General features: G+C 41.6%; 6 protein-coding genes and 2 long non-coding RNA genes across 30 annotated transcripts in view; 3 read left to right on the top strand and 5 right to left on the bottom strand.

The window, feature by feature from the left end:
• The window catches only part of LOC105693494 (beta-1-syntrophin), a 190,910-nt gene extending 115,206 nt beyond the window's left edge, over positions 1-75,704 (bottom strand). The window contains exons 1-3 of one of the 4 annotated variants that reach the window (XM_048659089.1): positions 75,013-75,704; positions 73,757-74,329; positions 71,325-72,009 (exon numbers count right to left, since the gene is read on the bottom strand). In XM_048659089.1, the coding sequence (XP_048515046.1) occupies positions 71,325-72,009; positions 73,757-73,780 (709 nt within the window). In that variant the 5' untranslated portion in view covers positions 73,781-74,329; positions 75,013-75,704. Of the gene's footprint in view, positions 1-71,324; positions 72,010-73,593; positions 74,330-75,012 lie in introns of all 4 variants that reach the window. The other 3 variants (XM_048659088.1, XM_048659090.1, XM_048659091.1) reach the window with 3 other exon arrangements.
• A 3,027-nt stretch (positions 75,705-78,731) lies between these two features.
• On the bottom strand, positions 78,732-86,667 carry LOC105693539 (purine nucleoside phosphorylase). Of its 2 annotated transcripts, none has more exons than XM_012413547.3 (6): positions 86,310-86,667; positions 83,826-83,920; positions 82,521-82,732; positions 82,203-82,378; positions 79,373-79,563; positions 78,732-79,247 (listed from the first exon to the last, which is right to left on the bottom strand). In XM_012413547.3, the coding sequence occupies exons 1-6, from the start codon at positions 86,393-86,395 to the stop codon at positions 79,024-79,026; spliced, it is 984 nt and encodes a 327-aa protein (XP_012268970.1). In that variant the 5' UTR covers positions 86,396-86,667; the 3' UTR covers positions 78,732-79,023. The 2 variants fall into 2 exon arrangements, with proteins under 2 accessions (XP_012268970.1, XP_012268978.1); XM_012413555.3 differs by having other exon boundaries at positions 82,521-82,699; positions 86,310-86,666.
• Positions 86,668-89,617: 2,950 nt separating this feature from the next.
• LOC125501920 lies at positions 89,618-93,147 on the bottom strand. Of its 7 annotated transcripts, none has more exons than XR_007279658.1 (5): positions 93,124-93,147; positions 90,653-90,772; positions 90,123-90,574; positions 89,919-90,046; positions 89,618-89,819 (listed from the first exon to the last, which is right to left on the bottom strand). It is a non-coding gene; the product is annotated as an uncharacterized LOC125501920 (long non-coding RNA). The 7 variants fall into 7 exon arrangements; XR_007279657.1 differs by lacking the exon at positions 93,124-93,147 and adding an exon at positions 91,631-91,861; XR_007279656.1 differs by having other exon boundaries at positions 90,123-90,772.
• LOC105693805 (sialin) lies at positions 92,026-97,644 on the top strand. Of its 4 annotated transcripts, none has more exons than XM_012413994.3 (10): positions 92,026-92,106; positions 94,505-94,563; positions 94,678-94,861; positions 95,511-95,744; positions 95,818-96,120; positions 96,201-96,324; positions 96,401-96,534; positions 96,628-96,770; positions 96,895-97,015; positions 97,097-97,644. In XM_012413994.3, exons 2-10 carry the CDS (start codon positions 94,514-94,516, stop codon positions 97,271-97,273), a joined length of 1,470 nt encoding a protein of 489 aa, XP_012269417.2. In that variant the 5' UTR covers positions 92,026-92,106; positions 94,505-94,513; the 3' UTR covers positions 97,274-97,644. The 4 variants fall into 4 exon arrangements, with proteins under 4 accessions (XP_012269417.2, XP_020712099.2, XP_048515026.1 ...); XM_020856440.2 differs by lacking the exon at positions 92,026-92,106 and adding an exon at positions 93,277-93,448; XM_048659069.1 differs by lacking the exon at positions 92,026-92,106 and adding an exon at positions 93,890-93,922.
• Positions 97,635-104,513, bottom strand: LOC105683592 (NPC intracellular cholesterol transporter 1 homolog 1b-like). The gene is made up of 24 exons (XM_048659068.1): positions 104,278-104,513; positions 103,929-104,152; positions 103,513-103,730; positions 103,248-103,378; positions 102,444-102,582; positions 102,159-102,351; positions 102,000-102,092; positions 101,710-101,927; positions 101,526-101,624; positions 101,241-101,443; positions 100,966-101,166; positions 100,673-100,874; positions 100,473-100,589; positions 100,228-100,408; positions 100,006-100,133; positions 99,673-99,927; positions 99,362-99,525; positions 99,179-99,294; positions 98,960-99,108; positions 98,644-98,840; positions 98,323-98,554; positions 98,122-98,235; positions 97,879-98,041; positions 97,635-97,789 (listed from the first exon to the last, which is right to left on the bottom strand). Exons 2-24 carry the CDS (start codon positions 104,149-104,151, stop codon positions 97,770-97,772), a joined length of 3,756 nt encoding a protein of 1,251 aa, XP_048515025.1. The 5' UTR covers position 104,152; positions 104,278-104,513; the 3' UTR covers positions 97,635-97,769.
• A 473-nt stretch (positions 104,514-104,986) lies between these two features.
• On the top strand, positions 104,987-117,677 carry LOC125501926. The gene is made up of 3 exons (XR_007279666.1): positions 104,987-105,345; positions 114,666-114,764; positions 117,489-117,677. It is a non-coding gene; the product is annotated as an uncharacterized LOC125501926 (long non-coding RNA).
• Positions 106,733-137,922, bottom strand: LOC105692554. 9 transcript variants are annotated; one of them, XM_020851170.3, is made up of 31 exons: positions 136,243-136,348; positions 135,252-136,159; positions 131,971-132,718; positions 130,619-130,803; positions 130,405-130,523; positions 130,104-130,311; positions 129,773-130,029; positions 129,128-129,698; positions 128,343-128,708; positions 127,726-127,782; positions 127,475-127,646; positions 127,093-127,317; positions 125,828-125,957; positions 120,224-120,369; positions 119,855-120,122; positions 119,501-119,644; positions 119,099-119,281; positions 118,609-118,878; positions 118,319-118,489; positions 118,056-118,242; positions 117,684-117,950; positions 116,307-116,587; positions 116,004-116,198; positions 115,814-115,922; positions 115,527-115,706; positions 115,205-115,323; positions 114,929-115,105; positions 114,638-114,825; positions 114,096-114,535; positions 113,513-113,761; positions 106,733-113,167 (listed from the first exon to the last, which is right to left on the bottom strand). In XM_020851170.3, the coding sequence occupies exons 3-31, from the start codon at positions 132,138-132,140 to the stop codon at positions 112,989-112,991; spliced, it is 6,213 nt and encodes a 2,070-aa protein (XP_020706829.2). In that variant the 5' UTR covers positions 132,141-132,718; positions 135,252-136,159; positions 136,243-136,348; the 3' UTR covers positions 106,733-112,988. The 9 variants fall into 9 exon arrangements, with proteins under 9 accessions (XP_020706829.2, XP_020706856.2, XP_020706900.2 ...); XM_020851197.2 differs by lacking the exons at positions 135,252-136,159; positions 136,243-136,348 and adding an exon at positions 136,667-137,922; XM_020851241.3 differs by lacking the exon at positions 136,243-136,348 and having other exon boundaries at positions 113,513-113,734; positions 135,252-136,207.
• A 1,116-nt stretch (positions 137,923-139,038) lies between these two features.
• LOC105692638 (pyridoxal kinase) lies at positions 139,039-142,729 on the top strand. Of its 2 annotated transcripts, none has more exons than XM_012412088.3 (7): positions 139,039-139,369; positions 139,516-139,615; positions 140,863-141,006; positions 141,095-141,215; positions 141,310-141,452; positions 141,539-141,718; positions 141,821-142,729. In XM_012412088.3, exons 1-7 carry the CDS (start codon positions 139,280-139,282, stop codon positions 141,928-141,930), a joined length of 888 nt encoding a protein of 295 aa, XP_012267511.2. In that variant the 5' UTR covers positions 139,039-139,279; the 3' UTR covers positions 141,931-142,729. The 2 variants fall into 2 exon arrangements, with proteins under 2 accessions (XP_012267511.2, XP_012267421.2); XM_012411998.3 differs by having other exon boundaries at positions 140,848-141,006.
• Positions 142,730-143,441: the final 712 nt, after the last annotated feature.

The following is a 143,441-nucleotide window of genomic DNA, read 5'->3' as shown; positions in this document are numbered from 1 at the left end:
GCGATTATCCACGGATCAGCCATGATTACGAAACACGCGCCACGGGGGGGAGGGGTAGGGAATTTTTTTTTTTTCTACTTTTTCAATCCCGCTAACAACCCCGCGGTCGAATTACGTATCGCATCCGCGCGGGGGTTACCCCGTTCCCCCCTGAAATGTGCAGCACGTGAAAATTTGCACCGTGTAAATATCGCCGGTGACCGTAAGCTGTAAGTAGCCGACCGCCGCACGCGATACACTCCGCAATTTTATTTATTCAATAGTTGTTTTATTTTCTTCTTTTTTTTTGTTTTTCTTCTTTTTCGTCGTACCGGCGCACGAGATATTCCGGTTTTCCTCGGCACGCGTGACGTTACGTAAAACCGGAGTACGTTCGAGACGAGGAGTCATTTCACGTGGTACGACGGAACAAACCCCTGGAAAACCGTCCGGAGGTATTACAAAGGGGATACGGAGATGGTGATGGTTAGCGCGAGATGAATGTCTCCTTCTTTTTTGGGGGTGGGGGTGGTGGGAGGTGGGAGGTGGGAGGGTCCGACGGTAATCGCTGCAGCACATACGTTAAGACAAAGGGCAGAAGGGTAAAGGGGCCGCTAATGACCCATCTGAAATGCATAAGCATAGGAGGTAGGAAATTCGCAATTTCGACGTAGCCGCAAAGATCCAACGGAGCGAAACAGGGGCGGGGGCGGGGGCGCGCGGAGCTAGCGGGACCCTCGGTAACCGCTTATCTCAATTCCCTCCCTGCGCGAACCGCGATACTCGACTTATCGCGATACACATCCCAGAGTAGAGGGAACAATATTACTATCTCCCTGTACCGCCTACGATTCCGATTGGCAGCAGACCACCTCGAGTCGCGTATAATACCGCGTACCTATAGTCGGCTTCCGAGACAATAAGTAGCGGCGCGGATTCGCTTTACTTCGCGAAATCGGGGAATAAAGCGGATTCGTTAACGGATCGGTGCACTCGACGGGAGCTTCTTCCCCTCCCCCCCTCCCCCCCGCCCGATTATGCAACGAGGTCGACCTTCAGACGCGGCGAAATTAGTCGGGAAATAATAATCGCGCGAGCGACTTCCCGCGTCTCCGTGCAGGGAATCCGAATTTCGACGCGGTGATTGCGGGCGAGATAGTTTTTTTTTTCATTTTTTTCAACCACCCCGCGCAGACGGTGTGGATATCCCACTTTTTGCAAAAAAGTGGTACCGTCCTCGCGAAGATAAACTCGGTAAGACGATATATCCTCTTTTTCGCGCGGTTTGACTTGAAAAGTTTTACCTCGACTACCGGCGGAATCCGGTTCCGCGAGTCGCTCTCTCATCCCAGAGCGAAACGCGAAAAGCGACCACCGGCAAACGGTATAAAACCCCGCCCGCCCTCCCTCCCTCCCTCCCTCTTTCGCCCGTAACATTCAAATGACCGTCAAAGACAAGCAAACTCCCCCCCCCTCCCCTCCCCTCGGCTCCGGCTGACCCGGTCTGTTTACACGGGCCGTTAATTCGCTTCGAGGAACTCTCACCCGAACCTCGAACTCCAACGTTCGTTGTTACGTAGGAGCGAACGTAGGGGGTGTGACCCCGAGCGCGACCGTCGGCGACGCGGCGAATCCGGAATTTTATTTCCTCTCTTCTCTTTTTCTTTCCCATTCCGAAAATCAAGAGGGACCGTCCGAAGCGAATTCTTCGAGTTGTCTCAAAAAGTTTATGCCCCCGATTCTTACCCGGATATATTCGTACGCCTCTTACGCTATACCGTACACTCGACGTACGACCGTGGAAAGGATAAAAAAAAATTTTTTTTTCCCGCCTTCCGAATCCCCCGTGGTCCTCCTGCTCTCCAGGTTGATTAAAACGTCGACGCGTTAGGATTGACGAATTTTCATTATCCGTACATTGATAGTATTTAATTACCGCGGGGAATTCGAGAGGCGGCAGCGGTATGTATAAGGTGTACGTATATAGGATATGGTCGGCCTGCCATTCGCTACCGACCGACTAATTCCGGCTAATTTTCACAGCCGGGGGATCCTTCCTCTAATTAAAGCCTTCTCTATCCGCCGCTTTCCAGATTGTCCGTGCCAAGAACCGCTCGACTGGCGGCGTAACGCGAGGACGTTCGTCGTCCCCGACTACGCCTGGAAATCGGCATCGCCCGCTTCCCGGGATATCTCGGGGAGGAGGGAAGGGAGGAAGGGAGGAAGAGCGGTCGCTCTAGCAGTTTTCCTTATTCGATTCTAGCCGTAAAGCGACACCCTCCGGGTAGTCGTCCTCCTCCTTTTTCCGCGGCACGACGTTTGTTCGTTCATTCATTCGTTCGTCGGGTTTGCCAAGAAGGCTGCGGAAAGCGTTTTAAAGCGCTTTAAACTGTAATTACGTGCCTGTTTTCCTCTAACTCCGCGTCCCACCCCGTTTCCCACCCACCCCCACCTCCCCTTCCCTTCCTCGCCGACTTTATACCGCTCTTTATTTTATCTCATCCCCCTGCCGCGCGCCCCCCCCCAGCTCCTCGATCTGCATACACAGCTCCGAGCCCCGCGGTAAAACTATCGCTTGACGCGGCGGATTGGAACCCTGAATTCTTGGGGGTTGTGACAATTATAAGTGGCGGTATTAAATGAAATGGATCCGAAGAGTGAAAGCAAGAAAACAAAAAAAACGTCGAGAATCGAGTACGGATATAACCCGGTTGGTATCTTCGGGACTTTGGAGAACGGTTTTTTTTTTTTTTTCATCGGGATTCCGCGATCGAGAGGGAAAAGCGTAATAAAAAATCGCAGGTCGTACAAGGGTTGGAAAAAGTATTAAAAAGTCCTGCGGATGGTTGAATTTTCTTCCTATTTTTTTGGGGGTTTTTTTTTTTTCTTTTTTTTTTTTAATCAATTTTAACGTCAAGAAGGTTAGTTCAATTATCGGCTAGTGGAGAGGTTACGTATACGTATATATATATATATATATCGAGAGTACGTTAGTTCGTTTCGTACGTACGTTGGGATAACTATCCGTGACCCGCGGAGAAGATACCACCCGGCTATTTCCAGGCTATCCTTATTAGATTTATTTATCTCGTTCATGGTCCAATTCTCTCTCTTCGAATTTCTCCGCCCGCTTTTCTTTTTGTTTTTTTTTTCTTTTTTATTTTTTACTCCACTACCAACGGTTACAGGTATACATACATACAGAAATAGGTTGCTGACCTCGCGGTGATACACCCGTGCCAAGAAAAAGGTAAAACTAACAACTGACCACCCCTGCAGTCCCGCTTCGGTTCGCTACCGCGAATGACTTTTATTTTTTTTTATTTATTTTATTTCATTTGATTTTTTTTTTTTTCTTTGTTTTCAATAAAAAGTTCGATGCGACCGTTAGTTATTTACCGATGTACTTTCCACTTTTCCTCTACTTTTTATAAACCTTTTTTTTCGGTTTTTTTTTTCCCAGCCGCATAAAATTCCAGCAACGATATGGGAAGGGGTGAACAACAAAAAGGAAAAAAAAAATGAGGAAATTATGCGTTTTCGATTGGTTTTTTGGTGATACTCGGGAACGTCGGAGATTCGGGCGGATAAAATACCGGAGAGAAAGTACGTACGAGAGTCGTGTGTAATTATGTTTTCGCCCTCGCCTTATCTAAGGTTACCTGCACGGTACGTTGAAAAGAAGAAGAAGAAAAAAATAATAAAATAAAAATAAAAATAAAAAGGAAGAGAGATAAAAAATTACTGCAGTGTACAGTTCAACGTTGGGGGACCCTGTAATGGGAATCTGTTTTTCCATCAGAACTTTAATAGTAAATGCAGATGGCGCGAGAGCGTTACTTATTTAAACACTCTCTTCTACCTTGTTCCTTTTTTTTTCTCCTTTTTTTCCTCTCTCTTCTTTACCCAGCCGATGTATAAAGTCTCTAGTTTCTTCTCTTTTTTTTTTTTTGTTTTTTTTTTTAACTCATACCTGGAGGGTATTACCCTCTGTATCCCCATCGTTTCCAACCCCTTGTGAAAACTTTTTTATCTCAACATTGAATACACATCCAATGTACGCGCGTGTATATACGTATGGAGCGGTAGTGCGGTACATAATGATTATAAAACAACTATGGTAACGCGTATATATATATATACAATATATATATATGTATAACGTTGAGTATGTAAAGTAATGAAAAAAAGTGTAATGACGAAAATTGGCAAAGAAAGGGGGATATTTTAATTCGAAAATTTTATCAAAGAAAACTCTCCATCTTCTCTCACTTGGAAATTTCAGAGGCGCGTAGTAATCCAATTCGCCTTAATTCCGTTACACGTCTCACTACCGCGAGAGAGAGACGCGTGTGCATTTTAATCCCTTATACACACACATAGTTGACAACGAAATAAGGGAACTTTTACGAAGCATCGAACGAGAGAGAGAAAGACAGAGAGAGAGATACGAGCGCGTAAAGAGTCGCCTCCCAATTAGATTTCTATCAACTTTTGCTCGCGTGAAAATTAAGTCGCGATACTATCGGATCGGATCGGATCGGATCAGAGGGGGGGGGGGGGGGGATGCGATTTCGTTCTCGCGATGGCATGCGACTAAAAGCCCGGGTAAAACTTGGAACGGAATAACGCGACGCCTATGTCTAGTGTACGGCGCGATAGGATGACGATAACAGTGAACGCACGAAGATTCGTAATTAATGTTATTAAAGTCTGCGACCCTGGTAACGGTTATAACGACATTAGCAACAACCCCGCACCGCCGCTTCTCCATTTTGCACATTGGAAGCGACACGTTACACGGGTAGCCACCCTCCCCTCCCCACCCCCCACCCCCCACCCCTCCCCGCCCCCCTCCGCGGCCCTTTTCCATTTTCCACTTTACGTTTTACCATTTTACCTTCTTCATCCCGCGGGCGAACGTCCGCGAGCATTAGCCCGTCCGGTACACCCTTTACCTGTACTTACCTAACAAACAAACAAACGCAAATTCGATTCGCCCGACGTACCGAACGGAACGAAAAATAAAAACCCCCCTCATGTAATTTAATACACACCCCTTATTTTCACCCATTACACTTTCACGGCTGACGTGCCACCGGATGGTTTTTTTAAATTGTGTGAGGCCATCCGGAACCGTCTTATGCACTCTGTGCCCGCAAACTTTTCATTCCTTGTTTTTTTTTTTTTTGTTTCTTTATCTTTTTCTTTTTTGATTTTTTGATTTTTCAGGTGGAATCTGCAGCAACGCACAGTCTCGACTGAAGCGAATTACGTCAATGGGAAGGGGGTCTTTGGAGAAGAGACTCGAAAGGAAAAACATGTGAGAAAAAGGAAACGTATAAGGTGAATAAAGAAGGGAAAAAAAAAATAAAAAGCTCGCGCAAATTTCGCACCCCTGATATTTTTCAAGGCGAGGAGAAAATTTTTTGGCACTACATGTAAATTCCTTTTTCCCGTATAGGTGTATGTGTATGTACTCTGCAGTACACAATTTGTCGGAGAGCGTATTTTTTTCAACGGCATTACTTTTTTTTTTCTTTTCTTTTTTCTTTTCAAGGGAAGTGTCGAGTCGAGAGCTTTCCGATTTAGTATTTGTTCACAGGGGTATGTGGGGGGGGGAGGTAGGTGGGGTAGGGGGGTAGGGGGTGGGTGTATATAGGTCGTTAAACGTGACAAGTACGTATAGGAATGTTTACTATTTCAAGCATTCCGAACGACACGAGTTCCTATAAGAGATAGCTCGGTATTTGTTCAACTATATATATATATATATATATGTGTGTGTAATATACATAGAATTCGAGATTCCGGTCTGTCAAGAGATTACGAGAAAAAAAAAGTCCCGTCGTAGAAGCGGAAAAGTAAGAATGAAAAGAAGAAAAAAAAAATAAGAAAAAACAAAAAAACAAAACCGAGAAGAAAAATCGTAATAACGGTACGGCGACGTCAAATTCCCGTTTTCCTACAGGATTCCCTCCTCTATCCCCCCCCCCCCTCTCTCCTCGGATTTCTCTCATTTTTTTCCCACTCTCGTCCCGGGATACGTCTTAAAAATTCTAGGAGATTATCTCGGCGGTGCATTCGAGTGGAGAAGTTTCTTTTTCCTTCTTCTCTATTTCTTTTATTTTATTTTATTTTATTTTATTTTATTTTTTTTCTCTTCCTCCAACTTTTCCGTCATACGTGGAACGATGATAAATTTGTACACGTGTAGGCGAAATGGGAAACACGCGAGTGCGCACGGTGGTGGTGGTGGTGGTGGTGAATGCGACGCCGTTGAAAAGAAGGTATAAAAATGAGTCGTTTATACTTTCGTAGGTTTCGTTCGTTCGCTTAAGACTGAGAACGGCAGTCGTCCGGGAGAGCCCGGTCCATTATAAAACAATGAACGTGAGTGTAGCGATTTTTTAAAAAGCACCCCACCCTCCCCCCCCCAAGCTTTTCCCCTTCCCTATCCTTTTCTCTCGCACCTTCTCCTCCTCCTTACTCCCTTTTTCTCTACGGTATAATACGCAAGCTCGACTCTGCTCAGCATATTCTCCAATTTACCGGGCATAATATAACTCGGCTATATACGTAATGTGTGGTATGCGCGCATGGCGACTACGGGAAAATAATAATTCCGCCACGTAAGGGGTGACTCGAAAATCGGTGCGAGGAAGCGACGAATCGGGCGAACGACGAGGGAAAAAGAACTTGGAAAATATCGAGAAAAAAATCTGGCACTCGATTTTCGAAAGAAAAACGGAAGAATGTCAACGACAATTTCAACTGGAGAAGGGGATGATGATGATTAGGGGTCGAAATATTCATCACCCGTTATACACGGGGTGTTGGAAATAATAAATTTAAACATTAATATCAGTTAAATAGTTCGTGGGTAGTACGTCTTACGTTTCGCGCCCCATATATCCCTCGAAAAGTACATATGTATATACATATATATTTGTACATAGAGTTCCCTGGGTATATACGTACGTATGTACGTTATGTACGTGTACGTGTATAAAGGACCTTCATAAGCTTATATTCTACTCTCGCATTTCGCAGGATCGCGAGAGCGCGTAGGAATGTCCGAGATGATTCTGGTAAGATTAATCACCGCCTCTCTACTACACCGCCGACTACTGGGGTACCGGCGCGGCGGATCCCCAACAGTGAAATTATACGACGGAACCGGGGTTCCCTGCGCGGCCTACGGTATTACGTGTATATACACACAGATATATATATATATATATATATAAATTCACAAGGATAACGAAAACGAGAAAGAGCGAAAGCGAGTGAAAAAGGGAAGGCTGGAGCGAGAGGGGGAAAAATGTATGGGGGGTAGGTATGGCGGAGAATGCGTTGAAATAAAGCCAACCGCAAAGTGGGCGAAACGGTCGTAGTCGCTAAGCAGTAGGCTGATGAAAACGGGAGCCGATAATGTCCGCCTCCCGTCCCCGAAAACGAACCGTTGAACCCTTCGCCCTTGGACGAAGAAAAAAAAAACAGAAAAAAAAAAAAGGAGAACGCGGGTCGAGGGGGGGTCGGTAAGGCGGTATAACGCGCGACAATCCTTATCGCGGGTGGTGGAAAAAGATGAGAAGGTAAGAGCTGGAGAAGGGCAAGGAGACGTGGGGGTAGCTAATTACCTATAATAACAAATTGGCAAAGTCTCTCGCTAATTACCGAAAAGTAGGCGGAACCACCGTTTCGCTCGCTATCTCAACCGAACCGTGAGCTATTCTCCCATCGCGACTCTCCGCGTCCCAACGTTACCGCGAGTCCTCCGCGAATCTTTCGATAGGTTTGAAAAACTACCCCTTGAAAAAAAAAAAATCTACCGAAAGGACGAGAAAATAGAGGAGAGAAAAATCGCCACGTCGCGTCGACGGCGCGGCGACGGAGGAGTCGAAGAAGGCAATCTGCGGGACGGCGCTCCCCCTTCTCCCCTGGGGGGTGCAAAGGGGGGGGGGGGGGTGGTTAGGTTTGAAGGTCGGACGGGACGAGGGGCGGGTCGTCTGACCCTTGGGTCTCCGCGTAACGTCGGGGCCTGTCGTCGTTACGCCACTTAACCCCTCGCGACCCGTTCGTCCCGGGACAAACGCGCGCGCTAACATCCGCGACAATTTCCCTGGGACATTTATTATACAATATGGAAGGACAGGGAATTGATTTTCCAAACGGTATACGAACAACACGCCGACGACAGAGGCCAATTAAGCGGATAAATCCGTTCGTCAATCCGTTGGGGCTATTTCATTTTTTAGGGCTCTCTTTCGCATCTAGGTACTTTCTGACGACGAGAGCTCTTTTTGTCTTTCGTTCGTTCTCGAATCGAGACGGGATAAAATTCGAAATTCAAAATCCTAGTTTTGCGAACGAACGATGCGATGACGAACGAAAAGAAAAAAAAAGAAGGGAAACAGAGAGGAGAGAGCGAACGGGGATTTCGGCCCGACTCGAATTTCGGGTCGTCGGAATAGCCGGTGGTCGGGGTGAGTGGTTCGGTGGGGTGAATCGGATAAATATATTTAAAAACTGAGTGCTCCGTAGTGGGTGAAAAACACTGCAAGAGACAAATTGGAAAACCAGCGTTTTTCTGTTCCATTCTGTTTGCCTGTTTCTTTGTTTTTTCACCCCACCCCCACCGCACCACCGCACCGCACCACCCCCTTTTCCGACGCACTTTTTCCATCGCACTATATTTTTCACACGTAAACCACCTCTGACCGGGCTTACGATGACACGTTTTTGTTGCATGGGATTTTTATTCCATTTCATCCATTTCTCCGTTATGCGTTCTATCAATTTTATCGAAACAACCGGCGCCAAACCCGATTTTTACCGTAGTTCGGGTTAATTAGCTTTGTCAAGGATTTCGTACGATTTTTTGTTGCATTTTCAATATTTGTTTATTTCGAAAAAATACATTTCAAATCCGAGCAACGCTCCCGTCCGCACGTCCCGAAACATTTCACGTCACTTTTACTACCAGTCGCTTATTCAGCGCGGGTACAACGGGCCGAAACGATAGTTCAGAATCTCTGGAGGCCCGCTAGGCTCCTCGACACTACGCTACAACGATTATGTTACGGGGAAATTTTGGTTATCTAAAATTTTCACCGTGACACGTGACGTCCCGGAAACCACAGCCTGAAACACGCGCCAAGTATAAGACGTATTACGGAGATGAAACCGAGTAAACTGAAAAATAAAACAACGAAAATTAGGGTGCGGCCAATTATTTGCCGGAGCAAAAGAAAAGAAAAAAAACCAAAAAAAAGTCAAAAATCTGACAAGGAGATAATTTCGTTGAAATAATTATTTTGACGAAACTGGAGGAAGCGAACCGCTCACGTACGGGTTTTCCCCGAGATTGTGTACGAAAATTAGAATGAAAATTGAGGCACGAAGTGGACGGAGAAGAGTTCCGTCGTATCAGTGATATTACGTAATCAGTAGGTTATGATTCAAGACCGTAATTAGCGGGGTTCAAAGGAAGTTGACACGGTAGGCCGTTTTAGGTGGTACAAGGTCGTGCCTACGTATAGGGCGTCGCGGAGCTTCTCGAATATCGCCGAAATTCCACGAATTCGGGGGTCGACTAGAGGTCGAAGGGAGGTAGAGGGTCGCGGACACCGGCGGTGCGCTGCAGCAGCAGCAGCGACAGCAGCAGCAGCAGCATCCGCGAGATATCCATCTTGGGTAGCGCAAAACGAGTCATCCTCTCCCGTTCTCTCCTCCTAATTTCCTCTCTCTCTCTCCCTCTCTCTCTCTCGCCCCGTTCAACCTTAACCCATTGTTCGTTTGTTCCCATTGTCTTATTGTTCGTTGTACGTCTGAACCGAAACCTCGCGCGGAGAGAAGTGAAGGCTTTTACTTCTAATTCGAACAACTGAAATTAACAGCTGGGAGTCTAAGAAACTTGACGTTCCCGGCCGACAAATTTTGCGCCCCCCGCCCCCCCTCGTTATACAATCGTATCTGTTTTCCGAGTCAATTTTTTGACCGCAACGAACCGGCGAGAAAAAAAAATAAAAATACCTCGACCTCTTGACCCGGAGCCCGCGTAACGCGGGGGTACAACACGTACGCTGCACGTACCCCGCCTGGCTGGTAAGAAGGAGGAGGAACTTTGAACTCTTTTTTTTTTTTTTATATATAACGTTTCTTTGTTTTCTCGATTTTTTTTCTCCATCATCCCCTCCGATTCTCACCCTTCGAAAAAGCGGCCGACTTTATTTCATCGTTCTCTCGTCGCAGCTGCCACCGTTTCTCCTTGAGCAGTGTTCGCGTTCGCCTTGATTCCCGTGGAGTATAAACGAGCGAACGAACGAACGAACGAACGAACGAACGGAACCGAGTGTAGAAATGAAATCGGTGAGGAGTGTATAACCGGCTGTACATAGAATTGAGAAATACATAGATCTGCGCCTACGTATACACAGGTATATAAATACCGAGGGAAAAGAGCACTAGAGCGGGAAACGATGCGGGCAACTTTATCGCTCCGTTGGTTCTTTCAAGTGAATAATAATTAATGCGGCTAGAAACTACCCTCTATATCTTTTCCACCCTTTCCATTTTGTTTTCCCTATATATATATATATATAACGTGGCGGGACCTTCTCTCCTCCTGTTCCTCTCCAGCCCCCCCGCCCGCCCGATGAACCCTTTTCCTTATTCTATGTTTTAGTTTTTTTTTTTTAGTTTTTTTAGTTTTTTTAGTTTTTTTTTCCACCTTGCGGAGACGGGTATTTACCGCTAGTAATCGGATTCGGAGGTGGTTACGTCTAGGAACCTTTCCCAGGAGGACGATGAGGAGGAATCCCGCGGAAAGGTGAAGAGAGAGAGAGATAGAGAAGAAAAAATATTGAAATTTTTATTCCCTCTTTACTCCGCTCTTTACTTTCCCGTTGATCGATAATTTCATGAATTTTATTCTCGCGATAATGTACGATTGCGAAACACGCGTGAGATTAAATTCTTCAAAAAATTCCCGACGCTTTATCGATCGAATTATTTTAGACCTAATTTTGTTAAAATTAATAGAAATATTTCGAGGATTGATTTCCCACAATTTTACAGCAGAGTGTGTGACGTGAAATATTTATATTCATAATTGCGTGGCGATGATGATATTGGCAATAAAAATTTCATCAATTAGCTTGACGTATATATATATTAAATATGTACAGAAAAAATTTGTGCTCGTTTCTACCGGAATTATTCATTGAAAAAAGGATTCTAATCTTCCTTTCACATTTTTTCTCTTCATTCTTCATTCATTCATTCGTTTTTTTTTTTTTTCCTTTTTCAATAAAATTATGGTTTCTTTATGAATGTTACGGATAATTAAAATTTAATTATACACTCGAGTTCGAAAGCAAATTAAATATCCTATCTGCGGAATGTGCACATAAAATAAAGAGAACATCAATCAAAAGGTTTGCTTCATATCAACGTTTTGATTACAGGTATTTCGATATTAAATTTGAGAAAAAAAATTTCCACCTTCATTTTTCACTCGTTCCTCTTTTGAATTGAATTTCAATATTCATCGAACGGAGAGGGACTTCGGATGATATTTTTTTCGAGGTGCGGACGTTTTCGAGAATCGAATGAGAGAGAAAGAAAAAGAAAAGAAAAAAAATTAAATTTTGAAAACTTGAAACAATCAAACGTACAACGGTACGGGATACGGTCCATAGAATTCTACGTTAAAATTTGGGGCCGCTCTCGCCCCGCGGATGCTGAAAGTGGGTGTGAGCAGAGGTAGGATTTGTTTAATTAATCGAAACTTTATTACCTCAGCGTCGCGAAGATCTAAGGTGTGCGTATACGTATATACGTACGTATAATACATTTGATATCGGAGAAACAAGGAGTTCGAAAGGGCGAGAAGAAGTTTTAATCGTCGGATGAAAAGCGAATAAGAAATAGAATCCAACTTCGCGTAGTCGTCGTGTATAATAAATTAAGACTTGAGGTTAACCCCCCGGTTCGAGGGGAAACGACGACGACGAGGAGGAGGGAGGGAGGGAGGAACCGCTCCGCCGCATTCTTGCACCGATCGTTTCGAGAGCGCTCTATCCCCGTTTCGCTCTAGCTCCGCTCTCATCTAACCGCATCTATAGCCAAACAATCAGCAAACCAACAACCTCACGTACCGAACTCAACTCCGTATACCGACTTACTCCGAACTTTCACACGCCCGGCAAAACTTCCATCTAATTCATACCCCCCGATGGTGCATTTTTTTTTTATTCAACTCTTATTTCATCAGAAACTGATTCCAAAATCATATGAAAAAAAAAAAATAAAAATAAAACTCAAATTTACACCTCCCTTCGAACGAATTCAATACCAAATTTTATCGCGACCCCGTATGCGAAAACACAGGTATCAAACCGTCGTTCGATGATTATTTCACAGCCAACGATCGGATTACTATAATTTCGGTATAAATAGCGACGTGAAAGTGATGTTCGATTTGTCACGGTCAAAAACGTTTCGAAAATTAATGACCGGTACTCGGGGCTACGCGTAAAACCGTGCGTAACTGTGAACAAAATGTATAAGTAGACAAAAGAGGATGAAAAGGGGGGAGAGGGGGGTGGGGAGGAGGAAGGAAAGGGTGAAAATTTAAACCAGTAACGATTATAATTACAGGGCGAAAAGTTGGTCGACAGTCACGGGTCATTAATTGGTAATTTCAGTCGCGCCGCTCTCGAGTACTCGAGTGGGTGTATGTATACGTGCCCGGTATACACACACGTACACAGAGAGGTGAAATATATACCGTACATATGTACACGCGAAGTCACGGCAAAATCGGGTCGAGTTTATTATTCGTATAATGCGCCACGAAAGTCATAATGAAACGTTTTGCTCAGACTTCGACTTCTTTCTCGCATTTTTTCTCTCCCTCTTTTCTTTCTCGCATTTTTTTTTTGCTTTTCTTTTTTTTCTTTTGGTTTTGGTTTTGGTTTTCTCTCGGACCGATCACCCCCTCCCTCGACTTCCACTTTTTTCCAACGTCGTTTTACACGGTTAATTAATTTTTCCCACACTTTGCCGGACCCGCGCCTACGTGTGTCACCCGCGTTATTTTTTACGACAAACGACGACGACGACCACGAAGAAGAATAAGTAAAAATCGATCGTCTGCAGATACTTATTAGCGCACTTGTTCGCAAAATATGGAAAAACCAAAGAAATTGGTTCGATCTGAAAATATCCCCGCGTACTCATTTCCCTTTTTCCACGCTAATCCGAGGCGCGCGAGGGCGAAAAAGAGAATCGGTACATGGTACATAAATATTTATGTATACATACGCGGAGTAAATGGCTAATATATAATACATATATGTATATAGTACATTAGGTGGCAACTGCGGGGGTCGTGATATACATTTGCCCTACGCAACAGCGGGAGCAGCGAGCGGAGAAGAAGGGGAGAAGAAAAAAAAATTAAAAAAGTGAATAAATAAATAGAAAAAGAAGGAAAGTGAGGGAAATTTCGGAAGGAGGGGGGGGCGGCAGGAGTTAAGCAGATCGAGAAAGAAAGCGGTATACGTATCCGGGGGCCCATTTGTTTTCGATACGAGTTCCAGTCCCTGAAAAGTTCAAGTAACAAATAACGACGCCGTAAATACAAATGGAACGGAAATGGAACTCGCGAGGGGCAACAAAAAATTCCTTCCTTTTTTTTCCCCCCACAATTTTTTTTCTCTCTTCTACCTCATTTTTTTTTTTTTTTTTTACTTCTTTCATTTCGCTACCCCCTTCATTTTCGTTTTATTTTTTCTTACTCTCGTTCCGTCTTCCTGCGGAACGCACACCCCCCCCTCGTGCCCAGTTCCGCATCGTCGGGACCGGAGGGAAACACTTCGATGTATCACGTTTAAAGTTATCGACGACCTAGTTACCTGTCCCTTGACCCGAGTGATCGTTTGCTGATATAGTTTCCCTCCCGCTCCTTCGTTTTTCGCTTTTTCTTTCTCTCTCTCTCTTCCTTTCATACTCATCCCTTTCTTTTTCCCTCGAGAGTCAACAACCCCCCCGCCCCCATCCCCCCCCCAAATTAACGACGAGCCCTTTACTCTATTTTCTAATTTTTTTTCCTTTTTTTCTTCCCTTTTTTTTTCCACCCTGATATCCGCCTCTCAGGATGGCTGTTTGTTTGCTCCTTATAAGCTTTCGAAGCTCGTTTTTTTTTTTTTCTTCTCTTGCCTCTCTAGTCTCAGGAATTTTTTTCCTTACCTGCCGATCGATATGCCTGCGTATGCGAAAAATTATCCTCGCGAAGTATGATCGGAAATTAAGGAGTCGCTCTGTACGCGCGTTGACGAAATGGCGATTTTTTAACTTTTTTTTAATTTCTCGGTAGATCGCCTCGCGATTAATTCACCGTTTCCTTTTTCGAGATTCGGCCCGTACGGAGGGTCGGCCAAAGTATCCCGTGAGAAATGCTAAATTCGCCTATTTTCAACGCACACCTTTCCCTTCGTACACGAACCGAAGTAGGGAGCAGGAAATTGTTAAATTTCATTAGGAATATCGATTACAAACGTTGGAAGTTTGCCACACGCGCGGTTGCGGATAATTTCATACCTACCGTACACATCCGCACTACTTACTGCAGGTTGAGGAAATAAAAGAATGAAAAAAAAACAAAAAATCACCGAAGATTGATACGAAATGAAACGAATCGGATGCTTTATCCGAAGAATCTAATGAAAGCGGTGAATCATCTGTATCAATTTAGTCCTGTTCTATGATTCGAAAATCGCCAAGCCAAAAAAACGCCAAGCTGATGGCCTTAGATTTCTTCCGAAGTTTCCTACGGTATTCTTGAATATTTTAATATCAATCCGCAAGTTGAATTGGTCCATGTACGAAATTCATCGAGTTATCGCCAATTTTTCGCTTTTTGGAGCAGAAAAATCGGGATATCTCGATGGGAAAAATTCTTAGCTCAATTTGGACGACGGATTCGTGTTCCTGGGGTCAAAATACTTTGAAAAAGTGTCATTCGATCAATTTCGAGGTATAAAAAAAATTTCTCAAAATTTGGAAATTTTCTAAGGGGTTTGAACCCACGAAGTTTCTTTTAATTTTGGGGTCAAAAATCAACATTTTTTTCAATTGGATTTTCTACGCTATTCTTATGTATTTTGATCACAGGAATCCGAATCTACGAGTTAAATTGATCTATCTGTAAAATTGATCGAGTTATCGCAAATTTTTAACCATCAACCGCTTCGATAGATCCGGACAATAATTCTGGTAGGCAAAATATCGAAAGAATCGTCTTTCTTCTCATTTCTATTCCAATTTCGAAGGAGAAAAAATGAAGTACCGATACACCAACCTCAATGTGATCGAATATTCTCGTTCTTTCCTTCTCTTTTCTCTTTTCATCTCATCGAAAGTATTTTCCTTTTTCGGAATTCCGGTTGCCTCGTACACCGCCCACAATTCAACAAACACTTCATGCACGCGTTCACCTGGCAGCGAACTCAACGCGAATCCGATAAAAAGTGGAAAAAAAAAACGAGTCGAGAAAAAAAACTAACCGATTAGACGACCAATGTCACTTAAGCTCCGTCAGTCGAGCGCGGGTTACGTCGCAAGCTCCGTGTGCCCGTCTACGTACGTGTACACTATATCGCGATATATTACGTCGTCTAGCGAAGCTTTCTCCAAGAATTTCAAACGGCTCTAGTAGGATATATTATCTCATCCAGTCATCCGAAGGGAAAAATTTGTTGGCGAACGGAAACCAGACGTTTCCAAAATGCTTCTCACGCGTACATCTCCGCAACGGACTTACTGCCCCCCTCTCTCTCCTTCACCTCGCTTTTTCTTTCGGACGATCTGTAACGAGGCGCCGAACGAAAATAGGGAGGAAAAAAGCCGCTCCGCTGCCGCGCGAGGAGGGCGAAAACCTTATATACGTGTACACGTACAACACGTAAGCCGAGAACATCCCCCAACAAATAATATATCTATACCTGGCTTACGAATCCAGCTTGGACACTGATACGCCGGATATATACGGCTTCTTATCCCATTTATATATAAATCTATAATAGTTATATGTTTGTTATTATTATCGTTATTATTATTATTATTATTATAGCCGCAGGCATGAATCACGAGAATCGTATACACATAATAACAGAGGACGGAATTTGTGCGAAAGATTCGTGAGGTATAAATCACGTGTATTATATCATACATTTCTCGGCGTTTGCGACAAAATGGAAAAATAATCACGAGGTCATTCATATTTTATAATTATTAATAATAATGTGATAATTTATTTCAGAATTTGAATTAATTTTTGTTAATGACAAAGTTTCGCGTCTCCCGGAAGACGGATATTGTTATTACCGTCGTTGTTGCAGTTGGTTATTTCGGTGGATAAATTTTCATCGACGAACAAAAGAGAGAAAAGGAGAAAAGCTTTGGGCGCGACGGGGAAATTGTTTTCCAACAATCACCCACCTCATTTTACCGAAGAAAATTTGAGTACGACGAAGGGAAAACTTTTTTTATAATAATCGAAGGGATCACAATGGCGAAAGATTGCAAATTTCGCGCCGTTGTAATGATATATAAAAAATATTATTTCACGTGCGGTAGGCACGTAACATGCGGGTAACGAATATTATTCGAGACTTTGACAGCGGGTAGAATGACGACAATGATGATGACGTGGCTATTGTTTCTGACAGCTCAAAATTTCCAAATTGAAATTTCAGCGTGAATACCTCTACGCGAATACGTGTGTATACATGCAATACGGTGCACGGGGGGCATCGTGTACGGTTTTCGTTCGTTTAGTTTGAGACTTTTTATTCCTTCATCCCCTTTCGTTTTATACGACGTATGTGCGAAACGCGTTCGACAATTCTCGACACACACATTCGAAATTCAATCCTCAAAATTCGAATCCACCAGCAGCTTCTCCGATTTCTTTTACCTTTATTTTGATTTTTTTTTTCATCGAGTATTCGCGTTTTTAAAAACTTTGGAATAAAAAAAGGAACCGTTGAAATTATAGCGATCGGAAAAAAAAAATTAAAGTAAAATCAAAAGAGAAGGGGATGACTTTTTTTTTTCTGTTGCGTTCTCTCAAAGAGGTAATAATCGCGGATCGGTAAAGGATTCGCACATCGCGAGTCGTCGTCCTCGCTATCCGACGTGTGCGCGGGGTAGTACGTAATACCGGGGTATAATATCAACTGATTGAAAATATAGGTTCCCGATAAATAGATATAATACACACACCGCGTGTGTGTGTGCATCGCGTACGTTGAAGTTGAAGCTGCAATTTTGATCATCGATTTAGTTTCTCTATATCACCGTGATATTTTGACGCTTCTATTTGCCCGTGCAGTTTATGTTTAAATAAACCATCAAACGGGATGATGAAATGACGGTGACGAACAGCTGGGGGGGAGGGGGGCGGGGGGTCGACCAGAAACCCGATGGATTACGCGCGGCGTTCCAACTGATTACGAAACACGCGTACTTTCCGTACGTGAAAATTGTTAATCGTAGAATCTGGATAATTATTTTTTTTTTTTCTCTCTTCGCCTTTCTCGCTTCCTACCCCCCCCCCCCCCCTTCGGCCTCTTAATTTACTACACCCCTGACGTGTCGAACACGCGCGGAACTGTTTACGATAAAAAGCCACCCTATGGAGCGGCATATTTTAATTGGGAGCGGTGTAATATCCTCTTATTATCGGGGACGAGGTGTTCGTCGGTGGCAATTGTACGACGTCGAAGGTAGGTGGGTAGGTAGGTGGGTAGGTTGGTAGGTAGGTACCGGTACCGGTTGATACGTATATGCGCAATTTGACGAGAGAATGAAATGACGACAATGGAAGCGTACGATCGTGCGAAATTCCGCAATGGTTAAATTCGCGGTTCATTCGACGCTGGGAAAATATAAATTTTCTCCATACTCGGGTTGCGCGTGTGCAACGGCAGCGACCACCCCCACCCCCACCCCCACCCACACACGCGGCACGTACATATACGTACGATAGAATTTCATGAATATAAATAGCTGCGGAAAGCATTTAATCTATAAGTATATGAGGGTATAAAATGTAGGAATTTAAATACCTAGATGATGCATGAATAATTCAAAGTTTTTCAAACGCTCAACAAATATATGTAGATACATGGTAGGTAACCTTCCTCTCTACGCGTACGTGGCGAAGAAACGAAAAAAATCATCCCCTCGAAAAATCAAGGGTTAAAAATTACGAGCGAAAATTTTTCTATCCTTCCACGATTTTCACACCCCACCCCCCACCCCACCCCAACCTGCCTGATACACGGAACTCCGCGGCGTGTGTGTACACACGTGCGAACGGAGGGCTTAAAAGTCTCGAGCTCTTAACTCCAGCTGGTATTATTTGCTTTCGCAATTTTTCCCCAGCTCGTTTATTTATTTATATTTTCTTCGGACTTTTCTTTTTTCATTTTTGAAGCAATTTTTATTTTCACGTACCACGTAGCACGGGCGTCTTGTTTTCGGAAGGACCCGTGTGCGCGCTAAAGTCAGCGGCAGCTTCGGTCGAACGAATATACGTACGATATGGACCCTTGAAAAAAAGCGAGAAGGAAAGAGTGGCAAAAAAAAAAAAGATGAAAAAATATGGGATGCCGAGGCAAACTCATTTTGCCTACATAGAGCGCCTACCTAGATACACGGGTACCGTGTACATAGGTACGGTGGAGTTGACAATGAGTTTGTTTGGTATACGTCAAAGTTTTTCCAAAACAGTTGTACGTCATCTGTTAGTAGCCTATTTACGAAATAAGGGATTTGAAAAGTTTATGCGAAAAGTTGCCGTAGGTCTATTTTACCCGTATCAGGTTACATTAATATACTTTTTATATATATATATATCTGCACCGTACATAATCTCAAAATTTAAATGACAAAATTTAGACGAGTTAAAATCTCGAAAAACTGTAACTGAACTATGTTTTGAAATAAGTTGGACGTGATGAGAGACGAGATTTTTACCGACAAAAAAAAAAAATAAAATTTCATTTTCGCCGTTATTTTCGATAAAAAGAAACACGAGTATTGCAGAAAAAAAAATAAAATAAAATTGATCGATGAATCTGTTGGAATAATTTGTTTTTTTTTCACAAGAGACGTACGGATTTTGATCGTGAAAAATCTGGAACATCTGCAATTTATATGAAGATATGTTCGTTGAAAAAATAAACTCAAAAAAAAAAAAAACGCAATTTCGCATAATGGATAATTGGCACGAGCTGCGACTGATCCTTATATACACTCCGAGCGATCTTCTCCCTGCAGCTAAAATCCGAAGATCTTTGTCCCTCGAGTCGACCTCGGTGATTTTTTTTTTATTTTTATTTATTTGATTTTATTTTTTTTCCTCCCGCTGAAAAAGAGAGAGAATCGTGGAACGAAAAAGGGAAGAAAAGGAAGCGATACGCGAACGGACAGAGAAAAAACTAAAAAACGAGGAAATGGAAAGAGACGGAGAATATAAAAAACGAAAAAGTGAAAGAAATAGAGATTCTCTCTTCTTCTCTCGTGACGCTGCGCTGTATCATCAGCGTAATTGAAACCGGACTCGGACAGGCATGACAATTTAATTTTGCCGGAATATCCTTGATTTTTATTTGCCATTTATATTTATATATGTATATACGTACATAATTTTATTTGACTTTTTTTTTGCTTCTTCCCCTCTCTTTCCTTCTTCATACTTTTGTTACTTTCATCTCGCAGTTCTCTCCACTCGCATACAATTTCACCCTATATCTGTGTTCCATGTAACTGACACACCGTATCATTCTCTCTCTCTCTCTTCCTGCATTTTTCATTTCTCTTTTTTGTTTCTGTTTCTTCTTCTGCTTTGATTCCTTTTCTCTGGTTCCTTTTTTTTTTTTTATTTTTCATTGCGATATTTTATTTTTCATCTCCCTCCTCCGCACGAACGCCAACGGCGGAAGGGGCGGTTACGTTCCCTCCGGAAATACGTCGGAGCGCAAATTGATCCGACATAAAAATGTATAAATAATACGTGTCTCGTATTATACACACACGTATGGATACATGGGAATTTTTCTTTACCGCCTTCCACGTCTAAGCCCCCGCATTCCCCTTTCAATTAACTCATATTTATCGATCGTTCATTCATCGATTTCGTGCGAAACATTTTCTCCTTTTTTTTCTTCTAATCCAATCCAAAAAATCCAAAAAATCGATCGTTCCAAATCGAGACGATTTTTCATTTAATTTTTTTTTTTTTTCTTTCAATAAGTCGAATTTTGAAGTGACTCCGTAACGTGGGCGAATTTTCGAGTGAGAGAGACGCAAAAAAAAAAAACGGAAAACTGTAAAAAAAAAAAAAAAAAGAAATGGAAAAGTTTTGCGGTACGTATCATACGTCCATATAAAAGGTAATGTGCAGTACATGGAAACTACATACGTATGTATACGTATAGGCGACGTCGGGACGCCGCTGAGTCGGAGGAACTGAGTTTCCTAGATTTTAATAACGGCATCCAGTCACGTCCGTTTCTTCTCTACTACGAAGGAACGAACGGCGGTTCTAAAAACGCGCGGGGTACGCCCGTATCCCGGCTACTCCTATACACACGCACACACACACACACGTATAAGTCCCTTACACTCGATGAAAGCGAAAATGGACGCTTTCGAGCATTTTAAGCGAGCTCGGCGTGAATTCCAGTTAATTCGTGATTTGTATTCGTACGACGGGTGCGCTACCCCCGGGTGGTGGTACGGGCGACACGGATGGAGAAGCGGGGAAATGAAGAAGAATAAAGAGAAGAAGAAAAGAAAAAAAAAACGCGCCAGAAGACTCCGACGGAAAAGCTCCGACGTATCCGAGAGTCGAAAAGATCGCGCGTTTGGAAAAACTCGTCGAGAACAAAAAATCCACATCGAATAAACGAACGGAATATCGCGAGTCGATCATCGATGAAATTTTCGAAACTCGGACAGCCAAAAAATTTAATTCGCAAATTGAATTATGCAATTACTCGATGATACCGATAAATGAAATGAAAAAAATATAAATAAAATAGAATTTTGTTTTTCTATAGATTGGAATATCTACGTGTAAATACGTGTACAGATGTATAATACAGAAAATAAACCGATGTATAAATTACATGGAGGGAGGGAATGTAGTGCGGCCAAATGAGAGATGAATAAAAATCGAGCTGCGAATATTACCGAATATGTGTGCATTTCGATCGATTAAAATCTGGTATATATGTATAAATTTTCGTATATCGTACATGTATTCGCAATCTACACTCTAGTTCGACATCAACAGGAGCAGCAACAGCGGCAGCCAGCTCTGGTGATCAAAGCCATGTTTGAATGAAATTGGCAAATTATTATTAGGGGTATACGTACGTACGGATACATGTACGCATTTCGCGTTAAAATTTAGTGGGTATACCTATACGTTCCGTGTGTAAAGGTATAAAGGTATGAATTTCGCGCATGCCTGACTATGTTTTATAGCGCCTGTCAAGCCCTCCTCTCTCTCTCTCTCTCCTTCTGCGTCCCCCCCCCCCCCCCCCCCAATGTATTTTGTTGTGTAATAATTTTCTCCGCACATCAAATCCACCCACTCCGAACGACGACGACGACGACGACGATGAGGAAGAAGAAGATGACGATGAAACCCTTTGAGCAAATATATACGTAACGCGATGGCACGAAACACCCAATATCGTTAGACGTACGTTATACACCACGATGACGACGACGATGACTCGTTATTAATATTAATATTGTTCCGGCAGAATTTCGTTTCGAATCAAGAGCTCAAATATTCGAAGGTGGAGATTCGGTTTTCACAACTACAAAATAGCGGACCAGATCAAGTGACTTAAAAGTAAAATACAAGAAATGGGAACTAAAAAAAATTATTATGGTTTTAACGATTTTGGTTTGGGCCGCCGACTCACCCCTTGATCAGCTGTAATATTTTCTAATTTCCATTCTTACAAAACTTTCCCGATAAATTTTGCCGGCGTGAAAAAAAGAAAGGAAAAGATCATTTTCAACTTTTTTTATTATCACGTCGTTCGTGCGAATCCCTTTTTTTTGCCACACACAGCTAATTATTCGCAAAGGTGACGTTGACGAAATCTTATGCAAAAATATTTGAATTTTCAAATAACTATGCTCAAAGGGGTTTGGGCAGATGTGAATAATTTTTCAATGGTTTCTTTTTTTTTTAGTTTCATCTCGTTTCCATACTTCATGATATCTCGTCTATTTTTTTTTTTCATCGCAAGTGCGTAAAATTCATGAACTTAATTTGCGCATACGAAAGACTACAGTACAGATAGTATACGAGGAGACCGACTAACGGTGGTAGCTTTAAAATAGCTACAGGGTCGAAACAAGACCCCCGCCGACACGACAAATTCTTCAACCCAACTTCAAACCAGAGTCGGAATCACCTGCGGGGTGGTTAATGACTCTAATTTCGCACGAGCATGTATAAATTCATGTCTAGTAAGATATGCGAAAGGAAGTTTGTGCACAGCCTACATCTCCACGTTTATACTTCGGGTATTTTTTGTTTGTAGCTTTTTTTATCCGATTTTAAAAAAGAAAAAAAAAACGTAAAATTGCCGCACTCAGAATTCAAAAAATCAACGCGTTCGAGTTGAAAATTTTTCTTGCTAAAACTAAAACCACAAAAATTCAAGAGTACAAATCTCATTATTCACATAGTGAGAGAAGACGAAGGACACGATTCGAAGAAAAAAGAAGAAAAAAAAAATCCGCATCGAAGCAGACGTATCCGTACATAGGAATAGAAGCGAAGGTAGTTACCGCGCGTATATATCGGACTATCTTCAGGGGTCGAGAGTCGGTGGTACGTGTCGAGGTGGAGGGGGATGAAGTGGTGGCGAGGGGGGCGAGGGGGGCGAGGGGGGGGTTGTTAGGAGGAGGTAGAGGTGTTATCTGTTAACACATGGTCAGTCGTTCGAAAAGACACGGCGACGCTCTGTCAAATGGGGAGTGAAGAAGCTGATAGCGACAACGTTAATGTTCTTGCTACCGCCACACGCCGCGTGCGGTGCCACGCCATCCCCCTCCCATCCCCCGAAACGATCGGCGACTACCTCCGCACCGTACGTAGGGTTACACCCGTAGCCACGTTAACCCTTTTCCTTGAACTTAGTCCCTGGGAACGACGAAATTCCGATACTCGTTTCGCGGGGATTTTTAGGTAACTGAAGAAAAAAAAGAAACCACTCGAGATCTTTTTTTTGGATTTGTGAGATCCGAATCGCGGAGGCGAAATCTTTCGGCGTCCGATCATTAGGCGGAGAATATCGAGCGTTGAAGAATATTACGTATAAATATGTACGGATATGTGCATAGGATATACGACATCCTATACATCAGCCATGTATGGACCATTGAATATCCGCCTGTATATCCCAACCCCATATATTTTACGTATGATAAATTCGCGCGCGATTGGTTATAAAAGAAATATATACATACCCGAATTTCTTTATCTCTCTTTGCGGCGTTTCTTTTTATTTTTCAAGTTTTTAGATCGTTTGTTCTCCCATATATACTTTTTTAGTGTATCGATTCCGCGTACATCCGCGTACCACTTCCGCATAAATAAATAACGAGCGATGTTAAAGAAAAAAAAAAAAAAAAACTGAGATAGAAAAGACTCGCTAGCTTCTCGATCGCTGGAATGCGAAACACGACCGTGAAGTTTTCCTCTTTTTTTTTTCTCTCTCTCTCTTTCTGATACATTTTCATTTTATACGTTCGATTTATTGTTCATCGTTCGCCCGAAAGTGCCAATCACCGTTCCGCAGTTAATACACTCGCATTCCGCACCGATTTTATCGAGTCGAAAAAAAAAATCAGAGGCGCGAAAATTTTTCTTCATTTTCCGAAACCGAAAATTTCGCCAACGGATGTGTGCGGTCTGGAGGAACAGAGGAGTGGGGAAAAAATGAGAGAACGAGAGAAAGCTGACGCTGTGGCGGGTAAAATGAAAAAAAGAAGAAATTTGCGGCACGGAGCGAACTTCATTAGGCTCTCTCTCCGGCTAAGGAAGCACAAGCAGCGCTTTAACAAATGACGAGCGACACGCGTCGTCCCGAGGGACATTTCGCCAACTGGGAAAAGAGGAAGCCCATCGATCAACCCAACCGCGGCTGCAGGGCTGCTCTCCTCCTGTTCCTGTTCCTCTCGCTGCCTACCCCGCGGGACCTTTCTTGACTATAATATACCGTTACGGCGTATACGTATACGTGTGTAATATACGTCGGGTATGTATATTATAAACATGTATACATATATACGTGTGTACATATGTACCGGGGCAAAAAGAGAGGAGAGGCGCGAGACGCGGAGAGGAGAGGACGGTCGATGATGTCTATATATACGTAGAGACGGATCATTATTATCGTTATTATTACGCCAGGAGCGGGCGTATAAAAGAGAGAAGAAAATGCGACCAGCTAGAGGGTTGCCATGGGGTTGCGGATATATAAATTCCGCGCATCGTTGGTTAATGATAACTTATTTTGAAAAAAAAAAAAAAAATAAAAAAAAAAAAAAACAAGTTACACCCGACGTACACCGAGCCCCTGTTCCGCACGGTTGCGGAGCGTAGGGTATGCGTCCATCTAATTCTTTTACGCGGCGCTGTGAGCGAGCTTGCGTTACACATCGTGCTACGTGATATATGACTAATTATCCTTTCATATCGAAACACGAGAAGTAAAGGAAAATTATTAATTGCCATAGTCCGCGAACGTCCGACGTCGAAAAGTCGGTTATCCGATCCTCTTGGAACAAAACTTACAAATATTGTCATGTTTTTTTTTTTTTTCAAAGACCCGAAAAGCTTATTCAAAACAAAAGAGTTTTTTTTATGATTATTCGAAAAAAAAAAAGTTTGAAAAAAAACGAATAAGCTATTTCTCATCTTTCCTACGAGCGTAAAACGTCGTAAGAGACCTAAAATCGAGTAGCTCCTCTCTCCGCAGGTTTTGAAAAAATTCCAACCTATCTTGCGGTTCCCCTTGTCCCCCCGACCTTCTACTTCTTTCTACTCTGTACAGCGATATCCGCGGAGTGGTAGAAGCGACCGTACAGCAGCTACCACCCAGTATTTATTTCCAGCAAAATCCTGACGGACGACGACATTTCTCGTCACATTTTATGATGCATATTCTCGACCCATTTTTATATTCTTACTAGCTTCCGTATTACCGCAGCAACCGTGGTAACGGTAGTAGTAGTAGTAGTATTAGTGGTGGTGTAGTGGTTGGTACCCATCGGTACAAGATATACGCGGATCAGAAGACTTCGGATTTTTGTTCTCTTACTGCACCGTTACTTTTTTTCATTCGAAAAGTAAAAAAAAAGAAGAGGAAAACTTTTCTCATTCATATACTCCGATATCGCCCACATCAATTTGATTTTTTGTTTCTCGTTTTTTTTTTTCTTTTTGTGCCCTCGACATTATTTGCGCTGCCGCAGGATTGAAGAAAAAAAATCCTGATTAATTTTTTTTGTTTTTTTTTTTTTTTTTGCGAGCGAGTAAAAGGAGAAAAAGGAAAATTTTCATTATTATTTCCGAGACATTATTTATGTCGGCTACGTACACATAATACCCGCTGGTTCTAAAGAGCTTGTTTCTCGTGAGGTTAAATAAATTAGAAAAGCTCAAGTTTCTTTCCTCTACCGTCCCTCCCCAACTCCCTTCGTACGCCCATGATCGTTCTTGATTAATGGATCGGTGTGTCGAACCTGCTGTTGTTATTCTTATTTTTTAACGTGTAACGTGACCTCTGACCCGAGCCATCTAACAATTTTTATTTCATTTCATTTTTTACAAACCACCTTCTCCTCCTTGCCCACCTATTTCATTTTATTTTATTTTATTTATTTATTTTTTTTTCGTACCAGGGGTGGATTTCACATAATTTCCGGATATTGTTTTTTTCGCATAAATCTACGGGATTTTTTTTCAGAACCCTTTGAGAAGAAAAGATACGTTAACGTATAGTGTAAGTAGCGCCCGCGAGGTATGAGGTGGGACGGGTGAGGGGGAGGGCCAAAAGCTCCAGGTGCGAGACTTTAAATGGGACGTCGATAATATTGTTTACCAGCTTTTCCCAGAGACTTACTTAAGTAGTAGACTCGACGAGGAGGGTATACGGAGAAAAGGAGATCCATTAATCATAATCGCATTCCGATTCAACTTGCTTCGTTTTAAAAGAAGAAAAGTGTAAAATGGAATGCAAAAAAAAAAAAGGTGCGACCGAGTGAGATCCGCCGCATGTATGCCACGTGCGGGGTGGAAATACGAGAAAAAAAATAAATAAATAAATAATAAATAAATAAATAACCTCGCAGGATCCGTACAAAGTAAAAGATGGATGAGAATAATTAGTGTAAAATAAAATGAGGGGATGATGTATCGGTGGATGGAAAAGAAGAATTATGTAAAACCGAAAGATGAGAACAAAAAACGAAAAAAAAAAAATGTGGGACGAGAGGAAGTAATGGAAAACTAGGAAAAAACGAGATCCCCATCTCCTTCCCTCGGCCGCTTCATTACGGTGACGTAGCGAAAATCTTTCGAGAGCCGTAGAAAAAAAAGTATTTCGCCGGAGCGAAATTCGTCGGAGAGCAAAAGCGTCGTTAGGCGATTTTTGTCCGTGCGATTTTGAAACACGTGAAAAATTCCGACTTTCCGCACTGCTATATACGTATACATATACGTGTACGGATCGTTTTCTCGTGTCCTTTGGTACGCTAATGCGCCTCGGGATAGCAGGGGATAAAAACACGTTTTTCGTTGGCAATAACGAGGGATGGAAAAGAGATCGGGAAAGGGATCGGAGCCTCCCTTTACTTTATTTTCCCATCCACCGCGTGTATGGGACATGAGGTATATATCCTGCAGGAGAGCAGACGAACGAAAGCCGGATCTGTTGTAAGGAGAGTTTGCGAAAGCGCGCGAGCACCGCGAGGGTAGTCTGCATGAGAAAAACGAAAAAGGAGGAGAGAAAAAAAGATTCGGCAAAGAAAAACTATTAGAACAGAAAAAAAAAAAAAAGAAAAAGAAATGAAGAGAATATGTGCGGAGAAGAAGGGGTGAAGAAAATGAGAAAAAGTCGCTGGTGGATTTGGAAAATCCTAAATCGCAAGGAGTTTCGGGGTAGCGATTTTACCGCTTTGCGAAATGAAATAGAAAGGAAGAAAAAGGAATAAAGGAGAAAAAAAAAATTAAAAAAAAAACGAAAGATGGTACTGGAACCTGCAGTCGGATGAAGAAAATCGGAACCTCGAAGGATGAGTTTTTCGGTCGGGCGTCGCGCAGTTGTTCAAACGGAAAGAAACCATTCATTCGAAAGTGAGGGAGCAGCGGGAGTGGTGAAAGACGAGTATACGTATAGGTATACATAAAAAGGAAGAAGGAAGGACTCAGATTTCGCAGGACCGTCGAATAATCGCTGGGGATCCGACGTCGGTGGCGTCCGGGTCCCCCCATGTCATAAGCGCGGATACAATTTTTTTTTTTTCCCCTCATTCCTCGAAACCAAAATCTGCCGAATCTACGGAGACGCGAACACCGCGGACTTTGAGAACGGTGTGAATGGAAAAAGAGATGAGAAAAAATAAAATGAACGGGTAGAGAAGAATGAGAGGAAGCGGCAAAGGTAACAGCGGTTCGAAAATCCCAAGGGCTGATTTTACCCAAGAAACGAGGAGAAAAAAAAAAAAAAAAAACTAAATAGAAAGAAAGAAAAAGAGGTAAAGTAGAAAGATATAAAGCGAAGTGAAAATACGAGACCGCTGCCGGTGGGAATTGAATCACGAATTTCAAATATTACCAAACCCATTCGACAGATATTAAACCATATTGAGAAGCAATAACCAAGCGATTACGGATACTCCCGACTTTTTATACATTTCTTACTCTCTTCTTTTCTCTTTTCTCTCGTTTTTTTTTTTTTTTCTTTTTCGTTCTTTGAACATCACAATTGAAAGAAACGGAGTAAAAAAGAGCAGAAGTTTAAAAGACGTCTGAAAGATTTAACGTTACCCGGAAAAACGGTGAGGAATAAAATAAAAGTAGAAAGAAAAACCCGAGAAGGGAAAACACAAACTCGATTAACTCGCCGGTCCACAATTGATTAAGTAAAGTTGGTTTACGTATACACACACCCATATATACACACATATACGTTCGTGGAACGAGGTTCAATTTGGGGTGGTTCTCGTTTCGCCGGCGAAGGGTAGAAATATATACGGACATTGTAGAGAGCGATATCGTTGTCGAGCGCGTAACCGCGATGACCTTCTTTTCCTTCGCGTCGAGCTCCGTGGAAATGGGGGGGAAGGAAGGGGGCAGACTTAAGCTCTCTGCCAATATCGCACCCCCCGAGCGATTTGTAGCATGCGACCGAAAGGCCGGCGCGCGGGCACTTTCCGTTCGCCGCGAATCCGTAACCCTTCCCTCGGCTAATTCTCCGTCCTTTTCGCCGATCTCCTCCTACTAGGAGCCACGTAAGGATATAGAGCGAAGGGGCAACGGCGATGCCAATTCTAACGGATTCGTCTGCGGGATCTCGTCTGGAGACGCGACGGGATCAACGTGGGATATTGTTGTACAAGCCTCGAGACCCCGTAGACGGTGTTAAAGTGAAAGCGAACGAGTAGGAAGGTGAAGACGGAGGTCAACCGCCAATACCGTCGAACGCGACCGCGAGACAACCGACAACAATAACAAAGGGATGTTGGGATACGGAAGTAACTACCTATCCCAACGATTCGTCGGGCGAAATTTTCCCACCCCCCCCTCGAATATCAAAGCTCGTAAAAACAAACCAAAAAAAAAAATAAACGAAACGGTTCAAGGTCGTGGGAAGAATACGGGCGTAGCTGTACTCCAGTTCTCCCCCGCCGAGGAGAAGCGCGGCTCGTTAAGTACGTTTCAAGGTCGATTTTCTCCCATTCCAGTTTCTCTCATCTCAGCTATTACGGACACATCGCACACACACACACACGCTACGGGGGTGATCTAGTGTATAATGACAGTTTAATTATTAAATTCAATGACAAAGCGTACGCGTCGTTTCAGCAGGGTAGATATAATGCATACGAGTTGGTTCGAAGTTGGGTTAGTGGGGTACACGTGTGTATGTATGTACTATATAGAGGAACTGTGAGAGGAAACCGACGAGGCAACTAAAACCACCTACCCCCTTATAATAATTAGCCCAGTCTTACCTCTCTAAAACCTGTAATCTTAGTCACGCCGTCGTCAAAGAAAACCGAGTGTGTAATATCACCGCCGTCGCCCCCGACTACCAACTTCCGTGTCTCCGCGGCGTCTGAACCGCATTTCGCGGCGGAATTTCAACCCCCGAGACGAAAGTAAGGAAAATGCCGATGAACCACAAGAAAAAAAAACAAAAAAAAAACGAAAAATCATTCACCGACTCGAAATTATTTTCGTACCAAACCGCGAGGCGCTCCGCCGTCGTCTGGCTAATTGTCTCCGACGTTAAAGCGCGCAGGCGGCACACCTCACCACCAATTACCCTAGGCAGTCGTCACCCCTGCGGCTGAAAATTCGCTCCCTCTAATTTCGACTCCTAGTCGATATTGTATACTTTGTGGCCCCCTTTCAACGGTAAAGCGATTTTCTCTTGCACGCGCGCGCGCGATATACGCGAGAATTAATAACGATAAAATTTCCGCAACGACGCGAACGGATACGGATCTGTCGCGGTATATCGCGTGAGAAATATATGATATAAATAAAATCGTTTGCATTATACGCTTAATATTGCGAAAGTTCGATCAGGAGGTGCACAACTTCTCGTGCCATTGGTAACAACGGGTTGCATAGAAAACGGCGCTACCCCCCCCCCCCCCCCCGTTTTCTCCCCGCGGCACGGCGGCGGGTACCGGGGCCCTTTTACTCTCCTTTCTATGGCGTTGGGATTCTCTATGTGGAGAATTTCCTCGCTTACCCCCCCCCCCCCCCGGTCGCGCTGCAACACCGTATCCCCCCCCCCCCCCCCCCGTATACCCTTCTTTGCTTTATAATATAGAAGGACATCCTATAGAGAAACTCTAGGAAGCTGCACGGCACGACGACGACGACGACGACGTTCGCCGTAATTTTCGACGCAATCTAGCCGGCGCTCCGTTGTCGCTAGGGTGATATAGAACTGCTATTCTATGCATGGAACTGCCTTCTCACTTTAACACCACTACCAACAACGCCGAGGATTCTGTAAGCTCTTGTCCCTCTAAAGCTTCTTCATACATAGTTACTTTTAACGCTCGACCTTATATACTCATAATCCCGGGACCTTCCCTGCATGGATCGTCGAAGAACCAAAAAAAAAGTCATGCACGGAATTGAGAAAATAGTTTTTTCTTCAACAATCAACAAAATTTTGCAAAATCCGTTCGGAAAATTAAGCGCAGAATCTTCTACGAATTATAGAAAAAGAAGTAAGGGACTTGGAAGAAAAAAAAAGAAAGGAATTCAATTCGCTCGTTCTGCCGGTGAGTTTTGAGTTTTCTTCCGTATATACGGTGAGGGTATACGGTGTGAAAGTTAATGAGTTTCGCGCGGTAGGAGAAGAGAGAAAAGAAGAACAACGGAAATACAAAAAAAAAAAAGAAAAGAGAGAGGGGGGCGCGCGAGGGTAGCCGAGTTATCTCGCGAAAAGAAAGTCATTGTATCACGTTCCTCGAAGGACGAAAAATATCATGAAGTATCCGGAGCTGGACCAGGTAAGGTTCTCTTTTTCCAAGGACTTTTCAGAGTCGGTACAAGAAGAAAGCATTATACACGTATACGTCATACGGGTATATACCTATATGAGAAACGCGGACTAGAAATGGCGAGGGGCAAAAAGGTTCGAGAGAAAGAGAAAGAGAAGGAGCTTTTCAACAAACTCGTTCACCGAGGTTATACGTAGGGAACTTTTTAAAGACTGTCGTCTCGGGACGCATCCGGTAAAGTGTATGCAGGCCATAGTAGTCGTAGCTGCTGCGCTACGTTCGAGACGATTTACTCTTTTATTAAAGGAGGAGAGGGCAGCGCGGGGCCGGGGGAGGGGGAGGGGGGAAGGAGGGAAAATTTTCTACGAAAAGAATAAAGGTTTTCAACCAAAACTTTCGACATTCTTCGCGAGAAGCGTCTCGACGCCACTTTTCCAAGGTCTTTTCCACTCTTGGCTGGTTACCAAATATTTCCTTTTACGGTCCCGAAGCGCCTACTCACTTCTTATGAGTATAATTTCTGTATTGTCCCAAAGGATGTAACTCTCGGCGACGCGATTTCATCCGTCCCGACGAAAAAAAAAAAAAAGGAAGAGGGAGGAGAGGGAGAAAGAAAGAAAAATTTCAAAGAAAAACGAATGAGATCAATTGAATGATTGACTCTTCGCGACCGAAAATCCGGAGAGAAAAATACCATCGAAATGCACTCGCACGTTTAACCGGGAAAGGTGGTAATCGAGTCCCCATGGGATTTTCGAATGGGAGTATAAAATCTTTTCTCGATTGGTAGTTACTCTTTTGTTCTTTCGGTTACTTTCATCAACCGATATGTACTCTTCTTTGCTTTTCCCGTATTTTTTTTTTTTTTTTTCTTTCTTCTCTGCCTTTCTTCCTATTTACGTGATTTTCATTCAATAAGTTCAAACAACGAGGTTTCTCTTTGAAGCGGAGAGAAAATATCAAACGTTCGCGTTACATCGGTGACACACAAAGAAGACGCTTGCTTCGGTTCTCGAGGTCTCTCTCTCATCTCCAATCCAATAATGAAGGAAAAACTGCGAAATAACGCCCCGGATATTCGGAAATATTGATTTTCTTATACGTTTTCGGTAACTCCGATATTACGGTAAATAATTTATACAATCTTCAAAAGAGAATCTTCGTTACCGCGCATTAGAACCACCCCCGACAAAAAAATCCGATCTTTACTTTTCTCCCAACTGTTCGACCCAAAGTAGAATAAAAAAATAAAGAGGCTATGCAATTGTGCTCCTCTTCAAGTTGTGGATTAGAAAAGTCAGAATTTCCGTACCGGATATCGTCGTCCTTTTTCCTCCGTATTTATCTCGAGTGGGTCCTCGGTAAAGAGTTTATCGTGTATGAATGTGAAATTCAGAGATAAGCGGGATCCGAATGAGCGTTGTTGAGAGTTCGGATCCTCGGGGAGAATAGCGAGGAGATTTCGGCCGTACGTTTTATTCCCGCACCACGTTTGAGGCACGAGCCGATTTCCCCGGGTCAAAGTCCAGAGCAAACCGAGTGTCCTGATTGATGATAAAATTATCATTGTAGTTACAGGGAGACGCGACGGTCAACCGAAGCGAGCGTAAAAGGAATCCCCTTCGACCGGACCCTGAGCCATCCCTTTGTCGTTTCAACATCATCCCCCCCCCCTCCCCCCTTCTCCTTTTCCCCACGATTTTCTCTATCTCCTTTTCAAATGTCGTCCTTTGGCATATCCGTGCGAGTGTGTATAGACCTCATTAAAAAAAAAAAAAAAAAAAAACTAGTGAAGAAAGAAATGAAAGAAAATCAAAGGGAAACTTGGAAATGCCTTGCCGAATGTTCGTGCGGCAAGAGATCGCCTTAAAAATTCTAGACGACATCAATCCGACTCTAGTGGATGAGATAAGAATGATGGGGGGGAGAGAAGCGAGAAATAAGAAAAAGAATCAAACGAAGAAGAAGAAATTTAAAGTATAGTTTCATTCTGAAAGATGGCAGAAACTGAAGGAACGTCCCAAAGTTTTCCCCTTTTATTTTATTTTTTATTTATTTTATTTTTTTCTTTTTCGAAAGCGTAGAAAACTTTCGGTCCAGATTTTCAAGTAGTTCTTGAAAATTCAAAAATTCCGAATTCGAGAACGTGTGAAAACCTCGAACTATCCGTATTTTTGGATACCAGGACATTTTTGAAAAAAAAAAAAAAAGGAACAATTGATTCACAACTGGCCATTGATTTAATTCTTCTTCAACACCGTGCAGCGTGATTAATAAAATGGTAAAAATAAATAATAAGATTGAGAAAAAAGAAAATCCAGTTTCTTTCAACAGAAATCAGAATTCGAGGCGGTCTTGTTAATCACGAAACTGAAGTAACCGCGCGAACGATCAACCCAAAAAGCAACAGTTCCACCGTGTAACATTTGCTCTCCTGTTCAGCTCGCCCAGTTTTCTAATTATCGCGTCGCTAGTTACGGCGAACATTTCGCGTGGCACATCAGAGACGACGAGTAATAAGAAAGAGGGAGAGAGAGAATACGGCGGTATACGGGGCAATCGGTTGATCGCTAACAATAAGTTCCATACATATATATATATCTATATAATTTCGACCCTCGCTTTTCAGAGCTAGAGGGAAGAAAAGGTGAAAGGTCGGAGCCAGAAGGTACACGAAAGGGTCGAAATCGAGACGCGTAATGCACGATACGAAGGAAAGAGGAAAAAAAAAAAAGGAAAAAAACCAAACGAATAAATAAAAATCAGATGAAGAGGGAAGAAACTACACGGAGCGACTAAACCCCGAAGAGATAGACCGTACCGTGCGTACCGAGAGAGATTGGTGGAGAACGAAGGCGGAAGAAAATTCGCGCGCTCAAGAGAGACGAAGAGAAACTGAGAACGGTTATACGTATACCACGGCAAACGGTATAAACATAAACAACCCCTAAAATAGTGAAAGAAAATTTCCTATCGCAAGATCTACGTTCGAACGAGGCGAAACAAGGGTTCGTAAAAGTATACCCGTATACGGTAAACCTCTTGCAGTTCGAAAGAGGAGAAAAACCCCCTGCAGCAAAATTCGTCTCCGGAGAGTTTATCCGGGCGGTATAGTAACCACCGGATTATCTCGCCCGAACCACCACCACCCCCCCCCCCCCCCCGCCCCTCGCTCGGAGTCTTACTGCCCTCTTTTCGTTCCTTTTTTTTTTTTTTTTTTTTTTTCATTTCATTTTTATTTCGTTATTTTATTTTTTCCCTTCTTTCTCTCTATCTCTCTTTTCCTCGTTCCTCCGCCGTTATTTTCTCTCTTCTTTTTTCCCTCATCGGTTTGACGTGTCGGTCGGTATGGAGAGAAGCCCGCCTTCCGTTCGTGAATTATCGGATCGACGCTTGTCCCAGGAGTATATATCTTGCAAGAAAAGTTGCCGCGCGTAAGGGCGGTGGTGGCGGGCGAGGTGTTGGATACGCAATAAGAAAGGAACGGTTCAGGGGTCTGGTTGGCCGCGGATCGAGCTACACTCCGAGTTACTTCGAGGGTACGACGAGGGATCATCGGGGGGTGTATAAAATACGGCCGCAAGAAAAATGCCCAACCATTCTCTTCTTCTTCTTCTTCTCTCCATAGCATCGCATCGAGAGAGTATCAATTTAATCGACGATAATTAGCTGGAATAGTACGCGAAAAATCTGCCCGATCGCTCCCCACCCCTCCCACCGAAAATTCCCTTCGGAATTCCCTCTACCCCTCCTCACCCTCTCCTCCCCAATCCTGTACGTATACAGACACACACACGTTCTCGCGTCAAAAAAGTGCTACTGCCGCAGCGCGAGAAAGAGTTAGATGAAAAAAAAAGGAGACGGCGAAAAAAAAAAAAAAAGAGAAGGAAAAAAGAAGGATCGGTGTGAGTTTTCTGGGTATGAGTATATCGCTGACTCGCTGGAAAGAGAAGAGAAGAGAATAAGAAAAAAAAAAACAAAAAAAAAAACGAAGGAATATACGGATGTGAAATGGGATGTATTCGCATAGATGCAGCAGCAGCAGCATCAGGGGTGGGAGTAGCGGCGGCAGTAGGTGGTGGTGGTAAAGGGTTTGTCATTTTTCTTCCAAAGGTTGTAGAAGCCTCGCGGGAAATTTCTTATCTTTAGGTGAATTTCGGAAGGGTTGGTTTCAACGTTATTAACGAACGTAAGGTATGCGCAGCGGACTGTCGGATCAGCGAATTCAATTTAATTAAACTAATACAGTTGTACGTGTCCGTATCCCCGGATACGTATTATAATATGTACAAACGTACCGGAGCAAAAATTTTCGCCCGCAATTCCGAACGGTAAACGGTGGTAAGAGAAAATAAAGTTCGAAGGGAAAAGAAAAGAAAAGAGAAGAGAAAAAAAACTAAGAAAAGAGTGCTTCAATTTTACCACTTGCACAATATAAACTTTTCTATATCATTTTCCTCTTGTTTCCCCCCCCCCCCCCATTTCGTGCTATTTATTTTTCCTTTTTTATCTTCTATATTCCCATACACAGTTTTGTATTATATAATAGAATTTATTTTCCCAAGGCACTATTGAACGACCGTGTTGTATACCCCATACGTACACTACACGCGTGTATACCCGTATCGTGTCGTGGGGGAAATCTCTAGAAAAGTGAAAAAAGAAAAAACAGAGAAAGGGAGAAGAAAATAACCGAAAATAAAAAAGGTATATCGATACAAATACGACGATCAATCGGAAATCGGTTTCTATACCCTCGTTTTTTTTTTTTTTTTGGTTTCCTTTTTCTTTTTTTTTTTTTGTGCAAGTTTCGTAACCCATCACCCTGATTTTTTTCCCCCTCGAAATTTTTTTTTTTTTTCCCCACTTTTTCCTTTATCCTCCCTCTCCTCTCTATCCACCTTTACCGTTTCCCCTCCGCGGACCTCCTGCCTCTAAATTTTTGCGAGCGTCCGCTTGTAGTACGAAGAAGAACGAACGATTTAATAAAATAAAAACTCGGTAGGTCGTAGGGAACACGCCCTCTATAAAAAGCTTGCTTTACAAGCTCGCAAATTTCAGGGATGTATGAATACCGGGGGGGGGCTCTACCCCCTCGCCAGCACCCCCCTTTATTCTATTTCACGTCTTTTCCGACTCACCCCTTCCCCCCCCCCTCCCCCCACTTTATTTTTTCCACCCCCCCACCCCGAAACGGCTATCACGGTCGGTGGGCTTATAAATGTCGGGGACTCGTGCGAGTACTCCGGCTGCCCTTATTATACCGCGTGGAAAATGAAAATACAGCTGACTCGAACCGAAAGACAAGGATGAAGAAAAAAAGTTTTATACGTACAAAATATATATGTAATCGTAAGTGTACACGTGTACAGTGCGTTGTGTTATACCTATGTATTAAAAATACACAACGCACAGACACACACGCGCGCGATATTCGATGCAGATGTGCTGGTCGAATATGCAGTCGCGCGAAGGGTTGTTGAAAAATGTTTGGGACGAAAGTAGCTTTTTTTTCGCCCTCGTTTTTTTTCTTTCTTTCTTTCCTTCTCTTGGGAAAGAAAAATTTCAAACGATATCCTTTGAATTCGTACCGACACGTAATGACCGGCGTGTAAACGTAGAGAAAAGTATGAAATTTATTTTTTTTCCTTTTTTCTAATTTCAAAGTATCGAAATTGAGGAAAAAAAGAAGAGGGAAAAAACTGCATCCCTTTCCGAGATATCATCAAGTTTCGGGAAAGTCGGTTCGACGAACTTGCCCCCGTGGATATATATGTTCGATATCTACTGGAAGAAGACAGTGGCAAGTTGTATATTACGATCTAATATGTATTACGTACAGAGTATACAATATAGACGGTATATTATAAGCGTCGGGGGTCGCAGCGAGGGGGGTGTTTATATCACGGCCATTAAATTTGACGGAGTCCGGATATTGGGGTCGGTTCCGATCGGGGCGTTCGGGATTAAGTATAGAGGAAACAGGCAACAGGAAATTGAGTTCAGACTTCGGGCTCCCGAATGATTAAATTCCAACCACTCTATCTAGCCCAGCAGAAGTAGTTATGTTATCTATACCATAATTTTATGACCATGTCTCGCGTAATTACACGAAATTAAGCGCAACGATTACACTTCGACTTCGATGCACCTGAGACGTTGAAAAAAAATGAAAAAAATAAAAAAAAAAGAAGAAAAACTTTTATATCAAAATGACGACGTACGATGAAACGATAAGATATAGTATATTAGGTACGCGGTCGGTAGAAAAAAACCAAAAAAAAAAAATAAAAAAAAAATTCTATATAAAAGTATAGAGTCGCGGCCATGACGAAGGGGGGGAAGCGTGAAGAGAGAATGAGGCGCCCTAATCTTTCCTCCTTAATGATTTAATTATTTCAGCAATCCGCGGCATGGCCCACCCTGCCCCCCCCCCCACTTTTCCCAAGCTCGAGTTCCTCTTAGTCTACTTGGCGTCGTTCCCCCTTTTTCCCTTGTACACCGCACACCACCTTATATTCCTACCGACCTCATCCCACTTCTTACAGGTTTCCGCTAAGGTTTCTTAATTAAAGGTGAAGAAAATCCTCCGTGAATCATCCAAGTGAGCAGTATTTTTGCGGTTCTTGAGCTAAGGGCTCCACCGCTCTCATAATGAGGGTTGATAGCCGGCGCACACCCCCCCCCCCCCCCCCCCCCCCCCCCCTCCATCCCTCAGCTCCTCTTCGCCCCCCGGGACGAGGAGTTTCGGGGGAGAAGGGAAGAGAGAAAAAAAAAATAAAAATAAAACCAAAAAAGAAAAAAAAAAGAAGGATAAGGAGGGAAGGCATATCTGGAGGATGTCTGTAGAGGTGGTGGTGTAGCCGCTGTATCCAACTTGATGGAGTACCACCACCCGGTATATTATATCCGCACTTGGCTAAGCGCTGAGGGAAAAATAGAGTTGGGTGTATAGATGTGGCGAGAAGAAAAGAACGAAAAAATGAATGAAAAAGGAGAAAAAAAAAACGACAAATAAAAATAAAAAATAAGGGTTGAAAGGGGCGAATAAGCGAAAAAAGAGGAGTCGGAGGAGAGAAAGAATGAAAAATAAAAATAGAAAGGATAACGGATAACGCCAAAGAACCGCGGAATATATATATATATATATTTTTTTTTTTCAATAATATCCTCACTTTTTTTCTCACTCGTATATCCAACAATTTGTTTCGAATGTGGTTGGAGCAATTTTAACCGACACCGTTTTTCAGTTTATTAATTCATCGATGTTTTATTTTCGTAACTCTTTTTCACTATCAATTTTGCCTCTCTTTTATCCTTGAATTTTAATTCGCCTATCCCGTGTGTTTCGAGGATTACATCGACGGACTCGAGCGAATTAAAATCTCGCGACTTATAACAGCCGATAATAAGAGCTTTTCGACGATAAATGAAATTTTCAATTTCAACACCCTTACGTATCATTATTCGTTGCGTATAAAGAAATCACGATACGAAATATGTACAATCGGGATGAAGGAGAACGAAAAAACGAACGAACGAACACGAATTGATAAACGAACGAATGAAAATGAAAAATAGGTACATATTTTTTACCTCCGTTAAAATTTGGTAAACGGACAAAGAAACGGAGTCTTGTAATCGAAGGATATTCAACAATCAACGAGAAAGAAGGAAAAAAAAATTAGAAATGAAACGCAATAAAATGAAATGACAAGGGAAAATTTGAGATGCCGATGAAAATGGCTCGTTCAAATTCAACGTTACATCTTATATCGACGCATTGACTATTCGTAGGAAGGAGCGAGAATTAGATCAGAAATTAAATATACATATATATCCCTCGACAACAACGTACGAGTGTAGGTGTACAATGGTAATCGTCATTTAAATGCATTAGGACGAGCAAAAAAAACGTACAAGGAAAAGGTTAACCACGTGTAACCCTTCAATCAAGGCTAATTAGTAAACGACGACAAACTTTCGCGCACACCACGTTGCGTAATATTCGAGTAGAATGAAGATTCGAGCGGTTAGCAGAGTCGCGGGAGTAGAAAAAGCAGATCAAAGAAGGAGAGGAAAAAAAATATGAGAGAAAAAAAAATTGGGAGCAGGTAACGCGCTAAAACGAATGTAGGTTTTGAAGCATTTCCGCGCCTTTTTCATTTTTTTTTTTTTGGCCACAGTTTTTACACGAGTAAAGTAAAAAAACGACGAGGTGAAAGAATTACGGTAATATTAATGATAATAATAATAATAAAGTGGTAAGTGTCAAAGGGATGAAAGAAGGAGGAAAAAAAGAAGAAGAGAGCGTTCAAAAAAGATGCAAAGACTAATTGCAAGTGTTAGAGTTAGCCGGGGGGGTTGACGACGCTTGATCTTATTATATTTAATAATTAATAATTCCGCGGTTAATTTTTTTTTTCTAAATGTGTGAAGGAGAAAAAAAAAAATTGTTTTTTTTTTTTCAACGCGTCGTGAAAGAAAACGAGAAACGGGAAGGAAAAAAATAAACTGAACAAACGAAGGAAAAAAACTTTGCAAAATGAGAAAAGCTTCGGATATTCAAAGCGACCTATTTATTGTACGTACGTATTGTTTCTCGTGATTTCCTTCTTTGAAAACGAGAAGAATAAAATTGCCATAGAAAAAGCTTTCGAAGTAATTTCAAAAATTTCAAAAATAAACTGTACGCGGGTCTAAAAGAGGATCGTTGAGACACCCTTTTTTTTTGTCTCACGACACAAAATATCTACGTACAATATGATAACGAAGAGTTGTTGTTTTTTTTTTTTTTTTTTTGACGAAGAATAAAAGTTTGAAAAAGTTTTCGAGATTAACAAATATTTTTCAATTTTTTTTCGCTCTCTACCTTCCGTCCCTAAATCGAATGACTACGTATGCATAAAAAATTCAAATTATAATGAAATCTACAAGTATGTACATAACATTTACATAAAAAAGCGGCTCATAGAGATTCTGGAATAAGAATTAAGAAAAAAAAAAGGAAAAAATTTCCCTCTCCCAGCAACGTTATAATGAAAAGTTCCCCGACCTAATTACGAATACATACATCCCATACCTTCCTATAGACGCTCGTCGCGTTTAAAATAACTACGAAAACAATACGAAAATAGAGAAATAAAAAAATTAACTGAATGCCGCAAAAAAGAAGTCAGAAAAAAATGAAGTGTTGAATTATTATGAAAATCTAAACTAAAAATGTTATATATTTATTTTTCAAACTTTCATAAAAACCATTCACTTTATTACCCGTACGTTTCTTTTTCCTCCACATTGGGCATTGTATTTTTACTCATACTTTTTGAATTTTGCCTAATTTTTTTATACGTCATTTCACACGAGTTATCCTATGAAAGGCGTTTCGCGTCTGACCACATACCTATATCGCTTTTCACGCGATTCCCGGTGTATCGAAATTTCGCGACTTTTGAGTCTCAACCCTTTCCCTTTTTTCTCCGTCGACTCACCCTTTCCCATTTTTTTTTATCACCTCGTCCTCCCTTTCAACGCTCCCCCTCACCTCGCCAAGACCGCCGTCTTGATAGCGTTAGTGTCTTTAAGCGAGACGACAGTGAGAAAGTCATTTCAGTTTTATATATGTATCCAAAGTATACATTATATATACGCGTACATATTATTTTATATATACATATACTGTCAGATCGATAAGCCATCGTTCTCCTCACCCTTCACTCTCGTCGGAAACCCTTTCAACCCCCTTCCAATTTTTTTCATTCTTTTTTTTTTCATTTTTCCTCCAACTGGTCCAACGCCACGAGCGCGTGCACCCCTTGCATTACGGGTGAAAGAAAATAGAAGAAAAGCAAAAAAAACGGAAATAGACTATCTACGTACCGCGTTACGTGTACATATATATTAAGTAGATACGGTGGAGAAACTCGGTTGTTATTTTTTCAACGTTTCCCTCACACAGTTGTACGGTGAAAGGTTTGAAAACGCATAGGCGCGACGCGATTGCGAAGGGTTGCGTTCTCGAAACGAGGACGTCAACGGCTCCCCGCGGTGGCATTTTTATCCAGTTTTTCCCTACGATGTCGAACAGGGGAATGTAATTCCCGTCATTCGAAATATTCTTGACAGAAATATCTGTTAACAACCGTTCGCTACCCCTCCTCCCCCTCCCCCTCCCCTTTCCCTGTGCGGGTAGCCGCTCCCTTCATCCCTTTCGCGACGTATAACGAAATGCTATTGCGATATTTCTGCACAACAGAAATTTGACGTACGTGTACGTGAAAATTTTATACGTACGTATACAACCGCGTAGCTACGCGATACAACTTTCGAACAAATGTGATTTGAAAAAAATCATTCCTGTAACCATTTTTTTTTGTTCCATTTTCGAATTTATTTTATTGTTGGTGTTTTTTTTTTTTTTTCATCATCCCTTTTCGTTTTCCGCTGTGTTTCGCGTTTTACGGTCCGATGCCTCTCGCTCCCCAGGTATATAGATCACGTGGATTTATTCAAATAAAATATACGTGTCGTGATTTATTTTTTTTTTCGAAAAAAAAAAAAAAATTATAAAAGGACCTCATTCGATCGAAGGATTGAATCGATCGTATGTTTCGGTAAAATTTTGATCGAGGAAGAGAAAAGGTAAAATTAAAAAACGAAAAAAAAAATGGAGATGTTTTTTGTATCATTAAATTATTCAAAATTCCTTCGGGGCAAAATTTTCAATTCTCGTATATATTATGCAATGCCTTTGTAATTCACCTGATTTTCATCGTGTTAAACGTTCATCTTAAATTCTTTGACCCTCCATTAGGAACGATCGTGCTCGGGCATGTATATATATATATACCCGGGGTATGTATCGCGCGATACATACAAGATACCTACCAAAAAGGTAAATGAAAAATTAAACGAAACGTTCGTCATTTTTTAAATAATCTACGTTTGTATTATTCAAATTCTTCGAGTAACACCGTGTACGGTTTCGAAGCGCGAAAATAAAAAGGATAAAGATTTTGGTAAAAAAAAAAAAAAAAAAAACCCCGCGAAAGGAATTGAGATAAAATAAAATGAAGGATATCGTACGCGGGCGTATACCTATAGGTATATCCCCGCGCGGAGCGAAGAGTAGAATTGAAGTAGACGTTGAAAATGAAGGCGAAAAGGGGGACAAACCAGAGAAGAACGACCTTATATACAATGTCCGCTCGCTTTACCTCCCTTATAATTACGTTCAAAGAATTTCGCGGATATACCTGGAGAACGCTAGCTAGTATTAGAGAGGAAGACCCCCTTTAATTCTACTTGCGCAAGCGACTTAATTGTCAAGAGACGTGCGGGAGTATAACGACTGCCCCTTAAAGCAACCTTCACATCACCCAAAAATTTTGCCGCCAGATATCACTGAAATAAATGTAGAAAGAAAATAAAAATATTCAAAGAAATTCATCGCGTCGAACGTAGAAGTTTTTTAGTTTTTTTTTTTTCCTTTCTACAAATACTCAAATTCTACTTTTTCCGCTCGCAAAATTTTGGGGGTACTTGAGGGTCGGGTGACGCGAAAAAATAATCCAAAATAATAATAAAGCGGAGAAAAAAAAAAAGTTTGAGAATTTTTTTCAGACAACTCTACGATTTTCTCTCTCTTCTTCAATGACCCCCGCGCGTAGCGAGCTCCGGTGATTTTTTCCGATTTTATTATATTTTATGAATTCGCGAGTCCCTTTTCGCAGCGTTGTGAACGGGACTTTATTGTCGGCGACGTCCGACCCATCTCCGCGCGGGCTTTTACCCTCCCGCATTCTTCAACCTCCGCGCCTAAGCGACTTAATCGGGGAGAAGAGCCCGCTCTGTCTACTTTACCGGCGATGGATGGATATCTTCGGAAAAGCCACAAGGGCGCCGGTTATCAGGGAAAGGGCGAAGACGAGCAGATGGGGGGGGGGGGGGGAGGAAGGGAAAGAGAAAAAAGAGACGACGAATGAAAATTTATAAGAAAAAAGTACCTGTATATAACGAGGAGAACGAGGGGAGGTGAAAGTGGAAGAAAAAAAAAGGGAAGAAAAATCCGCGACATGAGCGCGAATCTTCGACCCTGACCTTCCGCCCACATCTCTCCGTTTCTGGAATGGAGGGAAAAAAAAAAACTGAACTCCGCGAAAAACTTGGAGATGCGAAAAAAAAAAAAAAGAAAGGGGTGAAAAAATAATTCGCAGCAATTTTCCGCTATTTCTGACCACGTGGATTTGATTGATCAATTTATTGTCAGAGATTTAGAGGGAGAGTTGGTGGAGGATTTAGTTGCTTAAAAGTTTCAGCTCTATACGTGTATATACATACACGTAAACCGTGGAATGACATGGTCGATTGTTGTATGTATAGAGGGTGTATGAAGGGTACGTACATAGCCGTTACGAAACTACATTGGGGCAAGTTTTCGCTTGGGAATCCAATTTAAATTTCAATTGCAAAGCTCCGGGTATGCCGGCGTATGCAAACGATTAGTGCTTACCTAGTTGGAGGTTGACAGCTGTAGTTGCATGTAGCCCCGCGATACGTATATGTGTATGTATGTATGTATGTATGTGTATACCCCGTACACGCGGGGGCACACGTACGCCCGTTGTATGCAGGGTTGAGTTCAACAACCACCACCGTAGCCGATCACTCGCTAATGTCGGTGTGTATACGAAAGAGAGAAGGACTTGTTTAAAACGCAGTTTACGGTACATACCCCGTACATCCCGACTGCGCCGCTGCAATCCCCGCGAAAAATACCCTCGCCGTGTTGTCTTTTCTTTCCGCTTCTTTTTTTCGCAAACGTTTTCTCGTTTTTTCGTCTCCCTTTTTTTTTCTTTCCCCTCCCCCCTCCCACAGACCCGAGTCAACGTTATTCAGAGTAACGAAATTACTCAAGAAACTAACGATGAGGAAATACACTATTGCGCTAAATTTATATACTTTCGTGACAACGGATGCAACAGCTTACCTGAAACAAAAAAACGAGAAAGAAACGTTAATTAATTATTCATCGATTAATTCTCATCTACAAGGATACAGATCGGGCGAGAGAAAATTTGAAATTAAAAGTAAACCCAAAAACTTGGCCATTGAAGAGAAAAAAAAAGGATCTATATTTAAGGATGAAATAAGGGTACATACTGATAATAATTGTAATAATGATAAATTTGAAATCTGAATTGCAGTTGTACAAACTATTGGGTAGGTAGGTACAGTTGCTTGATTATATACCTGTATAATATAGGTATAATATGATAAGTAGATATTACAATCAAATTGAAATTAGTTATAGAAAGTTTTTAATTGCAGATTCGATATCCGCCGGTCGTTTCGGTGAGGATAAAGAGACGGAGTGAGAGAGAGAGGAGGAGAACGAGAGAGAGAGAGAGAGAGATGTAAAGAGCGAGTGAGATGGAATCACAAGTTGGGAATAATTTTGCCGATGGTTTGAGAACGTTGGGAATGTATATGGGGCGGTTATACGTGGGAGGAGTAAGAAGGGTAGCTGTTTTCGGGCATTTGTGCGACGACGGTTACATTATATCGCTTGGCAATAAGAGAGAGAGAGAGAGAGAGAGAGAGGACAAAAAGAGCGAGAACGAAACGAACGATTTCGATTAAGTATTCAACGTCGTGGTAGCAGATATTATTATACTCAAATGATAATATAATCAGTCTCCGTTCTATAGTTGGGACTTCTCGTTCCCCCGAAAACTTTTCGATTGGATAAAACACCGCCCCGGCAGAAGCAGCACTTTGTAACTTCCGTACACCGTACTCTCGGCGGATAATACGGCCGTCCGCGTAAACCGGGTTATTAAAAATTTTCCCATCATTTCGGGAGAGAGGAGAGAGAAAAAAAAAAAAACAGTACCTACTCTTCGAATAATCGAAGAACGATTACGTGAAAAATTATGTATCTCTAGGAATGTACACGGAAAAGAGTAACGCACGCGAATCCATCCCACTGTGAAAAGAGTTCCTTCCGCCGTGGAGGGAATGAAAAAAAAAAAAAAAACGAAGAAAACCAACTCGACATTCGGTATAAATGTCAATAGATGGCCACTTCCGAAAAGAGATCCTTCGATTTCCTCAAACTTTTCGATCAGACACTTTCAAACGCTACCCTTCTACGATACATCCCCACGTACCTATATATATATATTTACCACATATACGTAGCGCGTACATATGTACCCAACTCTCTACCCTCCGCGTACTTTCCGATAGAATCAATCCACTCACCTATTTCCCTTCCGCGTTGCTTCCCTTTGGCCCTTCGCTTCCCTTCGCGACCCTTTCCCCTCTTTCTTTTTTCTCCCACATCTTCCCCGGCATTTCTAACATTTTCCATCCTCCGCCACGCACACGGAGTAAAAAAAAAGAGAGGAACAAAAAAGAAAAAAAAAAAAAAAACGAGGTATGCGAACGGGCGAAATATTTCTTCATACTTGTATGAAAGGAAAGAAAAAAGAAAAAGAAAAAAAAAGGAAAGGAAACCCGTGCAACGTACGTTGGAATTTCGTGTGTGGTTTATGCAGGTAAAATATCATCGTGATATCGTAATATCTTGGGACAGGAATAACCTTATCGCAAAACCGGGAGCATTATCCACATTTGATCGAAGAATTTTCGAGGCGCTTCATCTTGACTCGGACGATGGGAATAAAAATCGAAAAAAAAATTCTACAAACTCTGTATGAGATCATTCATTTTTTCGACGACCGTATGGATCGCTGTTTTCTTCGTTTCCTTTTTTTTATTCCAAAATCATGTTTGAAAATTTTGACAAATTTCGGATCCAACGGATGCGTTTTCGATCAGAGGCAGCGGTAACCAGATGGCGAGGGAAAATTTAAGGACTTTGAACAACGACGACGGGGTAGAAAGCTTTCGATGTTATATACGTATATACGTATATATATATATATATATATATATATCGGTATAAAAGCACAGCATGTACGTACTTATTCTACATTTAGGTTCTTTATTTTTAGCCACCCGTTGGTCACAAAAGGGCGGGTATATCGACGCTCAGAAAAAGCAACGAGGGGTTAAAATGGGCGCCGCCTAAAAGCCGGTTGATCTGAATATATGGTGGGACATAATATAAGGTGGCCAGGGGACCAACAACATTTTAAAAGAAGCTCCCTACCTATACATACCTATACACATACATACGTTCACATAGGTATATGTGTACACGTATACCTGTAAAGTATACATAAGGGTGATATTAGCCGATAAATTTTGCGCACGTCCAATACTACGCGTTTTATACGTATATATCTATCTACAAATAAATAAATATATATATATATATATATGTAGAGATAGATAGAACGTCTGTGTACCTTACACACAAACGCGTTATTTAAACGAATATAGAAACAACTACGATGCGGAACGAAACGAGAAAGGAAAACGGAAATGGAGTAAATAAAAAAGAAAAATGGAAAAAAACGTAAACTGCAATTGCGCGGCACCCTCAGCTGCAGTGCGGAGCAGAGGGCGGTCGGCCGGCTCTCTCGTGAGTTGTGAAATTATTACGGAAACGGGTAAAACTATAAATAGAAACTTTATCATTATTCTAAACGTTCGGTTGCTGGGGAAGATCTATTATTATTACAACCACCCGACGCGTGTACTTGGCCCCATAAATTTTCCGATTAAAGAATCAAAAAAGAGGCGAAAGAAATATGCGCTAAACGAACCGCGTCGTCTTCGATTCGAAGTGAATTTCGGGGATGAAGAAGTCACGTGGAGAAGATGAAGAGAGAGGAAAAACGGAACTTGGGAAATTAAGAAAATTTGGATTCTGCAGAAAAAGCGATGCAGAAATGTCTTGCGGAAGTTTCGAAAGTCTGTTTCGCCGTTCATAAACCGTAAATCTGTTACGAATCCTTGGGTAAGCTACGGGGCGGCCAGTTAATTCAAATTTAAGCGAAGGAGATCCTTGGGATAGCAATTTAATAAACGCCTCCAATTTCGCGGGAGACTCCTGTAACTCCCGGGGTTATACAGCGGGATAGAAGTAAAGCCGAAACTCGATGCGGCTCGGCGTACGTATACCTATATCTATCTATCTATACATATACATATCGTACGTATAGAGAGCATCAAGATCCGCGGCGATTTCATCCCCCCAAAATATTCAAACCCCTACCCACCTATTTCTCCAGATATTCGCGATCGCAAACGGTTTGCATTTCAGATCCTAAATTCTAATTCGCGAAACCCCTTTTCGCGGTCTTCATAACCCTAAACCTATCCTCAACCCTTTCGCCCCGATTTCTCCGATACATCCCCATTATCCAACCCTTATCCTCGTCCCGTATACCCACATTCATTTTTCTCCCTTCCTTATTCGCTCCTCTTTCATTCCATCCCCTTCGAATCCAATAATTACGTTCGGAGGTACGATTTAAATACATCTACGGCCGAAGAAAGCTCGACAATTTTTTTCATTCCTCAATTAAAAATCTATCGAAATTCGTTCGACGGGATAAAAAAAATCGTCGAGGAAGAATCGAGGAATCGACGAAAAGAGAGAGAGAGAGAGAGAGAAAAAAGTGAAACGAATGAATAAATAAATTAACGTAACGAAATGACGCGTCGGAAGTGGAGATCGTCGGAGTTCGTCGGACTCAAGTTGGCCACGACAAACGAAGGGTAGAAAAATTAATCGCGTCTCTGCGTACAACGGTAGGTATAGCCAAAAATTTATCACGCGTTGCGTAGCGTTTTTTATACGGTTATGAGAAGGGGCGCGCACTCGCCTAATCTACACCTCGCGGTACGTAGGGAAGCCCGGCTAACTTGTCAGTTTTAACGCTGTCAAAAATTTTTTTCCCCTCCACCGAATGAAAACCCGCCACATTTGGTTAAGCGTAATTGGTAGGCAGGTCTCGTTAAATTGCAAATGACGCGAGCGAAAGTAACTAGAAAGGGAAAAAAAAAAAAAAAAAACCTCTCAAAATCCCTTTCCCAAAAATAATAAAATACCAACACAAAATTCAGCGTGTACATATATGTTCGCTAATTTTTTTAACACAAACGTTTCGAGAACAATGCGCTGCACATACAAACATATACATATACGTCTGCTGAATATCTTACAGGACGGATCTCTTCGATTTTACTCGCTTGTATGGCTGGTATGTATTATACATTTACGTGTACATGGTCGACAGTAAACGAAGGAAGGTTTAATAACACGCTTTATACCGGGGGAGAAGGGGGAGGAGGGGGGTGGGGGGTGGGGGCCAGCGAGTAGCTGGATGAACGATCAACCGGATCGTCTACAGTAAAGTCTAAAGGGATATAAAACGTTGGGGGAGTACGAAAAGAAATTCTCTTAGAAAAATGAGGTGTACGTACCTATGTATACGTATCACAAAATAAGAAAAGCAGGGCTCTATATACTCGAGCGTAGATTGCAGCTTCAATAAAATATCCAACGAAACGACAATTTCACTCACACCTCGATCGACGAGCTTAATTTATGCTCGTACGGTCTAACGAAGTGCCGCCAGGCTCGAATAATCTTTTTTATTTCTTTTTCTTTTTCTCATTACCTCACAAAAAAGTGTCGTAATTGAGCACGACTAAAAATCGATCTCACACACGTATACATGTATATAAAATGTGATTGTCGGAGGGCGGGTAGAAAAAAAAATTTCAACCAAAGAATGTAAAATAAGATTGAAAATTGTAAATTGAAAAGATGTAACCCACGCAAGGTGAGGTGAGGTGAGGTGAGGTGAGGTGAGGTAAGGTAAAACGTTTCACCTCACAATGTTGTATACCTATATACACGTTATAACCGAGGTAATATTTAACCCGCCTCGAAAAAAGATCCCCGCGATCATCCCTCCCCCCCCCCCCCTCCCCCCTCCGGCGAAACCCCTTTCCCTGGGTGGGTATTTTAAATTTTTCTTTTTTTTTTTTGCTTTTTTTTCTCTTTTCTTTTTCCAGCACTTCTTTCTCGCCACCAGCGTTTCGTGAGAGATTGCAAAGTCCGCGCGAGCGCATGGTACTGCACCAGGGGTAGCGCACACATCCCGATATGGAATCTATGTGTACATATTGTATCGCATGTGTATATAATATATATAATACACGGGGTTGTGTAGGGGTGGTTTTTCACGCGGTGTGCAGTTTCTGTAGCGGGTTACACATACGGAATAGGGGTGAAAGAGGGGCGAGAGGGGGGTGGGGGGTGGGGGGTGTGTGTACGTCCAGGAAAAGTTTACACTTGGCAATTTCCTAAAGTAACCCACGTCGATCTCGCCACTTTTCCATCTATTTTTCGTTTTTTTTTGTTTTTTTTTTTTCCCCGGTTTCGCTCGAGAACGCTCTCTCATTCCGTTCGATCGTTCGCCGGTCGGTCGCGGTTTCAGCAGCCGTGGTAGCTTTTCCCTAGCCGTTCCACATGCGCTTTATAGGTGGGACGAGAGGCGACGTCGCGACCGACGACCGTCGGGCAAGCAAAGTCAGCTATACACATTTCCCGACGCTGTATTGCTGCTACCCAGGTCGAAGAAACGACCGGTAGTACAAGGGCCGAGAGCAGCTGTCGCCATACGCGAACCCCCCCCCCCCCCCCGACAGTCGATCCCCCCGAAGAAGCCGGAATCGAGTCAGAAATCGCAAGTCGGTTGCAGGGGGGTGAAAAAAAAAAGAAAAAAAAGGAAAAAAAAAAAACCAGACTCGGTGTTTCGAAAAACTTGAGGTACAAAACGGAGATTATGAGGAGGTTTTACGTTGCCTCGCGATCTCTGCTTCGCGGGCCGGAAATAAAACTTCGAAATACATCCCACGAGATGCGATACGTGTAAAATACGTCCGCGTACCGAGCAAATGACGCTGGGTACGCGTAAAAGTCAAACGACGCAACCCGCCGCTACACCTCGGATTTTAACATGGAAACGAAAGCGGAATCTATAAAACGAATAATCGCACGAGCGAAGAAACGTACGTTCGCCGGGAGATTTAAAACAACCCTCGACGGTGTCGCTGATTTTTTTTATTTTATTTTATTTTTTTTTCAAAAAAACAAGAAACTTGTTCCTCTCTTCCCCGAGGTGGACGAACACCTGGCGAGGGATTAAATAGTTTCCTGGCGCCAAATTCCGCGAAATTTAGTTCGGTTCAAGAGCAGCGGTGATTATACGTTCCCGTGAAAAGGTAAAATCAGAAGTTAATCTGTATAGCGGTACAGAGGTGGGTGTAGAATTCCATCAGACGTTGGCGGCAGTTTCCCGTTCACCGATTTACTTACCTACCTACCCACCTCTCTCTCTCTACTCTACTCTACTCTACTCCTCCGCCCCGGCAATTGCGAATTAGGTGGATAGGTAGGTAGGTAGGTAGTTTTCCGGACGGTGTGTTTCCACGGCGGAAAAGTCAGCTTAAAAGTTTTTTAGTGCAAACAAGACTCTCGGATCGGTGTAAGTAAGGGTAGGGTACAACCCCCCCCTCCCCTCCCCCCCGTGCCGATTCCATAGTTTCCAGTCTCCCAATTTTCCCCCCGCCGTCTATTTCGTTCGCCCGCTACCCCCGGAGTTTCGAGGGTAAGGGCAACCGGAGCAGAAGCAGAAGCAGAAGCAGAAGCAGAAAGCGGCGGGGGCACTTTTAACAGTTTCAACACTTTGACCGCAACGCGGTGAGAATAAATGGATAATGTCGGCGGTAAACTCTCGGGTAGATCGTAAAGTCGACGATGAAAACGAGTAGCGTTTCGCACCGAGTCCCGAAGAAAAAAGAACAAGACGGGGAAGAAGACGAGGAAGAGGAAGAAGAGGAGGCGAGCCATACCACTACGCGCGAAACTTGCACTCTCTCTTACCTACCCTCTACGCGCCGCTGCTACCCCACCGAGTAAAACAACCGCCGACCGTCCTCCTCGTCGTCGGGGTAAAATTTTCGTACGCCGCTAAAGAATGTACGTGGGGACGGGTATCCGTTATATTGCGAAAACTTTTCCTCTTGTCACTCAACGTTGAAAGGCGAAGTAAAAAAAAAACAGAGAAAAAAAAAAGCGAATGAGAAGATGAAGTAGAATATAACCATCTCAACCCCGACGGAAGTGGAGAAAGAATTACTAAAAAAGAAAAAAAAACAAAAAAAAAAAAAACTCCGAGGTGGTTTTAATGGTCAATTACACCGTCAGTCATCACGGAGTGGGCCGTAATACGGAGAGTAGCGCGTCTTTGCTCGGGCCGACATTTCATTGTCGAAACTCGGATCGTAATTGAACAGCCGGCGCGGTGCGGTGCGGTGCGGTGCGGGAGAGAGAGTAAGAAAGTAAAGTTAGAGAGAACGAAGTAAAGTAGCTCGAGTAACACAAAGCAGATGGAAGGCTGCAGGTACGAGAAAAAAAAAAAAAAAAAAAAAAAAAAGAAAAAGAAAAAAGAGGAGGGTGTACAAAACGAGGCTGTGCAACACGAGTGAGGTAGGAAGCGATAAGTAATTGACGTTATTTCCAGGGCGGAGGTTGCCCCGATAGGAGGGGCGAGGCCGAGGAGGGGGAATCGGGCCGATGCAAATCCGGGAAAAAAGGTCTGTGTGTCTGTCTCGTGATACGGGACGATAATTCAACAACGCGTCGTAGAAAACACAACGAGTCACGTGTTCGCGCCGCTCCGCGCGATCACTCAGCTCTGACCCGGGCGTCGCTCAGTGTCCCAGGTTTTAACGTTACCACCACCACACCCCCTCCCCGACCTTTGCATCGGTTACCCAAAGCCGCGGAAACGAAAACCCGAACCCTTTCGCATTGAGCTTCGAACGGAATTCTTTGGGCGGGTTACAGGCGAATAACGAACGCGAGGTAACACAGGTAAAACACCTCCGAGTACACGAATGGCGAGAATGGAGAAGAGAGTGGAAACGGAAACGGAAGTTACTTGGTTTCCGGTTGAAGCTTAGAAACAAGAGTACCTCGTTAGAAAGTTGGGGCAAAAATCGTTACGGATAAAATTCCCACCTTCGACCTTCCTTCCTACCCACCCACCCCGGATTCGACCTGCTCCGATATTTTGGTAAGCGAAAACCACCCCGCTCCCGGGGAACTCTGTGTGTGTTTTCGAGGAGGAGGATGATAATCGGAGACCGTAGTTACCTACTCGTCCCGAGTCCTTCAGAATTTAAACTTGCAGACCGGGAGGAAGTGCCTTAGAACGTTGATGGACGAGGTAAGTAGTAAGATAGAGTTGGCCAAAGGCTGCTCCGCAACACACCGCAGAGACTAGCGGGGGGGGGTGACGGTGGTCGTAGAGACGGATACCAAGTTGGGTTTCCACAGGGGTAGGGGGTAAGGGGGTGGGGGTGGGTTGGGTCGCCGAAGGGGAGGGGAGGGGAGGAGGTTTGCTCGGGGGTTACGGATCGCAATTAGTCGATGCGCGCCTTACGCTTTGGAGTTGATCGTGAGTTTGGAAATCCCTGGTAACCAACCGACCGACCGACCGACCGACCGACCGACCGACCCTCCCGTCCGCCCACCTTTTACTCACCCCCGGTTGACGAGCGTCGGCGAAACTGGACAAAGTTTCGCCGACGGACCACAGCCGGAAGATCGAAGTCACGATCTTAACGGTATAGGTGGAACGAAATTACCTAGTATATCGTCTTTCCGCTCGCTCGAAATCAAGGCAACTTCTTTTTTCTTCATCATCTTCTCCCTCGACCCCGTGAAATGAAATCGAAAATCGACTCTTCGCGAGGGGGGCGGGGGGAGGGGGGTGCGGGGGAGGTGTGCGGTGTAGCGTAATTAACAGGGTGTACGTTACATTCGCTAAGGGGTAATTATTGTTTATTCTAATCACGCTGCAGGGAGGAGGGGGAGGGGAAGAGGGGATGAGAGGGGGGGGTGAATTTTGCACAATGAAGCGAACTTTAGTTACCTAGGAATTTTCTATAGCCTGTGCGCGAAGCACATAATGGACCAAAGCGGCTTAACGAGCGGAGCTGTATTCAATTTTAACGCGGAGTCATTACTTTCGGTCGCCTGTATACCTCGAAAACGAGACGAACGAACGAGACGAACGAACTACCACCGAGGCGACGCGCGTCTCATTCAACGCGGGAACGTGTGTAGGCAGCAGCAGCAGCAGCCGCGGCACTCCGATGCCACCGTGGAACACACCCTCCTGGCTTCCCGATTGAAAGAGGCTCACGCGACAACTAGGACGTCGCCTCCGTCGACGACGTCGACGACGTCGACGACAGGAGGAGTGTCTCAAGTTGTGTACACAAAGAACGCGCGTACCTACCCCCCCCCCCCCCGAACAAACGCCGCGTCCTCGCCACCCCTCCGGCAGCGAGTCCTCCCCTTCCTCCTCCTCCCCCTATTTTCTACCTCGACGTTCCCTACGTCGTATCCCTCCGCACGTGCACGCTCACCAGACTACGCGAACGAGATTGCAGCGATCTCTGCTTCTTTTTACTTATTTTTTTATTTTCTTTTTTTTTTTTTCTTCCTTTTTTTGATTTTTTTGCGAGCGTTAGCGTCGCGAATCCTCCCTCGTAGGGTTCAAAACCCAAGGGGGTAGCGGTGGGGGTACCTACGTAAAAGATACTCGAAGTGGTGTGTACACACAACTTTTCGAGTGTGTGTGTGTAAAGAAACACCGTCTTACGCTGTCTGTAAAGGTATCTAATTTCACCTAACGTGATCCGCGCTTTATTTCTCTCTCGCCGCGACGACCGAAAAAAAAATCCGATACGTCATCTTTGAGTTTAACCGAATCGACGAAAGAGAAAATCACGAGATCAATTCATACCGAGGAAAACCCGAGCTTTTTGATTTTTACTTTTTTTAACGCGGTTGACGTTTTACGGGGATTAAAAAAAAAAGACAAAAAAAAATCCACATTTTTGGAGAGGGTTGAACAAAAATTCGCCCGTCGTACCGGAGAGAAGAGAGAGAGAAGAAAAAAAAAGAAAAAAAAGGGAGAAAATACGCTAATTACCAGTCGAAAAAAATCTCGCAAGCACTTACGGTGTTCGCGGAGAGGAACCCCTCAAAAATAATTCATTTCCGTGCTGAATTTTTCTCTTATTTTATCTCGTTTCATTTTCATTCCTTTTTCTTTCTGACGTCGACTCTCTGCACTTGTACCTCTCCGGGAGTGAAGTGGGCATCATCTAGGTACGCGAGTGGGTTGCGTATAAATGAAAAATGAAGATGAAAAATTTTCGAAATATGAAAATGAGAGGAGAAGTGAAAAAAAAAAAACGAAAAAAACAAATAACAAAACAGAATAAAAACAACCCCGAAGTTTAAGCTATTTTCTCAAGCGTTGAAAACAACCGGTGTGCGCTCTTAAATTTGTTTCCGTTGGGGGGGCTGTGCGCCGCCATTCATTTCACCTTAAACTTGGCACCTTCATTACTTTCCTGGTCCCCCCCCCCCGCCCCGCGAAAAACGGTCGCCGGTCAATATTTATACCTGTACAGCCGCTTTTGCGTAAGTTTCGCGTCTACGTGTAGGTCCAACTTTTGCCTCCGTTCGGTGGAGGAGTCGGTTGTTTCGAAATTTATTTATCCGCTCTTCTTTACCCGTTCCCAACAATGTCCCGCGTAAGGCGACGTACTCGCGATAAAAGTTCCCGACGCTCGTGCAACGAAACGTCAATGAAGAGGGAGCTCCGAGGGCGGGAGGGCGGGAGGGAAAGGGAGAAGAAAAATAGGTGAAACAAGAAGAAGACCGGGAGGAAGGACTTAAAGACGGGGAGCGGACCCCCGTTCGAGCACCGACTGACCGTAGGTTAAAACTCCCCGGGGATCGGGAGTAGCGTCAGGACAAAAGTTACGCCATTACCGGTATAGGGTGATAAAGGTATACGCGACTACCCACCTTCCCGATAACTTCTATTCCGACTCCTCGGAGTACTATTTTTACGCCTCAAATTAATCCCAACAGAAACCTCCCCCGTTGAGTCGATCACCTTTTTTTCTTTCTGTGTTTTTTCTTTCCCTCTTACACCGGACAGCTGCTCGATCCTGCTTACATTTTTCTCTACCAAACTTGATAACGAGGTGCCAATTTTATTCGCGACCGAAAAAGTTTCACGCAAAATTCACCCAGCTGTATATATTCCTTCTAATCTGACAATCGATTGATGTGATAAATTTTTTTCATTTTTTCGCAAGTAATTTCGTGATCATTTCGTTCATTTCTTTTGATTTCTTAACATTTTTACAGAAAGATCGCGAGTGACGTTGATGTCCTGCGATATTTATGGCCATTTGGAATACAAAAGGGGGTTCCGGAATGTTGAGATGATGAATTATTGGGTGTTGTAGTTCGAAGTTTGTCACGTTGAGAAACGTCTGTTCGCGGGGGTGAGGGAGTGGGGAAGAGGTCGGACGTTCGGTTTAATAATCTATTTTGCTACAACCCCCTTCAGCGCTGTACGTCCGATAGCGAATCCGACCCACGTTGTATCCACACGTTTACGTAATATACTATAATTTAAGAAAAGTAAATTGAACAATTTCAGTATTCGCATGACGACGGAATTTGTTGTACCCTGAATGGAATCGATAAACCGTAAAAAAAAAAAAAAAAAACCCACCAAGACCTTTTCGTCGAAGGGCCCATTCGATTTCGAAAACAGAATACGTGCGAACCCCAAGAAAAAAAAAAATAGATCTCGTGGTCACCGTCGCCATCTGTACATGATTTTTCTATTTTATTCGTTCTGTTCCTCCATAGAAAAACGTTAGATTTTCAACTATGGGATACAGAAAGATGAGAAAAAAGCGCAGAAAACCTGACCCAAGAATCGTAGGAGATTCGGAAAATTGAGTAGAATATTTTGTCCCAGAGTAAAAGAGAAAATGAAGAAAAAAATTTCCTCTTAGAGTTTTTTGTTCAACGGTCGACGATAATTTTTCCGTGTAACAAGGTTCGAGAAAATTAAACATCACCTCGTTCCCTCAAGAAAGGTGTGAGAGAAGAACTTTCCCAAAAAAAAAAAAAAATAAGAAAAAGAAGAGAAAAAGGAAAATGAAAAACAAGTTAATCGTTGAGTTGATTATAATTAGCTGTTCGAAGGGGGGTGGATTTGGCTTGAAAAAAGAATACGTTTTTCCTACCACGTTCTATGGTGGTAAATTTCGGGTCTCCTTTTTTCATTCCCTCGGATTCCCTTGGTTTCGGGGTAAAAATTCTCAAAGCCGGCGAAAGATTGTCCGTGCGACGATTACGTAAGAGCGAAAGAAACGAGGAGAAGAGATAGCGCGCGACGGTCCGATCGATCGCGAGCGAAACGCGAGCGGTGTTTCGTTAAAGGTAAAATGACAAACCGAAGGAAAATAAAAAAGGGAGAGAAGAGCGAGAGGCAAAAGAGCGGTTTTTGTTTCCCATTCGTACTACTCCTCCTCGAGGTTTCGCCCGATTTTTTCTCTCCCTCTCTCTCTCTTTGTCTCTTTTGATTGCGGGTGGCGCAGAGGTGGGAAGCAGAAAAGGTAACGTATATCGGATATTCAAAAATCCGTTTCGATAAAGAGGAGTTTCGGCAGCAGCACCGTCGTAGGTATAAATAAAGCTTCGTCGATACATAATTGCGAGAGCGAGCCGGGAGGGGCTCCTTTCTCTCCGAAGCTCTCAAAGCTACGGAAAAGCCGAAGAAGACCTCCGTTCCCTAAACAATGTGATTTCGAGGCAACAAAGAGACCCCGGGTCCGTTTCTTACAAGGAATCCCATTTTTACACGCGACCACCGAGAGAGGGGAAAAAAAGAAGGACGGTAGGAAAGGAAAGAAAAGAAAAAAAGCAAACAAAGCGCACGAAATATTTATGCACCGCAAATCTTCGTCTCGGCTGTTAGTGGCTACCGATCGGTGGGATTGCTCACACCGGGCGTTCGAAAAGCGAAATTTCGGGGGAGCGACGAAAACAGTCTATACTTTCTCTCCACGCGAAAAGAATAATTGAAAAATTTTCTAACGAGGCATACCGAAAACTAACTATCATCTTCGGGATTCCTCAGGTATGACCCTTTTCCTCGTTCCACGGTAGACGAGACGGTATAATAATCGAAGCTCGGATGAACCGGCAACGATTGTTATCGCTGACCCGAACCGTCCGATATTCCGTGTGGTGGTAATCCTTCGCGCGTACAGAATGTAAGCCGTATTCTGCCCGAGCAGTTCACGTGATATTCCCGTTCAAAACTTTCCATCAAGTTCTCCCATTAATAGTTGTTCGAGAGAAACCGGAGCAAGACCAAACGGCGAAGTAAGGAGTCAAAACAGTCGGAGTCGCTTGTACAGCACAGTTCGCCGCAATTTTCGGTCGAACGACGCGCGCGCGCACAGAAAGAGAGGTATTCGCGCTAGCGGTAAAATCGCTCGAAATTTTTCCAAAATTGGTTAAAAGTGGCTGGGAAACGCGTCGCCGGATTCGAAGGGGTTCCTTCGGTGCGCGAGAGGCGACGATGGAATTCCCGGTGACGTACACGCACACCACATCCGAGCTACGCGATTCGCTGAAATGGCGTTTGGCGGAGAAACTGTTTTATCGGGATACGCGGTGCGCCCACAGCTGAGTCCTCGGTAATAATGACGTAGACGACGACGACGACGACGACGTAGACGACGATGATGATGATAATAACGGTAATCTACTTTGGACTATCTGGCGCAGGTAGAGGTATCTCCGTACCGCGATCCGGTAACCGGGGTGCGCGTTAAGGTTTTCGACTGGTTGAGCGCTACGGAACCCCACACGTTTCTAAAACACAATGGTATTGTGTCCGGAGCAATGCCGTAACCCGGTGGTTCTGAATTATTACGGGCTACCCTGTCCTCCACCTTCTCTGTGTCCCGCCCGTTCCCCGGCACCCGTCATTTTCCACCCCCACCCCCACCCCCACCTCCCCGTTCCGCCACCGCCACCGCCACTTCCTAGTTCCGCTGTTCCGACGTTAGTAGCTACCCCAACGTGATTCCTCTCTCTCTCTCTCTCTCTCCTACGACACCACATATACATAGTTCGTCTATTTCTCCTCACCCTCTTTCTTCGCCGAACCGTGTATATACCGGCTGACTCGGAATTCCCAAGGACAAACGTGACCCGACTGCGTACCCGACGCATCCGGGTTCGATGAAATTTTTATCAGTTTTTTGATCCGTCGGGGACGCGCGCGGGGTGATGGTGGTTACGCGGTGACTCTGACGCGGCGGCTCTGTCGCGGATCTCCTTCGGCGGGGTTTTGTATTTTCGATTTTTTTCCAATTTTTACAAACACGGAGAGACGGTGCTCCGAGAACGCGCGTCTGAAACGGAAACGCGGACGGGTACGGTGGCTTGTGTATATACCTACCACTTTACCTACTTCGTGCAAATCCACCTATCTATAACGCTACCGTATCCAACCGCCGGGCCGACGCCCCCCGTATCCGCGGATAGGGAAGATGGAGGCGCACCCCAGCCGAACCAGCAATTCCATTAACAGGCCACCTGGTGCGCGTTAGAGTGCATTGCCGTAGGTTTTGTCGGTGTAAAGTGGGAATGCGATTGCCCGGCGCGAAGCCGCTGTACGCGGTTCCTTTCCTGAAAAGAGGCGAGCGAGACGCCCGCGGTGGTAGCAGCAACGGTGGCGGACGTGGGTATCCACTGCGCGCGCTTCTTCTTCCGATGCTTATCCGCGGCAACGGTGAATATTTATCGGCCGAAAAAAAAGTCTGAGTTGCGGCTAGAGCGATGCGAAACGGCAACGGCAACGGCGACGGCAACCGAAAGGAGGAAACGCCGGAGTTCTTCTTCATCTTCCGCACTAAAACCGCGGACGGGTGCGGAGGGTTTCGCGTATCTCTCTATTTTCCTTTTTTTTTTTTTTTTGGTTTTCTGTTCTTTTTTTGGTTTTTTTTTTGGTTTCTTTCGCTTTACATAGACGCCCGCGCGCGCGATGTTGATGGGTGTGTACGTCGGATGTGCAGCACCCGTTCGTTTCCAAGCATTCGCGCGCCGGTGAGCGAACGAGCTTTTTCTTTTTAAATAAAAAGGAAACGTCGGCGTCGCGACGTCGCTCCGCGTTTGCCGTGGTACCCGCTACGGACCCGCGCACAGACGCTCGCGCACACGTACGTTGAAAATCGCGAGGAGCAGCCAGAAGCTGCGGGAGAAACGAAAAAGAAAAGGGTAAGCGAAAGAAGAGAAAATAGGGGAAAAAAATAAAAAAAAAAAAAAAAAGGAGATACTCGTATAACAGCGACGACGGCGACGGCGACGGCGACGGCATCATCGGCGTCGCGACGCTCCGCGTATACCCCGCTTACACCGCGAATACGAAAGAAGAAGAAGGGGACACACATCACATCAAAGAGTTGCGTGTAGCCGTGATGGTTTTCGCGAAAGGGGGTAAGAAGATGGAGAGAACACCGAAGCGCCTCGTCCTCTACTCTCAACGTCGTCGTTCAGCGTCGTTGAGCTTCGAACGACAGCAATTTTCACCCCTATAGCCCCCCCCCCCCCCCCCACCGCGTCTAGCGGCCCCGTACAAACTCTTATCCTCCTCCCTCCAGCCTCTCGCGCGTCTTTATTCAAAATTATCGTAATTTTGTAAAAAAAAAAACAAACAAAAAAAAAAAAACACAAAACGAAAATAACTTCGCTCAATTCGATCGCTCGATCGGTTTTTCCGACTGCGAAAAATCACGGGGCAACGTAACGTTGATTACACCCGGCACCGGTGGTACGGAGTAGGCGAGAGGGATATCGAGGACGTGCGAGAGGGTCGTCGAGTCACTATCGAAGGTAGCTCGCTGGTTAAAGGATGCGAGTAAAGGGTAGGAGGGGATAGGACGGGGGGGGGGGCGTCGGTCCTCCCGGATTCCAATCAACCCACCGAGTTCATTGCCATGCGGTACAGTGGAGGTACCAAAGTCCAAAGAGGTGGATTTCTCTACTACGCGCTGTTCTGCTCTACTCTACTCCGCCGTTCGGCTATACGGCGAGATCCGCCGCCGTTCTACGTATAGAGCGTAAAAGGGGCGCTCTTCGCGGTTCTGATTTGCTTTGAATAATAACTCAAAGGGGTGACCCGCGCGTTACCCGAATGTCACGCGGCGAAGAGGCGAGACGGGCAACGGACGCGCCCTCCTCCTCCTCCTCCTCCTCCTCCTCCTCATCTACCTGCCTATTCTACACACCGTTTCACCTCCTATATACCAACCAACGGTACCCGAGATCCGTATACGTGTGTATGTAGCGTACCGCGTGCCTCCGGCTCCACTATATGCTTATATGATTTCATACATATTTCAAAGGCGACGCGTTCCTCGAATCATACTTGGTAATAGAGTCCGGTTGTTTTGTAAAGGCATCAGCCAAGGATCGCGTATACACCCCCCCTTAAAACTAAACTGCGTTTCATACCGCGCACACGCTACACACGGACAATGTACAGTATGTCGTGTTTGTACCGAATTTAAAATGCATCACGAGAAATCCGTAGATCAAATCTCACGTCTCTCGAATCTTCGATGACAAGGAATTGATTTTTTTTTTTTTATAATTAAGAAATCGAAAAACTTGCTTCAAAATTCGAGTGTGTATATTATTAATACAGCAGTCGGCTACCGCTGACATTTTCATTGAGGGGGAAGTAGGGGGGAAGTAGGTAGGAAGTAGGGGGTGGGGTGAGGAGGGTATTTGTGTCATTCCTGAGAAGCTTCGGGCTACGGATAGCCCGGGGGTTAGTTTTGCGAGGAGGGGGGGGTGGGATCGTGTTTCCGCGGTACCGAGCGAGACTGGAAGTACGTCCTTTGAGGTGGAGTGTATAACGCGCGTTGCTCATAGATCAAAGTAACTTGTTAGGTGGCGCGTGTGATGGCCGGAAGTCATAGGGCAACGGAACAGGAAATTAGCTCCGACGCAGAAACAATGGCGGGACAGGTGAACCCAGCCGGTATAATCATGGATATGGTTCCTCGTACGACGTACGCCCTGATTATTGCCCCCCCCCCGTACCCTGCGCGATACTCGTAATCCAGCCCGAAAGCACTACGCCGTCGCATCCGCGAACCCTCGAAGAATCTCGGAGAAATTTATTTTCGACGTGGCCGAAGGGCGATTTTCGCAGTAGATTTTACAAAAATCTACAGGTTCGCCAGATTCGACCGGATCGTTCCGGCTACCATCAATCTTCTTTCTTTTTTCTTTTTCATTCTCCTTTCGCGAATCGCGCCGAAAAAAATCTTTTTTTCGAGTCCCCTTGTAAGAAAGTCGTTTAGAATCGCACGTGACAATTGGATTCCAGATTCACGTAGCTACAGGACCTTATAAGAGGTTTGAAGAATCGAGAGTATTTTATTTTATTTTTTTTTCTTTTGCCCCCTCTCTACCGATCTTGATCGAATTTTAACAAGAGAAAGATTAGCGTTCGCGATAGACCGGCATCACACACGCCGCATACCAAATTCAAATCGATCGAATTTCAAAACACTCCCCCAAACAATAATACAAACGGGGGGGGGGGCCTACGACGGGGGTGTAGGAAAAAAAAACCAGATGAATATACCGCCTCCCAAACGATCATCGCGGCCGTAAGCGAGAGTAAAAAAAAAAAAAAATAAAAATAAAAACGAGTAGGAAAAAAAATGTGCCGGATACGAAACGATTTTTTGTAACCAAAGCACGAAACGTGACGACGACGACGACGATATCGCGCATAACGAGGATACGTTGGTGACAGTCCCAATTTCACAAGCAGCCCGATCCGAGAAATAATCTCAAAAAAAGGGGTGGGAGGTGGTGAGAAAGAGACAAAATTCCCCACGGGATGTTCACCGTCGGCAGATGGAAAAATCGCGAGATCGTTATACGCGAATGAATAAGGGACGAACGGACGGAAGACGCGTTCGATCACCTATCACCGCTAACCGTACCGTCGAAACCCGAACACGGACATCTCCGACCTAACGCGAAACGATTCTGGCGGTTTGATTAGCGAAAATGAGAAGAGCGAAAGTGGAAGCGGTTGCGTTACCACGCCCGGGGTTCGTGCTGAGAATTTTTCGACCCGCCGCAATCTGGACTCCGTTACCATCCCCGAGTAGAAACAAAAGATCGGAACGGGGGCGGGTGTCGGGGGATGAGAAGGTAGAGACGCACTTATGCGAATATCGAAGAAAGTCACGGGGGGGAAGGCGGGGGGAAGGGGGAAGAGCCAATAGGTTCGAAGGAGAAACGGGGGATAGACAGAGACGTACGGGCCATCGGCATCAAGCGGCATAGGTAAGACCCGTTCGTCATCATCAGACACAAAGCAGAACTCATCTCGAGCGGGATTATTATTCTTCGTGCGATTGCTACCAGCTATACGCGAACCTCGGAGGGTGAGGGGCGAGGGGTGAGGGGTGAGGGGTTCGGCGGTTGTTCGGGGGTAGGGGGGTGGTCGGGGAAAGTCCACATTCTGCCGTTATAACCCGTCGGCGAATACCGTTGAGAATATGGGATGCAAGTGATACGAGGAGTTTGGATCATCTATACCTAGATGGTTCAGAGATTCCAAGTTTAATAACCAGGTCGGTCGGTCGGTCGGTCGTTCGTTCGTTCGTTCGTTCATTCCGCGGTGGATCTACACTCTCGGTGTGCGGTACGAAGTGGAGGCGAGACACACACGCGCACACACACCACCACCACCACCGCCGCAAAAGCTGACTTCTAACAAGTCTCTTCCGAAAACCCAGGAGATCTCCCACACCCCCTACCCCCCACCCTCTGTACCACCTGCAGCGACTTCATAAATGAAAACTATAAATCCCGGGGGTAGATAAAAGGAAATATGTGTACGTGCGCGAACGACGGATACTCGAGACTTGAATATTAACGGACAAACTAACGTGGCGGTAATTAAATTTCTTCATTTAATACGTACGATGTGAACGCAACTTCCAATCCCCGACGTTTGGACGTGGGCGAAAATTTCGCCCATCGATCGACCTTCGCCGGTCCTCGTTTTTGATGATCTTTTATTTTTACAATTTTTTTTTATTCATTTTTTTATTTTACTTTCTTCCAACGTTTAAACAGGACCTCAAAAGCTTCGCGGAAAAAAAAAAAATATTCTCCCAAAGTTTAATCGCCCATCATCAGGGGCCAGCTGTGTACACATCGAATTCGTTCACGGTTCAAAGAAAGAATTCATTCACCGTAACAGATTTTCATTCGCATCACATACGAAGCTTTGGAAAGAGACTCGAAAAAGAGAAAAAAAAATTTATATACATATATCATTCAACGGGTGTACAATTATTGCGAATAATCCTCTTCGAAAATTATTAATCTTCGAAAATGGGGGAAAAAAATCATTTCGCAGCGTACGGCGGTGTATATTTCTTTGGGGCTTTTCAATCGTGAGATTTTCTAATTACGTCGGTACACCTGGTGCACAATGAGGCGTTGGCCTCGTCGACGAGTTTGGATGCTGAGTAATAAAATCGTGAAAAGCTTAACCCGCGGCAACACGAATTACTTTGCCAACTGTAAAAATAATCCGTCGTCGTGAGTATTGTATTGTATATATGTATGTACGTGTGTATATCAAACACATCGCATTTATACCCGCGATTAGCCCATTTTTAGTAAAACTCCGAAAGCAGTCGGGTTCATTTTATCTGACTGAGCCAGAACGTCGTCGTCGTCGCGGGGAAAAACGAACGTTGAGGACGTAGCGCGCGAGCGCGAGGTGAAATCTTCAAAAGAAAATCTTATACCTCCCTCTAGAAAAATAAATTCGAAAAGCTGACTACCGAAGCTTTCACTAATTAACACTTTTACGATTGCCGACCTCAAAAGGATCTCGTATCTCGAATGACTGGTATAGCATTTGCAAAAACGGAAACCAGAAAAAAAATAAATAAATAAATAAATGAATAATTAAAAAACACCGTTCTTAAAATAATTATCCAACGCTGCAGCTAAAAAATAAGAAACTCCTCTGAGGTCACCCGTGCAACGTTTGACACAAATAGAAAAAAAAAAAAAAAAAAACCGTCCTTCAATTTTCCTCGTTTAATTATTTAAAACAAAATTTCTCATCAAAGGGAAACACCGGCGAATCATTCTTTTCTACCAGACAGCTGTGATATCGGCTGGGCCCGATTGTCTGACGGTTGAATTAATTTCGTTCGCAGGGTTTTATACAGGGTAGGCGGGTAGTTCGCCGGGGCGGGATATTACGGCGGTTCGGAATCGATCGATCATCTTGACCTCCGTGACCGTGATATCGGGAAGAAAATGTATATACGCGTGAAAAGTAAGGTGCGAGCGCGTTGCCTAGGTGTGTACGTATTTTTTATTTCGTGTTTTTTTTTACCTTTTTTTTTTTTTTTTGCTTCTTTCTGCTTTTTTTTTACGGTACGGGAAAGCGTTTTATGCCAATACGAAAGGAGCGTCCCTCGCCCTATTATTCTTCGCGCCTTAACGGCGGGTAGGCCGCTACACACCGTATCGCATTATGCCCTATATCTACGTCGTACGTCGGACCTATAACCCCAAAAAAAACCGGGTCCCGAGGTCAACGCCTCTTCCGAGTTGCAGCTTTCAGTTTTTAGTTTTTTTCTTTTTTTTTTTTAATATTCCTTTTTATTTTTCGAACTTATTTTTCCAGACGGGGTCGCGTCGTTGGCGAAAAAATTGAGGCGATCCTCACCTCATCCGGTGCTTGACGATTTTTAGAAGAAGAAAAAAAAAAAAAGCGACAGTGAAACGATCTAATAATCCATACGAAGAAATACCGAAGAGCGCGAAACGATATTCGCCACGCGACGTTGCGTATTTCCTTACGGATTCGAGCGCGGATGGACGGGGTTTTGCGCGTTGTACCGGTGTGGAGTTGAAAGTAAAAAAAAAAAAAAAATGTAAGTAAAAGAGGAGAGGAGAGGAGAGGGGAAAGAAAAAAAAAAAGTTGACGCGAAAGGAATAACAAAAATAAGTTCTCCGGTACAGTGGCCGACTGCGGGTAGAAGACAGTTTCAATTTATTCGCAAGGGTTCTGGTTTTGGCTACCGACTGGCCTCTTTTAGCCCCGCGCACACGTCCCGTTACCGGTGTTAAAACTGGCGGATTAGGGGTAAAATATCGGAAATACATCTGTACAACCGGATGATATATTGAAATGCCTTTGAGGGGCCGCACGAGAAACGGGGGACGAGCGAGCAGTCATGCCCCGGATATAAATTCACCGGGACGGTTTTTTGTCTACCCAATTTTATATATTCTTTTCATCTTTTTTTTTTTTTTTCTCTTTTCTTTTCTCTTCTTCTTCCCCAAAACCCGTACTCCCTTCTTTCCATTTTCTATCCAGAATTCTTTTTTTCTGTTTCTTTTCTTTTTTCTTTTTTTTTTTACAGTCCTCATCCCGTGTTTTCCCGTCCATATTTTTTACGTTTCACATTTTTCATTTCATCATTCGCAGAAAATACTTGAGGACCAAGTAGGTGGCACGCGTAATTTTCAAATCCTCAACAATAATTATGTTTTTTTCTCTTCCCTTCTACGACCTCGAAATCATTCCGGGAATACTTCGTACCGATTCTAATTACAACACGATACACGGAAGTCGACTTTACGAACACCGGATATACACACACCACAGGTGTGCATACGCACGGGCGACGTATGGGGGTTGAATTCTGGGAAGGCCGAAGAGAAATGAGAATGCGGGGGTGGTGGTGGTGGTGGTGAGGGGAGGGGTGGGGTTGGAAGCACGTTTAAGTAATCCGGTACCATGGAAAAGGTAAAAGGTATTCCATTGGAACGGTGGTGGTGGAGGAGGAGGAGGGTTATGCATGTCGCGATACACGTAACTAAACGTTCGAGGAATTCGGTTGGCTCCGGTTGAGATCCTTTAACTGCACATTTTATCGCGAACAAATATGCACGTGTAAAACCACCGCCGACCTGTATCGCGCGGGGGTAATACCTACTCAACGTTCGCAACGAGCTTCGGTTCGTTTCACCTGATGAAATTGCGGGCGGTGAAGATATGCGACCCCCGTCCGGATACAACGAAGATACGACGAAAACTGCACGAGATCCTTCCGATATTTCGCGAAATTATTATCGGACCACCGGTACCGGATATATCCCTCCGGCATCGTCTTGTAACGAAAAATTGCGCGCACATACCAGAGGCCAAATTTTAGTTTCATCGTTTCGAATGATCGCGTGCCACCGCGATTCAACTTAGCGTCGATTTCGCGGGTGATACAAGGGCAACGTTTCGGTCCTCGAAATAAACGAGATACTCCGGGACTTTGGAAAATTGCGACGATTCGAAAAGTCGAGATTTTCGTTATACCCCGCGGTATCGCGTAAACGTTAATATATTCGCGACGGTTTCGAATTTTCGGTTCGTGCGTACAAGGGAATATAGCGTAGCGTGTATACCTCGGAAGCTTCCGAAGGACCTGGAGGAGGCGGCCATCGTTCATTTACCGATGATTTCCGATGGCGCGGAATTTAGCGGAGAATCGCGCTCATGACCCGAGGGTTCATACCTATGTATTTCCGTATGTACCCACCTACATTACGACGACTGTATTAGCTGTATACATAGAGTCGGTAGGTCGGTACGTCGGTCGGTTTGTCGAAGGATCTTCAAGCCGCGCTACCGATATCGTTGCACTATAATAAACCCTCGACGGCTACAATTCTACCTGCACCCGTACGTAGTAAGGTTCTTAAGAACCTTCTCATCGTTCTCCGTAGCCGCCTCCTCCTACTCCCCCCCGATTTTAGCCCTTGGAAATTCTAACGCGTATATTACACGTTTCGGATCCGACGCCTCACGCGTTGGTTATAGATGGAAAGGTAAGTAAGTAGGTGGGTGGGTAGGTAGGTAGACGAGATGCGCCTTGCGGCGTAGACTCCGAGTAGGTAGATAGGTAGGTAGGTAGGTAGATGGGTAGATGGGTGGGTAGGTGGAAGGGAAACTGCGGATGGGAACGTTGGTCCTGTAAGATGGCAGCCGGAAGACGAAGGGAGAACGAAACGATCGGTAGCTACGTAGCGTCACCGTTGACGTAGACGACACGGAATGTTCATTAAGAGGTGAAGTAATGTCTGCGGCCTCTGCGTCTGACTAATTGGAAAGCGTAATTTTACCCGAGCGTATCCGTTATTGTCTGCGCCCCGAAGGGTAAACCCGTGCGGTGCGGTGCGGTACGGAGGGCAACTTAAGAGCGAGAGAAATGGAACACGCTACGGAGGACGAGTTTCCGCTTACAACCTTACTACGCCAACCCACCCCACCTACGATTCGTTTCGCGCGTCGAAAAAAATTTACCTAAGCGATCGCGATTTTGTTTCACATCCGTAAGAATTTTTCCGGGGCCCCGGTGGCGACCGTCGCTCTTAGCCCCGCGTGGGCGCGAGACAAAGGTCTCCTAGGTATTCGCGTAGGTTGCGGGGGGTGGTAGGTTGCGGGGGGGACACTTTGGGGGATGGAGTGGCGGTGTAATAACGGAGCGAGTGAGCGAAAGGGTTTTCTCTAACCCGGAGCCCCGAGCCCCGAGATTGGTATCGGACTTCGGAACGGCTCTCCGCTATCAAAACCAGATAACATGGGCCCCCCCCCTCCCCCCCCCCGTGTACCCCTTTACACACCGCGCGAATTTCCTAACCAAAGCCGATCTTCCCAAACCGGGGTACTTCTACGATCTATAGAACACGTGGGTATATATAATTCGCCGCCTCTCCTCTAACGGAGGTCGGCCGGGTATGCAGGATGTATGAAATAGTTTCCGGGGAATACTCGAGTCGTCCCGTCTAAGGAAAACCCTTGCGAAGCTTCCGACCTCGCAGAAGAGGGGAAGATGTGCTCGTGAACTTTTTTTTTTCTCTTCAATTTCGGTATTTTTTAATTCCCTTCTTTGTTTTTGTTTTTTTTTCTTCTGGTTTCTTCTTTCCTCGTCTCATTTTTATTCCCGGCGAGCATTCGTTTCTGTACGGGGTTGCTTTGGGCCACTTTAGTTTCATCGGCATCCGGCGTCGAGTCGGATATCGAGGGGTACGAGGTGACGAACAAAAGGCGGGCTTCGTTGGTCGGTCGGTCGGTCTGAGGTCGCGTCCCGCGTGATCCGCGGTGCGAGGTGAAAACTTGTATATATATACACACAGAGAGTCGCTTCTGTTATTTTATTTCATCTTTATATTTCTTCCACCTCTCATTTTCCCTTCTTTTCATTCCCATCTACACTTTTCTCTCTCTCTCTCTCTCTCTCCTCGCTAATATTTTCTTACTTAAGCGGGACCGTTCTTCTTCTTCTTCTTCTTCTTTTCTTCGCCATTATTTCCTCGCCGCACTACCACGACTACGTACAACACCGCGAGCGTACATTCATTCCTTTTTCTATTTTATTATTTTTTTTCCTTCGTTCTACGTTTCTTTATTATTATCATCGTCGTCGTCGTCGTCATCGTCATTTTTGTTTATTGTTTTTTTTTTTTTTTATCGTCATTATCGTCATTCGCTTCGTTCTTTTCTTCTTATCGTCCGTATTTTTTCTAATAACCCAAGGATTCTACGGTAGATATGCGTGTAACGATCTTTCCTCCTCCACCACCGCCAACGCCGATATCATCCCCCTCGTACCCCTCTCGCCACCTTCGTCCTCCCGCTACCCCAACTTCCACCCCCACCGCCCCCCACCCCCCATCGTCATACCATCGCTGCCGCAAACCCGCAACAACCACCCCCTTGCGTCATATTATATTAAAACACAAACGTGAAATTTATGACGCTATACCGACTTAAACTGGTCCCCGGGTGACGTTGCAGGGATTCCTTTTATTTCATTACATTTATAACATCAACCTAACCACGTATGTAAAATTTTTGCGTTTTTTTTTCTTTTTTTTTTTCAGTTTTTCACTTTTTCGTTTCGATTTTTGAGCATAGCGTCGTCTAAATTTTTTCGCAAGTGTGATTTTCCATATGCGCACTTTTATATTTCAACGATTTTCTCTTCTTTTTTTTTTCATCTTTCTCAATTTTGGTTTTTACGGATACAAAAAAAAATTCTCTTCGCAGGACGCGTCCGACCCAACAACGACGTGGAGTGCGACGAATTTTCCCGTATTAATATCCTTTCTACTTTCAATCATAATTACCGACGCGTTATTCGCACCGCACGTACGTAATGCCGATGCCTAATAGCCCGGCGCACGATCGCCCGGGGGAAACTTAATACACCGAGTCTCGTGTTCGATAAACATTTATCCGATGACTCGAGGACTAATTGATTCTCCTTTATATTTAATCTATCCGATAGAGTGGTAGGGCCCAACCCAGCCCCAGCCCATCCCATCCCTGTACGCGAACGCTCTCGAAAAGACCGGACGAGACGCGATGCGATTTTCTCTTCTTCTCCATGCGATCCCCGATGGCAATCTGAGCTTTGCTCAATATATTTGCTCCGATTCACGCACCGCGAATCCACAGATTGAACACGTAGCCTCGAAAAATAGTAGAGAAATAAAGAAAGAAAGAAAGGAGAAATAAATACGTGTCGGAAAAACATCAGTCCATTATTACGCGTTGAACGGGGGGGTGATGTGGAAACTTGTAACGGGCCTTTCGCGTCTAATGCACGTCTAATAATGATCCGATTATTTCATTTTTTGTTTTTTCTATTTACTTCTTTGCTAGAAAAAAAAAAATAAATAATAATGATAATCGCACTCGATCCTAGACACGATTATTCGAAAATTGTATTTTGATTGCGAAATCTTTATCATCGCAGTCGTCGTCGACCAATAAGAATCGCGGAGTCATCGTGAGTCGCGTAACGATTTACGAGCCTCAATTCATATCTCATTAACTGTGGTTGGGTTTACAGGTGTGTAAGTATATATACATATGTGTGAATGTCTTGCGGAGTTAGACGGTTATTCACACGAGTAGCTAGAATTAAACAAAAACAGCAGCAGCATAAAAAAAAAAGATCCCGTTTTTTTGACAGCGTTGGGAGATTTTTGACAGTTGTCACGTGACGTAGGTGTACGCGGGGGGGTGTATTTACGAGGGATACGCGGTGCGAAGCACGCGCCAGGTCGCGTCGCTCGTTTGGTCGGGTTGTCGTCGTCTCGTACAGTATAATATGTAAGAGGAGGACTCGGAGTTTGTTACTCGAATGAAGTAATTAGGGATAACACGGTGTCGTAAAGGTTTCGGTATGGTGGGCAGTTAAACACTACCGATACTTAATTGTTAATTGCTCGTCATCACGCTAGCTGCGATCGTACAGGCGTTCCTGCCTCGTCGTCCGCGAGGCGCGACACGTAGAAGCGAACACCGTCGCCGCGTCGCTACGACGGAATCCCGACCGTTGGTTCGAATTGTAGTCCGAGATCAAGACGCCCTGGTGATATCGTGACCTCGACCTTCGAATTTTTTACGCCGATGGAATATTTTTCGCTTCTCTCTTTCGGAGAATAACTTTCTCGATTTTGTAGCGAGACCAATTTGACTTCCAGATTTGGATTCGTGAGCTCAAAATACATAGGAATAGCATATGAGATCCAATTAAAAAAAATGTTGATATTTTACCTAAAAATTAAAAGAAACTTCGTGGGTTCAAACCCCTTGGAAGATTTTCAAATTTTAGGCAAAATTTTTTATTCTTTAAAATTGATCGAATGACACTTTTCTAATGTATTTTGACCTCAGGAACACGAATCCGTTGATCAAATTGAGCTACGAATTTTTCCCATCGAGATACCTCAATTTTTTGCGGTCCCTATAAATGAGATTTTGCATTATCGAATAAATGCATAGGTGACTTATATTATTTATAGAAAAAATCGAGCCAAACGTGCATCGAGTGCCGCTATCTCGTGGCTCTTGTAATTCATATCGGTTTGCATTTCGCTGGTCCGATGCACCTCGCTGTACATACATTTCCCCCACAATCCCCACTATTCCTCCCGCATCCTATACCAATACCTCTGAATATATATATATCCTTCATTGTAAAATAACACGATAAAACAATTCGTCGCTCATTATTTCACTTCCGCACACGTTTTACGTGGACGTGCATTAAAAAAGTATAATTGCCGGACGAACCGGTTGAGAGCTTGTAGCTTCGACATAATTAATGTCGAAGTTACGATGTGGAATCGATTGGAGAAGCAAAAAAAAAAGAGAGCGAACAACGTAAAAGAAGAAAATTATAGAAATGCGATACAACGGGGGAAGAAAAACGAGTCTCCGCATACCTGCGAGACCTTCCATCGTTGAAAATTCGAGCGTGCGAATGATGAAAAAATTTTCATTACGCACTTACGGTAACGATAATTAAGTAATTGCGGTATCTCTTTCGTAATGTACACATATTAAGAAAAAAAAAAAAACAAAAAGGAGAAACGTTTGACGAATTACCTTCAGAGTCGGGGGGATACCGCAGGCGAGACGAAAAGAGAACGAACTTACCTTCCAGCTCGACGACCTTGCCGGCCCGTTTCAAAGCCTTGACCGCCTCGTCGTGCGTGGCTTCCCTGAGGTCCTCTCCGTTAACGGCAAGGATAGCGTCCCCTACGTAAAGTTGTTCGGTGGCATCGGCTGCCATACCTTTGAATATCTTCGATATCAAAATGGGCATTTTGTTCTCCTTGCCGCCCTTTATGGATATGCCCAGTCCGTTGTTGTCGCTCTTAACGACGCGCACTATACGCTTCTGATTTGCCACGCTGTCCGGTACGTCCGGATCGTTCAGACTGTCTATGTTGTTGTTGTTTATATTGCCGTTCAACGAACTGGCGTTCTCACAACTCTCGTCCAACGTTATGCTCAGATAATCGTCCTCGAGGGACACGAATACTCTGTACCACTGACCGCGCACTTGCGTTTCCAAAACTCCCGCACGACCTATACCCAATACACCGGAAGGAGGAACGGCGCCGGTTGATCCCGACAACGAAACCTGCACTACACCGGACGTACCCGACGTAGTCGACGTTGAATTTAAACCACCTTGCTGATGTTGCTGTTGTTGTTGTTGTTGTTGGTGTTGTTGTTGTTGTTGTTGTTGCTGCAAAGCGGGGGCTTGCTGCTGACCCCCGCTCCCACTATTCAGCTCCACCATTTCGATTTCCTCAACCTTCGTCTGCTGCACCCGCTGAAATTATTATTTGTTTTTTTTTTTTTTTTTTTTTTTCTTTTGATTTCATTCTCTCTATCCCAACCAACGACTTGTGTATATATAAAAAAAAAAAAAAGTAATCGAAGAAAACAAGAAATTTTTAATTACTTGAACCTTTTTTTTTGTTTTTTTTATTTTTATTATATACACAAACGTACCTGCGATTCATCGTTATCGTGTATCGATAAAAATGAAAAAAAAAATTGTATCAAAAACTAATATTTGTATCTACGTCTATATATGTATATATGCTTTCGAATATATATGATGGATATCGTGTACGTGATTGTGGACGTGTGGAAAGAAATTAAATTTTTTACAAAATGAAACTGACGAATTTTCGAAAAATCAGAAACTACGAAGAACGCGAAAGAAAATGATGAGGTGATAACGAATGAAAGAATCATCCGGTTGTTAATTTACGGAGTAGAAAACGTCGGATCAGAAAATCCGTCCTTGATCCTAAGAACCTGACCAAAAGCTAAACTAGCTAACGAACGAACGAACGAACGAACGGCCTCGCGTTTTCGGTCTCTGAATAAATAATAACGATAAGTTAGCTAAACGCGTCTAGAATGTCGCTAATTAATAGGAGCGTTTGGCTAAGCTTGGCCGGTCGTAGTGAAAACCGGCGGTAATGCTCGAGTAGAAGCGGCGTACATCAGCTGTGGAGAACAAACTGACACGGTAAATAGTCGCGAGTCAGAAGATCAGAGAGGTAGGTAGCTGGTAGATTGCTAACCGTCAATCTTCCCTCCCTCTCCCTTGCACGGGAGTGATTCTTTCCGCGCACTTATTAAAAAGCCAAAGTCGAGTGAGTGTGTCTCGAATTTATTCACGACGACAAGTAGAAGGAGACGAAGTGAAACGCGCTCGACTATTTAGTTTTTGATTACCTCCGAATAACGTTGAGGTCGAATTTCCGAAAGCGATAAGTTTTTCGAGATAGTTTCGTTACTTTACGTACGTGTACGTAGGAGAAAATAATTGTTTCGCGGTCCGAGCTACCGAACGCACTGGCAAAAATTTATTTCCTTAAAACGGAGATACTTTACCGAACCACCTCCAATCAGTTAATTGTTTTCCAGACACTCTTTCAGCTTCTACGTTTCTACTTGACCACGTAATAGGTAACCCCCTTCCGTTTTACCATATAGATTTCCTCCACATCGTTAAGAGATAAGAGAATAATGAGGAAAAGAGAATTTGATAAAAACAAAAAAAATATACAAGAAATTTTTTTTTTTCAAACTTTCCACGCTGTACAGCCGGATCTCGCAATAAAACCTACCTGGTGAGTTTTCTACACGCTGTGTACGGATTTAGGTGTAAATAAAGATCGAGTAAAATTTTGAAATAAGAATCGAACGAACGTCAAAATGTAAAAAACTTGTAAAACTCGCGAGTATAGCAAGGCCGAACGATTGTAGAAGCGAAGAAAAAAACCCGACCCGAAAATTTCGTCATTATAATACATTACTGCGGGTGATTGATACGAAAGAATTACTGTGACTTGAACATAAATGAACAACAATAAATGAATGATGATGATATAATTACCTATGCGGTGTGTGTTGGTAAGGTAAAAGAAGAAAAAATACCAAACGAAAAGATTTCGTGTTGTTGTTGTATTTATTTTTTATCTTTGGTTTTGTTGTTGTTGTTGTATCGTTGTGACGTATTTTTTTCTTAAAACGTTTGCCTTTTTTGAAGAGATCATTACCGATTTATGGGCGTGTATTGGCATATATGAATATATGATTCGTTGCAAATCTGCTGCGTGATGAGCAGCCGCAGATATTTCGATTAGTTTTTTTGATATAACTTGGAAAAGATTTTTTTTCTTCAATCAGCCGAGATTATTTTGATTTTCTTTAGTTTTTTTTTTTATATTCTCTCTCCGCACAAGTTCTGCAGTGGCGAACTCGATCTCATGTTTTTTGGTTTTTTCTTTTTTTTCTCATTCACACGAAGTGAATCTTTAACCACGATTTCAGACTCTGGAGTCATCGAAGATTCGATTTTTTTTTACAGTCATTGTTTTGTTATTTTTTCAAAGGATAATCGGAAAGCAAAAACTCAGTAGAGACCAATCAGTTTTTATTAGAAAATTTATTTATTTGTTAATTCTTCCAAAATTTCCAGTTGTACGAAACACCGTTTGGATTACCAGTTCTTTTTTTTATTTCCTGCAATATCAGCATCTCGTCGTTAAAGAATAGCTCCGAAATCATCGTCCGATAATTTGATCATTTTTTTTTTATAATCAGTTTACACAAAACTATCAATTTTCACCCTGTGAACATAAAAGTAAAACCAAACACATGAAAACATAAATAAAAATCCGATGTTGTAATTCGACTAATAAAAGAAAATTTTCCAACACGAAAAACAGGGGGACAAAAATCGACACTCGAATTAAAAATTTATCGCAACACACACACGCACTATAAATCGTTATTACATAATTAATTATAGCGATTACAATGAATTATTTATATTCGTTGAAATTCCACAAGCGCACTGAAATATTTCGTAGACGACTTTTTTTTCTCTCTTCGTTTAAAATTCTCAGGTACGTCTTACGTTTTGCTTACTTTGCATTGAATTATTTTTTTTTTTTTCTCTCAATTTTTTCAATCTTTCATTCTCTCGCCGGACACACACAGCAAATATCAATTAAACGCCCACGATCGTTGGACGTACAAAGTTTCGTAGAATTTTAAGACTCGTTAAATAAAAATAAAACGACGATGACGATGATAATGATGATAATGACGATGACGATGGAGATGGACACATGGAATTCATCGTTACACGCTACAACGAGCGAAATATCTCCTCGACCTTTCTAAACTCGGGTGTTAGTAAGTCTCCGGGCGTAAAATTGTAAACAACTACGCCAGGGCACGGTCAAAAATCACAATAAACTTGTCCTCTGTTTTACACACTATCGTTAGTATTTATCGTACAACGTACCTTCGGTCTCTTTTCTTTTTTCCGTTCTTTCGTACACTCGTGTAGTTTTTTTTATTTTTATTTTTCAATACGAACGCAACGAGGAATAAATTATTCAAAACGATCCCGACGATCGCGCCGTGTAACTCCGAAAGAAAATGTCCCTTTTTTTTAAATCGTGCGTCACATCGGTACTACACCCGCAACATCCCGGCACTCACCGATCATCGTTACTTTTTACGAATAACAACGAAAAAAAAAAATTAACCAACGAAAAAATCTATACGGCAAAAAGAAACGGATGAGAAAAGATACACCTTCCAGTTTCCCACGGTGTTTTTTTTTCCGGCTATTTTTCCCTTTAATTTCCGAGTGTGGGACGCCGTAGTCTGGACGTTTTTTTCGTCACTGCCCTCGGGACGGTGCAGTTTTTTTTCAAAGGTTTTTAAAATCTTTCCGCTATTTTATCAACACCGGAATTCGCGACGTAGCGAATAACTATTGAAAAAAAGGAAACTGTACACACGCCCGGTAAACACCACAATATCACGTATCACTGAACACGTACCTACTTCGGACGCGACTTGCGCCAGACTGACGGCGACTACTAAAAGGCAACGGGTCTGTCCCTGCCGCTTGGCTCCCTGCACTGGTTGAAGCGCCGGTATTGGCAGCCGGCGAAACGAGCCAGGCGACGCGACCTACGAAGTAGGACGTATACGTACGTACTCTCGCTCTCTCACTGACGCTGTCTTACGCGATTGCTACGCCTCCATCGGCAAACTTTCAAAACTTGTTGCGCCCGCGTACGCGCTTTTGTATTGACTATTTTTTTTTTTTTCATTTATTAATTTTTGCCCTTTCGATTTATTCAAATTTCCCTGTTTTTTTTTCCTTATTAGCTATTTCATTTTTTATTCCCACCGATCGAACGCTCCCCGTTCGTTTTCTCGCGCTCTCTTCTTGCGCCCCTCGTTCCGTCGTTCGGCAATTTCGGTTTCGCGAATTAAAAAAGGGAGGGATAAATAAATAAAAAAGAAACTTGGAAGTGTATCTCGCTGGGCTACGGGCGAAAGACATCTGAAAATGATCGATCGTACATTATTCGTCTACTGGGAATCCCTCTTTCGTGTCTTATGCTCGCGGGTTGAGCGATGCAGATGTAATATAATTTTTTCCTTCCCTTCGGGCGAAGGGGGGTGGTGAAAAACAAAGGAGCGAAAAATAACCCAATAAAGTAAAAGATAAATATGCGAACAATTTTTCACTGTTTAATATTTGAATAAAAAGAATGACTAATTAATTATCAACCGCTGGGACGATAGGAATGCGAATAACATTGCGGTATATTATTTCCGGTGAAATTCGATAGCGAAAAAAAGAGAATCCTGATGATTCAGCTTAATTTCGATTATGATTGTGTTGTTAGGTTTTTTTTTTCTCTCTTTTCCCGATCATTAATCGCTCGTCATCGGCAACATTTAATTAATCGTTCGTTCGTTAATTTTTCCTCTTCTTTCTCTTTTTTTTTTTTTTTTTTTTTTTTTAAATCAACAGCAGAAAGCTGATCGACCGTCTAATAAATGCAAACATATAATTACAAGGTGGATATATTATTAGCCGATGTTGACGCAGAACAAATTAATTATTCGATCGTTCGAATTCGGTTTCGTTCGTTTCACTTTCATTTTCTTTCGAGAAAAAAAGTTTATATTTTCTTGCGAAATTTGCTGATGCAATGAATATATATTTTCGTCATCTTAACCGTATTTGAACAGGTAACGTAACGCACATATATACTCTTCCATAAATTTACTATACCTGTAAAGTAAATACATCAGGTATAATTAACCAATGAGTAATTGTCGAGGGAGTAATTCGCTTCTACTCCATCACCGCGTTATGTGTTACATAGATTCCCATTCACTATTGTACATAATATATGTTGAGGTATATAAATTAAATATGTACCCCGAACATCATATAAACAGCAGATTCGCGTATATGATAAAGGGGAAAAAAAAAACATTACCTTTATCTACACAAGCAGGATTTACTGCACACGTGTATATTTTTAATGATAACAATAATCATAAAGTATATATATAGGTTTACGCGTATATACGAAAAAGGCAAAAAAGGAGAAAAAAAAAAAAAAAAGAGCTAGCGTTGCCAATTTCAACTGTGCTTCACGAATCGGAATTCAAATGAAAAATATATTTTCCGCACCGTCGAAAGCCTGCGTATAGACGTTGTGTATATGAACACACGTATGGTACACACGATATCGTGTATACGTAAAGGGCTTAATTGCAAATTGGTTTTGTCAGATGCCGAGAGAAAAAATTAAATGAAATAATAAAACAAATTAATAAAACAAACAACAACGATAATGACGACGATCGCGATGACGATTATAACGATTTGACTTTTGGATTAATTCGACGTTTGACCTCATCAGGGACCTCTGCGCGGTGGCTCGGTTCGAGTGTCCCCTAACAATAAGTGGAATAACGATTTCGATCGTACATTTCCATTTTTTTTTTCTCTTTTTTCCACCAATTTTTCTCTCCTATTTCATTTTTTCCCCTCAACAATTCGCGATTCGATCCAACGACGAAATTTACATCGAGTGTCTTGTGAATCGCTCGCGTCGCCTCGTGAGAAATTTTATTGACATCCGAAGAATTATTTAAAAAAGACAAAAAGAACAAAATTCGCACCTTCGAACATACCCAGTTGTTTCCTTCGTGCGTTGCCGTTCAACGTACGGTACGTAAAAATCGGCGCGGATGAACTTGTACGAACATACTACATAAAATTGAGCAAAGTTGGCGAATTGCAGTAACGAGCGAATTCTTTCTACTTCTTTTCTGTTTTTTTTTTTTTTCTTTTTTTCTTCATTTTATTCTCAACTTACTTATTTTTAATGTTCGTACAGAAAGTTTGATGAACCTTCGAATTTAAAAACATCGAAGGAACGCTCGGTGCTTTATTCTCGTTGTTTGGGAATTGGAATAAGGAAAAGAAAAGAAAAGAAAAGTGAAGTGAAAGGAGGAAGAGGGAAGGAAAAATGAATTAAATGAAAATAAGGAGAAAACTGAGGTATATAAGGTAAAAGTGAAATAAAATAAAGAAGAATTGCAAAAAAAAAAAAAAAAGGAGAGTAGAATAAAATAAAGGTACCTATGGACGAGGGCGTTGTTCGGCTGTGAGCTTGAAAATTCTCACTCACTCCATTTCATTAGGAGTTAGTCAAGGAGGACCTGTGCAAGGCTTGCTTTTCTTTTCCTTGCTAATTCGCTCGATTCAAACTTTATCCCACGCTTGGAATCCTGTCTACAAGCTTCGACCAATACCAACGTTCCTCTTTCACTTCCATCACCCAGCCCCTTGATTCATTTTTTATTTTTTTTTTGGTTTTTCCATCTTTTTTTTTTCTTCCCCATCTCTCCCAATCAATTTATCTTTTAAACGATCATTACCCGCACACGTATATACAGTACACGAAGGGAAAAAAGAAAACGCATTATCACTTGATTGGCGAAAGAATTATTTCTCTTCTTTTTTTTTCTTTTCTTTTATTTTTCTATAAAATTATACACGGTGAACGACAGCGGGTAGAAAATTAAAAAAAAAAAAAAAAAAAAAAAAAAACCAATTGACCGTTGAACAAATTTTCTATTAATTTTATCCAAGTCAATTTTTCATATTCCTATAAATAAATATCTAATTTAGAGAAATTTATAGCTACGTGGGGTATCAAAAAAAAAAAAAAAAAAAAACTGGTCAATTTTACAATATAAAAAATTTTTTGTCGCTAAATTTCATTCGGAGTTACTCATGAAATTTCGAAGAAGATAAAGTTGAAGGAATTTTTTTTTCGGTTGTCCAGCGTAATTTCCTTTTTTTTCCACGGGACATCGTCCGCACGTTTTTCCACGACCGGATCGAGTGCGGTTGAAAACGAAACGTTGAGACGACGAGAAAGAAAATGTTATCAACAAAATTGAATCGAATGAGAAAAAATGTTCATTTCGATGCAAGTCCGTGTTCCTTGGCGAGGTTGGTGACTATCCGCGATACGAATTCCTCGAGAAGAGGTTGTCGCGATTTTCCCACGTCTATGACCTCCTCGTGATTAGCGTCGGGCAGGTCGTTGTAATCGATCGGCGATTTATTCGTGATCAAACTGAACGCGAAAACTGTCATGTGACAGTGTCTCGCCATTATCACCTCGTGGACGGTCGACATACCTGCGGGAAAAAATCAACGAGACTCGTTAGAGGGACGATTTTTTTTTCTATTTTTTTTCTATTTTTTTTCTTTGGTCAAGTTTTCGCTTTTCTCGGGTCAGAGAGGGCGCGGTGTAAATACTTGCCCACTGCGTCAACACCGACCATCCTCAGCATCTTAAGCTCGGCAACTGTTTCGAAGTTCGGTCCACCTAGGCACGTGTACACTCCCTCGTGGACGATGTCGGATATACCCATCTGTTCGGCGACCTTTCTACCCATTCCCAATAGCTCCAAGTTGTAGGCCTTCGCCATCGGTGGAAATCGGGGTCCGAACCTTAAAGCCATCCACGATTTAGATGGGTCAAAGATTTACAACCCACTTAGCGACCCACTTTTCCTATAAATTCTGTTTACTTATGGTACAACCGTCGACTAATCCGCGTCACCCTCGCCCCCCTACCCCCCGCCACCCCCGAGGCTGAGAGGGCATTCTCCTCGACCCCCCCCCCCCCCCCCCCCCCCCGCGACAAAATCGAACTGCCGCCGAATTTATCCGATCCGATCGAAAATCCGAATTTTTTTTTCTTTCGTCGTTGATTTCTCGATTTCAAAATGGCGACGTGGAATTCGGTGCGGAGGAGTTTTTTTTTCATTCTCCTCTTTCGTCGAAGAGGGTTTGTTAAATGGAGGTCGGTCGAACGAATGACATTTTTCTCTCTCTTTCTGGGGTGAAAAAAAAAAAAAGAAGAGAAGAGGATAAAAACGGGGTCGTTCGTTTCTTTCGTAAGATAGAATGAGTCGATTAGAGAAAACGGTATAAGTATTGTGCCCATCTGAATGGTAAAGAAAATCCTCGGATATGATTTTTTCAGAGAATATACGGTGTTATATAAATATAATAACGAACAACGCTACCGACGTATATAACAAATATTCTACCTTTTTTCCTACCAGATTACATCGATGAATCCCAAAACAAACGGGAACCCCAATCAGAACCAAGAAAAACTCTAGGGATGATACAAAACAATATATACACAAAAAAAAAAAAACAAACAACAACTAAATAATAAAGTAAAGTAAAAAATCCGAGGAGAAAATAAATGAGAGAAAGATCTCGGTACGTTCTCTAATTTTTTTTATTTCTCCGACTACGTTTCGGGATCGCGAAAAAATTAATAAACGAAATCGGTACCGGTGCCTTTTTTCTACTCTCTACTCTCAACTTTGTCGTGGGAAAGTTCCGACGTTAGAAAATCCTCACGCATTCCTCTGAGGTGAAGAGCAACAGTTTAGTAAATCTGCCAGAGAAACCATGGTTATAAATAATTCGCGTCCGAAGGGGGGGTGAAACCCCTACGCGGGCGCGGAGTGTAGCTAACGGGTGAAAAGAAAATGAGAGAAAGCGCGGGGTACGGAGCAAAGAACCGGGATGGGTCCATTAATATCCGAGGTAGCGATAAAAGAAAGAGGACGAAATTGCTAAGGACGTCGGGTGAGAGAGGGAGATAAGAAAGGGGGACTTTAAAGACGGAAAGGGTGTGTCCGACACTCGTGCGGGGAAAAATAGGAAAGGAAGGGAGAGCGAGAGGGCGAACAAAAAGAAAAAAAAACGAAAAATAAAGAAATTCAGAAGAAAGAGAAAGAGAAAGGCGCCGGCAGAAGTACCGGCACCGCCATGACGACGACGCTTGAATCGGCGCTGGTATTAAGGCTCCAGAAGAGCGACGGAGTTTTCCTGAGTAAATACGCCAATCAGGATCTTTATAGCACCGAGCAAATAGTTCATCAATTCGATTCACGGGATATTCCAATAAAATAAATTAATTCTCATTCCCGTTTTTCCCCTAGGACAAGCCTGCGGCCCTCGGCTCCGCGAAAAACTCTCTCTCTCCACTTCACTGACCCTATTATAATACCCGTTACCTTGTCTTATCCCGAATTACGATATTCGAAGCGTCGCGAAACTCGCGGATCTACCATACATTCGTTACACTCCGGGTGAAATGTGCGGAAGAAAAAAGGAGAGAAAATAATTTTCACATCGAATTAAGGAGCGCGAAGAAAATTTACCTGCAGGTATTTCTGATCCAGACAGATTTTACATCGCCAGAAAATACGCTTACGATAAACCGTCGCGCCACTGATTGACGAAAAAGTTTCGAATCTCAAATCCATCGACGTTAAATTTAACAAGCGTCAATCTCGAACCTTCGTCTACTCGGTTTTTTTTCTCCTTCTTCTTCTTCTTCTATTTTTTTTCGACGTGACAGGAAAACTTCCAGTCTCGTTATATTTTTCTCGGAATAGTGTCGCGTTATGTACGCGCTTTTGAAGCACACCTTCCATTACTCCGTTTTTCAGGAAAATGAGGTGCGAACGTTTTTTTTTATTTCCAACGACTCGGATGTTCGAAATTGATGAAAAAAAAAAAAATTCCTCAAATTCAGATTCGAAAAAACGCCGTAGCGATCCGCTCGATTCGTACCCACCCCTGTACACCGACGCGATGATCGAAAGTTGATTTTTCCGAGTGTACGCTAGTTTGTTATCGGAACACGTTTACAATTTACACACGTTACCGGCGATCGCGCCCGCGCGGGCGTCAAAAAGCAGCCCTTTTCCTCCCCCCCTGCCCCCCGGAACACACCTACGCAACCCCCGGTATCAACTCCCGACTCGTGCAGACGTCGAAACTCCGAGGCGCAACGTTACACGTTTCACGCACCCCGCACGTAGAGAAGACGCGGACTTTCGAAAAGTGGCGAATTTTCCAGCCGCCCTATACCCTCGGGAACCCAGGAGGGAAAGGTCCTCGCACCCCCCCCCGCCCCTCGCACATCTCGGGCGATACGTTACGTTTCGACTTTTGAAAGCGAGTCACTCGATTTCTGTATTTCTTTCCTTTTTTCTCTTCTTTCTTTCTTTCTTCCCCCCCTCTCTCTCCTATTTATTTCTCTCCTTTTTTCTCACCTGTCGTCGTTCGGTCCCTGCAACGGGTTATTCCCGGCAAATCCCATCATGTTCACGTGATCACGAACCATCATGATGTCGCCAATCTTGTAGTCTGGGTTTAAACCACCCGCGGCGTTCGTGGCTATCAGATAATCCACCCCTATCAGCTTCATCACACGTACGGGCATCGAACACTGTTGGTAAAATAATATTTTTCTTGTTTTTCTTGTTTTTCATACCAATTCGGAGAGCAAAACGGCAAATTTTTCCCCGCGATCTGATTTTCTCTTTGAAGGATCTAATTGTAAGTAAAAATTCATTTCGCCGATTATTCACCTTCCAGAGCGGATATCCCTCGTAGTAATGGAACCTCCCCTGCATGCACATGACCGGAACGTCCTTGAGGTATCCGAAGACGAGTTTCCCCACGTGCCCGTGAACGGTTGATACGGGAAAATGTGGTATCGACTCGTAGGCGAAGGACACCGTGTCGGTCAGCGCGTCGGCCAGGGAACCTGGACACAATTCACTGTTCTCAGATTCGCCGGCTGTGAAAAATAAATTCAACGTTCGGACACGAGATTGTTCCAACGATTTCAAGAGACGACCGGATCACGACCACTGCAGACGACCAGTACGTACGTTTCGACGACACGTTATAGCGAAGCACACGATACGGTTAGCGCGACACGATGACGCATACGAACACCAAACACCTCGTGGAACTGTTTACGTTTCGTGACCTCCGCGGAGATCAACTTCGTCGTACGATGATCCATAGGAAGAAGTTCGATTAGCTTAAGTGGTTGGGAGAAATGTGAAAATTCCAATTTTCCGCGCTGTGAAGTTTTTGTCGAAGGAAATTCGAGATTCGGAGAAATTAAATCGGGGGATTTTGTGGGGGTGAGTTTTACGTCTATCCTTGAGGAACGAGAGGAGATCAGCGATCATAAAACGTTTGTGAAAATTCATTGGATGTCTGAAGATAAAGTTTAATTATTTCGAGGTTTCGAAACAGGTCGATTAAGAAAAGGCGCTACGTCTGCGGAGGCGACGTGGCTATAATTAATTAGTCTTAAAGTAATACGGGCGATATCGTTTGGTATATTTAATGTTTATGCGATCCGCGGTGATGAGACACTGAAATTAGTAATTACATAGATTAGGGACACGCGATCCGAACGACGTAGCACTTTGGCGGCGACACTTGGAAAAAGGCAATGAGAGCAATTGACCCTGGAAAATGAATATGGCGAAGCCGTAAGAAAAAAATTATAATTCATCAAAGAACGGGAGACATTCGACCGCAAGCTACGCATATTTCTGCAAACCCGACCATCAACCGATTTCAAATTTTCGATGAAATTTTTCAACGACCCGTTACTCCACAACCCCCCCAAAAAAAAAGAGAGATGGGATGACAAGGTGAGCCCAATTGAATGAAACGACAAAAATTTCCCACACTTATTTCTTGAACATAATTAACAACAATATCGGTGACGAAAACACACGAACACAAACAGATAAAATATCACACCTACGTGTACAACCCATTTACATACCCACGTAACTAGGCGTGCACTGAGAAATTGGATTTGCAACAGAACAAAAAAAAAAAAAATCTCACGGAGATTTTCTTACCCATCCCCGAACCGCAGATCACCGCGATTCGTGGCTTGATTGAAATTCGCTCCAAGAGATAATTCGCCGACTCTTCGAGGGCCTCGAAAGTGTATCTGAAAAATGAAAAGAAAAAAAAAAAACAGGGTAAAAAATCGCACTAATTACCGTAAAATTTCACTTATCTATTTATATACATTTATTATTTCTCGTTGCCCGACCACTTTTTCGGCAAAATTCTTCCTAATAAGCGAAATTAAATTCCGCCGGATGGGTCGTGCGTGAAATTCGAATTACATAAGACGAGGTACGTCAAGGGCCGAAGGACCGGGGGGTCCTACGCCACGAAACTTACGAAATGAAAGGACAACATTTTTTCGATTTCGTCGCCTCCTTTTTCGTCTATCAACGTTTCATTTTTCATTTTCATTTTCATTTTCATTTTTTTTTCACGCATACACGTGCGGAGATGAGTTTTAACGCGGCTAACTTCGACATAATTTTCTGATAAACCATTAACTTTGCTAATTACGTAGATACTAAAACGAGGTGTGCACGCTGTGTTTGATATTATTACATTTTCCTATACACGTATACGTATACGTCGTGTTGCGCGCTACCTTTGCCTACGGTACGAAGTTATACACAATATATAGAGTATCGCAAATTAGGTGGGTAGTTACATCGGGTAGGACGTAGAGAATTTCATATATTTCAGGGGACGCTGACTGGGTTGGCGGTCGGCTTGCGCTACCGCCCGCTCGCTACCTCTCAACATCAACTTACGGGATGCTGAGCGAAATATAGATTCATTTCACATACGTGTGCTATTTCAGGTCCGTCTAGTTACACGGCAAACTACCAACCAGTACTAGAAATTTCCCGGTCGACTGGTAGGTAGGTACCTACCTACCTACCTACCTACCCTCTACGGTTCGTGTTTAAGTACGGCAGAAACTGCAACGCTGAACCTCCGAGCTTTTGTTTATTGACCGAAAGTTACGAACTTGTTGTTACGAACGAAAATCATATTCTAACGTTACGTAATACCATTATTAACGCCGGGTATGTACCGTACACATTTTTTCACCCCCCGTAACGCAAGGAGAGAAAAAAAAAAAAAAAAGGGAACGAAAATAACGTCAAATTGCGTATGTGATATACATGAATGATTTGCATATCAATTTATTTATGAAACGCAGATATCCGTTCACGCGCGACTGATCATTGTACATAATGTAGCGCGATATACTACTTGCGTTACGTACGCACGTTCACTTGCAACAATTTTGCGAATGTCAATATTAATTTTAACGTATCGCGAGTACACGAGAAATGGCAAATATGTACATGTATTCCATATCTGTCTCAAGGAATCGTTGACTGGTGTCGGTTGAGAATCGTCAGAGGTGATGAATTAAATGTCCAATTGCACGATACGAGGAGAGAGAGAAAAGAGAAAAAAAAAAAAATTTCATTACCTAAAAACGAAGAGATAAATTTAAAAAATTTTATATCGCTACCTTCGACTGGGAGTAAACGTAGATAAACACAGCTGCGGATTAAGTTGCATAATTGTTTTTTTTTTTTTTTTTTTTTTTTATTTCTAATTTCTTATCAGACCACCGCAAAGTTCGGCTGTATAAATAAATGACGCATCATCGAAAATCATAAAGATAATTGACTTATTGCTGCCAATCATGTATTGAACAAAAATGATGTAATATCCGATACACGTAAATTGCGATGTGAAAAATTGCGAATTTTTGAATTTTTTAATCGTTATGTATCTGAGGTCATTATTTATAGTCGATTGCGGGGTTTTCTTTCTATTAATTGTAAGTTACGCCGTGTATTCTTCGATGAAAGCACCACTTGCACTTGGATGGAATGAATGTGTAATAATTAATAATCAATCAATTCACAGCGGCGGAAAATATGAGATCGCGTTATATCTCCAGTATAAACAAATTAGTTTTTATCTGCAGCTGGGAATAATATATACGTCCACTATAATACGTACGCAAACTCGCGACATTCGTATTGCATCAGAGTTTATTGAATTATAATGAGAATAATCAAATGTGACAAGGACTTTCTAACAACCGGACCGAGTGGTCATCCTTTATTTTATTAAATTTTAATTAATTTCTTTTTTTCTACATTCTCGTTTTTTATTACTATTCACTCGTTTCGTTCGGTTTCCGGTATACACTCCCGTCCAATTTTATTCTCCAATCAAATTATTGCCCCGAACAAATTGCGCTTTGCACATTTTCGCTTTCATCATGAAGTGGAGAGACAAAATATGAAAAACAAAAATTCGGTTTTTCTGTTTTATTCCATCAAATTATACGTAAGATAAAAGAAAAAAAAAAAAATCTAACAAAATTGCAGCATCTCTTCCGACTATCGTAAATGATTTTTTTATTCCTCGGAGTTTTTGATTTTTTTTTTTCACAATCATGTTACGAATAAATTATTCGTCGTTAAAAAAAAACTCACGTGCTGTTTGAGGCGACGTCCACCACTCGATTTTCCTTTCCTTTTAACGGCGTCGCCGCGTGTCCGTTAGCCGTTTTCGCCGACATTATTATTTATTTATTTATATGTACTTTGTTGAATTATTACTGTTATCGTTATTTTAATGTATAAATAAGTTATTTGTCATCCGAATGCGAATGAATGTGGAAAAGTTGCTGAGCCGCGTGTTCGAAATAACGAAACTGTCGGATAAACAAAATTATCGTTCGAATTGATTGAGATAAAATGAAATTGTAGGAGTCGCGTTTATTTGATCGTTGAATCGAATGGGTTTCGATAGATCTTTCGCTTTGAAACTTAACGAGTCGAATGCCGACGTCCCTCGGATCCCCTGGATTTATACGCGGAGTTGAACCGTGTATGGTTTTTTACTTCGCCTTTTTTTTTTTTTTTATTTTTTTTTTTTTCTTCCACTTTAACGCTTTGTATTTTCTAATAACACACTCGAGCCTCCACCAATGGATGGGGTTTGTTCGCGAACCAATAGGATTTGAGATTAAGCGGGGAACAGAGGCCACGTAATGATAACCCGTTCGTTCAGAAGTAAATGCTCCAATTGCCTCGTACGAACTTCTCTCGTATAAAACAGTCACATGTACGTTACGTACACGAGAGCGTACGTAACGTACGTACGTACGCAGAAATGTACTTGTTCCCTAACGCACCTACATCATTTTATCTTCGACGAGATACAAGTATTTATTAACTCGCGTACTTCATTTGTACAGCGGAGTCAAGAGGCGATCAACTTCACGATTTATATATGTCGAACACAGCTACGCTGTACTACGTCAAATTTTTATTTCTTTTTTCCAGTTTTTTTTTCATTGCACTAAAATATCTTCTTTTTCTTTTTTCTTTCGAATGCGGAGCGAAATTTCTGGTGAAACGTAAATTTCAATTTTTCTCAAAATAATTGAGATAGTTTGTCGATTTTTAATTGAAAATTCGGATCCCACCCGCGATCCCGGACCGCGGAATTTTCCGGAAATTTCGGCAGATCTGACAAATGATAGAAAGAAATCGAGCGTAGTTTCGAAGAACAAGTTCAGTGTGAATCGACGTCGTTGTTACGAAGGAAAGAATCTCGTTTTTTGGAACGTCTGAGAACCGCTTACGAGTAAATTTGCAACCTTACGAACAAGAAAATCGTTGCATACCACTCGGAATTACATTCTCGTCAATGTTACTTTTCGCACCGCAGGCTCGTGCAGATAATCGGCCTCGGGCTGTAATATGGAGATTTCTTTTTCTTTTTTATCTAGCGGGAATAAATTGGACCGAGAGTTATGCGGAAAACCGCTGAAACACTTATACCTGCAGTCAAAGTCCGGTCAGCGTTGCTTTTTTTCGAAATACGAAAACGATGCTTTGATTCCGAGACTTATTTCAAGTCAGGATGTGATTTGTGATTCCACTCTACTTTCGAGTCGCTATTCAATCTCGACACATCGATAACAAATACGTTCTCGATGACGATTTGCACTATTTTTTCATTTACAGATACCTATAACGTAGAGACCATCGAACTCATTGATCAAAAACTATTGGAAATCTTGGAAAAAATAGAAAAAAAAACGTTTCGAAAAAAAATTCATCCGATCAAACATTCAAAAAAGGAAAGATTTAAGGTCATCGCAATGTCGTAATTTTTTTTTCTGTATCTTATCGAGGATATGTGATTTATCCTGTGTTTATTATCAGAATTACAATCGATTTCTGATAAGGGGGAAAAAAATAAATTAAAACCATCGCTCGAATCATGCACCGTGTTACCTTCTATAATTCGGGTACCAGAATTTTTATTCTCATTATAAATAAAAATGAATAGTCGCGTGATGAAAAAAAAATGTGATTGAAATTTTCTAATTATTGCGTAAATGATTTCGACATGTATGTTGCACATCCTGATTAAGGTATCATACGCAAGTTATGTGTTCACAGATGATAAGATTTGTTTTCGTTCGATCTATACGCAGGGTTGAATAAACAAAAAAAATCGTTGCCGTTTGTGACTCTTATTTGATTTGATGTTTGTTCGCTTTTCTCTATTATTCGTCTTCGTTCAACGTAAGTGTGATCGAAACCTTAGTGTTTGAGAGAATAAATCAATGTGTGCACGAAAACTCTGGAATATCGGGTGGACGCTGGTGACAACGGCGTCTAAACTCTGAAACAATGATAACGAATCAGTACGGATAATAATCGTTACGACATACGTCATTGTATTTTATCTTGTAAATATAGTTGTGTGTATATGTCTACGAATGGATAATTACCACAACGCGAACGAACTGTCTAGGGGGGCCCTGGCTCTGTGGGGTGCCCATTAGTTATCAAAAGACCTTTCGACTTCTGCGACAGATAAATACAATAAACTCATCACGTTCGTGTATAAGTGTAAATCTATAAAAGAATTCCAAACGCTCGACACGTTTGTATTCAGTTCGTTTTTGATTGGATTGTTTGGTGGAAAACTAGATTCATACGATTTACGAATTTCAATGTACATAATTGATAGCCCCGCACGTCTACCGACGTGGTTTTATTTTAATTCGTCTGAAAATAATAGAAACACGAATTTCGATCGCCAAATGACCAGAATTTATAACTGAACTGGGAAAGGCTGTGATCCGAATAAAATCCGAAATTGTGAAACTTCAATGCTAGTAGAGTCGGAAACGAGAAAATCGTCAATTATTTTAATTTACTAACTCAATTGCGACAGGGAAATGCCCGCGATAGGTCGTAGATAGAGTTGCGATTTTAAAGAGCTCGTTGAAAAGCGGCTGATTATTTTTTTAAAAACTCTCACGCGTATTTTTATAAACAGCAGTTCGTCGGTTCACGTTATCTGCGTGTGTAAGAAACATGACATAAACATGAATTGATTCTGATCATTTATCGGGTTACGTGAATGACAGGGGATGACGTTTATAGTTATTACCCAATATCACAGTTTCTGATATCAAACAAGCTGTACGTCGATCTAATTGCGACATGCAATTGCTATTCAAAATCAAATTGGAAAACCGTATCTAATTATGTGTATCAATCATATGCTTGAAGCGGAACAACAAATGGAAAGCGTAATAAAATATTGGGGCGATAATTTTTTTCCTCATTTTATTTATAGCGTTCTGTCAGTTTTACAAAAATCATCGATATTCATATTGCCAATACAGAGATGTGTCAAACTGGTTCGAAAAATGAGTACCATAGTCACTTTGCACATACATGATGAGAAATCCATAGCACACACTTTGAAATCGTTTGAATAATATTTAATCAGTATACAAGATTTTCTACAACACCAAAGGAGCTTGATACTAGGACGCAAGCCTCACACTTCTTCGGGGCACAGAAAATTCCGTGTCTCTTGAGAGCAGAGCCACACGATTCCACTCCTCGGTGGGACAACAGAATGATTGGAGTATGCCGGTTGATCGCCAGTCCTCTCTGGTTTGTTTCCTGCAATAATCCATGGACACAGCAAAATGAATAAGTTTGTATTGCTCCGAGAGGCAGAAGCAGTATTGATAGGAAAATTGCATTGTGTGCGAAACTTACTTTGTCATTTAGTGGCCTTCGATACGCTATCAATCTCTTGAACCATGAACATCGGTCCCTTGAACTGCGTCTTGCTCCGAGCTTGTTACACTCCCCGAGGCCCAATCATCTCCAGTACTTCCGGTGGGCTGTTAAATCATTTTTGATTGCAGTACCGCCAGTAATGACAATGAATATTCAGAATGCAAGGTCAGATCAACTCACACAAAGTATGATAAACATGAGTTAGAATCATAACTCATCTTCAGCGGCTTGATTGTTGCCAATCTACAACCCTTTCACAATTGTGAAGGTTATAGATGGTAACTGTCATAGCAGTATTTTGATGGGGATAATGCCCGGTGACTTGAATCATGGACTTTAGAACCGAAACCAGGTTGAACTTTAAGTTGAAGAGTAAGAAAGTAACAAAGATCACCAAGAGGAGAGTAAAAATAAAAACTAACCCTCAGGTATAATATGAAAGTATGAATTTTTAGAGCTATTAGTTATGTCATACCTTGAAATACCAGTTCCATTTAATACAAGGCAATAATATTTTCAGTTTTCAACCGTATTTTAAACGTTTCATTTCAATTCTCCGCAAGTCTCCGTGATTTAAGAATTTAAAGGTCCACACAGTGGTCTGCTGTTTGACAGCTCTATAAGTAAACAACCTACCCCAGTCGTAAAATATCAATCAAATTCCTTTCTAGTCACGTGACAGTTGTACGCATGTTTACTATCAGACTTACGATTGGCTGGAGTATCTGTCGTAGTACAGGAATGCGGGTGCCATTGGCTGAATCGATGTCATTCATTTTTATCAATTCCCACGGCCCTTTAATGACTGAAGAACTGCAAGCTCAGCACCCCTAACAGATGGAGCCACATGATTTTTTACATCGTCAGCTTAATCTCTCCCGAACTGTGCTGCCATCACACATGAGCTTTAGCTCATAAGCTGACTTCGAGAGGAAAATTTAAGGCAGACAGAGTCGCGAAGAAGAGAATTAAGATTTTGAACTGCTTCGTTAAACTATTCTAATTCATTTCCAAATGTTCGAAGGATCCGAATTGCATATTATAAATAACTTGAAATTCTGCAGTCTTAGAATTCTTCATTTCATGATATTCGAAAAGAGATATCTTCTTCGGCATTTAATTGTCCCCTCAATTCCTAATTTTCTATAGCTTTCTAAATGCAGCTCAGTCTAATTTGTATAAATGTCTAGCATGAGGAAATTGCACTTGCAGATTTGCTCTCTCAATTGATCAATTATACTGAAACTGCATGAGCGTATTTCAATCATGCTGAATAATTCATCTCGTTAATCATTAATCAACCTTCCTCCTATACTACCGTACAGACTCCCATATAGTTTCAAATTAAACGATACCTATCAGGTAAAGTTTACCGAATAATTCCTACACATATTCTGAACATGTGTCGTTTGGTAGATAAACAGAAAAAACGAAGAAGATAATTTTATCAAAATTTTCCAATGGAATAGTACCGAAACTACAGCGAGTCAGGCATCTTTTTATTTATTGTACCAATTTGTTTGTTCTCTACGTTATACCACCTCGTTAATTGATTTATATCAGGAGTTGTATTTTCGTAATCAGATTCCGCTAATTCTTAAGATTTAGATACCTACTCGAGCAATTCTTTCTTATCTTTCGCCAATTATTCGACACGATCCCGAAGCTGGTATGGGTAGGTTTTTTACCTCAATGAAAATTCGAAGAAGACCCAAAAAATGATCTGATAACATTCGTCGAGTTAAATGAAGAGGTGCATCTTTTTCTATTTCAATTTCCTTTTATCGTCGCTATCGTCGAGTTTGGCCTTCCAGTTCGCATCGGAATTCCCCATTCGACAAACATACGTGGTTATACACGTGACATAACGAAACAATGAATTGGCCTTCCGTCGGTCTCGTATTCGTCTGATTCCAGCTCAACCGAATTCCGGTGACTTGTAAAATCGTATCAGAAAAAACGAACGTGAACGTATAAACCTTCGCACACGGCTCTCCGCTCTAACAACAATTTATATACACAAAAGATTGGGGGAATTCTGACTCTGGATCATTGAATCTAATAAATCAGGTACTGGCCAACAGTCGAGTTCCATCCGTCCAACGAGTAGTTTCGTGAAAATAGAATTCTCATCCGCTATTCTCATCGAGCCAATTGATTTCCGGTAAGTTCGTACATCACTCGTACGAATCAAATTCTGAGAGAGTGATTATCTCATTTTTAAATCTTCTAGAACGTGCTCTCTTTTACCAAGATTCTGAAACTACCGTTTCCATTCGCACCGAGTGTAGTCTACATATTTACACCTTGTTAGAAACTAACTCAAGAGTGCAGTACATTTAAGTATTTATGTGGTACACGAGCATAAATTACATCTCCTACGTGACACCGTTATAGTCCAACGTCCTGTTATGAAATTTTATTTCATTTTTTGCTGTCAGTAATCCGTAATCATTATTAGTTTTTTTTTTTTTTTTTTTCCAGATAAATTCGTTGGAATTTGAAAAATTTTTTCGTTAAGTTTATGATTCTCGTATTTTTTTTTTTTTTTTTTTCTTGCATAGAACGTGCACCGCGTTGCCTTCTCGAACGTAACACATAAGTGCAACTGCGCTTCGGCATACGGTGGAGCGTAAAACGGTTAATTTTGCGATTGCGACGCAACACAATCGTCAAATGAATCATACGTTGTCATGCACAATGTTCAGTCAAATTGCATTGTTCGCTTTTACGTAATTTTTTATCCCCATTCCCGATCTAGTTTCCAAGTAATTTTCGACTGTGCGAATTTATTATTAATATTTCTGAACGACTGTTCAACATGTTGGACAAAATGAATACGTAGGAACGGTATTTAGTTCTCGTATCTCTCATTCTGATTGAATGTTGTTTCTTATTTTTTTATTTATTTATTTTTTTTTATTCTCAATTGAATCCGTTTCAGGAACCGGTTATCGACCGCAATAATTTCGATCAGTTTCACACGAGTGACGGCAAAAAATTTGTAGATCGGCGGGCCCCGAAACGGAAGGGCGTAAGACGCGAAAAAAATCATGATCACGAAATCGAATGAGAAACTAATGGAAATGAGAAACGATTTGAAATTGGATCTAAAAATTTCAAGGGCGAATTACAATGTGTACGGTTGACCTTTGAGCGTTGATTATTAATTAACACACACCCTGTAGTACCGATGACAATCAATCAGAGCGAATTCCACAATAGTAATGTGGTTAATCGCGCGTTGCTTTATAACATAAAATCCCCCCTCTTTTTCCGTCGCAAAAAGGTGAAAGTATGAATTTCTCAATCCTGAACGTCGACGATTGGTTGGTGAACCGCGTCGCTGCCACCTGTCTGTTGTCCTCGTGCGCAAGTTGCTCGCATGTCGATATTCTCTCTCCGTACAGTCGGAGAGTCGAAAGATAGAACTGTTAGTTACTCATCTGTTGCTGCTCGTATAAAACGGTTTGATAAAAAAAAACCATAATTTTTTTTTTTCGCTCGTGAGTTTCAACGTTATAATACAAATAATAATACGTAACTATTCGAACTTCGGCTTATCAGTTATCGTACACATATACTTTCCTTCTTTTTCATTTTTTTGCTCTTTCCTCGGCGCATATGTTTGACAATTTTAACACTGCATACAATAAACCTGCAATTTTCTCACGGAGAATGTCACACACGGATGTAGTAGTGGTATACGAGCGATTCCCCTGCTTCTTTTACTTCCCCCTCCATATTCGCACCTTCTCATTTATTTTCTTTATTTAATATCCTTCGTTCTTTCTTCCCTCTCTCTCTCTCCCTCTCTCTCTTTCGTATCAATTTTCTCGGCGACCATGTGCAACAGGTAACTCGCAAGTGTAGCTCGGCTTAATCCGAAGCTCGCTCTCGGCGAGCAGCTGGATCAATATTATTATTCGAAATGGTGTCAAATTAATTTGGATTGTAAAATTATGTTCTCCATATTCAAGGTGTCGGTGAAATATTTTGTCTAGTTTTTCGTTTTTTTTTTTCATATAATTCTTACCGAAAATATTACAACGGTATCGCGAGATGGTGGAATTTTTTTCTCGTTATCAATTTTCCTTGTTTTTTCTCCCGTCGATTCTGTGCGGTGAAATATTTGCTAATTTCAACGGTTCTGCGACGAGTACAATGAAAAAAAATGAAAAAAAAAAAAAAACGGTACACACTACCGAGCGAACAATCTTAATTGTAGTAACAATTTACAACTCAGTTCACGTTTTATTCAGATAATATAATGACAGCTGTTTGTTTTTTCGCGTTGTTTATTTTTGCGGTTTCAAGATTGCGTGAACATCGTTAAGTGTAGTGCGGTATTATTCACGAGATGGTTTTTTTTTTTCCTCTCTTCCCGTTTACTAATCATCGCATGTCGATCTAATTAACCGAACACTGGATTAAGATCAATGTAATCATCGTGTTGTAACTATTAATTGTAATCATGGGATGAGATCGTTACGGATGGTTCGTCTTCTTTTTTTAATTGGTTATTCGTATAGTTTTTCATTCCGACTCTTTTCATTCGACAGAAAGTCATTATGACTAGGAAACGAAGTCAAGCGGAGACGAGGGACACAGAGTATGGAACGTGAGTAATTTTCGTGCGTTTTTTTCTTTTATTTTCTTGAATTATTGAAAATTAGAATACACGAAACGTTCGAATACGACGTGATGAAATTTTATTCATTTTTGTATCGAGCAGCGTAAAATATGAGGAATCCGATCCGTCCGGTTGGAAATTTTGGAAAAAACGACGTTACATCGTAGGAATATTGGCGTTTTTTGGATTTTTCACCAGCTATATTCTTCGAGTAAATTTGAGCGTCGCTATCGTCGCCATGACAACGAATTATACGAAGACAGATTCCGAGGGAAACCTTTACTACGTAAGTATCACGTTTGCGAAACATTCGAAATCCTCCTTCTTTTTTTGTTCTTAGCTTCACTCGAAATTTTTTCAGTCTGCCAACTGGTTTTTGTATCACAGCAACGTATGTTCTGTTTTTTTTTTTTTTCAATTTATTTTCACGCTATCGATTGAGGCTTTTTTCGAATACCGTTCCACCTGTTGATTTGGCTGAATTTTGAATTCGTTTTCAAGGACGATGTACCACATCCATTATACCATATAGTTCTATCGCTGCGCTCATAAGGTTGGAAAAATTTCTAACAGAGTCAAATCTGCTTATCTAGCTATCTATATAACATATTTTATTATGGTATACATCGCTTATCATCTGGCAGTATAAAAGAAATAATTATATCGCTCTTGTGAGTTAATTTCAACGATACGTTACGAAATATAATTATGTGCAATAAAAATAGCGGCAAGTAGCGACGAACAAAACATCCTAATCAACCTGGTTTTTTTCAAACTTTTATTTTTTCATTTTCTCTTGCCGCAGAACTACATAATTTTTTTCCGTTTGCGTTTGAAAAAAAAGAATTTCCTATCCGCACATTTATTTTCCCTCCATTCGAGTAGACGAGAAATCGAAGTTTATTGATTTTGATTTTTTCGTCCCAAAAATTCAGGAGCGAGAATTCGACTGGGATTCGAAATTGCAAGGTTGGATTCTGAGCTCATTTTTTTACGGCTACATAACGACGCAATTATTCGGCGGATGGTTGGCAGCTAAAATAGGAGGTAAAAGAGTCTTTGGATTGGGTATAGCGACCACCGCTCTTTTCACCCTCATCACTCCACCCCTGGTGCGAATAAATGTCTACATCTTGATAGCGCTTCGAGTAATCGAAGGAATTTTCGAGGTGAGTGAATCTAAGACTTTCGAAACAAAGAACGAGAAAATCTAAAGCTCGTCCGATGACCCTCGGTTTCAAGGGCGTCACGTATCCTTGCGTGCATGCGATTTGGGCAAACTGGGCGCCGCCTCTGGAGCGTTCGAAATTGGCCACGTTGGCGTTTTCGGGGAGCTTTTTCGGGACCGTCGTTGCCATGCCGATTTGCGGAATAATGGCCGATCGGCTGGGTTGGGCGTCGATCTTCTACACATTCGGAGCGATCGGTCTATTGTGGTACGCGATTTGGTCGTACGTCGTTACCGATAAGCCCGAAGACGATCCTCACATTTCAGAGGCCGAACTCAGGTACATAAAAAGCTCTCTAGAGGAAACGAACGACGAGGTCAGTACACGTGGTCCTTCATGATCTGAATGAATTCAACGATCGAACCTGGTTTAATTTTTCAATTTTCTTCCTTACAGGAAATCGTTCATCCCTGGAAAGAAATCGTTACCTCGATGCCCGTATGGGCAATCGTTGCCGCCCATTTTAGCGAAAATTGGGGATTCTACACGATGCTCACTCAGCTACCGACCTTCTTGTCGGGTGAGTTGTTTTTTTCAGATCAAAGTGCGAAGAATTTTCTTACTCACGATTTTTTCTTTTTCTTTTCCGCTTTCAGACACCCAGAATTTTAAATTAGAAAAGGCCGGATTCATGTCCGCTCTTCCCTACCTGGCGATGGCAATCATGATTTCCGGTGGCGGTTATTTTGCCGATTATTTAAGGGAGAGAAAAATATTGACCACCACGCAGGTGAGAGAAATAGTCGATCGAAATAACGACGTGAACGAATTTCGATTTTTTTATACGCCGGTCAAGTCGTTTTTCCTTCCAAATTTCATATAGGTACGAAAGGTGTTCAACTGCGGGGGATTCATCAGTCAGACGATTTTCATGATGTGCGCAGCGTTCATCATGACCCCATTCGCCGTGATCGCTTGCATAACAGTCGCGATTGGACTCGGAGGTTTCTCTTGGGTCGGCTTCAGGTAATCGAGAATCCATTTTTTTTTCCCCAACCTCGATTCGCAGTCGCGTCGAAAACGAACGCCTCAATTTTTTTTTTTTTTTGCTCATCGTTAACTGATTTTTTTTCCGCCATTTTTCGCACAGCGTCAATCACTTGGACATAGCGCCGAGACACGCGAGTATCCTCATGGGCTTTGGAAACACGATCGCCACCGTGCCGGGAATCGTTAGTCCGATACTGACCGGATACATTGTACAAAATAAGGTGATCAGAATCAAGCTCAGACTGACGATAAGAAAAATCTTTGAACGTGTCCACAGTTGATTCAACGTTCGAAATTTTCAGACCGCCGCCGAGTGGAGAGTCGTCTTCATAATAGCCGCATCGATTTATCTGGGGGGTGCGATTATCTACGGGGTGTTCGCTTCGGGTGAATTGCAGCCTTGGGCTGTTAATCCGAAAACGAAGAAAGGAAACTCGTACGATAACGCTGGGTTGGAAGTCGATACCTTCACGAAGTGACGGGGGACGTCGGAAAATCGAAACGAATTATGCGAAATTCGAACAAATTATCATATCGTTACCAGTGTTGGACGTGAAGTACCGTTCTAATTTTTTTATTCTCTTTTTTTTATAATTTTCACTCGTCTGAAACGAACCAATGTTCCTCCCGTTGTTCCTCGGACTCGCACGAGTCGCGATAATCGTTGAAGACTTTCAGCACGTCCGTTGAGGGGTTAAAGATGTGTAACGAAAAAGTGAGATTATTCGTCGCTCAAATTTTTTGTGTTTGTTTGTTTTTTTTTTTTCTTTTTTTTTTACCACTAAAATATTCGCCGCCCGGTCGAATTTCGAAGGGAATGTTTTGAAATAAAGTATTTAATTTTGTTATACACCTTTCTTTTTCCGTTTATTTTCTCTTTCCTTTTTATTTACAATTCGTTTTTTTTAAATAAGGTAAACTAATCGAATATAAATTTCTATGTTTCGAGCTCCCTCGATTACAGGGACACTCCGCTCAGCTCACGCTTTCTGGACCTGAAAGTAGGAAAAAAAGGCAATTTTGTTTTTGAAAAAATCCGGAGACTCCTGCGATCGATACCACGGTATGGAAAAATATGATTTACCAATGAAACTGAGGAGGACGGGTAAAAATATGAGACCGTGAGCGGCGCCGATCAGTACGATGCCCAGATACATTCGGAAGAAGAATATCTGGAATATCTGAGATTTCGCAAAAGCTAGCACCACCACACCAACGAATTTGGTGAGAGTAATGCCTGAGAATACCTGACAAAAAAAAAACAAAAAATCATCATTGACAAAATTTCGTATTTTTAGTTTTCGAATTTAAAAATTTTCAAGCTCACCGAGCTTCCCATCTCGGTGAGAGTAAGGGACGCCCTTTCGACCCTCGTTTCGGCCTTGGATTTCAGGTAATACTGTACCATGTGGCTACAAAATTCGACAGATATTCCCACCGTCTGAAACAAAAAAACGAAAAAATTGATCAGTTCCTTCCATTTTTTTTTTTTTTTAACTTTCTTTCGTTTCACGAAAACGATTCTCACCACGACCAGGTTCACCAGAGACACGGCGTTCAGCGACACGTTCCACCAGTACATAAGTCCTCCCATGTTGATCACAATCATTACGACATTCACGCCGACTATGCAGGCGGAAAAAATCGACAGGCCGGTAAGGAAAAAGGTCACGGCGAACACCACGGCTATCGACAAACCCAAGGACTTTCCGGTCTCCGACCATATTTCCAAGTACTGTTCGTAGAACACGTAGGAGATGCTGGAAATCGATGAATTTTGCTGTCGGTCGTCCGAGAAAGAGATAGCGAAATCAGCCGATTCGTAGAGAGAAAAGAAATGTTACCGAACCTGTAGGGAAAGACTTCGATTTCCTTGTCGGAAACGTTGGCAGCGTTTATCATGTCAGCGATATTTTTGGCGATCGTTCTCGCAGCTCTCAGGGACTCGAACCAATCGGAAGATTTCTTCAAAGGAGTGTGATAGGTCGTGAAGTAACTGTCGCCGACGTCCATCTTACCGAATTCGTCGTAGTAGTAGTTGACAGCCTGTTGATGCAAAAAAAAAAAAAAAAGAAAGAAAATTGCGAATTTTAGAGATCGGATTCTTTTTGCGTTCAATCGACGAATCTTTCGTCTCGATGGGAAAAAAAAAAAAATATTCTCACATCCGAGTAACTGGCCAAACCTCCTTTGGCACAGGAATCGTCCGCGCTGTCGGTTAAAAAGTAATTCAAATAAGTCCTCATAGATTCGGCGTCGGGTCTGTTTCCCGGTTCGTTCGTCGTAACGTTGCAAAAATCGCATAGATCAGAACCTGAAAATATTTTACCAGTTTTAATCAGTCTTAGATTAATTAGAATATTAAAATTTAAAATAAGACTCACCTAGAGTATGAGGACAGAACGAATCGTTGCTGTAGAAGTACTTGCAGCATCCTCGGATGGTTGTCCAGTCGAAGTAATCGTCCAACCAAGAGTTTGCCGAGCTCTGGATATACGATCTGCAAGAAATCAACGATCAGACGACCGCCGATGAATTTTCGATCTGCGATAATTTTCGTCACTCACGTCGAGGGTTGCTTTGCCGCCGAATAGAGCTGAGTGCTCAACGAGTTGTTGTTGCAGCCGGGACCACCGCATATAAGATTCTGAACCTCCTCCCGTGTGTAATTCAAGCCTTCTTTTACCACGAAGTACACGGGGGGACCCGTGGAAAGTAAGTCATCCATGTACTGAGCGGGGAAAAAATGGAACATCAAAATTGAATGAAAAATGGAACGTCAAAATTGAACGAAAAGTGACTTCCTCGTCAGACCGGAACCCTTCTCTTTCGTCTATTTTTATTTGTTTATTTATGTATTTTTTTCTTCTCTCCATACCTGGAAGTATTTCGTGACGTAAGAATCCTCGGGCATGGCGAGTTTCTGCTCGAGTCCGATTTCAACGTTGGGCGCAACGACGACGCTGACGACTAGGAGCGCCGTGAAAAGCGCGATCACCGAATACCTGACCCAATTGAGCATCAGGAACGGTGAGTAGAACTTCTCGATCACCGTGTAGATCAATCCTTTGCCCAGTTCGTCTTCCTTGTCGGAATTCAGCGACAAGCAGCAGCAGACGTCAAGTCGGTGGCTCTGGAAATGTCGGGAGGATTTTTTGAATTTTTTTCGGTTCCCGACGACGCGTTTGCGGTAAAGTCAACGACGAATTACCTTGACCCTTCCAGCGTCCAAAGCCAGGAGACTCACGAACGCCGAAATCTGGAGCAAAAAGTTCAACGCTATCGCAGCCGACGCTTGCATGGCGAACGTTCTGACGGCCGGCATGGTCGACAGCATACCTTTGGAAAAATGTGAAAATAGAAATATCTCGAGTCGATTGGAGTTTTGAAGAAAAAATTGAAAAACACGTCAGTCTCGCTGGTCGCGACCTACCGATCACGAAACACAGGCATTCAGACGCGCTCGTCAACAGCATCGAGGGCCCGACGGACCCCACGACACGACCTATGTGATCTACGATCGATTCGTGAGTGCGACGTGGATTTCTTTGATGCGTTTGAACCATTATGAAAATGTTGTCGACTCCCACGGCTAGTACCAAAAACGGTATTACCTGAAACGAATATAGTGTCGGTGAGGACAATTGGAGGATAATAAGATTCGAAAACGAGACTCACCTCGATGGTCAGCAAGGTCGTCGGTAGTCCGATGTAGCCGAATATCCCTATAGAGTTAACGACGGACGCCAGAACGATTATTATTCCGCCTATGCTCAGCATGATTTTGCTGTGAACCTGAAAAAGAAGGAGATGAATTTTTTCGTCTCCCCAAGAAGCGGATGTCCGGGGAATAAAAAATTGCCCGGCTCACGGCTCACCAAGCACTTCGCGCTAAGCGTGAATTTTCCCAACGAGAGAGCTATGTAGATGAACATGACGCAGTAGCTGATGACCACCGTGGGGACTTCCGCCGCCGACACACGGGCTAGTTCGTCCTCGATGGATCTCTCGGTGAAATAAGCTATCTCCATGTAATCGGGGCGTTCGTTCTCGTCCCAGTTTTTCAGAAACTCCATGAATCTGCGAACGCGAAATTCGAACAATTATTGAAGCTCGGCGTTGCAGCGTTTTTGGAAGCCCGAACTTTCGGAGGGGGAGAAGAAAAACTCACTTCGCCTCCCAGGCCAAAGCTGGGCCCAACTCCTTTTCGTTCTGGTGATTATTGACCATGAAGGTGAGCGCCAAACCCGTAGCTTTTATGTAGTCGTCCGAATCGTAACGCTCCTGACCGTCAACCAGAAATCCACCGAGCGCGACAGCCGGCAAAATGGGACCGTTGTACGGCGCCAAACATTCGGGGTTGTAGGCGTTTCTGAAAAATTTTTCAAAAAATTCGCCAATGAAAAAACACCGAATCGCACGATTTTTTTTTTTTTCTTAACTTACTGGAAACATTGGGCAAACTTGTCGAGGTAGTTGGTTTCGAAACCTCCGGATGTTCCGGTAGCGTTGAATTTCTCCACATCGTAATGAAAGTAACCCCAGATATTCTGGATCGTGCAAAGCGAAAGGGTCGCCGGACCGGTAAATTCGTTTTGAACGGGAGCGTAGCAAATCTTCTCCAATCCTTCGCCGGTGTCCTGACCGATCTGTGGTTTCGAAAAATCGTCATCGACCGAGCATTTTTTTCTGTTTTTTTTTTTTTCTGGGTTTTCGAAAACCTCTACCAACCTGTGTGATTTTTTCGTGAAGTTCCAAAACCGACATCAAAAATTCACGGTTGAAAACTGGACCGAACTCGAGGACCCCGCCGGAAGTGTTGTGAATTACCTGAGAAAAAAAGAATGGAATAAAAATCGTTAGGGCCGGATGTGCGGTGATAACCGGATTCGCGGATAGAATTTTTCAGCCTTACGTTATCCAGTCCAACCGCTTTTACGAATATCTGTTCCGTTCTGTAGAACGGCTGGAATCTCTCCACCAAATAGTCCATTTCGATTCTGCTTCGGCTGTCGGGCGATGCCCAAATATCGATAGGATTGGTCGTTACCTCCAATTTGGTTACGCCGTAGCTCAGAAAAATTATTATGTAGGACCAGAGGCAGAGACAGAGGACGGGCTGCCTGGCGAACGCTGGGAAAATTTGAAAATCTCGAAATATTGTCGGGCGCGATTTTTTTCCGAATCCGTATTAAAAATACCCACCGATTCCTACCGTCCTGAAGATCGCTTCGAAACTTTTATCCATGCCGTTGCCGAAGCTCAGCCAGCAGGAACGACCCGAACTCGTTCGTTGTACTGTAAATTGAGAGGGGAATTTTTTGAGGGTAATTTGTTGGGCGACGCGGATTATTTTTAACTCACGTTTCGCCGATCTTCTTCGCCGGCAGAAAAATATCGACGCGGAGGTACCAGCGCTGACGAGGACGACGACGATTCCAACCAGAATACTCCATCGGTTGATGGAAAAATCTTCGGAAGTTGCACCGTCCACGTGTAATTCCGTTATGGTACAACTGGCTTCGCAGTCCACGCAACTGCACGCCAAGGAATTGTTCTAAAATCGAAAAAAAGAAATTTGACCAATCGAACAAAGTGGCAAAATTCGTGGACATCTTTGAGTCGGACGCTGATACGTTGTTCACTCACGTCGTATGCTTGATCGCAAGATTTGAATCCAGGACTCAGCGAACTGTTCGTCGAAATGGATTCCTCAGCTTCGAAAACGTACTGAACGTCGTACGGCACGAACGGGTTACCTTCGGAGGTCCCCATGTACTCGAACCACCTGAAAAATCGAAAAGAAGTTTTCGTACAATAAATTTCCTAATCAATCACATTTGGCTAAAAAAATCCAAATCTACATTTCAGACTAATCTCAAACAATAATTCATCGTTTGATGGTCGGAATGAACCGGTCTTTGTAAAAAGGGGGGTGGAGGAGGGGCGAGCTGATTAGCCAGGTGTTTCCGTTGGAACACGTGCGTTATTCGTAATCTGATGCGTTACGAGGCATTGTTTTAATCTGTGGACAGTCTGCTCGAACGTCTGAGGCGCCTCGAGTTCGGAAAAATACGATACTTGAGAAAATTCTTGGCCTCGGTGATCCGACTTTGATCTCTGATCGCATGGGATCCCGTGTTTCGTCCTTTTCTCTCTTTTTTTTTTTCATCGTCAGGCTCTGGTCGAAAACTGTTAGAATTCTAGCGATAACAGAGTCAGACATTCTTAGTAATAATGACACGTGAGTCATATTTTCGGCAGGTGTTTCTTTCGATCAATAGAGATATCTTGAGCCGTATAATTGATTACATCCAATAATTGATTTTCAAAGGTGTCTGACCGGACGCGTGATGTGCGTAAGATTTTCATTGAATAGAAAAGAAAAAAAAAAACGATGTTTGAAAAAATCGAGAGTAAGAAGGAAAGGAGGAACAAGAATTTTTCACTCACAATTTGTAGGTGCATCTGCTGGCCCCGTTCGCTCCGCAGGCGAGATCCATAGCCAAATTTCCAGTCGCGGGATGCAGAATGTGTCTGCAAGATTCGAACGTACCGTTCGCGTATTCTTTATCCAAATAGACCTGGAATACGATTTTTTCGTTTTCAAGTTTTTACTTTGATCAGAAGTGAAAAAAATCGTAATTAAAATTCCCTCAATCGAGCGAGCTTTGAGACTTTTTTGTTCCCCTGATTAAGCGATCATTATTTTAAACACCTGTACTCCGGTGATGTAAGTAATGTTGACCACTTCGACGGTTTCCGTTTTCGTGATCGCCATGAATCTCGACTGATCGGGAGCGCAGCTGTAATCGCAGATTGACCTGAAAATGTTTTTAGTGCAAGTTTTACACCTCCCAAGAATCCCCTCGGCCATCGTCATGCTCGCGTCCATGTCCACGATCTGATTAGCCGTGCAGCAAACGGCAGGATCATCTGAATGCAGATATCACTCACTATACATGCGGAATTGAAAAAGAAAAATTCTTCCATCTGGTCCACAAAAAACATAAAAAAAAAAGGGTAACTAAATCAAGCAAACCAGTGGAAACGTCCCTTTGGAAATGAAAATCTGATTAAACTGGGCGACGAGAATACACCCAATGACATTGGATAATGGGAAAAATTACTGACCATTTTCGTGCTTAAAAAACTGTGGACATCTGTTGTAAAGTATGTCTCTGGCTGCGGTTTCGTTTACAGTTTGCGGTCCGTTCGTAGCTGGACAATTGTAGACGGTCTCTCCCTCGGTCCAACATTGGTCGTACCACACGCATGTGTAAGGGTCGTTATCCTTGGCGAGTGTAAAAGAAGCTAATAAAGTTATCAGAGAAAATAACGACGTGGAAATTTTCATTCTGAAAAAAAAAACCAAAAATCAATCAATCAAATCAAATCGAAACAACTTCGGTATATGCACGTGATATTCCAATTTTTTGTAAGAAAAAGGAAATAGAAAAAGTTTTCGAAATTTTGGTCCCACCTGCAGATATTATCGAGGAGCTTCCTTCGTCCTCGATTTTTTTTTAGCGAAAAAAGAAGGGAATCTAATCAACGCGAATGAGGGATGAGCCAGCGAGCACTTTCGATCAGTTATTTAATATTCATATCTTAATTGTTTTGTCGAGTAATTAATTGGGTTCGGTCTGGGTAAAATCAGGAGCGAAAAGTGTCGGAGCAGGAGGTTGATAGCCCGAGTCTGGGTCTAGACTGAAAATACGAGGATCTTTCAGTAGTGGATATTATTCGGGTCGTCGTAGATTTTTGATTAGAAAATAAAAATAAAAAAAAAAAAAAAGGAATCTTGATTACTCGATAAGCAACAGATCCCGTACACTATGTATGACTCGAATCTTTATCGCACAGATGTTCGACTCAAATGTTGCTTATCGCGCAGGTGAGCGAGAAAATTTTTTTTTCTCTACAGATACACATTTGTATCGTGCCGATATCATCGCTAGATCGGCTCTACGATAGAGAAAATCATCATCATCCACATGTTATTGTTGCAGGTGGTTGAAATTTTTTCAACTTGCGACAAAAAAACTAAAGTCGTACATTTTCCAAATTTTCTAACGATTTTATCGCGATCGTTATTTTATTCCCAATGAAAAAAAAAAATCATCGTCCAAGATACAACGTGGGAATCACATAGTCCCAAAAATGAAAGAAAAATTAACGATATTCACGATAATAATAATAATGCGCGATGATCTATATAATCGATGGATTCGTACGTGGTCTACACGATATTCAAGCGTAGTCAACACGGTCGATTTTCGTCGACCTTGTTTTCATTGTTCGACCGTTTACTCTGTTTACCTCCGAAACGTAAACAGAATCGGGTGAGTCGAGTGACCGAGAATCTTCAGTTTCCAGTGAGCGTTAGGCCTAGGTGGAAGTTGCGTTGTAAGTTATAATAGCGAAAATCGAGTGACGCCGTTGAGCGATTTTTGTGCCCGGAAAGGACGCTGCGGTCCAGCTGGTGCAGCGGTGCAACGATTCGGCTTCGGACTCAGGGGGAAACGGTCTTCGACACTTTTTTTCTCAGGTATGCTTTTAATTCGAGACAAATTACGACGATTGCGACGATTGATTGAACGAAAAATCCTCGGACGCGTAGCCCGCTCGACGTCGCCATAATTTTTTCGCTTTTGCGTTCCCGTTGCTCTCCGGACTAATACCCCTTTTATCTCGCGTAAAACATTTCTCAACATGACGCCTCTCTCTCTCTTTCTCTCACTCTCTCTCTCTCTGTATGTTAATTAACTTAAGGAAAGTTGATCTCGTTTTTTTTTTCTCAGAATTTTTAATCATATTTTAATGACGCAATGATCGTTATACAAATGCGGTATTATACCTACTTTTACAATCAATCAATGAATGAAATAATAAAATTCCCATTCGAAAACGAAAAGTAAGGGAACGAAAAATAATTTTGAAAATTAAATAATGAGAATACAATATAGTAACATTAATGATGACGGTAACGCAACGTTAATTATAACAATAATGATTATATATATGTATAATATAATTACAATGCTTACATAGAATCACATACTTTTCATTTTTTATGTATAATATACTAGTGTATAATAATAATGATAATAATATTTACTAATGATGATAATGATAACGATACATAATTAATAATTATATGGTATATTTATATCTAGACATAGTTATACGTATATCCATATACATATATATATATTTCTTCACATATATATGTATACATATATTTATGATAATTATGTTATTAATAATTGCAACGCGTGACTGCTAGCGCGTGTTTTCATTCTAAAAAGACAAACTTAAATTTATCTCATAATTATCATATTCAATTATGTAGGTATATATTATTATAGGTAATAATGTTTTTCCACCTCATTTTATTTATTTATTATTATCTTTATAATTTTTACTTTACTTTGTCTCTTTTTTTCTTTTCATTTATTAATTCTTTTTCTCGCCATCTTCGATCTAGTCAATTTTTTTATAAATGGAAGAAAATTGTCGATGAAGATATTGGAAAGACATCATATGTTTTTCGTGTTATCTCATACCTATTCTCGCGATTCATAGTAGTCATCTTATTCCATTCATTCAGTTTTCATTCCATCTCGTTACTCATTCATTATTATATAATTAATTAAATTATTCTTTCTTTCTTTTGTTTCCGTTTCGTCGATAATTAGATAACCATTTTTTTTTTTCTCATCTAATCAAAGACGTAAGATAAATTATATATAACTACCAACACGTATAGTTATATGTATATAGGTAATATTCTTTCAATTCAATATACTTTATTTTTCTCTCTTCCTTTTTATATTTTTTTTCATCCATCTCTATGTGATAATTTTTTTTATTTTTTCTGCATTCACTTTTTCTATCTATTCCATTTTGGTGGTTATTGTTCATTTTGGTTTTGGTTTTATCTTACTTTTTTTCTCATTCTCCCGCACGCGGATCTCAAAATAATAATTTTCTCACTGCAGTATATAAGTAATAATATAACTGTATACATCGTTTCCAAAATATTACAGTAGAAGAAAAGAAAATTGAAAATGTTGAAGGGGGGGAAAAAAAAAATTTTCGACATCAAAAAATATTTACATCATTAATGCGAAAATTCATTTAATATTATTATTATTATTGTTGTTATTGTTATTGTTATTATTATTGTTGTTATTATTATGTATAGGCCAACTGTATAAAATGACATTGAGTATGAGTTCGGTATTTTTGGTATCGATGATCGAGAGATTTTTCTAAAAATTTTTGTAAAAAGAAAACGGAGACGAATGAAAGTAGAAAGAATGATTTTTTTTCATACAGCTATGTTATCTGAAAAGTCTTTATATCTGTGATCAGAAAAATTTTCGCGACGGTTTTCGGAAATGAGTATAAAAAAAAAATGCGAAATTCATCAAACCGATGAGCACAAAAACCGTAGAAGATAAGAGAGAATAAAAATGATTAACAGTGCTAGAAATGACATCAGATAGTAATCACAGAAATAGTTAATACCCGTACTCTCTCGATCAACAATCATTATCTATGAATTGGAACGAAAAAAGAAGAAAAGGAAAGTTTGAAAGTTCATGATTCCAAGTATTGAAAAGATATCGAATGGATTCGTTATGCGTCGATAATATTATAACGACGATAGTAATAAGTTGATCATTTGACGGAAAAAAAGTTCCGAGCAACTAAAATTAATGTTTATATAATTTTTTTGAATCTTATTTCAATTTTCTTTTCTGTGATATAAGATGCTTGCGAAATACCCAATGATATAATATATACGTCATTCGTGTATGTACGTGTATTAGGGTGATTTTTGGTTTCGACGATTTCTTTTTTCGATTACCACCTGAACTTTTGTTAAATATGTCGGAAAAGGAAATTCTCTGAAAGTTTCAGACCTTATGAATGATTTCAAATATTTTCCCCGAAAGTGGAGAGATTTACCAGTTGAAAAGCACGTGAATCAAGTTTTTTTCTTCAAAGTTCTATAACATTTGGGCAGTTCTCGTTTTTTCGCTGTTATCTCCGAATGGGTCAAATTGACCGAGAGAATGTATGAGGAAATTTTGTTGGAAATTTAGTTACCTACAAAAAAGGTCCTCCAGACCTAATTTCTCTGATCAAGATTTCTTGAGATATTGAGCTTTAACTTACTTGTGATATAAAATTTCTATGAATCGATATTAAGGGCTGAAACTTTCAGGGAACTTCTATTTCGACATATTGAACGAAATTTCAGGTGGGGATTAAAGAAAAAAGAAAAAAAAAATCACCCTAACGTGTACGTATATTATATCTCGTCATTTATTATTATTGTTAAGTAACATGTCATCCATCAATATTACATTTAAACGACCTTACAGACCTATGTATACCTATAATATTCATCATTATACTTATACGTGTTATACATATAATCGTGTCGTTTGATCATCGGAACTTTTATTTATTCATTTTATATTCAATCATTTATTCATTAACTAATTTCATTTACTTTTCTCTTCCGATTTATGATTATCTATTCAATTATTCACTATGGAAGGCTATGCATATCATGTAATATAATATATATATATTATATATAAGAAATCTTCTCCCTCAATTTTTAACCACGCACGAAACTCACTCTATTCGATTTTTTTTTTCATTACCATCTCTTTGATTTTTGATTTTTTTTTTTCTTCTCGATCAATTTTTCGTTAATTCACGAGCTCTTCCTTTTACATATTATATGTATACCTTGATCCCCATGTTTTTTTTTTGGTTTTTATTTGATTGTTTCCATTTTTTATCTACTCTGCTAAAAAAGAAAATGACTACGAAAAGAGATAATTAATTTGCGATAAAGAAAAAGCTCTTAATTGGTCTATTTTTCAATTTTATTGCAGTGAGTCAAAAATTTGATAAGATCAAGGAATATATGTATACGTACGTGCGTAAGAAAATCATATGAAAAACCAAACTTTCGTCTCAGTTACATCTCTTTATTGTAATAGTCATTATAATCATCTTTTTATTTCTTATATATATGTATTAATTGAAAACGACACGCGCTGATGAAATTATTAATTTGTTCAAAATTTACACGTTCAATTATTCAAGCTGCTGAGAGGAGAAGAAAAATGTCTAAAAAAAAATGACAACAAGAAATACTTGAGATACATGTATCTGATCGATGTCATTATGTGATCAAAAAAATAGTCTATGCAATTAATGGAAAAACTAATATCCAATTAATTGATCAATTAACAGAAAAAATTAATGATCGAAGAGTTTTGTCGAAGCAGAAATGAATGCGTGTCGTTTATCATATTTCATATCACCCTATCGTAATATATGAGGAATAAAATGAAAATTAAATATTCAAATTAATTTTGAAATGTCATTCAATTAATATTCTCATTGATAAAGTATAGTAATGCATGTTTGATACAATACCTAGTACAAAATCATCGTTATTTCGGATTATTAATTAATATGTTTATCTGTGTAGATTGTAAATAACCGATCGATTCGAAAATGATCGCAGTTATACATAATATATATATAATATATCTATATGTATATACGTATATATCCTTTGAGCGTTTATGCGTTAAATTAATTATTACATTAATTATCATATATCCATTTATATATGTATCTATATAACATAATAATTAATTAATTATTCAATTATGATCGTGCGTGGTTGAATATGTATCGATATATAATATATACATTATATATATAACATACATATAATATCATAAAACCCAACCGCGATATATATCATACATCATACATATGTATATATATATATATATATAATTAATATTATATATATATAATTTTCTTTATTTTATTGTATATTATTTTATCATTAATGTAGTTTTATTCCTTTCAATTTTTTTGGGTTTTTTTTCACCTTTTTTCTTCTTCTTTCTATATACGGATACTTTCTGTTGTCTAATTTACATGAATTAGGTATTTATCCCCCGATATACCGTGAGGTATATACATATATTATATATACATATATATTGGTATATATTATTTACTGTCAATCAATATTACAGTCAAGGGTAAATCATCCACCGCATCAGCATCGTGCTAATGATATTAGAAAAACTCAACAAGAATTTAAACATTATTAAATAATCGGAATAACAATAATTACAGATCGTATGAATACATATATATATATATGTATATGTGTATATGTATTTACGATTTCGAAATTCTTTTCATTCGATTTTTCGTCCCGTCAAAATCGCTCGTATTCTCCAATTGTGCACCGGTATCTGGTGTACACGTTTACCTAGATTTATGTACGCCCGGTTACTACGCGATAAAAAAAAATCTATGCAAGTATTTGTATATATATATATGTATTTATAATAGACATTAAATAATATAATACATATCATATAATATTCATATTACTACATTCACGAATCATATGTTTTTCCCAAGTGAGCGAATACACCGCGCGTACATTATTTTATACATTTGCATAGTATACCTATACGATAATAATTTATCAGTTTTGGCCCAATTTTAACAACAGTAATAACAGAAACAATGATATTAATAATGACAATAATAATAATGGTGGTAATTAATGATAACAACAACGGTAATGACAATGATAATACGTAATATATTGCGCCTTGGCTAAGTTTAAACCCTTTCGTTTTTCTTGGTTCTTTTTTTTGCTCTTTTTCTTTTGCATTTTTTTTTTTTTTCAATTTTTTTTTCTCTCCCTTAAATTCATCTCGTACCTTAAGTAATGTTAAAAATAAAAATTAGCTATACGTTGAAATTGTTCAATCTTAACGCAAGGCACGGCGTGTAGATAGTTCACGTTTTATAAATTCAGGTTTTTTCATCGTTTTCTTTTTTTGTTTATTAGTTTTTAATTTTTCATTCCTTCTTCTCCCATATTTTTTCTCACGTTTACTTAATTTCGAATTTAAACAACCCATATAATAATGATAAATCATTTTCAACACAAATTATGACGATAATTTCTCTTACTGAAATTGTATGCAATGTGTTGTAATTTAATTATTTCATAACTTTTTTTTTGGTTTTTTCTCTCTCTCTTTTCTCTTTGTCTCCTTTCGTCTATATAATTATGTACCATTTTATATACTTTATGTGTAATTGATTTTTCAGTTTTTTTTTTCTCGCGATTATTTGCTTCAAATTATTTCATCTTATATATACTGTATATATATATGTATATATGTATATGTATTTTTTTTTTAATATCGTTATTTAATATTCTTTCACGTTGATTTCAATTACATAGTTGTTTTTTTTTTTTTGGTTTTTTGTCATTTTTTTCATCTTTAATTCGTCTAAGTCGCTGCTTTTTTATATTATCCTACTCGCGTTCTCTTATTGATTTTGTAATAATATCCTAATTATTTATTACATTAAGTAGTCTATAGATATAGTATATAATATATTTATATATACAGAGGTTGATTAAATTGTTTTGTAAATTTAACTTGTCGTTCTTTTTCTTTTTTTTAATATTTTTTTTCTTTTTCTTGCATCTTCAATTTCGTTAAAGTTCTTTTTTTTTTTTTCTTTGCACTTGCTGACCGAGAAAAGAAGAATTTTGTATAAATATTATATTATACATTGCACAGGTATTGCATATGTAATATATCATATTTTTTAAATACAGGTAACAACATATACGCGATACGTTCACGCCTATACATATATATATTATATAATATGTATATATGTATTGTATTTCAATGAATCGTTGAAAATAAAATTGGAAAATAATCGGTATACTGATACAGGTATACCTTATTTGATTTTTACAATTTCACGCTGACGATTTTGAAAATTTGGTTCTCTTTTGTTTTACAATTCTTGTCTGCTGCAGAGAAGTCTGGATTTCTCGATGTACGGTTTTTCATACCTTCAAATCATTAATAATAAACGAGATCACGTATTTTTTTTCAAACAACATATGTTATAATTTCAATTAATTAACGATTAATAATTAATAATATATGAAATATCTGTCATATATCTATATATCAATATCAATGTATACGCGGAAGAGAGTGGATTTGGTTCTACAAACCGTTCATCATAATTTTAATCCTTTTCATTATAATTATTATTATTTTTTAATCATTTATAATTATTATGAAACAAAAAGAGTGCTACAGTTTTTTTCTTCCTTTATTTCCTTCAAATTGTTCTCTTTTAACACATATCAATTGCGATGCCTATTTCTCTATTAATTTAATCTTTTTTTTATCTTTTTAGATTTTTTTTTCTCTCTCTTTCAACTAACAAGTATTAGGACCCTGTATTATTATTATTTCTCATAAATATCCTATGTATGTATGTAATATGTATATTATAAGAAAACCCGTAAACTCGTTGCGCGCAACTGCATCGTATTATAATATTTGATAATAATTTAATCAAAGGTTATCGTCGTCGTTATTACAAGTTTTCTCTTGTCTTTTTTTTTTCTCATCCGATTTCATTATTCATGAGACACCGTCATTTATTAATCAATTAAATTAAATTGAGTTATGTATGTATATATCATATATTTTTGGATAATATGTGTAGCTAAGATATTAAACAAAATTCGAATCGATAAAGAAAAGAAGAGGTAAAATATTTTCAAAATAATTATCAAGCGTGAACGTAGTCACAGACGTAGTGAGATATTAAGTAGGTATGATACTATATAAATATTTTCTCGGACAGCAAACATAATAATAAATATTCGTTAATAAATTTTTTTTTTTTTTTCTGCTTTGTTTTCATAATTTATACCTAATTTGAATAATTAATCGTCGTAAAATTTATTCCGGTTTAATTATGCGCTATTTATATATAATATATGTATATATGTATATATGTATATATATATCTATATATATTATATAATATATAGTATATGATAAACGTTAATATTCGACGTTACATATGTTACGTGTCTGCTGCGTGTGTGGTATGTATAATATGTGTGTCGTGTGTCAAGTAATGGATAATCGTTGATAAAAAATAATATCAATAATAATTAACAGTAACAATAATGACGTTAATGATGAATATAATGTAAAAGTTTTTTTTTTTTTTTCTCTTATTTTTCTCCCTCGGTTTTTGTTTAATTTAATTTTTAACTTATACGTGATTATTAAAGTTAGATTGTTGAGCACAATTATTAATTTCTATGAGAGATTTACGGGATGCGCTGTGAGCAGATGACATGTCCGCGAACTCCCCAGCCGACTTACCCTTCCGCGGCAAAGTTGTCGCTTCACCCATCGACGGCAGCTCTCTCGGCTTCCAAATCGGCGAACCTACATATATATATAATATCATACGTTTAACTTCAATCGATCGAAAAACCCCCGATATTCATGGGTGAAATGAAAAGAAAAAACGAGACGAATATTCGAACAAGAATCTATCGAACAACAATCACAATCTACGTCCCGAAAGAAACGAACGATTATTATCGGGCGCCAAATTTTGCATCGCAATTGAAAAAGAGAGGTGAAATTTTTCAAGAGGGAAAAATTCATTGGCAAGAAAGTCTGCTGTTATATCCCGTTGATATTGCAGCACTGACAATTGTGGGGTCGTCTTTTTTTGAATTTGGTTTTTTCTTTTTTTTTTTTTTGGTTTTCAATTTTTGTTCTTACCGAGTTCTTTGACGGTAATCGGCTGGTAGTTCTCGGGCTGATGAGAGGACTGTATGAGACGCGCTTGACTACCGGTGCTTCCGGCGGATATTGTGGATGTCGTACTCAATGTCAAATGATTCGGCGTTCGCCCTAGAGTCGTTTTTTTCTCGCCTAAAAAAGCCTGCGAGTCCTCTTCGCCTTCTGACTTTGTACCCGACTCCATGTCTACCTTTATCTCACCTGTAATTAAAACAGTACCCGCTACTCCTGGACCGCACACGATCGACGGAGGCGCGAGTCAGTTGGTTCTTTTTTTTTTTTTTTTCTTTTTTTTGTTTTTTTCCTCAGCAGAAAAAAAACATTACTTTCAATCACCGGTATCGAATCACCTACTTTTTATCACCGAAAATGGGGAGAGACAAAAAAAAAAATTTTTTTTGAAAATAATAACCAGTGGAAGATTCTACGTTCGATAATTTTTCTTTTCAACGTGCTTCAATCTATCATTTCACGGAAATCCGAAGGTCAAAGGTGAAAAGAAGACTCGCCCCGGTCGGTGATTAAAACGCGAGCTGATCTAACGATGTAAAAATGAGCTCACCGGAGCTGTCGCTGATGGTTTTGCTCCTCGATCGAAAGGTTGTGGGATTCGTGGAGGTTGTCGATGCGGACGACGTTGTTATCGTTGTTGTCGATGCGGCGGACGACGTTGTCGTTTGAGCCTCTTCGAAGTCTTTGTCCTCCGAACTTTCGTGGTCGACGCTGTGCTTCGATTGGCTGTACTTCCGTTTCACGTTGTGCTGATTAGCGAGCAATTGCTGTTTAACGCTTTTCTTCGACACCGTACCGTTGCCGTTTTGCGATTGACCTTGACTCGTCGGTTTCTCGTACTTTTCCACGTGGCCGGTGGACATCCGGGGCGATATCGACATCGACGGTTGAGACATGTTCTGCTTAGTAGACGGTATGCTCATGTTCCTAACGGATTCGCGAATTATCTGACGAATCGTTTTCAGGAACGCGTTACGGAAGTCCGTCGTGCTGGGGAGAGTAGAATGAGCAAAAAATATTTATCGATTCGATCTCCCCCCCATCCCGATCTTTTTCTTTTTTATTCTTTTCATTTCATTCTTGTTTATTTACCTGTTTGACAAGACGTAAACTTTTTCAGATCGTCGCTGCAACTGGCTCCTCAGGTGGATCAATTCCCACAGGAAATGGGACTCCATGTCCTTGGCGGAGCTCGCGCGGACCTGGACTTCGGTTACAGGTATCAAAACTTGATATCTTATTATCTCTACCTCGCTAGAATTGGCCTTCGTTGAAACACCCTGTCAAACGGTGGTGGGGGAGGAAAAATTCGCGTACAAGATTATTCTTTTTTTTTTTTTTTTTCTTTGACTTTTACTTTTACTCTCAACGGTGGTCACTTACCATCAATTTTTTCTTCTGTCTGAGTCTCTCCTTGCAGAGGAATACGACAGCGGATTTGAACACGAAGCACATAGCGTGCAGCTCCAATCCTTTTTTTATTTTTCCCAAAAAATCTGAAATGTTCAACCATTCGACGCCGCCGTAGTAAAGAAGATCGCCGGGGCTCAAATCGATCGGCTGTGTTAAAACGGGGGGCGAATTATCGTTCGGTGAAATCCACAGTGTCGGAATATTTTTGTTTAGCAAATTTTTTCTTATTTTTTTTTTCTTTCTTACCTGTTTGCACGATTTTTGATGCTGTCTGAAAAGGTGATCAAAAATTGCTCCGTACTCTTCGTGAATTCGTTGCATTTCGTTTATGTGCTCAGCTACCTTTTCCATCCCCTTCAGAGCCTCTGAAATTCCGAAAAGATTGATCGATTATATTCGTCTTTCGTTGATTCATTTTAATTTTTTTCCTTCTAAATCACGATCCACGGATTCGCGTGACGTGAGAAAATAGTAGAGTTCGAGATATCCTCGTCGTGTGGACGAGGTCGTCAAATGTATCGAGACGCGGATATGCAAATAATGAGAATATTTCATCATTTTTACGAACCGATCAAGTGCTCGTGCTCCTCGCTGTGCTCGTCGGTGAGATTTCTGAGCTGCTGTAGCAGAAGAGGATATTTTAAGATTCGCTGAATCGGTTTTATCAGGTAAGATTCGAGGGTCGACGAATGTTGCTGGCGAGGATTTCTCGCCGATAAAAATTCCTGCAGCGCTTGATTGCCTTCGTCTGAAAATATTCGAATGGAGAATAGAAACGGTGATGGCGCGATCCGGAGAGTTTCGTGAATATTTTCACCCGTTTTATATGTATACGTATATCTTTGTTTTACTTACTGGGATGTAAAACTTTCTGAGCCTTCGAGTGACTAGCGCAAAATGAACTGTATAATTTGAAGTGGTTTACATAATACAAAAAGGCACTTCCGATGGAAAACAGGACCCCCTGTAACGAATGGTGAAGGAATGTGAAAAAAAGATCGAGTCGTAGTTGGAGATTTTTGAGAAACGAGGGCTAAGTTCTTACCTTGAATTGACTCGGGTGATCGAAATTATTGAAATCCGATTCCATTTCGATTGCGTGATCCAAATTTTGCAAAAATTGCCTTTGGAAGGTAACAATTTCTTGTATGTTTCCGAACAAGGCGTTTATTTCTGCGTTCGATAAAAATGTTTCTCGCTTCAGGGGCTCTAGATAGTTTTCCAGCAAATTATTTAAATTCTGAAACGGCAAAAGAACGTCGGTACGATAACGATGGAACGGTATTCGTCGACGACACCGAGTAAAAATTTCCAACAAAAAAAAAAAAAAATCAAAACGATATCCCACCTTTACATAAGTCCGTTCGGTATCTATCAATTCCAAAATGACTTTTTTCAGTTTTTCAGCATCGCTGAGTTGCCGGCTGGGTGTAAGCGCCTGTGAATGTGAGCTAACAACGCTTCCGGTGGGGCTTGATTTTCTGGTTTCTCCGGGCGATCGGCAGAACCCGGTAACTTGTTCGGCGGTTTTCAGTAAATTTTCTATCTCGAAAGAATTCGTTCGCGACGTTTGCTTTCCGTTCTCCATGTGCGATACCGACGGGCATTCCTGCAGCATCCCTTCCTTGCCTTCGTAACGTTCGAGAGAAAAAAAACAACATACAAATTCACTTTTCTAATGGTCAGAAATAAAATTTGATTAAAAAAAAGGGGAAAAGAATGAACGTTCGCTCGTCAAACTTGGAATTTTCCTTCGAAAAAGGGATCGACGTAATAAATTATTACGCCTAAAATACAATTTACACGAAACTTTACAAACTCGATGAATTTATCACACAGTAGAGTTAATGCTGAAATCTTCCTCTACATTTTACCACCCCCCTCCCACCTTTCTACCCCGCAACGGTGTTACTCGGCCCTCATTAAGGCGAAGTCAAATATTGATCTCTGCGAACAAAACGCAAGTTTCTTTCTTTTTTATTTCTTCCTCTTTTTCCTCCTTTTTTTCTCTTTTCTTTTTCTCTTTCTCTTTTTTCTTTTTTATTCCAGTTCCGTTACTTTTCACTCTTTCGTATCGTGTTGCCGGATTATATTCAGCGAACTAATTTTTTACCAGGTGTATAATAAATATGACACCGAATATACCCCCGGAGAGAAATGATATTAAAGGTGGTATAGCTCGTCAGAAATTTCACACCAATTAATCACTACGACGTAATTGTTTTTTCATTCGGGAGAAATTCGCGCACAATTTAGAACCGAGCCAAAAAAAAAAAAAAAGAAAAAGAAAAAGGAAATTACGATTGGAATTACAAAATTAACGGGTCATCCCGTCCCGAATGGCGAAAAAAAAAACGAACCGAACTGTTTTTCGAACGTGTACAATTTCCTAAAATTGGAGATTTGCTTGCGAATGAGAGAAAAAAATTGATTTTTTTTTCTCCCGATAGGCTGACACGGGATTATATACCACTCGTTAGATAATTCCCTTGGAAATAATTTAATCAATGAGATATATTTGCATTTATAGATTTTTCTCTCATTCACGGAGCGGGAGCGGAGTGCGAAGAGGTCGACCTAGATTTTGCGAAACAAGAGTGCAGAAATTGACAATTGACTTATGGGGGATGCATTGTGCGGCTGGTGAGTGTTCTATTTTTTTTTCTTCTCTCCACTTGTTTCGTTGATTACGTGCAGGGTGGGGTACGGTAGTACGTATACTCACTCCATCCCGGCGCCGGAACAATCAGACCGGATATCATCTCCTCGCTGATGACCGGGGGATCGGAGGGAGGCGGGGGACAGACCAGACTCTCGATGATGTCGTCGGTGACTCGGATTATACCGGATAAATCCGGTGGCTCGGTTCTCGAGGATCGCATCATCATGCAGAGGGCCAATTCTTCTTGCAGAACGCTCTCCAGGTACATCATGTCCAAGTCGCTCACTATCGCCCCGTTTATCACCATTATCTCGTCGCTTTTTATTATGCCTGAAAATTCGAAACAAAATTCCACCCTCTCTGACTCCGTCCGCCAAATTTTTTTTTCCCCTCCCCCCCGGGAAATTCGCAGCGATAATTTTAATCGTCGATTACCGTTCTGCATCGCCACACTTTTGTCCTCTACTCTGCTCACGTAACAGCACAATTCGTCCTGCCTGTCCGAATTTTCTATCAGCTCCGCCTCCACCGAAAATCCCCACATTTGGTCCAACGTGTTACGCTGCAGCTCGACTTGGTAGAGAATTTTCGCGCACACCTCGACGATCTCGTGGGTGTGCAACTGGACGATATAAAAATTTGGACGGTAATGAAAAATTAAATCGCGATTGTTTATCCCGATTTAAAATTGAACTCACGTAGGTCTCGATCAGGTCCGTTCTGTGGGGCACGAAATAATTGTGGTCTTCCATGTCCCGCCGTTTTTTCACCCTCACGAAATGCTCCATCGGATTGAGACCCTTTCTGCTGCACGCGCTGGCCAAGAATTCTTCGACGGACATCGCGTCCCGCAGGAACACCGAGACCAGCTGCGCAAATTTACAAATCACGCGAAATTGACGGTTCGGTTATTACTCGACGGATTTGACCGGAATTTTACGAACAGATTTTACTGAACACCGTAAAGAAATGAGTTTCAGGAACGTACTTGGTTATTTGTTACCTGGTTTTCCGGCACGGATACTTTGACGGTTTTCTCCTCATCCCTCGACGATATCTGCAGTGACCTCTTGCTGGAACTGCTGTTCGACCTCGACAGCAAAGGGGGTCGTCTCTTCGTCGCTCCGCGACCGGCCAACAAATTGTTCAACAACGAGGGACTTCTGGCGCATATGAAAGCGTGGAACGACGAGACCGTGAAAACCCCGAGTTTGTTCAGGGTCTGCTTCGTCGCCCGGGATACGTGCGTTAGAAGACTCTGCGCGAACGGTATGATAATTTAAGCACTCGTTCCGAACGCCCCAATGATTTGGATTCTTTTTTTTTTTTTTTTTCTCTCGAGCCAAAGTTGGTTCGATTTGCATGAAAATTGTGTATTGTATAGCAACTTGTGCGAGGGGACGAAAAGAAGCCGGATGAACCGGTGAGTGATGGACGAAAAAAATAATCGGTGAGTGTCTTTTCGATTTTCCTCTTACCTTCGGATTGGGTAATTCCCCGCTTTGCAAACTGGCCATGTAGCACCTCAGTCTGAATTGTTCGCAATGCAGTCTCTCGAGATTTTCCTCCCACTGTACGATCTGGTTGTTTATTTGCTGTTTCGTCTCCACGTCGGATACCACGGATTGCTGTAAATCCGCCATGTGTTTTAACTTGTGATCCTACGAGGAAAATGCCCCACTCAGAAGTCACTTCCGTAAAAATTTATCGAAATCATTCGAGAGAGAGAGAGAAAAAAAAAAAACAAAAAGAATAAGAAAAAACGTTTATTCGAACGACGAGAACTTTGTCAAGTGTCAACGAAAATTACTGCCCCCTATTTTATTATCGAGAGAGAATTGTATTTTTTATTCGTCAGCGTCCGTTTCCCGAAAACTCACCGACTCTATAGCTTTTTCCAATCGGAATATTTCCTCCTGAAGCAAATGAAGGGTGCCGGTTTTTCCGCGGTGACGTGCGAACGCCGCCGCACACGCCGAGTGAATACTGTTCACCCAATTTTCCAACTCCACTTGACACGGTGCCTGAAATAAATATCCCGTATTTTTAGCCATGGAAGTTATAGGAAAACACGACTACTACTAATCTCTACGGCTCTGAAGTGGGGACGATAACCCCCTTTGGTTTTTTTTTTTCTTCGATGCATCTACTTTTTTTTTTCTATGTTTGATAAAAAAATTGCTGTGATTTTTTTTGTTGTTTTTTCGCAGCGGAAGACTGGGCGATCGGCCTACCTGGAAGAGATAAGCGTCTCCGAAGGCCGTGCTCAGGCAAAAGATGTAATCTCTTTTCGGGTGTTCCGGTATGGGTTGCATAATCGCACCGTCGACGATTATCAGATGCTTGGGAGCAGCCTCAACGGATCTGCTCTCGTGTGAATCGCAAGGGTAAAATAGTAGCGTTGTACCCTTCAGACAGACCCAATAGCCCTTCCAACCCCGTTTTCTGGCCAATTCGATCTGATGCTTTTTGCGGAGGAGCCATTTCTTGACGCTCAAAAATCTGCGGAGAGAAAATTCAGATGAGCGTTCGAAACGAACGTTTCTCTCTCTCTGGTTTTTTGATCCGCGCGTTTCACGCGTCACGGTCGAATCGGTTTTTACCCTGCTTTTCGGACGGCACCCGTGCAGTTGAAAGACGCGGCCGCCGTACCGGTCTGCTTTCCTCTGTACGGCGAATTTATCACGCTCTCGCCGTCGTCGTCGTCGCTCACCGCCGTCGTCAATGACATACGGTCGTCGTCCGACATCTGTAACGTTTCCATTCGTAGAATCATCGGACCGAAATCAAACCCTCCCCCCATAAATTTCATCGAATAGAAAAAAAAGGGAAAAGGGAAAAGGGGAAAAAGGGGAAGAAAAATCTGTGCGCAGGAAACGCACGTTCGTACGCTGAAATACCGAGCAATTAATTGAGCACGAGAGAAAAAAAATAAAAAAATAAAAAAAACACGGCAGACTTTTACGACGCGGAAAACCGCGTGAGACGTTGGAGCTTTTTTTCGAAAGCTTTCATTTCCTTAGAGTACAAGAGCTGAAGGGGGTTTCGGGTTAATTGGTGTTCAAACGAAAATCGATATCATCCAACTCGACACGCTTACTTTTCTATCGCGACAAAAATTGTCTCCCACTAAGAACCGGGCTTAAAAACCCTTTCCAGCTTTCTCCAATCGCTTTTTTCTTTCTTTCTTTGCTTCTACTGCCTCTACTTTTTTTTTTGTTATCTTGAAACTAAGCCTTTCGTTTGTTCTAAGCAGAACCATGCTGTGTACTAGCTTTCCTTTCCTTTCCTAATTTATCATCACTTGATTTTTTTTTTTTTGGTTTTTTAATTCTACCTCATCGAGGGCCTGAAAAATCTGATTCGAAACTGTTTTGAAATTAAAACAGTCGGAGTGCAGTTTCAAGTTTTTGGAATCCCGTACCGCGTTTCGTTAACAAACGTTGAAAATGATTTTCCCCATTTTCTTTTCGTTTCGAAAACTTACGACTCTTTTCAAAAATGCCGCATTGCAGGCGTCTGCTGTGGTATGTGGATGATAATGACAGTAGCATCCTTCCTTTAGAAGTTTCATGTTCCTTTTAGCCGTGCCGTTTATTTTGAACATTATTTCCTTCTTGGCTATTTTCAAACCGTCGATATACTTTTGCGCCCACGTGTTTAATGCACCGTTTATTATCTTCAATAATTTATAATAATAACCCTCGCCTAGACCGGGGTTAATTTTTTCTTCGACACTTTTGCAGTTGAACCAGTACAATTTTTTCGTCTCATTTATGCATATGACACTGACCGTGTGACGTTTACAGAGGCAAAAATATTTCTTACAATGTTTTTTGTGGAGGGTGCGCAGGTCCGTGTAACTGCTACTGGGGTTCAGTATTTCGAGGGAACTATTGCGATGAAGCGGTGGCCATTTTGGTTCTACCATTATTTTTCTTATTTTATTGTTATTTTTATTATTACCATTACTTTTATCACTCTACACTAATAATATTTCATTTGATTTTCCGCCGGAAAATTTTCAAAGTTCTGACGAGACGTTTTTTTCAGATTAGAGTTTATCTTTGCAGTGAACAACTGCATTCTCGTGTAGTCACTTTGCAATTTTATCATGAAATAACTCGATGGTTTCCCTCAGTTTTTTTTATTTTTGGCTTTTCTTTTGAAGAAATCTTCCGAGTCGATGAAATTATTTTTTCAACCGACGCAAAGCGTTCACTTGCGTTTGAAGATAGTAATTTTTTCGTCGAACAACTTTAATCAGAGAAATAGATAAACGAGATGAAATTGATGAAATGTGAAATTGATTCGTCTTCGGTGTTTGAAAAGAGAAGAGCAAAAAAGGTGGAGAAAAAAAATTGTACATCCGTGCGGAAGCTCGTGAAGCAAATAACGGAAATTTGCAATCGCGAAAAATGGAATCGTGAAATTTTGAATTCAAACAATATTTGTTGAACCAATTTGAGTTCGATTTTGTCGAGGTGTTCGAAAGTTTTTTTTAAATTTGTTCACATTTCCCGTTTTACGAAAAACTGGGCCAAGGACGAGCCGTACGTTCCAAGGACCTCAAGGTCAAGAATCTACCGCGCAATACGGAGCTTTCGGTCGTGGAGAACAAAAAATTAAAAAACTGATTGCTCGTTACAAACGATCGACCATCGAAAAGATGTGTCCATTGTTCTTCGACGACGATGTCATTGCGTGTCACACGCACGCATTGTGCGTAAATCGACGAGAAAAAAAAATCAGCTACGAAGCAAAAGAGAAAAAAAAAAAAAAAGATGAATGCAAAATCATAAAATTTTATCCTACTGTACAACTTTCGGTTTATTTTATCTCGTCGGTTGCTTTTTTGATTTTATTCTTATATTATATCAATCATAGATATACTCTAGAGTATCTCTTCCTCGTTTTATTTTCACCCACGCTAGACATGCATAGATGTGTTTTTTCTATTTGTTCTGAATGTTTTTTTTTTTTTTCGTTTTTCGTTTTGCTTTTTCTTGTTCTTCGCTTTAGACAAACTTTAATGCGATACGAGGTTGTTATGCAGGGTACGATAAAATGGGGTCAATGAAACGGGGTTCTCTCTGTAGTTTTTCTTTTTTTTTTTTTTTTGAAATTTCTTTCTTGCTTTCTTATTCGTTTTACATATATGTATACAATATTGATAATCGTTCGCTTAACGACGACGATTATCCAATATATAAATATACGTATATAGGTTCCGTGTTAGAATCGAGGAAGTATGTAAGTAAACCTCGTTTTCCTCGAGCCTCTAGCTTCGCGCGAGCTTTGCTCAAGACTGTTCTCGCGAGCGGGGAACAGCTTCGCGTGCAGGGGAATCAATACCTGCTCCGCGCGCTGTAGTTGGGATTCTGGATAAAACGGGGGGCGGGGGGGGATGGTAAAGGGGGGGGTGGTAAAGGGGGAGAATCGTTCGGGGGGGATGAGGAAAATTGTGGCGCCCGCGGGGCGAACGTGGAGAGTAGGTGCCACCGGGGGCAGAGAAGAGTTACCCAACCGGGCGACGCGCGAACGAATACGTGTAGGGTGGATAGGGGTGTACGCGCGTACACGGTAGAACATTTATCCGTGTAACCCCGTGCGTATATCTGTGCCAAAGGGTATGTGCGACTGCGCATAATGCACCTGTTGGCAAACGTATATATACATAAAATCCACCCCCTCTTCTTCCGCCGTGCAACTAACCCCCTTCGAAAAAGCTCCGTGTAAAAACAAAAGCTCGCTCCGCATCTACGCCTTCAATTTATTTTTCCGCTTCGACTATGCACGTGTGTGTGTGTGTGAGTAAAAATTTTTACACGTTTCTTTTTTCGCTCTCTCGTATCGTCGGATCCGTCCGAAGATGAGGAGAGGGCAAAATTGAAAGACGTAACGTTGATCGAAATGATAAAATTTAGGAAAAAAAATAAACTCTTTGAACTTTTTTGGTTACGGATGAGCTTGCGGAGCAAAGGATAACGCGCTGCTTGCGAAATTGCTTTTGATGAATTTCTTTTTTTTTTTTTTTTAATTTTATTCTGTATAGTTGAGCTACCGCGTATAAAAAAATTGCGAGAATTTTCTATACGCTTGGGTATAATAACGTCGTTTTGATAATCCGATGTAAATATATTTCATGCACATCACCGGTTGGTGTAGAAAATAGAATGAGATGTGAATAAAATTGAAAAAAATATTCGACCCGAAGCGAAATTTCGTGTGAAAAGTGTAACGACTGACGGATGCTCGGAGCTTTTTATTTATCTCATTCTTAGTTGAATTTATTTTATTTGGATTAACTTTTTTTCCTCGCCTTTCAAAGCGTCGAATTTTAAAGCAGCGCCCGCAATCGTCCGAAGCACATATTTTTAAGCTTGAACATTCGAAATCTGCATTCATAAGTTTCGCACAAACGTAATTTGTTGTTGAACGACCGAACTCCGCGAAGAATTGTTAATTTTTATTTGATTGGATTTTATCTATCTTTCCTTCTACTGGTACGACGGTCCAGGCGTTATTTGCAATGCGGCTGTACAAAATGCTGCAAGTCGCTATAACTAATTTGCATCGATGAAGAAAGAGAGAAGAAGAATTGAGCATAGATAGATACGATATCTATGTCGGGTTTGATTCCGGTTGAAATTGATCCATTAGTCGCCAATTTTTTGCTTTTTGGCGCAGAAAAATTGAGATATCGATAAGAAAAATTCGTAGCTCAATTTGACCATCGGATTCGTGTTCCTGAGGTCAGAATACATAAGAAAAGTGTCATTTAATCAATTTTAAAGAATAAAAAATTTTGCCTAAAACTTGAAAATTTTCCAAGGGGTTTGAACCCTCGAAGTTTTTTTTAATTTTTAGGTAAAATATCAACATTTTTTTTGATTGGATTTTATATGCTATTCTCATGTCATTTGATCTCAGGAATCCAAATCTGGAAGAAAAATTGATCTATCTCTGAAATTGACCGAGTTATCCCAATTTTTTCGCATTTTTTGGCTCAAATTTGAGGATATCTCGGAGGGAAAAAATCGTAGCTCAATTTGGACAACGGATTCGTGTTCCTGAGGTCAAAATACACGAGAAAAGTGCCATACGATCGATTCTTATTCTCTCAGATTCAAATTCCTGGGTACGAACTACATTGAAATAGACGATAAAATGAATTTTTTATTCTTGATCCCGAAAAGCTGGAAATTGGCGATCACTCGGTCAATTTCAGAGATAGATCAATTTTTCTTTCGGAATCGGATTCCTGAGGTCAAAATACATGAGAACACTGTCATACGATCAATTCGCAAGAAAAAAAAAAATTTGGCCCAAAAATCCCCAAAGGGATTTGAACCCGTGCAAATTTATCGATTTTTGGGTCAAAAATCAACATTTTCTTTTCTCGGGTTTCCCATGCTATTCTCATGTATTTCGATCTCAGAAATTCGAATCTGAGAGCCAAATTGATCTATCTCTAAAATTGACCGAGTTATCCCCATTTTTTCGCATTTTTTGGCTCAAATTTGAGGATATCTCGGAGGGAAGAAATCGTAGCTCAATTTGGACAACGGATTCGTGTTCCTGAGGTCAAAATACGTAAGAAAAGTATATCAAACCCAATTAAAAAAATGATTTATTTTTCGCTTAAAAATTGAATTTTTTTTGGTTTTCCAAGAGCAATCGGTCGAGTAATCATCAATTATTCGCTGTCGGGAGCAGAAAAATTAAGACATATCGCTTGGTTTCAGTCGTAGACCCACTTCGATTCATCGCAATCCATGCATGGGTCGAAATATTCGTATTTCTCGGTCTACGAGGGAGCCCAAGTTTAGCTGTAGTCAGGTAGCCACGAGCGAGGGGTTTTGTTGTGGGGTGTGACCTCTGCTGAGCCCCGAAGGTGACGTTTCACAACAAAGCGCTACGCTGCTGGCTACGCTGACTCCAGCGAAGCTCGGGCTCCCCGACTCAACTTCAATTTTAAGTCGCTAATTTCACATACGAAAAAAAGTCTTGCTCGTAAATCGAAGTAAGTCTTCTCTTACAATTAGAGTTCAGATAATTCGGGTATCGATGATTAAAAAATTGGAGTCGCTGGTTTAACGGAGAAAAGAGCTCAAATATCATGCGGGGGTGTTGAAGAATCGATAAAACTACCATTCGCAACATTTTGCGACGTTATACATAAAACTATGTAGTTTTGAACTTACCTCGGACGATGTAAGATAGCAAAGTCTCGAATCGGTACTTTCCAGAGACGCTTGTTGAACGATTCCGTATCTCCCCTCTCTATCGGACATGTAATCCGACCTAACGCTATCCTGTCGATCGAAAGTACCCCTGAAACAAAGCAAAGAAGAGAAAAAAATCAATTATTTTAACCCCTCGACCCGACGAAACCAAAAACTCTCCGTACAATAATATTTCCAACGCGTAGGTCGGGAAATTTGGTGAAAATTCACGCGGTCCTCAAAGACGAGGGGTGTGAAGAAAAAATTCAGGGACAACGTCGAGTGTCCGGTAGATCAGTCCGACGATGTAAAAGATCCGGAGGGAAAACGAAAGAAAGAAGACACTCGAGTGGCCACTCGACTTGTGACTCGAAAGTCGCGAAACACCCTTATAAAAAATCGATGTCGCGAGATCAATTTTTATTTCTTTGTTTTCCGTCTTCCCGCCCCCCCTCCCCCCCAACGGTATCACTTCTCGATCAACTTACCTCCCGAAAGCTGAGAGAAAGAAAAAGAGCACAAAGAAAACGTAAAGAGATTCGAACACAATGAGATTAAAGGAAGACAATTATTTTCTCTGCATTTCTCTCTTGACCGAGAAAAATTTTCTCCAACAAGACGGAGACGGGACGAATTATCGATTTGGATATATCAGGCTGCTGGAAAGATAATTTTTCTGATCCGGATTCCGTGTGAGTTGCGCGACAGACACCAACGAGACGGCGTCAGAATGTTTCTTTGGGTGAAAATTGTGGTTATAAAAAATTATTAGCGAAACTAGAAAAAAATAAAAAAAACATAAAAAAAAGTGAAGAAATACCTCTGGGAGGGTGGTGACACAGAAAGAGGTATACTACATATGAGGGAGAACTCCGAACGCACAATGAAAGTTGGAAGACAATGAAAACAATGGGCTAGGCGGGCGTTAAGGGGGGTGGACGGGTTGGGGGTGGGTGGGGGAACGGGGGTGGTTTTTTTTGCGGGAGTAAAAAGTTGAAAAGAATGTAGAAAAAACTTGAGTTTTGAGAGTGCATTGTGAAAAGGAAGGTGAGCTCTCGCGGTTATATTACACGGAAACGGCGAGCGCCGGGAGTCTGCTGAAAAATCGCGTTCCGTTTTTTTCGCAGTCGCCCGGAGGGAATTTTTCCAAAAATCCCTCCTCCTCGTTTCTTTTTGTTGTTGTTTTTTTTTTCCCCCTAACGAAAACGAAGGTTTTTTTTGGGGAATCCGTTTGTTTTTTTTACCTCTGCTCCATCGAATCCGTTCGGTTCGATTTGTAACCGCTGTCGTTCAGGCTACCCTCGTGTCTCAGTGATGGCAGGGAATCCCACGGCGACCTTTTGTGACCCGAATATCCCTGATTTCCGGAATTCGATGCCCCGGAACCGAGGGTAGAACTTCCCGATTGCCAACCGTCCGAGTGACGGAACCATTGGGCTCGGGCTGACTCGTCGATGCAGGACGCGCATCTGAAACGAAAACGAAACGTGTTTCAGGGCGGGCGAGAAAAAAAAAAAGAAAAATGAGAAAAACCGAGGACTTCGGGTACGCCTGAAAATTGATTATATATAAGATTCGAATCGTTTTCCCGATTTATTTTCTAAAATCAAAAAATTGGAAACTCACCGCGAATTGTAATCGCTGAGGTATCCTCTGTCCCGATCGGCGTCCCGTTCCCGTTTTTCTCGAATAATCTCATTTCGATCGCTGTAATATCCGTCGCGATCTTTGCTGTTCTGTCGTTCGTTGCAGTAACGATACGAAAGCGGCAGCGTGGAAGATTTGTTGGAATTCGGTCCTGTGAAGAAGAAGACGATTCGAGAGTCTGTACGAAATCTTTCTTTTTTTTAAAAAAAAAAAAAAAAATGGGTACTCACGTCTCCTCGAAACGTGCGGTGTGCGTTGTACATTCAGCGGTATATTTTCTGCGAATTCTGTCAAAAAAAAAAATAAAAAGAGACGTGAAACACTTTGACGACCGGAAAAACGAGAGTTAAAAAAAAAGGGTAACGAAACGCGTTGGGTCTTTTAATCTCGAAATGAGCCTACTGATTGTCGGAGAGAAGTAAAAAAAAGAACGTGGGCTACGTTGAAAAGGTTGACGAAAAACTATTCACCGACGGTTCAAATTAAGCTCGTGTTTCCAAAAGTGAAAAGCCAATTTTCAAGAAACTCGAGAACTTGAAAAAGAAAATGAAGAAAAAAAAAAAACATTCCCACCCATCGATTGACCGAAAGGAGATCAAACGAGTCAAGTTCTGTACGGGACGGAGGGATCGGAGTGTATAATTCGCTCGAGAATTCCTAGTATTGTGTTTCTCGCTCGTCTTCCTGTTTTTTTCCCCTCTTTATCGCGGTGGTGTTGGTTACAAACTGAGCTAATTTATTTATGGCGCTTGAACCCCCGTCTCGTGAATAGGGTAGCAGTCGGGGGTTGGCAGTTGTCGGGTAAAAAGAAGCTCGGTTTACCTCCCGCGTCGCGTTTTCACTTTACCTAAATTTTCCATGCTCTGGGTGAGCAGGGCCTCGAAGGTGTGGAGACTGTAGCTCTCGGCGTCCATGCCCTTCGCCAGTGTGTTACGCAGGTGCATCTCGTATTCCAACAATAATCTGCTGGTCGGACTCCCGGGTGTCGAAACGGAGGTCATATTTTGCTGCTGATATGTTTGACCCGCACCGATGCAACGTCTCGAATTGCAGTGATTCGGCTGCTGCTGCTGCTCCATGTCCGAATTACCGTTCGACGAACTTGGCGTCGTAGCGTAACACTGGTTGTCGAATATAACGTTGTCCGACGGCGGCGACATGTCACCTGCGCACCGATTATGTTCCAAATCTAAGTACATCCTCTCTCTGCCTCCTATATGGGACAGACAGGATTTCGTGCTTTTTTCAGGTACTAAGAGGCGCTAGTTTGCCACTAAAGGTCTTCGCTATCCTTTGCCCTCCAAGCTTTTTACAAATTCTCTAATCTAATCGCTAATTTTAGGTAAAAAAAACGGACGTTAGCGGGTGCGATATTCTACCGGCGTGAAAAAAAGACATGGGGGGGGGGGGGGAGGGAAAACTGGGACGTTGGCTGATTCCCTGGCAAGATTTTTCATTGAATCGAATCGGCTTGGCCGACGTCCAGGCTTTTTACTTCTACGGTAGAAGATGCGAAAAAAACTAGGAGAGAAAAAAATGAGGGATGAACTTTTGCGAAGAGCTAATTGTTTTTTTTGTGTTTTTTTTTTTCCCCCGGTTTTTCTAAATCGAGTCAGCGAGAGGGTCTCTTACCGGCGTACTGTCTCCCGACGTCGTGCGAGCTCCTCGAGGCCTGAAATTTGTTGTTATGCGAACTTCGGTAGGGATTCGAGTAGTTCTCGTTCTCAGTCTCGGACATGGAATATTTTTGGTTGTTGTTGTTGGGGGGATGGTAGTGGTAGGTGTGGTGGTGCCTCTTCCGCGTCATTTCCGGCGAAGTCACGGGACTGTCGATGCTAGACATCGGTTTCAGCATCCGCTTGAGGGTGTTCGAATCAAGACTTATGCCCCCGTTTTGCGCATTCTCGATTCTCATGTCGTCGGTGCTTTTGCTCTTCGATTTTCTCGAGCCGCCGTGATTGTTGTTGTTGACAATGTTGAATATGTTGCCGTTCTGCATCTCCAGTTCCGTGTAATCGGCCGATTTCGTATGATGGAGCTGCTCCTTTCTCATCGACTTATTCGCCAGCGTACCCCCCGCCTGGGTACCTTCCGATTTTAAAGTTTCTCGCTCCGTTTCGTTCTGCTGAGTCGACGTCTCCTGGCTCTGCTTTCCCACCTTCTTCGGCGACACCGACGAACACTTCTCCTCCGGGCTACCGATCTGCGGGAAAATAAATTGGAAAAAATAAAACGGCGTTGAATGAAAAAATTTTTTGAACAAAAATTATCGCTCACTTGAGATCCGACGTTCGCTGTTCCCGTAGCGACGTTTGCAGTCTTCGGAGTCGTCTGGCAGGTTTCGTTCTGCTGTTGCTTTTCTTTCAGTTTAATCGAGTCGCCGGATTTCGGTGTTTTACCCGGTGTGCTGTTGGCGTTGTTCACGTTGTCGTACAAAGATGCGCTGGACGTTGCCGCGCCTATTTTGTCGCCTCTTCCCGGTATCATTTCCATCTCCGTCGACCTGCCGATGGTCCTCGGTAGCGTCGAAGCCCCTGAAATCGAAAAGGGGTGATCGTGAATTCGGTGAATTCCGGTGATTTTCTTTTCGATTTTTATTCCAGCGTACCGTAGATCCCTCGATATCGCGGGTCCTGGCTTCGAAGTCTTGCGAATTGTTCGGGGGTCATGCACGTGCACTGCGGTTCTCTCGAACGGCTTGGCGAAGCCGGTGTAGAGAGCGGCTTTCTTCGCGTCTTTATTTTCTGCTTGTTCGGCGGTTCCAATTTCAGGGAATACGAGGACGATGCTTTCCGCGAGAATTTGAACGACGGTGACTGCAATCAAATTTTTCAAACGTTAGTCGACCCGACACACCCCCCTCACGTCACACACCCGATCGGCGAAAAAAACTAAGTCATCCAACTCACGCAACACTCTCTGAATTGTTTGGCGTCGATCGGCGACGTGAAATTCAGTCCCCAAGTGTCGTTGGTCATCGTGTCCTTCCAGTAAACGAAGCATTCCGAAGCCTGGCCGATCCTCGTCCCTTCGAAAAAACCAGCCGATCAAAAATTTGATCGTCAGAAATCAACGATCGTTACACTCCAACGAATAAAATCAAAAAAAAAAAAAGCTCCTCACCGGGTTGAACGAGCCGGACGTCGAGGATCTTGTCGACCTGGCTGTTGTACGCTGTGATATGGAATATGCACTCGGGAGAATCCTGTACGCAGGTGATATTCACTGGAACAAGGTCTTCCGAAACTTGCTGCCATTTCACCGTACCAGCTCCGCTCGCACTCACGTGAAATACCTCCGCCCAAAGCCTGAAACCACTTTTCATTATCTCGACTGCGCTCGAAGGGTGAGAAAAAACTCCCCAAATTTTCGACGGATATCGGTAGGTAATCTTGGCAAATTTTTTTCCGAATCTTTCGGGTCAGAAGAATCGTAATTATGGATTTTGTTTTCTTAAGTTTTTTTTTTTTGGGGGGGGGGGATCGTAGATTGATTTTACCAACGAACTATACACACACACACAGTAAATCGATCGCTACGATCTAAAGTATAGTAAAGCGAAGAGTGGATATTTTTTTTTTTTTGTCTCATCTTTGTTTTTGGTGTTTCAAAATTTTGTGGCATGCGAAGCGTTGCTAACGATATAATTAACACAATCAACTACGTTCTCGTATGAATAATAGTATCGTATATAGATATGATTGATTTTCTAAAATTCATGCGAAGCAAAGATGCGGTCAGGATGAAATGAGAGAGAGAGAAGATCAATGAATTTTTAGGACATGTGAAACGAACGAGTTGAATTTAATAGATATAAAAAAAAAAGATAAAAAATTGTCGTTGAGATGGAACAATAACGGGATGAATATACGCAGACACGTAAAACGCACGTTTCCATATCACGTTACACATCGTCGCGGTTTCTGATTTCTCCGATACCCGAATCGACTAGTTTAAACGGAAAAAACTTTTCCTTTTTTTCCGGTTTTTCGTTCGCGTTCATGCTCATTTGAACCGGGATAGTCCCAGTCGGACAAAATTCGAATCCCGATAGCCCCACGAATCGAAATATCTCGCGAAAGAATTTTTTGCTTCTGGTTCGCAGTTTTTCAAAATTCTTTACGCCCGATCCCGACCCACGAGGTAATCGAAATTCGGATTTCGCCCGATTCACGTGTACATCCTGAAACGTAATTCATGTACCGGGTGGAAAAAAAAGAGCCTCGATTTTTTCGACACACAGATTACATGTAGAGAGTACAGAGAAGAGAGATCGATTAGATATCGAGTAGATATATGTATACATAATGTGAAAGAAAAGCAATCGAAGAGGATCAAAAATGTACGAAGAATAGTTGTCGTTTGTTCGTTTTCATTTTTTTTGTCAGTTATTCTATAGTTTCACTCTTTATCGTGATAAGGGACTCGAACGGTGAAGGGTATGGTTTTATGAAATGGTTGAATGGTATGCGCACCTCTTCCTCTCTCTTAAGCTTCCGCACCTGAGCAAGTGACCAGTGTCCCCCCTTCGCCCTCCCACGTTGCCGACGCCTCCGCCCCTGGCCCCGGCCTGCCACGGGGAGTCCTCGTATCGGTAAGCCTTCCTTATTAAGGGCGCGCAACTGCATGATAGCTTGTTGCCCATTTTATATCCCTCTTCGGACTCTCCCTTTTTCTCTCCCCCAGCTTTATTCCACCCTATCGATATAGGTGTACGGTACACGTATTATTATTTGGCTTGTGATTTTTTTATTTTTTCTTTCTTTTTTTTTTCTGTTATCTCGCTTTTTTCAGCTACTTTCTTTCGCTTTTATTTATCCTTCGTTTCCTCCTCCGACTCCGCCGCCGACGTCTCTCCTCTTCTTCCTTCACCGTCCCCTAACTCCCTCGTTATTTGACACTCGGATTTTCAATTTGGCACCAATTTTATCACCTCTTTTCGGTTAACTATTAAGGAAGCACAATTTTTTCTCTTTTTTCTCTTTCTCGTTTTTTTTTTTTTCTCTTCCCCCTTCTTCTTCTTCTTCTTTTTTCAAGCGAGGATCCAAGAAATATCCCACCCGGGGCAAAATTTAGAAGAATTTGTATTGCGTACGAGTTTTCTCGGGGTTTATTTTTTTTCCCTCTCTCTCTCTCTCTCTCTCTTTTGGTTTCTCAATAATTTATTGTCACATCATTGCTGTTGTTGTTGCGTTGTTTATCACCTTCTCCCTGGCATGGTCGCTGAAAAAATTTTTAGAAAAATACCGAAAATTAATATTTCAATCATCCCTTGTTCAATATCTGTATCTATAATTTTTTTTTTTTACCCCCAAAATCATATTCACTTGACATTCACTCCGAAAACCGTACGAAAAAAAACCTCGAATTTCTCGTCCAATGGGATGGGTCGAAGAAGGGGTTGAAAATATAAATACGTATAGTTTTTTTTTTATTATCGGATGTCTCCGATATCTATAGATAAATCGAACTAGACCCCGTCACTCTTGAACGTATAGCTCAGTATTATTAGTCACGTTGCCATTATAATTACGTTTAATTTGACACATTACAGTCTTCCCTGCTGACTTTTCTTTTCTATACAAATACATACCTATATATACATTATATATATATATATGTACAGCGTGATTGGGATTCGATACACCTTTCCACGTTGGTTTGCCCTAATCTCATTTACGACATCGCATATACTGTTTTACCTAGAGTGTGCCTATTTGTTTTTTCTTTTTTTTTCTTTCCTTTTTATCTGCTTTTTTCTTCACCCTCGCACAGGTGTGTAAATACAGGTGCACGTAAGGATGATACACCTCGTACGTGAAAAGAAAAGAAAAAAAAAAAAACGAAATCAATTTTCATTTCCAAGAGAACACAGAATACCGGAGTGAGAGAAAAAGTGGTGGAAAAATTCGACGAGGGCGGAAAAAATGACTTTGATTTTCTTCCCGGAAAATATGAGGGATGCGCCCTTAAAATCTTCGACCCATCCTGGCCGCGCGGCGTTGCAGTAGCTGCAATACAGCGGAGATCACGGAGCTCTATATAGGTATACATTATCGTTGGAAATCGGACAGGTCGATGACCCATAGAGAGTTTCAATTTCCCGTTACCCAAATATTATCTAACTGAATTTTTTTCTTCCAACCTTCGCGATTTCGGTACGAATTTTTCGACGAGGCGTCGAAACGTGTATTTCGATCTACCGAACCCCCCACCACGTGTAGGTACGATCTGGTGCGATAGAAGAAGAAAGGAATTTCTGTTTTTTTTTTTTTTTTCTTCTTTTTGTGGAAGACAAAAAACGAGAAAGAGGCGAGGACAAAAAATAAAAGTAAATTACACATATTTCGACGAAGCGGTTCTCGCAAAGTATTTTCCAATTTCCTGGTGGGCGAGTGGGCCTGTGACAAGTAATTACGTGCTTCATGGTCGGATTTGGTATCTGCGGGGGTGTTTTCAGAGAGAGGCCAGAATTTATTTCAAGGGGTGGAGGAGAATAGCGTAGGAGGGACGAGGGGGAGGGTTTTCGGTATCCTCTTTCCACCCTTGATATACGTATGTACGTATGTATATATCCTATGTACGATGGCTGCAAGAGGAATCAAACGAGGGAGGCAAGGGAGGGCAAACTACCAAGGGCAGAGTGAGCCGAGGGGAAGGGCGGACGAGGGAATGAATGAAGGCAGACAGGAAGCCCAGTGGCTTTGATTACAGAGGTAAAGGTATACTGGATGGTACGCGATGGAACCCCGTCGTTCTCGTCGTTCGTTTCATTCTTTTTTCCATCGTATCGCGAACAGCGGAGAAGAGCGGAGAAGAGAAGAGAAAAGATGACGGTGTGGGTAAAAAGATGTTACAGCTTCCCTAAACACTATATCGATTTCGGGGGCACGGCGGTGGTTACCTATCACCTACTAAAGATGAATATTACATGTAACGGGTGGCACCGACCGTTTTTTGTAGTTTTAGTTTTCGCGTTATTTTCTAGAAAAAAAAAAAACAGGGAACCAACGATGCCAACGGGAACACGCCCAACGTCGAACCGAGTTCTTCGCAAACCGATCGAAAACCTCTAAATTGTTCTATTCGTTTCCTCGTGAACCTCAATTCTTTCGATCGAATCTTAAATTCACGACGGCACCGAAAAACTATTCCATAAAATATCGGTTGAATAAAAAAAAAAAAAGGAAAAATAATGATTAAGGGATGAAAGAAAGAACCGAAAATGCTGCCACAGAATTCGGGGACGGGTGATTCTTTGAGGTTTTTTTGTTCGTCGGAGATTCGAAAATTCTTTGGACCTTATTGTTGTCATTACCAAAGACTAATTAGCCGCACCAGACCAGCCGGAGGGGCTTGGTCTCCGCTCGCGGAAAATAATGACAATGACGAATTGAAAGGAAAAAAAGAAGAGAAACGAATATGCAGTTTTACGCGCATACGTAACCCAATAAAATCGAATCGGATCGGAGCGAAAAACTGACGAATAAAAGAAAGAAAAAAAAAAAAAATTCTAGGCGTGTATTCCGAACGGTTTTTATTTTCATTTTTTCCGCACTCGCGTCAAAATCGAACCGTCGAATGAATCGGAATCGAATAATCCGGAGACGGATTTGTACGGGGTGGTTTTTGGGAGAATATAATGCGGATGAGACGTTGGTGCTTTTTTTTTTTTTCAATTCTCATCGGGGGGGACGGAAATTCGGTGTCTTTTGATCGACTGGATTTCGGATCCCTTCGATTCGGGGTCACTTACTTTTAAGATCCATGAGACGAGAAGAGAAACAGATAATCAACCGTGGTCCATAGCACTGACAAGTGAACGATGCACAATAACAGAACACCCTTAGCGGTTCCACCCTTCGCGGTAGAATCACAACATTACCCGGCAGCCCTTGAGCGAATCTCACTTAAATATAGTAGGTAAGCTGATATAGATTCTACAAATACGGATAATAATATTATTTATTTATTTATTTATTTATATTCTCAACTCTCCTTTTATATTATTTTATTTAAGAAACGTTTTCACATCAAAAACACCCGACGTCCTTCTTCTTCTCTCCTCTTTTTATTTTAATTTCTTATTTTATTATAGAATACATATAAAACTCCCGGGATAAATTTCAACGTCGACGTTTAAATCACCGCATCGTACAAACTCGAAGCACAAAGTATAAAACGAATCGCTAGATTATCCTTCTCTAATCGTGTATAATTAATTCTGTTTTTTATATTTTCCAGTTAAAAAAAACCGAACAACGAAAACCACCGAATTCCGTTGCTCTTCTCGTTATATCTTTTATTCGTTAATTTTTTAAACGTATAGAAAATAAAGTTTAAATAGCAAAAAGCTCGGGGTCGGTTTTACTGCTAAAGCTGTTTAGGGCAGCGGCGGGCAACTCCTGCACGGATGCTGCAGATCGGTGGGAAGGATCAGAGAAGCAGCCTCGCCTGCGGAGTGCGCCGCTAGCCGAAAATGTCGATAAGGGTGCTGCGCCCCGCTGCGCTTATGGCCATGCAGGCAGGCAGGCAGGCAGGCAAGCAGGCAGGCAGGCAGGCAGGCAGAGGCAGCGGAGAGGCAAGGTAGGCAGAGAGTCCAACGACGGCGAACGCGCGGAGTTAAAATAAAGTTCAGCTTTTCGGGGGGGTAGTTTCTGCCGCCTGGTGGTTTGCCTTGTTATTATATATATATATATATTCACGTATTAATGTACATATACAACGAGAGTTGCGTTATTTATCACGTAATAAATCTGCCCCGCAAACTGCATCGTCGCACAACAAAATAACAATCGTACAATAACGCGGATGGAAAAATTCCCTGTGCACAACTCCGCGCATCTTTCGGCGACACTTTTGCACCTCGCGAGGACGAGAGTTGAGGCGGTGAGAGGAAAGGAAAAAAAAAGGGAAGAAAAAAAAAATGGAATACGACAAATCGACAAGGCGAATCGGATCGAACGAATAAATGTTAATTAAACGAATGAAGGAACGACAACGGAAATAGGAAGGAAAGAAAAAATAAGCGATGAGCAGGTAACGCGCTCCAGGTATTATGACAGTTTGCCGGGGGTTGAACGCGATATCTCTCCGTACACACGGCTAACTTCGGGCGGTTCTTTCTAAAACAGAATTTTACAGGGGCGAAAATCTACGTCTTTGACTTACCGTCGGGCAGATGGGGTGGTCTTCCTATATTCCAGGCGTTGCCATGGCGATCGTCGGTCGATTCCGAGCTTGCGCTCTTTATACCGAACAACCACCACCACCACCAATACCACCACCACTATAGCAAACTTATGGAACGTACGAATGGATGTGCTTCTCTACCTACTAGTACTTCACCCTCTCTCCTCTCTCTCTCTCTCTCTCTCACCCTCTGCGCACTATTCACTCCACTTCACTACAACCGAAGAACCGAACGAACGGCTTTTTCCTTATACCACCCCGAAACCTGCAACAACGCCTACGTTTTCACCCTGCGGATGATACACCCCCGGCCAACCGGCAAACCCTGAACTTTATCATTGTCGGTTCTATCCGCGTTGCCCCTGAAAATCGACGTTGCGACATCGCTTCGGTAAAACAACCCCCGCATATCTTAACCAGAAACTGAAAACAACCCCTTTCCCCACTTCGCTATATCGGCACTCGACGATGACCGAATCGCACGTACGGACGTACGTTTCTATTTTTCGCTCGACCACCTGCACCGCGAACTACTGGAAAATCGGCTCGTTTTTTATCACCCTGACTAGGGGATGTTCGCTCTCGTTCGCTCGAACACGACGTTGAGATATATAATTATTGTTTGGTGATATCAAAGTTCGATGACCTCGTTAATATTCCGCATCCTCTCCGCATGTTCTGGAGAATAATTTGAATATATAATAATCGTCGTTTTACATTATGTTAATCTTATCTCTCGAAACGCTTTTGAGTCATTGGGTTTTTTTTTTTTTTTTTTTTAAATAGTTTTCATTTATTTAATTAATACCATCGATATTATTACTGTTGACCGTTTTCGGTACCGGACATATCACACTGAAATTTCAAGTTTTTACTGCCGGTATTGGAAATGCAGATTCATTAGTTTTCGATCGACTCTCTGACAACGCGGTGCAGCTATGTAAGCCGGAGTTGCTGCTGCTGCTGCTGCTGCTGCTGATGATGATGATGGCAGTGGGCGACGAGTTACCCACTCCGGCATCGATTTATTTTTGGCCCCCGGACATTAACCATTTCTATTTCTACAATCTGAAAATTATCTCACCAAACGGATCACGACCGAGGGACCTCGGTGAAGCTCGCGACGCCTCCTTTTGCAATTTTGTTAATCTTGCTCTTATCGTCGGTAAGAAATCTTATTTAAAAAACTCGGTACGAAAATTTTACTTCCCACACGACTCGAGGACTTTGCGTTGAGTAAAAAAAGAAATCACGATTGAGACTACGTACATCCCTGGATGAATTTTCGAGGATTGTGTCGGCCCCTTTTTGTCAAAAATAAATTCAATAACTACTTTTGATTTCTGGTAATGCTATTTATCGTAATCGTTCGCAACAATTTTTTTTCTTTCAATATAACGTGACACGTACAAGATAGATGAAAATTCAGAAAAAACTGCGGTCAATTGAGAGTGAAATTTTGACGCCGATACTATAAATTTTAAAGAGGATCTTACGCTGTTTTTTTTTTTTTTTTTTTTTTTTTTATAACAGTGTACCACATATCGTTGAGTCAGTTGTACTCCGTGCAAGTCGTTATATTCACAGTAGAATGGAATCAATAAGCTCCACACATACAGAGCGAAAAAGGACATTGAGAACCGCTGGACGAGAGTACGATATTTCGGTTGAGAACATTCCTCTTTCAGTCAGTCACACCGTTAGAGTAATTGGTAAACATTTATATTAGAAAAAAAAAAAACCAATGAAAATTGTTCTCGTGACTTCGGGATCGTCGAATATTAATAACGTTATTCTCATTCCGAAGAGATTCTCCCTACGATCTATCAAAAAAAAAAAAACAGCGGAATCGTAGGTGATCAGAAAACTTGTAGCTGAATCCTTGATTATTTAATCCTGTAAAAATTGTTGCTCGTTGATTGTTGCATCGTCGCAATTTCGTACGATCAAACGAACAGCGGAGATTGATGGAAAAATTTGTATCAATTCCCGCGCAACTACTTGCGGCAAATATGGTTCTCTATATCGTCGTAGCGGGCTTGGATGTCGCCACCCGACAGTTTATGGACTCACAAGCAAAGGTCAAGCCAGAGGTCAATTATGGTACCGTTGAAAGACCTTCAATTGTCAGTGCCATCGATTTGAAAATGATCGCGAAGCTATGTTTCAGATCAATTATCCCAGTACATGTTGATTTTTTTATGATTTACAGTCATCAAAGGGGAATTTGAAGGCGACGATTTATCGAAAGCTCGATGCTTGGAAGGCGATTTACGCCTCTAGAAACGATGATCGTGGTTTCGTTAGTTGTAAGCGCAAGCGCGCGATCCATGCGCACGTGAACGTAATTTTGGAGCATTCGTCTGGGGATAGTAGAGAAGCAATGTACGTGGATAAGTGCGAGCTAACGTGATTCATAAAACGCAGCGATCTGAGTAATCTGTTATGCCTGTTGATCAGCTGATTGCTCAGAGTAAATTTTTATACGACATGCAGTCGAGATAAGACCCGGTCTTAGAGCGGATCGTGGGCAACTGTTCGGTTGTAGTTGTGAAAGCGTCCAGTTTCTAACTGTGCAACGACAGTAGTAAAATGAGCGATCCACTCCCCAAAGTCTTGTCCGTTCAAAGTCACGTTGTTTTTGGATACGTTGGTAATAAAAGTGCCACCTTTCCATTGCAGGTATGTGATGTAGGAATTTTTATTTCCAAGTTGTACAACGTTACACGCTGTCCACTTTGATTCGATAACGAGTTGTTTAATCTAACTAACTCCACTATCAATCCGTTATCTATCTCCCTTTCGTTACAATCGTAATTTTGTTTCAGCTACTGGGTTTCGAAGTCGACGCTATCAATTCCGTTCAATTGTCGAATCATACCAAATACAAATTTGTACAAGGTCAAGTCTTGGATGAGGATGATCTAGGTCTGTAAAACCTTTCAATATGGTATTTCCCTTTAGAATCCAAATTAGTCCGAAAAAAAGTAAAAAGGTAACCTTGCATAAATTTCCAGAATGCTTGAAATTGGCGTAAATACTAGGGACACCGATGTAATGCAATTGTGAAAAGTCCTCATCGATCACATGCATGCTAAAATTTTTATTCCAGGTCAAAGTTGGCAAAAATGAGTTTTTTGAATTTTCTGGCGAAATGCTGGGTTTTATCGTAAAAATGGTTTAAACAAAAATTACAGATCATACAATTTTCTACAAAAATTGTTCCTGCCTTTTTTTTTTTAAGATTCGCCGTTTTCGAGATATAGCGGTTCGAAAATTTATGAAAGTCGTATACTCCATAACACCCACGCGTATCCACTCCACCGATAAAGTAGTGTACTCGGCGCGTTTTCTTTTAAACGTAGTTTCCCCGGTAGGCCTACTCCACGATCCGTTCTATTCCAATTCAATAGAATTTCAGGTGTTCTTCTTGTATTTCTTCGTCTTCTTCTTCATCTTCGTCTTCTTTTCCTTCTCTTCCTTTTCCTTTCATCCTTCTCATCCTTTTGTTCTTCTTCCACTTCTTTTTCCACTGCATTTTCTCCTTCTTCCATCGGGGCTGGAGGTCGAATGATAATACTTTGCAGCCAGTCCATACTTTGGTTCCACCTGCTCCCGAAAAGCTCCTAAATACAATTTTTCACAACTGTGCAAAAGGGTGTCATACCAAATGCAGCTGAAGAAAAGTAGGGCTATTTTGCTCATTAGCATGCATAAGTTGTCGAGGGCAATTGTCAGAGAATACGACTTTACTAAGTTTTCGAATCGATATATCTGAAAAATGGCGAATCTTAGGAACAAAAGTGTAGGCACAATTTTTGTAGAAAATTGCATGATCCACAATTTTAGTTCATGCCATTTTTACGATAAAACTCAGTATTTCGCCAGAAAATCTAAAAAACTCATTTTTACCAACTTTGACCTGGAATAAAAATTTTAGCATGCATGGGATCGATGGGGACTTTTCACAATTGCATTACATTGGTGTCCCTAGTATTTACGTCAATTTTAAGCATTCTGGGAATTCAAGCAAGGGTCAAGTCTATTCTGACCGGACTATAAATTCTTTTGCAAAAAGAAATAATTAATTTCTCTGGATCGATATACTTATTCACCCAAAGATATTACACCAACTGAACTCTGTTGTCAATCTCTAATAGGTGATCCATTTCTAGGTAAGCTAATGGATGGCTTGAGGCAAAATGATCTAGATCATTACAGCCATTTACTTACTGGCTACGTAGGCTCTGCGTCATTCCTCAAGAAAATAGGACAACTGGTTCATGATCTGAAAAAGAAGAATCCAGATCTGATATACGGTATGTCTCTACAACCGACAAATATTAAATCGCATAAGTTTCGTCTCTCGGAAGTCACCACTGATGACGATTTTTCTGCTTTTACCAGTCTGCGATCCCGTCATGGGGGACAACGGTAAGATGTACGTCCCAAAAGAACTCCTGGAGATATACAGAGATGAAATAATTCCATTAGCAGATATCCTCACCCCCAATCAATTTGAACTCGAGTGAGTAACCGCGCTAATAAAATTTCAAGTCCGCATATTTTTTTATATCTACACTCGCGCAACCCTGATTCCTATCGCAATATATCCATTTTAGGCTCTTAACAGGCAAAAAAGTAAACAACATATCCGAAGTCCAAAATGCCATCGAGATACTGCACGGAAAGGGACCAAAGACTGTCGTCGTTTCGTCCACTGAAATTGGCGATGATCTGATCACTGTTGCCAGTGCGTTAAAAGGTATTCATGCGAGAAGACGCATCTGAAAAATTCTTCGATTTACTATAAAATCCAACGCGACTGATGAAATGCATTTATTATTCCAGAAGGTATTATGATTAAGCTGGAAATCCCACGTTTGCCGGTAGCATTCACGGGGTCCGGAGATCTGTTCGCAGCTCTGCTGTTAGCCCATTCTCATCTACAAGGAAACATCAAACTCGCCATTGAAAAAACCGTGAACACTCTTTACCACATTTTGAAGCGAACCTACGAATTTTCTCTGGGTAAATCAAACATTTTTCAAATTCTCCCGATCGGTTCTTTTCCACCGCAGTTTAATCGATTTGATAATCAATTAATTCTTTTGTTCATCGATTTGATCGCAGGAAATCATCCCGATTCCGCTCAACCGTCGCAGAAGATCGAGTTGCGTTTGATCGAGAGTAAAAAAATTATCGAAAATCCACCGTCCGAATTGGTCGCCGAAATTTTATGAGCCGCCAATTAGGTAACGGTATAATCGATGACGAACTCGACGTGTTCTACGATATTTTTAGAATCGCCCAATGCAGCGCATAATTTATTGTTCAGTACTTATCGCCGTAGTAGCCGGCTACTGCAGCCAGGCGCTATTAGACAAATCTTCGTATCTATTCCGTTGGGTCTGGAGTCCGGACCTTATTCTCAGCTTAACTTTGGCCTGTACATATTTGTAGTAGATATCCCCGTTAATCGATAAGATTTATACGTACTCGGAGTACTTTTGCATCGCGCATCATTCGGGCGACGAATGACGTTGTGCAATTTCGTCGAGGTATTTATTAATGGGACTTTGATAACCCTACACGTGTGTTCGATGACGATATCGGTCCGATGAATTCAGTGCGACCAACGATATTCGAGTCTTCCAATTGCAGGGCAGAAATGATTTTATTATCTGCGATTTTGAATTTTATACGATAGGAAGAAAAAACTATAGCGAGAGAATTTTCACGAGAGATATTCAAATCGTTGAACGAGACAATAACGGATGCCTATGCGATAATCCGATTGATGAGAATCTACTGTTTGATCACGTTACGTTTTTTTTTTTTTTTCTCGAATTCTATACTACGTTGAATTTTACCAACAGACATCCGAGTTATCGTAAGAAATGTTAAGAGTAAACGATTCACCGGTGACAAAAAAAACGCGAAGCTAATCGCTCGATCACCGGGTTCGAAATCAACTTTTAACAGAATATTATGAAACGTGTTAAAAAGGATAAATAAATTGAATGATCATATCGAGAATAACAACGATTGAAATACGAAAAGTTTACTGTAGAACGAAATAAAATTTGAATGTATACCATAAATTCTTGAGAAAAAAAAAAAAAAACCGCCCCTCAATATTTTTTCGTGTACGTAAATGAATATTACACGTATCGTGTATCACAAAAATCGAAAGCCAAGGGCAACGCCCACCGAAGTGAGTGTGATATATACGCGACAATCGAGAGAAGTTGAAATAAAAAGAAGGAGAAGAATAAGAAGAAGAAGAAGAAGAGCTCTCATTTGGAAAACAAAAGTATGTTCCGAAACCCCGAAAAAGGTCGATGTACTACGTGCCCCGAATTTTAAATTAGAAAAATGCTACTGCGCGCGTTACCGTTATAATATTCCAACCTGTCTCTGGAGTTTTTCTATCCTTTTCTTTTTCATTTTACCATAACAGTAAATGCTGTAAACCACGGTAAACCGCTCGCACGGTTAAAGAGAGAGAGAGAGAGAGAGAGATGAAATAGCGCAACGAGACACATCGTTCGCGAAATTTCCGGAAATCGATTCGAAAAAGAAACAATCGAAACGGCCGAATCCGAGATCTGCGATAATTTTCATTGTCCAACCGCGATCCCGAAATCTCTTCTGCTTTCAAATTCGCAAGAGAAAAAAAACAATGTTCATATTCCCAAGTAACGTGACCTCAGAAATTCAGAAAACATTCCGACTCTGGAATTTCGCGCGT

Source organism: Athalia rosae, chromosome 7 (assembly GCF_917208135.1).
Source record: "Athalia rosae chromosome 7, iyAthRosa1.1, whole genome shotgun sequence".
NCBI lineage: Eukaryota > Metazoa > Arthropoda > Insecta > Hymenoptera > Athaliidae > Athalia > Athalia rosae.
This window is presented reverse-complemented; position numbering and strand designations above follow the sequence as displayed.

Coding starts and splice junctions, on each gene's coding strand:
- LOC105693539 (XM_012413547.3), bottom strand. CDS start 86,395: ATGTCGGCGAAAACGGCTAACGGACACGCGGCGACGCCGTTAAAAGGA. Junction 83,921..86,309: donor GACGTCGCCTCAAACAGCAC/GTGAGTTTTTTT, acceptor TTCATTTTTCAG/ATACACTTTCGAGGCCCTCG. Junction 79,248..79,372: donor GGTCGGTGTTGACGCAGTGG/GCAAGTATTTAC, acceptor TTTTTCCCGCAG/GTATGTCGACCGTCCACGAG.
- LOC105693805 (XM_048659069.1), top strand. Junction 96,325..96,400: donor GCTACCGACCTTCTTGTCGG/GTGAGTTGTTTT, acceptor TTCCGCTTTCAG/ACACCCAGAATTTTAAATTA. Junction 97,016..97,096: donor GATACATTGTACAAAATAAG/GTGATCAGAATC, acceptor CGAAATTTTCAG/ACCGCCGCCGAGTGGAGAGT.
- LOC105683592 (XM_048659068.1), bottom strand. CDS start 104,151: ATGAAAATTTCCACGTCGTTATTTTCTCTGATAACTTTATTAGCTTCT. Junction 101,625..101,709: donor AAGCGGTTGGACTGGATAAC/GTAAGGCTGAAA, acceptor TTTTTTTCTCAG/GTAATTCACAACACTTCCGG. Junction 100,409..100,472: donor CGACCTTGCTGACCATCGAG/GTGAGTCTCGTT, acceptor TATTCGTTTCAG/GTAATACCGTTTTTGGTACT.
- LOC105692554 (XM_020851197.2), bottom strand. CDS start 132,140: ATGGGCAACAAGCTATCATGCAGTTGCGCGCCCTTAATAAGGAAGGCT. Junction 130,312..130,404: donor AACAATTCAGAGAGTGTTGC/GTGAGTTGGATG, acceptor ATTTGATTGCAG/TCACCGTCGTTCAAATTCTC. Junction 127,318..127,474: donor CTCAGCGATTACAATTCGCG/GTGAGTTTCCAA, acceptor TTTTCGTTTCAG/ATGCGCGTCCTGCATCGACG.
- LOC105692638 (XM_012411998.3), top strand. CDS start 139,280: ATGAGCGATCCACTCCCCAAAGTCTTGTCCGTTCAAAGTCACGTTGTT. Junction 139,616..140,847: donor CTTGGATGAGGATGATCTAG/GTCTGTAAAACC, acceptor AATCTCTAATAG/GTGATCCATTTCTAGGTAAG. Junction 141,719..141,820: donor AACCTACGAATTTTCTCTGG/GTAAATCAAACA, acceptor ATTTGATCGCAG/GAAATCATCCCGATTCCGCT.